The 114,674-nt window shown below is 36.2% G+C and overlaps 2 protein-coding genes across 9 annotated transcripts; one reads left to right on the plus strand and one right to left on the minus strand.

Moving 5' to 3' along the window:
• Positions 1-2,693: 2,693 nt before the first annotated feature.
• LOC106063845 (uncharacterized) lies at positions 2,694-104,742 on the minus strand. Of its 2 annotated transcripts, none has more exons than XM_056009518.1 (19): positions 104,573-104,742; positions 100,683-101,000; positions 95,075-95,190; positions 93,954-94,167; positions 92,393-92,710; positions 86,255-86,370; positions 85,134-85,347; positions 83,564-83,881; positions 22,990-23,105; positions 21,722-21,935; positions 18,416-18,733; positions 16,676-16,794; positions 14,933-15,143; positions 14,098-14,274; positions 10,928-10,999; positions 9,802-10,059; positions 8,764-8,817; positions 7,520-7,582; positions 2,694-5,633 (listed from the first exon to the last, which is right to left on the minus strand). In XM_056009518.1, exons 1-19 carry the CDS (start codon positions 104,643-104,645, stop codon positions 5,419-5,421), a joined length of 3,504 nt encoding a protein of 1,167 aa, XP_055865493.1. In that variant the 5' UTR covers positions 104,646-104,742; the 3' UTR covers positions 2,694-5,418. The 2 variants fall into 2 exon arrangements, with proteins under 2 accessions (XP_055865493.1, XP_055865492.1); XM_056009517.1 differs by lacking the exon at positions 83,564-83,881 and adding an exon at positions 27,254-27,571 and having other exon boundaries at positions 104,573-104,741.
• Positions 39,983-76,066, plus strand: LOC106069966 (uncharacterized). Of its 7 annotated transcripts, none has more exons than XM_056009521.1 (13): positions 39,983-40,055; positions 40,945-41,033; positions 52,013-52,200; positions 54,761-54,968; positions 56,089-56,376; positions 58,055-58,160; positions 60,262-60,295; positions 60,813-60,860; positions 61,288-61,377; positions 62,526-62,639; positions 62,730-62,840; positions 74,290-74,344; positions 75,790-76,063. In XM_056009521.1, the coding sequence occupies exons 2-13, from the start codon at positions 40,973-40,975 to the stop codon at positions 75,867-75,869; spliced, it is 1,383 nt and encodes a 460-aa protein (XP_055865496.1). In that variant the 5' UTR covers positions 39,983-40,055; positions 40,945-40,972; the 3' UTR covers positions 75,870-76,063. The 7 variants fall into 7 exon arrangements, with proteins under 7 accessions (XP_055865496.1, XP_055865497.1, XP_055865498.1 ...); XM_056009522.1 differs by having other exon boundaries at positions 40,029-40,161; XM_056009523.1 differs by lacking the exon at positions 39,983-40,055 and adding an exon at positions 40,072-40,161 and having other exon boundaries at positions 40,932-41,033.
• Positions 104,743-114,674: the final 9,932 nt, after the last annotated feature.

The raw sequence follows: 114,674 nt of genomic DNA on the forward strand, positions 1-114,674 counted from the left end.
AGTTTACGGTCTACAAAACAGTTCACGTTAAAATTGTTCATAAAGTGTCCAAACTTGACCATCACTGGGTTGTCCATTGTCCTGTGTTGTAGACGAACGAAGTTATTGGGATTCTTACGGAAGGATCTGTCCTTATTGCATATGGAAGCCCAAAGGTTCCAAGAAGTATAAATGTTTTTGTTGGTGCGATTGAATACCTGAAACTGTTGTTATGTACCACAAAGCGGGCTAATCAACACAAAAAATTGTTCGTGTACATCACTCAGTCATAAGTCCAACGCCATTGTATACAGGCTCAACTCTATTACTATGACCGCTTTCTCAAATCACTAGTAGAGAAGCCTCCACAAGCTTACAAACTTGTACCGGTTTTTAGATGTGAACTTGTCGTCAACCCAAGATTGAGGCCACACAGCATTGCAGTGAGCTCATGAGGAACTTAGAAGACTAGATATAATCTAAGATTAATTATACATTCCAGTATGTCTGGTCTGGCGATAATTTTTTTCCCCAATGAAGTCCCGGGACAACTAATTTCCACCAGTTGACACCGAGAGGTCCTGGAGTTCTGTTAGAATCACCACAGACTGAAAAGATAAAATATAGTATCTGTGAGCAATTTTTTTTTTACTTATTTATTGATCTTTCTTTTTTGTTAAATAGTCCCCAGTACAAATAAAGCACCACGAGCCACTCCAACCTGGATTATAAATCTCACACCAAAACAATGTAAAAAAAAACAACAACAGTGAGCTGTGACGTAGCACGCTGTGGGCAGTTTAGACCAATGGCTACGTCGTGTTGAGGCCTGCAACAACGACTGGTCTCGAGTAAACTCGCCAGGACTTCAACGGAGTCATAAATTGTTCATCTCGATGTCAACATGTAGACCAGTGTTTCCCAAACTGTGTTCCGCGAGGCCCCAGTGTTCCGCGAGGCCCCAGTGTTCCGCGAGGCCCCAGTGTTCCGGGAGGCCTAAATAGGTGTTTCACAAACTACTGGAATAGTTTACTACTAGGCCGCCATGTGAACTAATCTCTTTAGAACATAATCAAAATGTTTCACTAAATACTCAGAATGGACGAAGTGTTCTTTGAGGAAATAAATGTGTGAAACACTGATGTAGAGGATTATGGGAAAGTGAGAATTAAGTCTGATTCATCGCAGTCCATCAGGTCTCAAGTGAACACTTTGTATAGGGGGAAGGGTAAGGTTTCAGCTGTTAGTAGCATGTAGTTTATTGCTTTTGATAGTCTACTGAGAGGTCTTAATATGTCTAACAGCATTGGGGGCTCATGGCTGGGCTTGTTGTCATATTCCAGATCTGAACAATAGATAGTTAGCATGAAAATAATAAGCGCATAAAAATGCCTTAATAAGATAATAACCTATCATAGTAATTTATCAACAATGAATCCACACCTGATGGTTATCTGCTCAACTTGTGAATGTCCAGAGGGTTTCCTCTGTCTCGATAAATAGTAGTTTTAGCAATGGTAGTTAAATATAATTGACAAACTTTGCGTATATGTACAAGTAATTTATGTTACTTCCTATAGTTTCTAATGTAAAAAAAAAATAACGTAATTTTAAAATTAATCGAAAAGAAGCAAAGAAAATTAAGAAAATAGAGTTTGTGTGGAGGCGAGACCAATTGTTATAGCTGGCATCAACACTGACCTACAACGTCGGAACTTGTGGGCAAGTAGCTCGTCGCCACGTCACAGGCACTGGCGAATCCAGGGGTAGTGAGCGTTAGAGGCGATCGCAAATATTTTTAGATTATTTCGCCCCCCCCCACCCTCTAGTATGTTGGCCGATTTGGTTGGGTCGGGAGGGGGCGATGGCATCAATCCCCCCCCCCCTAAACTTTCGAGTGAAGGGGTGGTCCAATTTATTTGTAGAAATCACAGCTTGCTAACAGACTCAATTAAATATCTATGTGATGAAAATCTGTTATTGATATTTTAACCGATCTTTATATAATGTCGTTCCCTGTTGGCTGATTGGGGGGGGGCGAACTCTTTGAGTGGGGGGGGGGGGGGGCGTGGTCCTACTTTTTTTTAAGAAATCATAGTTTGTGAACAAAATTAGTTGAATTAATATATACATTTTATATTATGTTGCTTCCCTTCTGGTATCTTGACCGATACGGTGGGGTAAGGGGGTCGAGTTCATCTACTGCCTTCCCCACTCTAGCCCTCTGAGTGAGTGGGGGTGCTATTTTTATGGAGAAATCATAGTTTGTGAACAAAATTATTTGAATATCTAGATCTATATAATATAAACTACGTATTGATATGTGACCCCATTTTTATATTATGTCGAAGCACGCTCTAATCTCAAATTTTATCATTAGTAACTATAAAATGAAAAAGTGCTCGTACCAGGTGGGAGGGGCGACGCATGAAATCGACTTCCGCCCATCGGACAAACCAATACGTTGTCTCTCTGTCTTATAGTTAAGAAATTACAAAATTAAAAATAAAATCTGTAACTAATTTAATTTATATGTACTATAAATTAAATTCTTATATCGAGTCGCCCAAGCCCTACTCTTTAATGCTAAATGCAATCATTAACAGAAATTATAAAAAGGAGCGAGGATTAATCGTTTTCACTCTACCACCCTTTCACTTTTCAAGACGAAAACATGACGTTTTATAACAGAATAGTCCAATATAGAGACAGAGTTTAGGTAATTTCACATGAATTTAGTATAATTATTTTAAGAAAGACTTTGCTTTGGAAAATTTAGCATTCTTACGAAATTTTTAAGTATAAGAGTAAAGATTGAGATGAGTTCCAAGCCCAAATATTCGTTATTTCCAACTTATACTCACTCTGATATTTCTCTAGTTAAATACATTTGGGACTATAACTCACAATATATGCTTAAATCCTATAAATGCAAATAAAATTAGAATAAAATCTAATTGGTCCACTTAAGTTCTCCTCCCACTTATGAATTTTTTTTTTAGTTCAGAGCTGTGAATTCTAGTTCTGTAACAAAACGAAGTTACAAAGTTGAAAAAAAAAATGTATCACTTACAAATGAGCATTTTTATCTATTATTTTTCGAATATTTTTTTTTCGGCGGCGATCCTAATCTAAATATGTTGGGTTTCTTACCTTTTCAAGGAATAAATCGGTTTTATTTGCAATGTACTAAAGGCCTATACATTCGTAGTAGAATATTTTTCAAGGAAAACATTATTCATTATTGAAAAATGCAAGAAAAGGCTTTTGGCGTCGGGGCTTCGCCTTGAACCCCATTTTTTTATTTTCATATATATATTTATATATATAAATAGACACTGTACGCACGTTTATGCATAGGGTTAGGGATTTACAGGGCGTTAGGGTTAGGGTTTTGAAAAGAATCGCCCACCCACTCCAAAGGTCCGGATCCGCCAGTGGCTATGATCCTATCACTTGTTTGGACTTGGTGGAAGGGGGTAGGGGGAGAAAGAACGCGGTAGCTGGACGATCGCTTTTTAAATGTATTGAGATTTAAAAAAAATGGAACTGAATTCGAACTTGTGGGCTAAAGTCTTCTAAGATTTCTCATGCGAACACATTAACCATTTTGTTAGCAAAGAGCTTATGAACATGGAAGATTGTATAGTTATCTATTGTGTCTATTTCATTTTTGTGTTCACTAAGCCTCAGACGACGACGACCTATACTGAGGACTAATTCAGTTTATACCACCACCAGATATATTTTTCACCTTTAAAAAAAAAAAAGGTGGGGGGGGGGGGGGAATTTTTCTACACTTCTTGCCGATGTTTTGGAGGGCCGGTGAGAATCATGTAGCGGGCCAGATCCGCGGGCCGTATTTCGGGCATCACTGGTCTAGATCGTACACTCAATACACCTCGGGGCTTTAATACTAGTAATTTCTAAATGACAATCTTCAAACAATTAAAAAAAACAACAACAACAAAAAACTAAAGTTATCTATTAACGAACAAACGTATACTTAACATCAAACGTAATGCATTGGCATGCATAAAAAATAATAATGATCGACAACTCTGTATATAATAATACAATGGTAATAGCAGACCAATGTAGGCGTATTATAGTTTAAATTATAGAGCTTGAAATAAATTAATGAACTTCTTTTGTGATATTATTAGTTTTATAACAATATATTATAGACAAATTTAACCTTAGATCAAATGAAATAAATGTAGTAGATTAGGCCTAATAATATAATTTTTTTTTTTTTACAAAATGTAACTCACTACAGAAGCACGTCCTTACGCTCTGGCATCCTGGAGTCGTCTCGTGATCTCAACATAGATTATGACAGAGCCGCTTATCTCGCATCATTCTACAAAACTAACAATTAATACTCCCTTTCTTCATCAACGAACAATTAATGCTCCTTTCCTTTGTAATCTACAGGTAGTGTCTAGATCAGTGATGACCAACCTAATTCGACCTTCGGGCCAATTTGATTTCCGACACTTGTGTCTCGGGCCACTTGAACGAAAAGGTACAAAAACCAAATGAAATTGATCTGAAACTATTTGAGTAGAAACCCGTGGATCCAGTACTTCATTAATCAAAAGGATATTTGAAATTAAACTTTTTTTCTTTCATGCGTCAGAAAATGGCTGCTTTTCTCTATTTAAAATAGCAACACTGTAGCTAGCTTTACCACCAACTTATTTTCTTGTTTCTTTTTTGGTAAATATTCCCATGGATCCTCCAATCTCTAGGCGAAGTTTATCCCATTTTATAAACGCACAAAAGTTAAAGGCCATGGTACCAATCCATTAGAGAAAAAATTGAGGGCCCTAACGTAAGTAAAGATATATTTTTCAACCTTTACAAAAAAAAATGGGGGGGGGGGGATTTTTCTACACTTTGTGCCGATGTTTTGGAGGGCCGGTAAGAACCATGTAGCGGGCCAGATCCGCGGGCCGTATTTTGGGCATCACTGGTCTAGATCGTACACTCACTACAACTAGGGGCCTTAATACTAGTCATTTTTAAATGACAATCTTCAAACAATTAAAAAAAAACAACAACAAAAAACTAAAGTTATCTATTAACGAACAATCGAATACTTAACATCAAACGTAATGCATTAGCATGCATAAAAACAAATAATGACCGACAACACTGTATATAATAATACATTGGTAATAGCAGAAAATTTCTATGAAAGTAAACAATAAATTATCTCCCTTGTCTTTATACATATGAACTATATTTTTCATTTCAGACATATTTGTTTTTGATTAATGCAATATCCATTCCTTTTTATCTCACTATTTTAATGATACGAAATAAATAAAATCAGTATAGTGTGACAGTACAGATATAACGACTTAACGACTTCACCACTTTACGACTTCACCAATTAACGACTTCACGTTAGGTCACAGCTACGTAGACACACTATATCCCACTTTCGTCAGAGACTGTTATGTATAAATCGTCTTTTGGAGGTCTGAGGATAGGCTTTGGGATCTGAAACAATTTTTGGCTGACTGCTGGGGTCAAGTATGTATTGTCTATGTTTTTACCAGACGTATAGGTGTACTCGCCTGGGTCATCATAACACGTGTCTTTTCTGGCTTTGAGCGATGGGAGGTGCAGGAATGAAGGTTTCACTGTAACCAAAAAATAACATACAGGTGTTAGTGATAGATTAGACTTGAGGTCTGTGGACATTTGATACATTTTCATCCTCAAATGACAAAATGATGTGGTTGCATAATCAAGTCATATTTTGTTTTACAGTATGGACATTCTTACTCTAGTGTTCAGTCGATATATTAAATTAAACATTCAGCTTTATTTGTGAATGAAAAATAAAGAGAAAAGAAAAGATAAATATGTGATTGAGCCCACGACAGTCGAGTTATAAGGTAGACGCGTTATCAACTTGGTCGATATTTGCGAAATCTTAGTTTGAAATACCAAAAATTTTATTCCACTATATTTTCAAATTTAACTCAATTTTAAGGATTATCTTTTTTTTTACCCCCTGACGTAATATCCATGAAATATAGGCGTACACATTCGCCACATTATAGGCGTACACATTCGCCACATTATAGGCGTACACATTCGCCACATTATAGGCGTACACATTCGCCGCAGTCTACGTTCCGAGTTTTGTATTTGTTCTTTAGACCTACGTCCATTTTTGTAAACATTTCTATTTAAAAAGAAAGTAAGCAATGTGTTAATTGTCATTAGCTTTTTTTTTCTAAGGAAATATGTTGTTTCTTTGGAATGTACATTATCTTACTCCTATCTTATCTTATAAATGACAGACGTTAAAGAAGTTGAGTACGTCCTACGCTGGTCCCTAGGTCAATTTAGTCATGGACGTTAACCAATGACCACATGGTCTTCGAGATTTTTTAGTCTAACAATAAACGAGGTATTTTTTTGTTCCACTTCTCGTGGCACTCTCACTTTTGTATTTCACAGACAGACGTGGTACGCTGTCCTTGCGTGGTTTACATAATAGCAGAAGTTAGTTTTAGTGTCAAGCCCTAGACGCAAAATAGTACATTTGGAATGAAACTACCAAAACACTGTGTATGAAAGAAGAACACTTTAATTTCAGAAATCTGAATCACACAAAAAAAAAAAAAAGCCAACCCAACATTTCCAAGTGCAGAGAATTCAATATAAATTCAATGTCAATTCTGTCCACATGTATTTTCACCTATGTGTTTGGTATATCAGGTGTGCAGAATGAAGGAAACGTTGAATAGCTGTGTGTTTAAAAAGTGAAATGATGCTGTCGGAACAATCTTTAGAGCTTTAGAATCAAGTTTTCCACAAGCTGTTACGTTTGTTGCACATTATTGTTTCCAAGCTGTTACGTTGGTTGCACATTATTGTTTACAAGCTGTTACGTTTGTTGCACATTATTGTTTCCAAGCTGTTACGTTGGTTGCAAATTATTGTTTACAAGCTGTTACGTTTGTTGCACATTATTGTTTACAAGCTGTTACGTTGGTTGCACATTATTGTTTACAAGCTGTTACGTTGGTTGCACATTATTGTTTACAAGCTGTTACGTTGGTTGCACATTATTGTTTCCAAGCTGTTACGTTGGTTGCACATTATTGTCTATAGTGTTGGAAACGAGTGTTCGAGTCCTGACATTTATTTGCGTTTTAACATTAGGGTTCATTTTTCAACATTTCAAAATCATATTGTAAAAAATTACTTGAAATTAGTACCTTTATTCACTAAATTATTATTTTGTTTTAAGGTTTACTAAGATATAATTAAAATTTTAAAGATATCTGGTAGTACTTTAGTCTAGGGTTTAGACAGTCAGGTTTTAAGGCCGGTCAGTAAACAGCGTATTGTAAAAGCCTGTTCAACATTTTTTCTATTGTGATATACTATACTGATACGAAAACTGGATAGACATTAATATTCACTAAATATCATAAGGCGTCTCGTCCCAATCTAAAAAAAAAACAACAAAAACTAAACCAAAAAATAAACAAAAAAAACTCATCATTACCTTTCCAAAAAATAACGATTGCTACGATGATAATGACGATAAAAACAATACTGAGGCAGACAGCTGTAGAAATAAAAGAGTAAAGATAGGATCATGCATATTTGAATTATATATATATATATATATACGTAGGTAGGTAGGTAGAGAGACAGAGACAGAGAGGGACAGCAGTGAGAGAAAGAGGTAGAGATAGACAGAAAGACAGAAAGAGAGAGACAGAGACAGAGAAATAGAGAGGGAGAAAGAGAGACAGAGTGGGCTGAAAAAATTGGAGACAGATCTCTAAAACGGAGCTAACGGTTTTCCAATAAATTTGACATTTTCTGTATATAGTTGGGCTGCCTGGTGGTGCGGTTTGCGCGCTGGACTGTCGTTCGGATTTATCGACGGTCGAGGGTTCAAACCCTGCCCGCTCCCATCCCCCGTCGTCCTGCGGGAGGTTTGGACTAGGAAGTAAACTATCGTCAACTCTGAAGGAACATCCGAAACATGTCAAACATTTTATAAACAATTAATACCTCATCAGCCACACCGGGAAATCTCTTGTTTAACATTTATACTATTTCAAAATATATTTTAAAAAATAAATTTGGCTAGAAAACTTGAAAATATTTATTTCAAACGGATAACACGTGTTCTGAATTTCCGCAGTCATTGAAGAGTTTAACAAATTACTGTTCAGGAACATTTTGCTTCTTGTCTTGCAAGTCTAGATCTAAAGGCCTGTCATTGGAATTTTATAAAGTATAGTAGATCTATACATTCGCTTAGTCTAGATCTAAAGGCCTATCATTGGAATATTATAAAGTATAGTAGATCTATACATTCGCTTAACCAGGATTCTTTCTAATATTAGTTATTAGTTTAAAAAAAAGTAAAGTTCCCATTTTTAGACCTTGCGATCTATAGGGCAGATGATGTTAAGTTCATCTGTTTCTTTGGCCAACGGTAAACGAGCAGGGTGTCATGTGGCCCGGCCATCACAACGACCTACCGCCTTTACTTTCCCAAAGTACAGAATGGTACCCATTAGAGTTGGTTGGGCTCGGGGGCGCCCTAAACAACTCGAAATTCAAAATCGCAGCCACCGCGCCCCTCGGTTATTAAGAGCAAAATAATTGCTCTATAAGTTGTGTAAAGTATTTTTTCTAAAAAGTATTTTTTCTAAAAAGTATCTAAAAAGTATTTTTTTCTAAAAAGTATTTTTTTCTAAAAAGTATTTTTCTTGTTACTCTAAGGCTTACCTAATCCTATTGCAACTGAACTGCTGGAGCCGCTGCTCGTTTCCACCTTTTCACCTTTAGAAACGAAAGTTTAAAAAAATCACAGACAATAAAATAAATGTTGCATTTCACTGCAGTGTACACATCAGAAGAGAAAGAGCGGGCTCGTCACATGCGTGTGTATAGAGTCACGTTGGACAGCACACAATAACCACTGACCAGTAGTAGTCCGTATTATTAGGTCACATTAATACCAGATATAGTGAGTAGATATTTTTTGGACAATGGATTTGTTAAAACTAGATATAGGGGACACAAATGAAATCAATGGAGAGTATAAAATATGTTCAGTGCTGTGCTACTCCAGTGTACCCTAACATTGAGTTGTAAAAGATTTAATGGAAACTCCGAATCCGCGTATGTCATAGGATTGTGGAAACAGAAAGACATCTCTCCAAATAATATAGTACCACTTACACTAGCATTAAAAAAAACAACTTTGGACACTAAAGAAAAATGTGCACAGCTTAAGGACTGTCTTCCCATAAGTCAACTGAAATAATTAACCCAATAGCTACAGTTGTTGCTATGAATAATCAGGGCCAGCCTTAGAGGCCCCAAGGCGAAGTGGAGTTGGTGGCCCGAAATAAAAAATTAAACAAAAAGTGAACACTAAAATAAAAGAACGCAATTGATTTAAACCAATCTACTGCAACAATAACATTGGGCACAAATCTCGCTATTTCTTCTCAAAAAATTGTTTTGAGACATGTTCGTGACCCCCCCCCCACCTCCCAATGAATCGGAAGCGTTAATTTGCCTATGCCTAAGGCCAGGCCATGGGATAATTGAGTAAAAACAATCCTTGATTTAAATAACATATATGAGAGAGATAATGGTTACCTCGGATCAAGCGAGTAACAGTTTCGTGGACAGGCCGAAAATAATACTCTTTTATTACTATTGTGACTCCGGAAGCCAATTATATATTTAAAATAAAAATGTACAAATGAAATCTAGAAATATAACAGGTTGCTGACAAATTTCCTAATTACTTACATTTTACAACGTCAGTCTCAACGCTCTCACTGTCAGATTCCACGCAGTTGTAAAAAACTGAATTGGGGCAGATAACTTCGTTATTTTGTGTCTGTACTGTGTGTTCTTCCCTATTCCAACCCAAAATTTCGGTCAGTTTGACCAGCTGAACACCAGCTCCGGAGACTTCAGTTGCTTTGCACTTTATATAATAGCTTGAGACATCATATAGAGATTCGTTGGTGGTGATTTCATCCCCCTTTACTAACGTCGGTGGATCTTTGGTTAGAATGTTTGGAAACAAGAAAAATATAAACAATACTGTAAAAAAAAGCTTATATTAAGTGTAATTGTATCAATTACTTTATTTCGAAATTAAACTAAATAATTATAACAAAAATAATTAATTAAATAACAAGCTTTTTTTTTTTATTGATTCATGTCTTTTCAGGTTCATTGAACTAATTGTGCAGTTCTAACTTGATCCACGAATGGGAAATGGGAATAAAGCATGTTCAAATTTTTACCAGACAGACAGACAGACAGAGAGTTGATATAAGAATTGTAATTAAACTATTTCTAATGGCACAGATGTATTATGTCTAGATCAATGGAACATATAATTACATGACTGATCCAATTTCTCAATCTAGGATCAAGTCAGCTAACTGTCTTGATAACAAGAGTCCCATTCGCAATTTGCTGGGAGAGCACCTTTCAATTGCAGCCATATCTCTCATTATTGCTATGCTTATCTCCCGTGAAATAAGTACATTTTCTCAATAAAACAACTAATTAATTAAGACTAATTAATTGGCTAAATTGGTCAGTTGTTTGGTTCACATGTTATCAACAATGAAAAATTGTGCAAATGTTTCAGCTTATCTTATCAGAGAATGGAAAATGGGAGAAAAAAAGTGTTCCACCCAGACAGACAGACAAACAGACGGAGTGAGTTACATAAGCTTTGTAAAAAAAAATAGACGAAAGCGAAGCAGTATTGATGTCAGAGAAATACAATGAAAACTTGATTTATGTAAGGAAATAAGGTAAATCGTAATTAAATAAATTAATTTGATGCTTTATTTTAAATTTTTTTATAACGAGACATATAATTACGTCAAAAAATTAGATTCATTAAACTTACATGTAATTTCAGGCTTGTAAATTTTTGGTAATCCCAAGTGGCCCAGTGTGTTCCTTCCATTGCAGTAAAATACTAAATAAAACAATACGTCACAAAAGGTAATACTTATAAAGGTGAATATGAGTTAGCAGAGTTTATCATTGATTAAAATACTTGACTAGATTGGCACGTGAAACGTAATTGTCTTTTTTTTTGAAGTAACGTCTGTAATGTATAAGATAAGAAATCATTTTATTGATTTTATTAGATTATGTATAAACTCGTAAAATAATTTACTAATAAGACTTTGCGACGTGATCCGGTTAAGATTAAGTTTAATTAAAAAAAAAAAACAATCTTATCTTAGATATTAGGATGCAGACTTAAAAAAAAAAAGAGATATTTAAGTCTTACACGTATCCATGTGTTAACATAACTGTATCCATGTGTTAACATAACTGTATCCATGTGTTAACCTACACGTATCCATGTGTTAACCTACACATATCCATGTATTAACCTACACGTATCCATGTGTTAACCTACACGTATCCATGTGTTAACCTACACATATCCATGTATTAACCTACACGTATCCATGTGTTAACCTACACGTATCCATGTGTTAACCTACACGTATCCATGTGTTAACCTACACGTATCCATGTGTTAACCTACACGTATCCATGTGTTAACCTACACGTATCCATGTGTTAACCTACACGTATCCATGTGTTAACATACCCGTATCCATATGTTAACCTACCCGTATCCATGTGTTAACCTACCCGTATCCATGTGTTAACCTACCCGTATCCATGTGTTAACCTACCCGTATCCATGTGTTAACCTACCCGTATCCATGTGTTAACAACGTGTATGTTAATTAGTGACCTAAAGTCTATTAAGTCATTGATTTTGCATGCCTAAGTCAGGGGGCACGGTGGCTGAGTTGTTAAGCACTTGGCTTCCGAACCTGGGTTCTTGGATTCGAATCTCGATGAAGACTAGGATATTGAATTTCGGGATTTTTAGAGCGCCCCTGAGTCCACCAAACTCTAATGTGTACCTGACTTTAGTTGGGGAAAGTAAAGACGGTTGGTCGTTGAACTGTTAGGCCACAGAAACAGATGAGCTTAACATCCTCTGCCCTAGAGATCGCAAGGTCTGAAGGGGGACATTTACTTTTCTGTACTTGTCAGGCAACCTGTTTCCTAGTCTAATGGCGCTATGAAAGAAAGAGCACTTATAAGAGTTCGTCCTAGCAGATGGAATAATAAATGTGTCTTTATCCTGGAGTTCCCCTTAATGTATATATATATATATTTTACTTTTAAATTATATTTTCAGTGTTTTATGAACTAGTACCACGTGACCGAGACTCGCTCGATTGGATTTGTTGAGGAAAAATATTTACTTATTTAAAAAACATTTTTGAATTGACAAAAATGAGGATCGGGTTAAGACTCGCAACTCTTCGAAGAGTTGCTTTCGTGCTCTTTTAGTTCTAAATGTCAATGTATATAGCCAATAGAACAGAAAGTCTCTTAAATCCCTATAACACGCGAAATCATCTTCATTTTTTGAAGTAACATCTGTAACATCCCTTTAACCTGGTAGACCACTTCCTATATCTAGCATGGTATCGAATGGCGCATTGTTTTCAAGGGAAGTTGATAACCTTCTGGCCAGGGCCAGTAGTGCCTTTGGACGCCCCCATGAATGAGTTCGCAGAATAAATCCCTTCGCCTGCTTACAAAGATCAGTATCTACCAAGCAGTGGTTCTTTCAACCCTTATGGATCTGAGACTTGGACACTATACAGAAAGCAACTAAGACTTCTTGAACGCTTTCACCAAAGATATTTTCTCTCGATCATGGACATACGGTGGCAAGACCGCATTAAAAACAGCGATGTTTTAGGGAACGCCTGTATGTACAGTATAGACTCTATAAAGACTTCTTATGGTCCGACAGTTACGCTGAAGAAAGCACTATCCCGTACGGGGGGACGAACGTTTGCAAAAGGCAGTCTTTTTTGTGAGCTGAAAAGTGGTAGACGTAACAGAGATGTCTCACGGAAACGCTTTAAGGACCAGCTTAGGCACCGACTTGCTTTAACTGACATAGAAGAGAGTATCTGACTGCAGGCGTCTTCAGAACGAGATGGATGGAGATTTTTTATAAAGGCCGCGGGATACACAAAGAAAATCTACTGCCAAGGACAGACGAAGACGGCGAAAAGAGAATCTAAATCGACCATCGGCATATAATTATTTTGTTTGCGTTGGATGTGGCAAACTATGTGGGTCGCAGCTGGTGCTGCGTAGCCATGTAAAATACTGCACTCCTCCTTAATCATCGGACTCGAAGACAAGATTTGTATAAAGGCATCAAGGAAACCTGCTTCCAAATACCACCTCCCACCACCATAGAGATTGGACAATGCAATTCATAAAGATAAGATAAGATAATTTTTATTGGTCCAATCAAATGGAAATTCAGTTTGACTGCAATTGACTTCCTCAGCGTAAATACTTTGTATTTTGTATTGTAATAATGCAAAGACTCCTAAAAACACTTAGTAGATTTGTTTATTATAGAACTAGGGTTATTGTGTTTTGCGAGTTGTATTAATTGTTTACACTTTAATTGCGGAGAGCCGTGTAGGTGACTTTTACTTTTTTGACAAGTCTAATAGAGCTTACAATACGATGGTGCGCAAATGTTTCGTTATGTCTATATATTCATTAAAAGTTTTGCTTGTTTGCAAAGAAATATTTAAATATACTGCTGTAAGCCTAGTAACGTAAGCGTTTTTTTTTCCCTTTGACGTCAAGGAAAATTTTCATTCATAAAACATTCTAGCCAAAATTAATTATTCGGTAATGAAACATTTTCAAACCGATATAACGGTCGACCACGTCGTACAGACCTGTGATGTGACAACGAGCTATTGGTCTAAACAGCCCACATGTTGTGACGTTGAAGGTCAGTGTTCAGGCCTTCTACGAGAATTGGTCTCGGTTTATCTCGTGGAGCACTTTTTCATGAGCCCTGTTCTGGAGAAACATTCCCGTCCACATGCAACGCAGATGAAGTTGGAGTTTTGTTTGGTGGTAGAAGAACCAGACATTTTGTGTTTGATTCTCTTTTTTTCCTTTACTACGCATGATTAAAACATCACCTACCAGTGAACCTGGTCGCGTTGAATGTCAGGGTGTTGGACTCAATGGCATGTTCATTGAAGCTCGAGCTCCAAATGGCTATAGTATCGTTGGATGAGCTCCAACATTGGCACACGATATTTTGGGTTCCTCTTTCTATTGATGGCGGGCAAAAATGATCCAACTCTACGGGTGGTACTTCTACCGAGAGAATAAAACATGACGTGAAAAAAAAAACACATTTTTTGGGGGGATTCACATCAATGTACATACTTTAACTATTTAACAATAGGTAATATAGCAATAAATTACAATATTAAGAATGAAAATTCTTATCTTTGTTGAATTAACTAGGTATCACCTACTAATAGCATATTTAATATAAGGAAATAGAACCACAGGGCAACATAAGGCTGTACAATCACATTGCAATGTCTCTACTTAGCTCGCCCCCCCCCCCCAACAATCTTCAGGAAACATTTCTAAAGCATTCTTCGCATGGCAAACCGATATCTTTTATTATCAATACATCTCCGAAGCAGCGGGCGGGATGGCTGGGCGGTTAAGCGCTAGGCTTCAGAACCTGGGGTCCTTTGTTCAAATCTCAGTGAAGATTGTGATTTTGAAATTCTGGATATTCAGGGCGCCCGTGACGAAACCCAGCTCTAATGGGTACCTGACATAAGTTGGTGAAAGTAAATGCAGTTGATCGCTGTGCTGGCCACATGACATATTGAAATCCAACAGTGTCCACATTAGAGATACATTATTATGCAAATCGTGCCATGATATTTACCATGAAATAAAACCAATCACTTACACATCAGAATTTTTAATACTACTTCTTTGTTTTGTTTACCCATATTAATTGTCTCTGTACGTTCTGTTCCGTAGATTACGTCTTGTTCAGTTCCAGAGAGATCTGGGTAGATAGATACCAGGATACTCGGAGTTTGTTGATGAATTAAGTCCCAAGAGACTTGAGCACTGCAGGTCATGTTGTAGTAGTCTGGGTTTTTGGACACTTGTGACTTGCTGTATTTGATATGCTGTGTCTCTACGGCTCTGCCCTGTGGCAAGTGTTATTATACATTGAACAAGCAAAATAAACAAAACAAGGTTACAAAGACAGTTTGTGTGGAAACACAAACTCAAAATCGACCCCAGAAGTGGTCCACCCAAGCAGGTTAAAAGGCAGATATCAATATTTTCAGAAAAAACATCAGAATTAAATTCGATCAAAGACAAATGACTGAGAATGGAGAAAGAAGCTTGACAGAACGTGAGTGGTGCCCCAGCGATCCAGCAAACCAAAGGATAGGTGAAAGTGAATGTGAAGTTAAATGTGAACCTAGTCTAACTGATGTCTTATAATGATTATCTAATTATCTAATTGCTTTGTAAATGGTTAATCTCTAATCCCTCAAAAAAAAAATTCCTTTAGTTAAGTGTTCTATATCGGTATTGGATAGTTACAGTTCACGAGATAAAATGAAAAATTACTTATTAATTGTTGTTTTAAATTATGCACAACTTATTGTATACTAAATAGATTTTTTCTCTTTGAAAAAAAGTAAACATTTTTTTGTTTAAATGTAGTAGTTAGTATGACAGAACTTACTTTAACTTAGCAATACAAATGTAAAAAAAAAAAAGTGTTTCTTTGACAAAAAATAAAAAACCGTTTGCATAACTGCGTTAGAAATGTAGTATTGACAGGGTCCCGCTACTAAAGAGCCTAAAGTGTTTGTTACTATAAACATTAAATAGTTGTAAAAGTGGTGTATTTTTAATGCAAAAAACTGCGTGCATAAGTGATTAAAAAAATTAGATTTTTCGCTTTTAGAAAAGAAAAAAGTTGCCGTTGCATCAGAACTTTGAATGAACTAAAATATAATGATGTCGGTTTTCAATATCTTGAGATCTAAACGGGACGCAGGGACGGACAGACGGACAGACATTTCACACAAAACTAATAGCGTCTTTTCCCCTTTCAGGGGCCGCTAAAAATCCTTTTTTTAAAATAAATATCTAAAGGAAGTAACTCCGCACTTATAAGCATATCTCTTAAAAATGTAGAAGTTATTTCCCTTCTCAATATCAAACAAAATAATTAATTACCAATAATTAATTGGCTAATTAATTAATTTTAAATTGATTCATGTTTTGATAGATTCAATAAATAGTTGCTTAAATTTTCAACATGATCCTAGAATGAGAGGAAAAAAAAATGATGTGAACGATTATCAAAGGGGACGAAACCCTAAATATTAGATATTTCAAATGTTCCATTCACTAGCTACAACATTATTCATGCTTAAGTATGCATTTATGCATGAACTAGTTTTATACAAAAATTGGAAAATTAATTAAGTAGCCCAATTAAACAAAATAAAAGCCATAATGTTTGCAGCAGATTTAGAATATAGAATCCTATGATTATAATGGCTACCTGGTCGTGTGGTATGTGATTCGGAGTGTAACTACAATGGTTCAAAGTTCAAGCCTGTCCGCTTCTGTCCCCGGACGTACTGGGCGTAACGAACCTAACACAGTGTAACTCTGACAGTGTGAAACAAAATGTTCCATGGGTTGTACTTACTGTTCCAAACGTAGCTTGAAAACGACATCTCCCTGCGGGAAACATTCTCGGAGCATTACAAGACATTTCAATACTGTCTAACAAAGGCGAGTATTGGCAGGCAATCTCCTTGCTCAGCTCTGGGATACAAAATACATTAGTCTAAGTGTTAATTAAAATAATTCATATTTAATACGAAAATGGGCCATAATGCAGTAAATTATTGAAACAACAGCCCGAGAGTACGTCGCGTTTATTGGGTAGGTAGTGGCCAAGTTGGTCAATCGAAACGGAAAGTCATTGAAGACATATTTGTGAAAACAAATGCGTGGGTCACTAGGAAATAAAAGTATGAAGAAAGTTGAAAGGAAAAGTAAACAAAAAAAAACCCACTAAATTTTTAAAAATAAAAAAAAAAGCTTATATTAAATGTAGCTGTATCAATTAGTCATGGAATTAAATTTGTTATAGATCTAGAGTAACAATCAATAAATCAATGCAATAGTTTTACCAATAGTTTTTGTTTAGCGCACATGATCATGCTTCTAGCTTTCTCAATACACTTTGATTCTATCACTTGTCTGGACCAGTTGGGAAATAGCATGGGGAGAACGCAGCGGATATCTGGGTGATCGCTTTTTAAATGCATTTATAAAAAAAAGGTGAACAACATGAATTCGAAATTGAGGGCTAAAGCCTCCTCAGGCTAGTACATAAATCCCTCTGCTAGGAAAGTGCTTATGAAAATAAACTTTTTATAGTTATCTATTGTTATTTTCAAATTTTTCTCTCGACAAAGTATAAAGGGGACTAGTTAAACTTATACCACCACGTCAGTCCAGTACAATTTATTTCCCTTGTTCGAGATACTAAACAGAAAAATTAATTCCAAATAGTTAAATAACTAATTTTTTAAAAATTGATTCTTGTGTTGTCACGCAAAATAAATTATAGTGCAAAATCTAAGCTTGATCCGATATTGGATGTGGGGAGACATAACTTTTACAAACTTTTTACCAGACGGACAGACAGACAAAGTAAGTTAATATAAGCTTTGTAAAAAATGTGCATTACCCCCCCCCACACACACACACACTAAGCCAGTTGGGCAGCATCCTCAGTCTGGTCCGGGGGAGCTTAAGAATCGCATTTATTTCCGGACCTATGTCGCATATATATTCACAATAAGTTTGGAATCCAACTAGAATGTTCATTAAAACTAGGAGTTTCATTATTATACGATTCTTTGTATACTAGAAAAGGTTTTGCCGAGCCAGCAGGTTACTATTCACCTAGCAATGAGAACTTTAGGAGTGCTGACAAATACCATCAATGCATCATTTATGATCGAGTTTGTGTAATATTCTGATACTATAGACTATAGTTTGAGTATCCAAATGATAAGAGAGTTTACGTGTGCATACCAAAATTACAAAAGTAGAAACTAATTATCTCAGTTAATGATGTTAAAATTGTGTATGCCAGTTAAAGACATAAGTCAGAAAACATGTTTGTAGGTCTCAAAAAAACACTTTAAAAATATATTTACAAATCCATTCACCTAATTTATTTATTGAAGTTTGTAGTATATTAAACGTAGTATTATTCAGTAATAGTACACAGAAACACACGGCTCATTATCGTTTGGTTTTGTAGTCCTATGTGGTGTGTACAAGATATTGGAGTTACTACTAAAAGACTGAATAAAAAATTTTTATACCAAAGAAAATTCATGATTAAGATTAGTTATGCAATACCTACCATATATTCTACAAGATTGTTTTTGAGGCCGCGATACTCCTGTGACAGTCACGGTCCAGTTATTTGCTAAGCTCTCAGAAATATGACGAGTGACATTTTGGACGCTTATTGCCAAAGTGGTTCTACTGTTCAAAGTGACCTCCGTAATATTTTGGATATAACCGAGGGCGTCAGAGACCGTACAGATTTGGTTTGCCTCACACAACACATTGATGTCCCCATCATCTCGACTGATTTGGACAGACGCAGTTTTGCTGAAAGAAAACTTCAGCTGGCTTGTTCCCCCTTCTTGTGCAGGCAGACAGGAAGTAGACACCGCTGAAATAAAAAAAAATAATGAACGAAAAAGCAGAAATATTTAACACAGAGACCTCCACAGTCAAATCAACGATAAAATCTGTGCACTTTAATACCATTATAGTTGTAATTCGCTTCTTTTATTGGGATAAAAAAAAATTGACAGCCATTGTATGTGTGTGTGTTAGTTGTGTAAAGGGAAGTGTGAGTTTGTGTCGAGGTTGATATAAACATTGATGTGTGTGTGGGCACAGATAGTTTGTGTCGAGGTTGATATAAAAAGGTGATGTGTGTGTGGGCACAGAAAGTTTGTGTCCATGAGTGTAACGAATGGGGGGGGGGAGAGGAGCGTGATAAACCGACTGGCTTCCTAACCGAGAAGTCCCGGGTCCGAATCTCGGTGAAGACTGAGATTTTACATTTCGGGATAGGTAGCAGACCCATGAGTCCACCCAATTCTAATGGCTACCTTAGTGTAACTTCATTGTGTGCCAGTATGTTTACGTGTCTTGACGTTTCCTAAGATTCTGTTGCCGGAAATGGTAATGGGTATTAGCCACTTTCCATGCTGCTCCAATAGCCCCATAATAAAAAGGATAACTCCCGGAAATGGTAATGGGTATTAGCCACTTTCCATGCTGCTCCAATAGCCCCATAATAAACAGGATAACTCTTGGCCTTTAAGTGTGGATAAAATCAGGATGGCATAGGCGTAGGCGAAAACTAGGCAGCCGCATAGGGCTTCCGATTGGCAGAGGCCTTGGAAATTATTTTTTTAGATAAGAAGTGATGAAACTTTGTCACCAATTTTATTTTGGAGTATTTTGCGTAATTTTATTTTTCGCTGTTTTTATTTAATTTTTCTATTTCATTTTGGGGCCACCAAATTCATATGGCCTAGGGCTTCCAAATTATCTAAGGCCGGCCCTGGTCAGATGTTGGGTCTGTCAGGATAGAAGACTCAAAGGTAAAGTAGCAATTATACATAAAACACTGAACCATAATCTTCAAATACAAAAACAAACCCCAATAATACACTCAGAAAAACACAAAGACAAAGGTACATTCCTCGTTCCACATGGTAGACAAATGTGTAGAAATGCTCCTTCTTCCCTAGTGCTATAAGAGCATGGAATGGGTTGCCTGAGCCAGGCAGGAAAACCAGTGACTTGGCAGAATTTAAGTCATTGGTTAACACACATAACTAGATGCATGACGCGTAGGACGTAATCATCTTTTTTTTTTGAAGTAACGTCTGTATTTTATAAGATAAGAAGAAGATAAGACGAGGCGAGTGCTTATCAATAACGCGTGTTTTTGAAAGACTTACAAGTGCGTGCCATTTTATTTGGTCGAGGATAGTGTTTCGTATGTTTAGTAAGTGTAACGTAGTGTTAGTGTTTTGTTAAGTATAATGTGTCAATTATTGAAGTGTAACCATGGATCTTCAAGTGTTTCACTGTGTCAATAAGTGTGTCGACAAGTGTCAAGAGATCTCTGTGTTTTTTCTCCATGTATCAATGTGCGATACGAAATCGTAACCAAATTACTATAAATACAGTGATGTTTAGTTTTTCTTTTCATTTAAGATTAAAAGTCACTGTGCCTGACAGTTTAAAACACATCTCTATGGTCAATTATTAATCCGGGAAGGCCCCCTTGCCTCTTAGTGGCGCCCAGGTGGAAACGATCGTAAGAGGAAACGATTAAGCCGTGGAGGTGCTTAAAGGGGTGCGAGAGCATCCTCATTGCACTGTGCGAGGTTGTAAAAGAGCTCCCACAACCTTGTCAACAATCCAGGCGCCGTTCCTCAAGGGGCCGTTGCATAAATGGCGGTGTCCAGCACGGTTAGCCTGGGGTATAAGATAGGAAAATGGCGGAGGTGAGTCCTGAGTGACCATGTCACAGGAAATGACAGCCTCAAACTATACACGAGTAAGACACTTCGTCCGACAGAATACACTGTTTAATCAGACAAGTGGGAGGGAGCTCTTGTTCGCTTTTGCTGGCCTAGAGTTTCAATAGCCTTTGGCTCAACTCTACCTGTCAGTTAAAGAAGATGAAGAAGTCAATTATTTAAAAAAATGTCTGGAGACCCTATACAAACCCCTTTTTTTTTCTTGAACTAGAAAGTTCTCACCCAGACTGGTTAGCCCTGTAAGTCTATAAAAACTTGAGATAATCACAATCACATGAATGATGACAGACTCTTAGTTCTAATCTGAGCACTCTACAGGTTTGCAAGATGGGACTATTCAAGTAGTTCCTAGGTCTAGTACCGCGCTTCAGTGAGCCAGGTTGATGAATAAATTTACACAATAAGGGCTATAATCTAGTTTGTGACTATTATAGTTTATGCATAAATGCGATGTATAGATTTGATTGCATTTGGGAATTAAAGATGACATCAGATTATATTTTAAAGACAGCAAAGCCGTATGCAGCTAGCTTGCTTAAGGTTTGTCCCCTACCGCTCCTAGATGAATACCATTTCCCTTGGGTAGCACGATTCCCCTATAAAGTAATAGATCTATATACAAGCGACGTTTATATACAATGTAAAACCTATTTGGAGAAGTGCACATTGTCAACGACATTACATTACACTTGACTTGAATGAGATTTAATTTTAGCAATATCTCAAAGCGAGGCAGTTGATGTTCGTCTCAACTCTGGATTAGTGCCTCTAGTTAGTTGCCCATTTGTTTTTAAACACATTTAAAATCCTAACCTAAACAGGTAATGCTTCATTTCTATTAGGGATGTTACTACCTAACAAGTGGGATCGGGTTCGAATCACGAGTCAAGCAGCAGTCTTCCCTTAAAAAAAAACATTGCTTACCAGCACTTCCTCTATTCTGTTCACCGAATACACCAAGACAGACAGACAGACAAAATAAACTAGCTAGTTATAGTTTTTTTCTACCACAAATAAAAAAACCCCTCAAACTGGGTTTGTATTAGATAGTACTAGGGTAGAAGTAAAGGGTAATTAAAATGAATGCTAACCCAAGTCGAAGGAGATTCTGGAATGTTTTCTAAACTTCTGAGCAGATTCCGGTCCGATAACATTTGGATACATGTACACATCCACTGTGATGGCTGTAGCTGGGACGTCTTGGCTGGGGATCACATAACTACAGCTGGAGTTGTAGTACACAGGTTCTGATGACGTAGTGTGGTGAGTGTAGATAATCTGGTCTTGCGTTATGAACTGTGTCACCTGAGGAGTGAAGTTTTAAAATAATTTCTCAATCCTTGAAATAAACAGGGTTAAATTTCACCTCAAAAAATATATAAAAACTTTTGTTTTTTTGTATGCATATTTATCATTGGACGAAATTTGCATCCTCTGTTTGGGACCCCTCAACTCAAGAAAACATTAAGAAACTGGAACAGACACAAAATAGAGAAGTGAGATTCATAACAAATGAATATTGACACTTGACTGGAGTAACAACTTTAGTAAAATCACTAAATTTAGAAAGCCATCAGGACAGAAGACTCAAAAGCAAAGTAGCAATTATACATTAAAACACTAAACCATAATCTTCAAATACAAAAACAAAATTTAATAAATAAAATACTCTGAAAGACACAAAGATAAAGGTACATTCCTCGTCCCATATGCTAGGACAAATTTGTACAAACACTCCTTCTTCCCTAGTGCCATTAGAGCATGGAATGGGTTGCCTGAGCTAGCCAGGAAAACTAGTGACTTGGCAGAATTTAAGTCATTGGTTAATATGCATGACTAAATGCATGACGCGTAGGACGTAATCATCTTCTTTTTTGAAGTAACGTCTGTATTATATAAGATAAGATAATATAAGATAAGATATAAGCTTTATAAACATTGTATAAATCAATCTTTTTTTTTTGTCACATGACTGAATACATGTTTTGTGCGTAAAAGTGTATAACAACAAAATGAAATGTTGGTTAATTTGTAAGTTAAGGGAGGTAAACAAAAGAAAATGAGAGAAAGTTACGATAAAAAAAAAGGTGACTTCAGTATATGAAAACATTCCATATTGAAATAAGAAACTGAAGAAAGTGATTGTATGGAAAATAATTGTTTGAGGGGGGTGGTGACGGGGAAAGCTAGAAATGTGAAACTAGAATGTGTTTGTGTGTTCGGGGTGGGTAAATTCTAATTCAAAAATAACAAAATGAAAATTATAGACAAAGTTATGGAGGATTTAAAATTAGGCGGTAGGGGGCGGGGTTGACAGTTGGCTACGTATGATATGGATGGAGTATATGAAGAGACGTACCCCTTCAGCGTTGACACTGATCTCGCACAGAGCCTGAGGGAAAACTTCACTTGCGAAACAATGGATACCCAGACCGGAGGTTGTCGTGTTACTTTCACATTGGATGTCACTCATAGCTGAAAGAAAATTAAATGCAGGCTAACCAGCGAAACAAAACATTACTTACTATAGTGTTTCAAGGAATGTATGTATATATAATGTATGTATACACATGTATGTGTACACATGTATGTATGTATATACATTTATATTAGCGCTTGGCTTTTAAACCGGGGTCCAGGGTTCGAATCCTAAGACTGGGATTTTCAATTCGGGATCTTCGGGCGCCTCTGAGTCCACCCAGCTCTATAGTTCGTCCATCGTGGTTCGATGATGACCACTTTGTCATCCAGGGGGCTGAGGGCTTTGCACTAAGGTTTTATGCCTCCTCATATGGCTGGTGAGACCTATGTGAGCCCGGAACGTTCGGCTGCACACTGGGCTGGTTATTCCAGCTGGAGCTAGTGTCATTGGCATTGCTTTTCTTCTCTGGCGTTTTTCTCCTGCCAGCGTTGTTCTCTTTTCCTCAACAACAGGCATGTCAAACTTATTAAGGTGTATAGGCCGCATAGAAAACTTTCTATGACCTGAGGGGCCGCAGCAAAAAAAAAATCAGTTGCAAATCAGCCAACTAGTTTTTTTGTAAATTAGAAATAATGCAATAGAATAGAATAATTAATAGCATATCTGTTCCTTAGCTAAATTTGTAGTACTATTGGCTAATTAAAAAATTCTTTGATTACGCATTATTTTCTTTGTCCTGATGCTTGACATCTTTTCTGGGATACTATTTTATTAATGTCAGATTGAAGTTTGTTTGCCACTGACACTTTCATCACAGATGACAAATTTTGATCAGATAATCTTGGACGGTGAGGTGTTTTTGTAGCTTTTATTATGGAAAAGAACTGCTCATAGAGACCAGTGCTTGTAAACATAGCTAGAATTCTGGCTGCAAATTTCCGCAATTCAACATACCGTTCAGGTTAAATAACTGTACAATTATTGTACAGCCATTTCAATATACTTCGATTTCAACTAAGAATCTGGCTGCTATTCTATCAGCTCTAGTTGCACATTTCCAGCAGCATTTTCAGAATCAAATGAGAATAGAGATACAAAACACGAAAATTCTGCTCGTATGAAACGAAGTCACGAAAACGGTCATTGAAAGGATCTACTAACGTTTACAGGTGTTAGACATATTTACCAAATGGTGTAGCCGTATTGAATCTTTTTAGTTCCTGACACATTAAGAAGTGAACAAGATTTTCACTTCATATTTGTTTTATACACAGTAGTAATGTTGCTTGAAAGCACTTCACAAGAGTACACACAGTTGTGACAATTTTGTCTTTACTTTGAAGTTTCAAATTCAAGTCTTGCAGGTGACCAGTGAGATCAACTGCTAATGCCAAATCCTGAACATATTCGTCAGTTTGGAAATGTCTAACACGTTCAACTTTCATGTTCAGAAACAATACGATTTCCTCACGCAGTGCAAACAATCTCTTCAATATTATATATCATGAGAGCCAGCAACTTCTGTGTAATAGGGAGGGAACACATTCAATTCATGTCCAACGTCATCCAGAAACATAAAAAATTGGCAACAATTAAAACCGCGGGCACGAATAAAATTGAGAAGCGACTGAAAACGGTCTTATGACATGTTGGAACTGTAATTGCTGTGCGCAGAATGTTTCTTGGTGATTGATGCACTGAACATGAGCAAATTTAAAATTATCATCAGTCTCTTTTATTTTTGCAAGTAACTTTGCATCAAAACCATTTCATTTCATGGTTGGTGCGACATACCTTGTTAGACTAGATAACTTTACCAAAGATAAATTGTACTGCAATATCACCTCCTGTCATTTCTCAAAAACATCCTCGCTTGTTGTGGTGTTATGCATAGTACAAAACTCAAGTAGTTCCTCGTGTATGTCAAAATTCCTGTCACAGCTCCTTATAAATATAATCAACTGTGCTTCACCCTTTACATCAGTTGACTCATAGAGAGCCAATGAAAATAATTCAAAATCAACTATTTTGTTCTTTAATTGTTCACGCAACCTGACTGACATGTCATTTATTATATCTGCCACAGTGTTCCTAGTTAACGCTATTTCTTTGAATGCTTTCACCTTTTCTGGACAAATTACTTCGGCTCTAACGACACATAAAATCACATTTATTAAATGATTTGCAATGGCTTACAATGAAGTTTGACAAAATGTAGCTTGCTTTCACAGCAGACTCACCCTCGTTGTTCAGTTTAACTAAAACTATTTTTCAATTCAAGTTGCTTGTCATCTCCTGTTTTCCAGCGTAATAGTTTAACATTATTTTTATGATTTTTTTAGGTGGCCAAGGGGGCCGCATGCAAGTTGGTCGCGGGCCGCATGCGGCCCCCGAAAACCCAGTTTGACATGACTGCTCAAAAACCTGTGCGCTAGTTTTCACAGCGCGACGCCATGATGCTCTGTCATGTGCCTCTGTCTCCCAGGTGGCTGGGTCTATGCTGAACTCCTTCAGAGAAGATTTGAGGGTGTCCCTGAAGCGCTTTCTTTGCCCACCTTGCGAGCGCTTTCCTTCGCTTAGTTGGCCATAAAAGAGTCGTTTAGAAATGCGGCGGTCTTCCATTCTGCAGACGTGTCCTGCCCATCGCAGCTGGGACCGCATCAGGGTTGTGTGGATGCTTTGCAGACCGCTCTTCGAAGGACTTCAGTATCTGGTACTTTGTCTTGCCATTTGACATTCAGTATTTTTCTCAGACATGTCATGCGGAAGTGGTTCAGTTTCTTTGCATGTTTTCTGTACACTGTCCACGTTTCTGAGGCATAGAGCAATGTAGGGAGGATGACAGCTCGATAGATCCCTAGCTTTGTGTTTGTGGTGATACCTCGTCTGGGGGGGGGGGAAGGTGGCATGGAGCATCGGGTAAATGGCCCAGCGGTTTTTGTAATTTAGCCACATATCTCTGAAAATGTTTATTCCGCAAAGAAATATTCAAGAAGATGTGTCACTGTAAAATAGGGATTTTAAAATATTCAGTTTTATTAACTCCTAGGTAATATCTTTAAATCTATTTTTTCAGATACCCTATAATACTGTGTTGAAAATGTGTTTGAGATTGAAAACCATGTACCTTTACCCATCGCTTAGTATGTCGTACCGTTTGGGTACCATGCAAGAACCTCTTTAAATGGCAGACACATCCATTCTCTGTCTGCCTATTCTTTTTCCTGGTACTTTTCCCTGAAGGAACGTCTTTGTGGGCCCCGATGATATATATTTGTATTTCTTCTGACCCAGCCCCCGTTAAATGTTTTAAAATAGTTTTTTATAGTTTGAATATTTTCACAATAATATTCGATTAAATTATTTGTGTAACGTCATATATATATTATCAATTTGCTAATCAACATAATACATACAAATTTATTGATATGTATTTATATAACTTCATACTTTCTTTAGTAGAAACACGAACATTTTAATACTAACATTTATTAAATGCTGTACAGTAGGCTGCGCAATTCTGTACAGTAGTTCAGGTTCGAATCCTACTGCTAACAAAATGGCCAAGCGGTTTCCTTAATATGTTTATTCTATAAAGAAATAATCAGAAGATGTATCACAGTAAAATGGGAATATTCGAATATTCACAGTTTTATAAACTCCTATGCAATATATTCAAATCTATTATTTAGATACACTTCATCAATTGGTTGAAAATGTGTTTTGATGCTGAAAACCAATACATGTTTTAAAATAGTTTCACAATAATATTCGATTCGATTATTTGTGTAACGTCATAAATATATTGTCATTTTCCGAAGCAACATACTACTGACAAATTTATTGCTATGTATTTATATGACTTTATAATTTCTTTAGTAGAAACATGAACATTTCAATACGAACATTTGTTAAATGCTGTGCAGTAGGCTGTGCAATTCTGTACAGTGGTTTAGGTTCGAATCTTACTGCTAACAAAATACTTTACTTATTTTTTTGTGTGTCAAAATTTGACTTGACTGAACAGACGAACGATAACAAGGTGAAATTAAAAACGTTAATTTGAAACATATACATGTGTTTTTAATTATACTTGTCAGTTGCCTACCATGAGGTCAGTTTTCTACCATGAGGTCAGCCAGTGGCAAGAACACTTATTCATAACTGTAAAAACATAGTTACAGCTCTTAAGAACACTTACCTACGACTAAGCAGTTTGCCGTTACCATCTCCCCCTTTCCGAAATAGTGTAGGCTCCAGTAGCCTCCCGTTGATTGCGAACCTTCTCTGGTCGCGGTCTCTACTTTTAGTGTGACCGACGATATGCTGTCCATTATTTTCACTGGGTTCTCTAGTTCGAATGGAAATTTTTTAATAGGTTGACAGTCTTTATTCCGCTTGCAGATCAAGACTATAACGTCCTTGTGTTTGATTGACATATCAACAGTGTTATCCCATGTTGCATTGACGATAAGTTCAGAGCCTTCCAAAGTCGGACTGCAGGAAATAGACTCTTTAGCTGTAAATAAACAGGGGAAAAATGACAACATGGATCCAATGATTTTTAAAGCAAACAATAAAACAAGAAAAAAAATTTAAAAAATACTTTAATGTTAATTTTGTGTGTGTGTGTGTTAAGAATGTATCAATGATCTGACCCTATTTTAGGGGATCTAAAGATTGTACCATTGTACCATGTGCTTTACGGGCAGAGATATTCGTTTTTAATCTTAAAACTGTGAATATAGATTTGTATTTCTTCTAACGCAGCCTCACTAGAATGTATAACTGAAGATTTAACACCTAAACAAGATTACAAAGGGAGTTTGTGTTATCACACAAACTCAGAGGCGGCCCCCATCAAATTCAGCTATGTTTTGATCGTTTAAAGAAATTTGGCGTTATTTTTCACATAAAAGCAAACAGTGCAACACGTCGTCTTTGATACGACACTTCTAACTCTTCTGGAATAAGCAGAATATATTAAAAACGAGAAAATATTCATTCTCTGGCACTGCCATGGTCAAGTTTCGTTCGAGAGCAAAAAAAAATTCATTGTTGTCTCTTTATTATTGTCCACGAAGGAATTTTCTGGTGATGTGGCAGGTCTGAAACAGTACCGCCCTCTGACAGGCTTCTTAGGAATTTATAATTATTATGTTACAAAAAAACGAGTATTCATTCTCTAGCGCTGCATGGTCGAGTTTCGTTAAAAAGAAATAATTTTCATTGTAGTTCACTTATCAGTTTCCATTGAGGAAGTTTCTGGAGATTTGGCAGGTCTGAAACAAAACCACCCTCTGAAAGGCAACGAGGATGTTCCTAGAAATATTAATGGCCTAGAAGGTACTTGTGAGGTCAGTTGTTATTACCCCCTCGGTTGATATAAAATGGGGTATAGTGTTATTTTGGATAACTTCCACAAATGCCTTATCTCCAAGCTAAGGTTCCCATATTTTCTCTGTTTTTCTGTTTCAGTTTTTTTTTAAATTATGAGACAGTGGTACGGCGATGTCAATAATAGAAGCGGCTTTTTTTTTTTAAATCAATGAACAGCAGATCAGGGCGATAAAAATCTACCGTTTTGTTATAAATATTTTTTTTCATTATTATAATTTTTTAAACATATTGAACCCAATTATCTCTTCACCCCAAAAGCTATTAATAAGTAAACTAACAAAATCTATGATTTCGAAATGAGATTAGACAATATAGTAATAAAATTGCAGATAATATTTACCTAAAATAGTAATTGGACAATTGTCTCATTTAGAGTCAAAGAAGAATAGCTGATACGTTATTTGAAGTCGAAACTAAATAAAAAAAATAAAGCAAGCACATAAAATAACTAACCGTTAGCTCTCTCCGCTGACACGCTTATAAGATAAATAATCAGTATCACAGCAGTACGATGCATTGCAAACATCTATATTAAGAAGAGTATGCCTATTGCCTATTACTTTGTTTAAAAACAACATGTGTTTGGAAATTATTTCACAGTTTAGTTCAATTTAAAAGTCCACTATTTAGTTTACACGATTTAACAAAAAAAAAAAAAAGAAAAAGGAAGTGATTTGATACACATATAATTTCCTAAGTGTGTGGTTATTTTTTCCTTGCTCTTAGCTCTGCGTGAATCATTAGAGCTACTCTTGTATGTAAAAAATAAACAACTACACTAAATCTCCACATTCTCCTTTCTCTTTACTCTATGCTATTTTCGCTCTCCTCTATCTCTCCCTCTCTCTTCTTTTTCTCTTTTTCTCTCTCTCCCCCCCCTCTCTCTCTCTCTCTTGCTCTCTCTGATGTAAACACTACATTTTAAAATCTTATGAAAATCTGACAGTTCCAGGTTTTAAAAATACTGAACTGGTTATTCAAATGTATACTGAAATGAAAATGCAACATCAGGGTTTAAAACCAAGCCCGCAGCCATCACTTGTTGTCCTGAGAAAGTTTAGACTAGAATATTGAAATATCTCTTTCAAGCCATTCAACGCAATAAGAACAATAACAATACGCAAGTTCAATAAGTAAATCAGAAAACAAGTTGAATATAAACAACCATCAGTCATAGCATTCTCTCCTGCCGTTCTCTGTCCATTCATCTGTCGTTCTTTATAGTGTTCTGGTGCGCAGCGACAGACTCACTGCAAGATAAAGTTTTTACATGAAAATAATCTTTAATTTTGAACGAATGCCCAGTTCAAGTCAAACAAACATTCAAACAAATTAAGCATAGAAACGATCTTAATTTTTAGCGTTTTTGTTTTTTTTTGTTTTCATCATTGTGATGAGCCAATGTATTGAAGTCGTTCTTGTGTTTTAAGAAGGAATATTAAATTTATCCAGTTTGTATTATTGCTTTATCATTAAAACTTATAATTATATTGCGAACAGAATAAACGAGAAATGGACAAGCTCTCATACGAATCAGAAGAAAGACGACGCCTATTATAAGCTATCCCAACAAGACCAACGTCTAATCTTTCGACTCAGGACCGGACAAAACAGAATGAGACAACATATGTACCGGAAGCTCAAAATTGTAACCAGTGAAATCTGCCCGTGTGGAGTGTCACCAGAGAATGCTGACCATGTCCTTGATGACAGCTCTCTTTACCATGAGGCCCGTACAAGACACTGGCCCCAAAACACTTCTATAGAAAGAAAACTATATGGCGAGCTCCCTGATTTGGAAACCACTGCGCAGTTCATCTCATGTATTGGTCTAGTCATCTGAACGATCCAACAGTTCATCTCATGTATTGGTCTAGTCATCTGAAGGCTGCAACAGTTCATCTCATATATTGGTCTAGTCATCTGAACACTCCAACAGTTCATCTCATGTATTGGTCTAGTCATCTGAACGCTCCAACAGTTCATCTCATATATTGGTCTAGTCATCTGAACACTCCAACAGTTCATCTCATGTATTGGTCTAGTCATCTGAACGCTCCAACATAAAGATGAGACCGAGGAAGAAGAAGAAGCATATTAAGACGTGCAGTTAAACACACTAAAAAAATTAATTAACTCACCGATCACCCCGGTCACAGTTATCACCCTGATTGCAGACTTCTCACCGCAGCACAGTCCAGTTGTAATGAGTCAATAATCCAGGTCAAATAAATACTTTTACAATACTCCGAATCGAATTCACATACAACGATGGTCTAACATAAAAACAAGAGCTACAACCCTCAATCTCTCAATCAAGAAATCCAAATTATGTCCCTTTAAACATTGACGCTCCAGAGGTTGTTTTCCAGAATAAAGAAAAAAAAATCAAATCGCACGTGGAAAAAAAAGGTTAGTAAGGCGTGAACACGTTTCCAAAAATTATCTTATCTTATCGCTAAATTAAAAAACAAAATCTATAAAGAATAGAAATAAATTCGACAATATCTGTTGTAAAATCTGGCTGTTTTGTCTTTGGAAGCCAAATATTTTAATCAGCTTTTTATGAGGACAAGATGATTTAAATCTCTATACTGCGTTCATAGATTTGACTAAAGCTTTTGATAACGTCAGTAGTGATGGCCTTTGGCAAATCATGTAGAAATTTGTCCTCCCGGATCGATTCATAACAATGATGCGCCAATTCCATGATGACATGCAAGTAAGAGTTCAAGACAACGGAGACTACTCCAAGCTTTTTCCTGTCTCACATGGCGTGAAGCAGGGCTGTGTGCTGGCTCCAACGCTTTTCAGCATAATGTTCACCGCTTTGTTGAAAGATGCCTTTCGCACAGAAAGCATGGTAGTTGGCATACGATATCACACTGATGCATGTTTATTCAACGCTCAAAGAATCAAGGAAAGGACCAAAGTAAACTACAACTGCATCAGAGACCTTTTATTCATATATGACTGTGCCCTAAATTCCTCAAACGAAGAAGACCTTCAAAAGAGCTTGTCCCTCTTCACTAATGCCTGCAAAACGTTTGTCTCACCATAAATGTAAAAAAGACAGAAGTGCTGCACCAACCTCCTCTAAATAAATCTGTCACAAAACCAGACATTCACATAGATGACCATAAACTATCAAACGTCAAAGAGTTTGTCTATGTGGAAAGCACCATATCATCAAACGCCAACCTAGATGATGAGGTTGACTTCCGTGTTGCTCGTGCCAGTGCTGCTTTTGGTAGACTTCAAGGACAAGTGTGGCAACGGAGAGGTCTCAGCATATCCACAAAACTGAAAGTCTACAGTGCTGTAGTTCTCCAGCCACTATTATATGCATCAAAGTCCTGGACCTTATATTCCCGTCACATCAAAAAGCTAAACTCCTTGCACCTACGCTGTCTAAGGAGTATCCATAAGGTGCGTTGGTTCTACCACATACCAGACACAGAAATCTTAAAGCTGTCCAACATGTTCAGTATCAATGCGACAGTAAAAAGGTCTGAAATTTGTTCGCATGTCAGACAATCGCCTTCCCAAACTACTTTTGTACGGGAAGCAGTGTGCAGGAAGGTGCTATAAAGATACTCTCAAGAGTTTCTTCAAGGAATGTTTGCTTTCATAGGATTTTCATACCCTGCGATTTAAGCTATTTCTTACATTGCGGTACGCTTATTGGCATTAACAGGGTGGGGGGGGGGGGGAGGGGCTGTGCTTGATTTACCCATAGGCAAAATATAGTTTAGATTCCCGGTCACTTCATTCCCAGTCACTTCATCCCCAGTCACTTCATCCCCAGTCACTTCATCCCCAGTCACTTCATCCCCAGTCACTTCATCCCCAGTCACTTCATCCCCAGTCACTTCATCCTCTAATCATTTCATGATAATTTCATCCTCTAATCATTTCATCCTCTAATCCGTCAAGTAATAATTGCAATGGAGCTAATTAAAAACATTGTAATAGAAAAAAAAAATTAAGATCGAAAATTAGGCATTGAATTATAAAACGTCTTGTATCTATTTGAAAATCAACAAATTAGTTGAATTCATGTAGCGCAAATATCCTTAGCGTCTATTGGAGTTCCGCTAACCTCTTAAACCTATTCGTACCGATGTCATACACCGATTTTTCAACTCAATCCAATCACTGATAGCACGCGTGTACTTCATGGACCATTCATGGTTATACAACCAAAAATAACATTTCAACATTACATCAAAGAAATAATGGTCTTCTATTGTATGTAGTCTAACAAGTGGATCCAAGCATTGGTAAATAAACCTTGAATTTTAGTATAGACTTGGAGGCAGGCAAGTAAATATAGAGCCATGGAACTCTGAGATTTTTTCTAAAAAAAATATTCTTTTGAGTCCTGTGCGAGGCCCTAGACGGCTGCCTAGTTTGCCTATGCCTAAGGCCGGCCCTTTTGAGACTTATTTCGATGCGGCTAACACATGTTGATGTTGTAAATAATAAACCACAGAACTCTTCAGATGTTGTCATTGATTCCTTTTTAGGTATTAAATCTACACATAATGATTCACTAGATGAAACACTTCAATGTCAATATAATTGTAAACTTAAATACTTAACACTTACTCATGAGTAACTTATATTTGAAGTGTACAAATTAAAAACAAATATAAAATTCCTTTAAAAAAAACAACATAAAAAAAAACAAAGCTTATCTAAAGGGGATGAACTCGCCCTTAAAACTGTATCTTTCAATAATGTACAATTTTTTTCCTTTATTCTATATCAAAGAAAATAATTAATTACCAATAATTAATTGTCTGATTGGGTAATTAAAAAAAATATTCATGTTTTGTTAGATACTATAAATAACAGTTTTAATTATCAACTGTATTGGAGAATGCGTGAGGAAGAAATAGCATTAACACTGAATTGGGGGACTAAAGCCAACACATTTAGCCATATCTGTGAAGACTGATGTACTAATTTCTCTTGTTGGTATCAAATAAAATAATTAATTAAAATTAAATTGACGTTGACGTTGACACGTTTTTTTTTTTTTTTTTACTGATTGATGTCTTGTTTGACGACAATGAATAATTGTGCTAAGTTTCAGTTTGATTCAAGAAAAGGTGTGGGCGAAATAACGTGTTTACACTTTTTCCCAGACAGACAGACAGACAGACAGAGTTGATATAAGCTTTTTTTTTAAAAAAAAAGAGATCGACACTTTATTCGAAATGTTGTATAAGAGTAAACTTCACATCTTCCAGATGTAGACGTGTGATCTTGTCGAACTGGCGACCTGTTAAATCAGACCAGCCTAACACAGGAAGTTCGTGTAATTGGACTATGGGACGGCCTTAGATATTCGATAGTCTATATTAAGAAACTATGTTTTTCTCTGGATGCTTAAGCCACAATCTGGACACGTTTATACGGTTTATTATCTTTATATAAATATTTATAGTTTCTTTTTGTCTTGTCGCCTAGCAACCTTGACTAGCGTTGTATTATAGAGAACAGAATGCTTGGTCGTGTGTGCTATTCGCTTCTATCTTCACCAATTTTCCGAGTGTCGGCTACTTTGTCCTGATGGCGTCTCAACATCTGGTCATGAATCGTAGTAACCATAGTCCTACTAAAATATATTCAGCCCACAGGTAAATGACAGTGCATGCATAAAAAAAGCTAAAGTTACAATTCGGACATGTTAATATATATATATAAAAGTTCCCCTTTCAGACCTTGTGGTCTATAGGGCAGATGATGTTAAGTTTATCTGTTTCTGTGGCCTACGGTTAACGAGGGTGTCATGTGGCCAGCACAACGACTAACCGCCTTTACTTTTCCCCAACTAATGTCAGGTACCCATAAGAGCTGGGTAGACTCAAAGGCGCCCAAAGATCCCGAAATGACAAATACAAGTCTTCTTCAGTATTTAAACCCGGGACACTCGGTTCGGAAGCCAAGCGCTATACCGTTCAGCCACCTTGCCTCCTAAACTTTTATATATATATATATACCCTCTTTCTGACGCGACCGTTTCTGTGACCGACGGTTAACGAGCGAGGGTGTCACGTGGCCAGCACAACGACAGCCCCCTTTTATTTTACCCAGCTAATGTCAGGTCCCCATTACAGTTGGGCCTATATAGTCTATTAGAGTTGGCTGGACCCAGAGGCGTCCTAAAAAACCCGAAATTCGGCGAGATTTGAAAGATTCTCCTCGTTTCCAAAGCAAAGTTCTCTGCTACTCAGCCACCAAGCCCCAATCTCTCTATCTATATTTGACCTAATTCACTCGCGAAGCGACTATGGATCATCTTATGTGATTGAGATGATTGAAGATATATATATATACTATTTTTTGTTTACACATGAACCTGTGCGCAACAAGAAGAAAAAGAAAGACAAACAAAGATGGCGTGAAACAAATGAGTACATCCTGTTTCGGTGTTAATCATCTTGAGAACATTTGAAAAGCTCTCGAGACAAAAGTTCTCACTGTCAAGAGTGTTCATACACACGCGTCCCGAGAAATCGAGAGTGAGGGGAAAAAAAGTGAAAGAGGGAAAGTGTGAGGGTAAGAGAACAATGGAAAGTGTGAGAGTGTGTGAGAGAGAGAGTGTCAGAGAGGGAGGATAGACTTGGCATCAACATTTTTTTTCACACAAGGAAATAGGCATAGACAAAAAAAAGTAATTAAATCTAATTTGTTACAACTCACTAGCAGGCTTGAGTTTGTGTCATAAATGTCCTTGACATTCATTACGTAATTTCCATAGACACTAGATTATCGTAACCTCCATACTCTCCACTTCTCTGTTTATTTTCTAAGTTTTATTTTGTCTGTGGTTTGTTTTTATTTGTTTTGGTTTGTTGTTTTTTTTTTTAGTTTTCTTTTTTGAAAGTTTTGGAATTCCTCCAGAGATGCTGATTAAAAGTCCTAGTTCAAACCTCATGATTCGCTGTAGCGAGACAGTTTGAACTCGAGAACTGAAGAGCACTCCACCAGGCAGTCCTCTTCTGACTGCAAAATATGGAAAAAAAAAACTTTAAATATATAATCTATTAAATTAAGCAAAGTAAAAAAGTAAAGTTCCCCTTTCAGACCTTGTAGTCTATAAGTCTGATGATGTAAAGGTCAACTGCTTCTGTGGCCTACGGTTCATGAGGGATTAATGGCCAGCACAACGACCAGCCGCCTTTATTTTTTACCAACTAATTTCAGATATCCATTACAGCTGGGTGGACTCACAGGCGCCCAAAGATTCCGAAATTAGAAACCCAAGTCTACACCAAGATTCGAACCTGGGACTCCCGGTTAGGAAGACAAGCACTATACCGCTCAGCCACCTCGCCTCCAATTTTATTACATTATAGGTTACATTTCTTTAGTAAAGATCGAGTCCTTATGATAACGTAAAGAATTCACCTCTGCTGCATACAACGAAAAACAAGATCAAGTAAATATAGTGTAAATAAACTTAAAGGGTAACTCAGATGGTTTTGACAATTTGTGATATAAAAAAAGTTTTGATTTTACAGAAAATTCTTTTTTTTTCTATAACTATCTAGAAATCGATTTTTTTTCTGGCTTTTTTTTTTCTGCGCATCCAAAACGGTCAGATTTTCACCGGGTTTCTATGTGACGTCACACAAACCTATTAATTTAATTTCTTGACTTACTGTATAACGGAAAACCATACAGTGACGTTTACGACTTGTAAAAGAGATAGATCTTGGTCTAGGCTTGTAAAAGAGATAGATCTTGGTCTAGGCTTGTAAAAGAGATAGATCTTGGTCTAGGCTTGTAAAAGAGATAGATCTTGGTCTAGGCTTGTAAAAGAGATAGATCTTGGTCTAGGCTTGTAAAAGAGATAGATCTTGGTCTAGGCTTGTAAAAGAGATAGATCTTGGTCTAGGCTTGTAAAAGAGATAGATCTTGGTCTAGGCTTGTAAAAGAGATAGATCTTGGTCTAGGCTTGTAAAAGAGATAGATCTTGGTCTAGGCTTGTAAAAGAGATAGATCTTGGTCTAGGCTTGTAAAAGAGATAGATCTTGGTCTAGGCTTGTAAAAGAGATAGATCTTGGTCTAGGCTTGTAAAAGAGATAGATCTTGGTCTACGCAGTTAGCTCTAGATCTTGTAAGCAAAGAAAAAAAAATACGCGTTAAGAGTAGATCTACATGCTTGACTAACCTGGGCAGTGTGTATTTTCTCACCTGACCAGTGCCCACTCAACACACAAGAACATGTTTTGTCATGAGCAATTACACGCAGCCTAGCCTAGGCAAGCCTTACAATTAACAGCTTGTTCGAATCAGCAAGACACATGATCTATTTACTTTTTTGGGATAGAGAGGGGTGTAGAGGAAAATGTTACTTTTTAGCGGTCCCCGACAGGGGGAAAGACGCTATTAGTTTTTTTGTGAAATGTCTGTCCGCCTTGTCCGTCCGTCCCGTTTAGATCTCGTAAACCAGTGGTGCTCAACCTAATTCGACCTGCGGGCCATTTTAATTTCCGACATTCGTGTCTCGGGTCACATGAACGAAAAGGTAGATACAAAAGCGAAATGAAATTGACTTGAATTTGAAACTATTTGATTTGAGTAATACAAACTCTTAAATTTCACTTATTATCCGCTTCCCTACCCAAACTTGGCCCCGCGAAATCCGTTTCGCAAAAGGCCACACAATGGTTAAGTCCGGCCCTGCTATTTAGTGACCTGTAAATATACATAGTAGATTACTTGTTCTCTTTCCATGACTTCTTGGTCACAATGGTTAAGTCCGGCGCTGCTATTTAGTGTTTGTGAAATGTTTTACATGTTTCGGGTGTTCCTTCAGAGTGGAAGATAATTTACTTCCTAGTCCAAACCTCCCGCAGGACGAAGCGGGAATGGGAGCGGGCAGGGTTTGAACCAGGGACTATCGATAAATCCAAACGACAGTCTAGCGCGCAAACCGCACGACCAGGTAGCAATCCGTTGTGACGGGTGAATATTACTTGTTCTTCCCCCTCTTGTTTTTTAGTGGGGTAACTCTATCCGCAGAAATCAAAGAGTGATCTTTTCTTTACTTCTTCTCGTCCAAACTCTTGAGCCATGAAGAGAATTATATATATAGAAGGTGTGAATAACTCAAATATCCTCTGTAAAACCATCGGAGTTTCCCTTTAATACTATTCACTGTTTCCTGCACGTTGTTATATGGGGTAATAGTAATATGATTTTGAAACTGATGGTGACTACATTACCTTGGAAACGACAAGCGACGGGTGGTGGTTGAGTGGTAAAGCGCTTAGCTTCCGAACCGGGGATTCCCGTGTTTGAATCGTGATAAAGACTTTTTTATTTATTTGGGGACTTTCCTGGTTTATTTAATAACATTTAAAAACAAACGTGAAATATAAGCAATTTAAAAAAAAATGAATCTCAACTAAAACTGCAATTTAGCCAATGCGCAGACTGGGCTCTATAGCTTTGGTCAGCAGCCAGCCTAGGACTCCGATATAAAACCAGTTGTTCACAGCCGTCTCAGACTTCTGTACAAATGTGGACTGCATTTAGTTTAAGAGTGGTATGAACCTGAGCGAACCAATTATCGCTTTAAAAATACTTTGCACAGGCTGGAGGCGATACAGTCAATATGTAGGTCACTGTTTGGGCTGCGTATCCACGGGAAATACTGCCTTCCTCATTGATCTTCGAATTCGTTGAAAAGCCTTATTATTATGCATTCATGTAGACTTTTCAAAGGTCAGTGGGAAAGTTTTACTATATAAAGGAGTCCCTGGGTCGAAAATGTTTGTGTTACAGGATGTCTTGCTGAATTCAGAAGGGTCGACACTCGAGTGCACCGTAATGGTAATGCCAGGGCCTATTTTAACACACATTCCGTCTGTGAGGTTATCTGACCTTTAAAGTCCTTCCTTCAGGGAACAGTACCAGGAAAAAAGAAGAAGAGGTAGACAGAGAAAGCGATGAAGACAACGTAAAAGAATAGACGGGCCTGTCATTGAAAGAGATTCTATCCAAGCCAAAACGACAGAGGAATGGAGAAAGACGGTCGACAAATCTTGTGTGGAGCCCCAACGGTCCAACAGACTAAGGGATATCAGTATGTGAAGGTATGGTTTCAAAGTTGTAGTTATTAAATTTAAAGTGGATATTTTAGTTAAAGTATTAGATTGAAATGAAAGTATTGGATTTGTTCTATATATTGTTCCTTTACATTTAATATTTCAAAAATGTAATAGACAAAATAAATATAAAGCAGCAAGAAATATATATATTTGAATATACAAATGTAAAGGAGATGATGGGGCTGACACAATAGAGTATTTAGGTCTTTGATTAGAGCGAAAAAAAGTTGTTTTTTTAAGATTTACTTCTGTTCTATAAAATAATCGTCACATTTATCGTTCTTTATTAAACAATGAAATACAAAGTCGGACACAATGGGGCCGTCCCTGAGTTTGTGAGAGAAAACAAACTCACTCCTGTTTTATTTTAAATAATAAGGATAGTATTGCCGATTGAATTATTCAATCAAAATTTTCAACATGATGCTCACACATACAAGACATTGTCCCAAGTCTGTTGACCTGTTCCGCATGAGCTACCTTCCCCCACACCATCGTTCTTATATTCAATATCCTCGGAAGTACCAGAGACACGGATATCAGGTGATATTTTAACCATTATGAAACAGGAATAGGGGGCAGAACAAAAGAAATTGCCAATGGTCTTAAATGAGAGAGATAGAGTGAGAGAGAGATAGATAGTGAGAGAGAGAGAGAGAGTGAGAAAGAGATAAAATGAGAGACACACAAACAAAATTCGCAAATGTAGGAACATGAAAGAGAGTGATAAATAAAGGAGAGAGTGATAAATAAAGGAGAGAGAGAGAGAAAAAAAGAGAGAAAGAAAAAGAAGGAAAGATACAGAAAGATAGAGAAAGAGAGTCACAGAATGAGAGAGAGAAGGAGAAAAAAGGGGAAGAAAGAGAGAGAGAGATGGAAAGAGAGAGAGAGTGAGGGAGGAAGAAAGAGAGAGAAAGAGGGAGAGAGAGAAAGAGAGAAAGTGAGAGAAAGAGAGTGATCGAGAAAGAATGATAAAGAAACAGATTGTAAAAAAGAATGATAAAATGAGATAAGCGAAGAAAGACAAAACGAGAGAAAGAGAGAGAGATTGTTCCCAAAATTTAAAAATTATATCCAGAATTACAATGCACACATCTGTACTTAGACTTCCAACTATACAATTAAGAAATTTATTTAACTACCCCCCCCCTTTCCGAATAATCTTTTACAATGTTCTTATACACACATTCTTATCTACTTCACCGATAGGCAGTTATTGAATAGGATTATGCATTAAATTATAAGAATTAGTCATTTACACTTTATCATAGTAGCAATAATGCAGTCAGCATGTATGTGTAAATTCCCAATGAAATCAGAGAAAAATTTATGTTATTCTGGTGAAACCCGGTATTTAATATAGCCCTCTATATATAGAATATATTTTTTGTGCCATATATATAGTCAAAGCGTGCACCCGAAGTCTTATCTACCTTGAAGACTTTTTTTTTAGGAATTTAAACAACAAATGTAAATATATATTTCATTTTCATTACAGAACATTAGTAAAAAAATTTTTTTAACATAGATGTTAAACGCAAAGGGTAGCTGTAATTGTGATATAATATAACTAATGGTAACTATTATTACTATTATCACAATTATTTTTTTAAGATATATATATATATATTACACATCTTAATCTATATAGCGTGTGTGTGTGGTGGGGTGGGGGAGGTCACGGTCGAAATATAGTATGAGATTGAATTGAGAAACTGAAAAAAAAAGTTATATGAGTGTGTGTGGACCTATGTGTCAGGGGCGCATAATGGAGCAGGTGTTTCCAAATGAAGCCAAAAGTCTATGTCAGAGAAAATACGATGCGAAGACAGACAGACAGAAAAGGAAAGAGAAAGCATGCCGGAAAATTTCATTGCAACAGATGCACTAAAAAAGTAATTACCTTCTTTTTTAAAATAACTTCTGTAATATATACAATACGTTAGGTTGGTCGTTAAAATGCGGCCCGTTTAATACAATTCAAGAAAGAAAAGAACGAAATGTTCCGGCCATAATTATCAATATAAAGCCTGAGAACATATCAATGGACGTAGCCGCTGATTACTGGTAGTGTATATATATATATATATATATATATATATATATATATATATATATGTTCTATAGGTACAGTTATAAGTAATATTGGTAAATTTAAAAAAATTGATGACTTCAGTGTATCGCGAGGCTACCAGTCAAAGATGTGATCCATATATTTGCCTCATCCAGCGCAAACGTCTGGTCGTTTTGAGATATAACATGAATCTATACAATTAGGACTAGATCTTGAGAAAACCAAGTTGTAAAATTGTGTTAATTCATGTTAGTTTTGTGTGTATTTTATAGTGTGTCGTTACAGTGAAACATCATCGACAGATTCTTCAATCATGTTCCAAGTGTTTTGCTTCATTTCGACTTTGACAATACTTTATGTCATGAAAGTAAAAGGTAAGAAATTCTAGTCTTAAGTCATTTTTTTTCTATAAAAGAAATCGTAAGTAATTTTAACTTTTTTTTGCATAGCTTATATCGATTCATTCTTTCTATCTGTTTAGATATCTGTCTGTCTGTTTGGTAAAAAGTAGGAACATGAGTTTTCTCCTCTTTCCCATTCACGGATGAAGTTGAAACTTTGCACAATTATTCATTGCACTTATCAAAACGTAAATCAGTTAAAACAATTAATTAATTAGTTAATAATTTATTGATAATTAACTGTTTTGTTTGATATCAAAATAAGGGGAATAAGTGATACTTGAAGAGATGTGATGCAAATATGGATTTATTCCCCTTATTACGTTTTGTCATGTTTTTTTTCTCTCACTTCCCATTCTGGGATCAAGTTGAAATTTGCATAATTATTTATAATCGACGACAATTTAAGAATAACCGATTAAATAAACACTACATAGTTCTATTCCCAACTAGATTGAGTAGTACAAAAATGTTTGTTGTAAAATGTTTTACATATTTCAGATGTTCCTTCAAAGTTAAAAGCAAGGTTTGAACCGGGGACCATCGATAAATCCAAACGACAGTCCAGAGCGCAAACCGCACGACCAGAAAGCCTTCATTAAAATAAGTTAGACTTTGAATTTCTCGTAGGCCTTAGTGTGCTTATATAAAGATGTCATAATGGAATTACTGCTTTTGGACATAAGCGAGACCAATCGTTTTAGAAGGCCTAAACACTGACCTGCAACGTCAGAACCTGTGCGTAGTTTAGACCAATAGCTCGTTGCCATATCATACAGACCTGTGGTCTAAACTGCTAGACCCCTTGGGCTCCGCAGAAAGTTAAAGAATTATATATAATTAAAATGACATTTTCGCCTACAGCTAGTTTATCCATTCAGATAATTTGATTAATAATCCACTAGTCACTCACTACTGTTTTATATGTCTGTTACGTACTATTCTATGACGTCCTAAACTTAAATTTGAAGACATCCTTCACTTGGATATTCCCAACTGGGTATTTGACCCTTTAACACGTAAACACAGTTCCAAATCGCATATGAATCCATACTAATACAGAAGCAGCTTATTGAAATATCTACTAATGAAGATGTTTCAACCAAAATGTCACAAATTCAGGTTACAAAAATATATTCCTATTTTAAAGTCTGCATTCTAGGTCATTGTACAGAAGTTGTTGACTGTTGTCCCGTCTTCTTGTTTGGTACACACTTGGATTCATTGCCTTAATGAACCTCATCACAATTAAAAGAAACCGACTCGAAATTTAGGCTCGTTGAAATTTGCTATTCTTGCTTACATACATGGAGCTAAACATAAATGCATTTATAAAAGCTCATCAAAGTCATTCAATTTAGTAAAAGTTTATTTTAAACAAAAATTATAATCTCAATAAACCGCCTCCAACAAATTGTTCTCCCGATGAAAATCAAAATGTTACATAGTCTCTTGTCGGTTGGTAAACGCACCAACAAAAACATATGTTTCTTGGAACCTTCGGGCTTCCATAGACAAAGACAGATCTTTCCTAAAAAATCCCATTATTAAAGACTTCGTTCGTCTACAACACAGGACAATGGACAAACTAGGGATCGTCAAGTTCGGACAGTTTCTGAACAATGTTAACGTGAATTGTGTAAACCGAGAACTTATGTTTTTGTCCTATGTGTTGTTGGCAACGTAATCTTACTGAATAAACAAATTTCTCTGTATTTATGTAGCATTTTCTCTTAGGGGTCCTTGAACAAGTTTAGACTATTTCAAGGGGTCCGCGGGCCAAAAAGGTTTGATAAACTCTGCTGTAGAGGTCTATCCATTGCAAAAGACGGAGTGGAATGGAGAAAGAAGGTAGACAGATCTTGTGTGGTGCTCCTACGGTCCAACAGACTACAGGATAAGTGAAAGTGAAGGCCATCTATGAACATCTCTAATACAGGCCTTGACCCTCAACACCTTTCTCCACCCGCCACCATTTTTTTTCTGTCGTTCAATGTCATGTTCCAGAGTGTGTCTCTGTGTGACCTGACATAAATCTATAGTAATCAATAAATATCTATTATAAATGTATAGAGCCTGAAAAGTAGGTCTACATGTCATTCACGTTACACTTGTAAATGTGTTTAATAATACAGAATTTTTGACAGCTAATAATTTGGTTACATTCTGTTTATTTTTTGTTTATGTAAAAGTATCTACTGTCAGGTTTAGGATTTATTTGCGTTTTTAACTAGCTGTATACTGTTAAGGTCCCGGGGTTCAACCTGACAAGAACATCACTCACACACAGTCGTACATACAGTAAACAACTAGGTGAATAGTTTAAATAACAACAAAAATAAATGAATTTAATTGTATGAAACATATATGTGTATGTACAATGAGGATGACAAATAGACAGTATATATATTAGATATATATATATATATATATAATAGGTATATATAAAGATATTATACAATAATTAATTTAAGCACCTTTGCTACGGCTATTAACTTGTCACCCGGGCTTTATGGTCCACCAGACTCTGACCGACTGGCGTCACAACACTGCCAACCTTGGTAATAGTAAAGTTTGACAATGACAATGAAAAAAAACTGCAACTGTATTTCTGAGACGGCAAGCGACGCCCACAACTCCAACACTGGCACCCCTAAACAGGGGTCCCAAAAATCCAACTGAATAATAAGTCCGAGAAACTGGTACAGACAAATAACGTTTTACGAGCCAACACACCGTCCGCTACAACCAAACTAGAGGGTGAACTGCCTCATGACAAAGAATGACCGATAGATGTCACCGGACTTTGTGACGTAGCAAAACAATTCAAAACAAAAAAAATACAAGACACTCTCGCCCCGTACACGTACTACCAGTAGAGGAAATTAAAAAAAAACAGAGTTAGGAGAAAGAAATAGATACTTGTCTATACTACGCGACATCCCCCCTCCTCGACGAACTGGAAATTTTGAAAGAAATTCCAGTCATCAAAAATCCTTTCGAAGACAAAACTTTGTAGAAAGAACAAGGAAGAACAAAAAGATCATAAGTGCATCTATGTGACATTTCAAAATGTAATAATGGAAGAAAAAAAATGATGGGGAGTCACCAATTAATGAACCAAGGAGACACAATACACGTCAAGATAAAAATCCAATAACAAAGAAAAGTTGGTTACCTTGACTTTTAAGGTGACCCATATCAACTTGGGCCAAGAACCAAGTTATATTACAAAATCATATTTACAAATACAACATTAATATAATATACCAACTTATATTCATGGTAGATAAATACAAATTATATTCTTGAAATTAGTATCATTTGCATAATATAAAACACAAGTTCAAATGTTATAACTTATAGAGACATAATATAAATGGCGGATGGAAGTCTATATCAATCTTGAACAAAGATCAGCCAGCAGATTGTGCTCTCCCTTTACGTGGGCAACGTCAAAGGAGTAGTCTTGTAGCATCAATGCCCATCTTGTGATACGTGCATTTGTAAAGTTTGTGCTCCTGAGATACGATAAGGCCTTGTGATCAGTCAGCAGGTGAAATGTTTTACCTGCTAAATACCTGTCCAGTTTCTTAACAGAATATACTATGGCTAATCCTTCCCGTTCAATAATAGAGTACTTCTGCTCCCGAGGCAACAACTTACGGCTTACGTACTTTATGGGATGTAACACACCTTTGATACACTGACAGAGAATACCAGAAATTCCTTTATCTGAAGCATCGGTCTGAAGAAAAAAAGATAGAGAAGGGTCAGGTAAACGAAGAATAGGATACTTACTCAGACAAGTCTGCACTCTATTCAATGCCTCCGCACACTCATAGTTCCAGTCCACTCTTATAGACTTGCCCCGACGTAGTAACTCTGTAAAGGGGAATACTAAATCCGCGTAACTCGGAATAAATTTGCTGTAATAATTTATCAGACCAATCAAACTACGTATTTCTTTCTTTGTAGTGGGTGTTTTAAATTCCATGATCTTTTTTACATTGCTAGGATCAGGTTTGATAACTCCCTGTCCCACATTATGACCCAGAAATTTAACACTAGTGTAGCCCACCTCAAGTTTATCTGGTTTTAGTGTAAAGCCGTTCTCTCTTAGAGCGCGAAAAACATTTCTGACACTTTTCGAGTGTGATTCCCAGTCTTCACTGAAAATACAAATGTCATCGAAGTAGAACAATACATTTTCTACTCCCCTTAGCATACTCTTAACAACCTTATTAAAATGACTTGGAGCACCGCTCAACCCAAAGGGTAAGTAGTGGAACATATAATGCTCCCCAAGAACTCTAAACGCTGTAAAAGGTTTGCTCGTTTCACTGATCGGAATTTGCCAGTAACCCTTTGTTAGGTCCACCAATGTAAAGTACTTGGCTTTATACAACATGTTAAACAAATCTTCTTGTTCAGGAATTACCTCAGCAGGTATTTCAGTAATATTATTTAATTTTCTAAAATCTATACAAGGGCGGAGTGTGCCATCTTTCTTCTTAATTATAACAACTGGCGCTGCATAAGGGGAGTCCGTCGGCCCTATAATTCCCAATTCTAACATGTTGTCGATTTCTTGCTTCACTTTCTCTTTCATATGAATGGGCACCGCATATGGTTTCAGAGCTATAGGCTTCTTATCAATCAATTTAATTTTAAACTTTTCGACAGTGGCCCTGCCAGGAACATTGGATATAATGTCTCTATACTCTGTTAAAATTTCATTTACTTGCATCTTTTGCATATGGTTCAAATTGGGGTTAATTTTGACCTGTGTGAAGACATCCTCGTGAATCTTCTCTTTCTGCGTAATTTCTAGCGTTGGAATGTTAGGTAGCATATCATCATTATATTCATCCTGCTCAGCAACGTCTTCCTCCCCTACAACTGAAACCATATTAGCTGACAAAAGTTCATTTCTATTTTCATCTGCAACACTTAGGTTATCTCCCTTCTTTACCCTACAATGGTATTTCATAAGTCTGTTTATATGATATATCTTTGTCATATTTTCTTTCTGGATAACATAATTAAATTGGGAAATCTTGTTTAGAACCTTATACGGGCCCTGCCAAAACACGGACAGCTTACTGTCTCTGTGTGGTTTGAGGACTAAAACACAGTCACCCACATTTATATCACGCCTCGATGAGTATTTGTCATATTGTTTCTTGTATTTATTTCTGTTTGCCTTACTGTTGAAATTAGCAATAGCAGTCACCTCAGATAATCTTGTCTTCAAATCCAGTAAATAACTGAATACATTCTTGTACCCATTTTCCTCTTCGTTATTTACGAACACTTGCTTTAAGATAGCCAAAGGGCCCCTCATTTGTCTTCCGTAGACAAGCTCAAATGGTGACATTCCCGTTGTTTCGTTAAGAACCTCTCGGTAGGCGAACAGTGCTGCGTTGACTTTCCGGTCCCAATCACAAGGGCTATCCTGACACACTTTCCTTAGAAAGGATTTTAAAGAAGAATTAAGTCGTTCAACCATCCCATTAGAACTCGGGTGGTAAATGGTAGAATGCACTGGTTTGACAGAGAAAAAATTACAGACCTGATTGTACAATTCCGAAGTAAACTGTGGGCCTTGATCACTTAAAATTTCAGTCGGTAGCCCAATTCTACAAAAAATACTAGTTAGTGCTTCGATAACTGTTTCTGTGTTTATATTTCTCAGTGGTATCGCTTCTGGCCATCTCGTAGCAACATCTACTACTGTCAAAATATACCTATTCTTATTGTCAGTTAACTCCAATGGGCCAATTATATCTGTTGCAACTTTATAAAACGGAGTGGTAACAACATTCATTTGGCCTAGCTCCACTCTGTCACAACGACGTGGCATCCTAGCTTTCTGACAAATATCACACGACCTCACAAACTCTTTTATGTCTCTATCTAAACCTTGCCAGAAAAAATATTTGTAGATTTTACTTTTTGTCTTTCTTAATGACAAATGTCCTGCCAACATACTCTCATGAGCGGTTTTCAACACAATTTCTCTCTTAGCTGAAGGTACAACTAACTGTCTTTCTTCCTCACCAAACTTTCCCCTAAACACTCTGTACAATAGTCTATCAAACACTTTATATTCCACACTTCCATTCTTTTTATTATCTACACAACTGTCCACATGTCGCTCCCATAGATCTTTTAAAGACGGATCACTCAACTGTTCACATAAAAATTCTTCGCTTGTACCTAACACATCTCGACATTCTTCCAATACTCCACAATCACTTACAGTGCCGCCCTCAATCTCATTTGTCATTGACCTAGTTACTGCTGAGCAATTAAACTCACGACTCACATTACTGTCAACATTCCCAAGAATTAAATCTGCAACCGGATCTTTAAAGCAAGCTACGACATATTTACCGACAATGTAATCCGACTCAATACTCACACATGCCAATGGATAATCCTTCACTGTCCCATCAACAAGTTTTAATTTATAAGTACCAGGAATCATATCTTTCTCACCAACTAATGAGCTTCTAATTCCTATAACACTCGAACCAGAATCTTTCAAAACAGACACACTTATCCCATTTACTCTCCCCTTTTCAAACTTCAGCTTACCCACAGACTTATCACGTAATGTCTTATCCACATATGAAAACGTTTTTCTCTTACAGGGGGAAAAATACTCATCTCCTTTCCCTAAAGTACAATTTCCACAATTTTGAATATTGTGAGGACCACTCAGTCATCTATAAGAACCTCCTGGGCCTTGATCTCTGTTTTGGTATGCCCTAGTACCACCCGTTCTACTGTGCCTGTTATTGTACGAATTCTCGTATGTAGCATAACTTTGTCTCCCAACACTATTGCCGCGGATTCTTCGACCGTTACCATCAAACTGCCTTTGATAGCGACCTTGTGATGCATTTCTACTGGGCCTTTGTGTGTTAGTGGAGATTGTGGGTGCGTTCCTATATCTAACATCAGAAGCAGGACTAGAGTTAAGTTGCGAACGTTGAGGGCATTCTGACGCTTTGTGGCCTCCCCTCTTGCACTTAAAACAAATAATTAAGTTACTCTCAATCCCTGGACTTCTATTTCTCACAGGCTCACGACACGCTGCCGCAACATGCGCACTTTCTTCCTTACAAATAGACACATCTGACCCCGACTCACTGCATGCTGCTGCAACATATACACTTTCTTCCTTACAAATGGACACTTCAGAACCAGCTACCTTAAATCCTTCTATAACTTCTAGCATATTATCTACTGTTCTGTGTTTGCTCAAAACTAGTTGCCTGTATACGTCACTCGAAACACTTTCTAAGATCCTATCTTTGATCAACAGGTCTTTTAACTCCTCCACTGTTTTACCGACTTCGGCCATCTTGCACCAATTGTCTAATGCTGTTCTCAATTCTGTTACATATCTCCTAAAGTCGTTTTGACTTGGTCTCACGAGATGGAATCTTTTGCGGCAGGTTTCCGCGTTGATATCTGCATGGCGAAGAAGTGCAGTCTTGACTTCTTCATAATTCTCGCTAAGGAACAGACTGTCCCTTAGCATGAAGTTTCTGAGTGCGGTGGTCAGTTTATATGACAACAGCAAGGACCACTCTTTTCTCTCTATTTTGCACCTTGCTGCAACGGCCTCAAAGTGTGTTAGGTAAGCTTGGAGGTCGTCGTCATCTTTCATTCCCTGGAAACTCTTGTCAAGCCTGTCTAAGACATTCTTGTATCGCACATCCCCTGACTGTCCTGCCGCCCCGCCTGCCTCTGGCGCAGACTTTTCTTTAAGCCTAGCCAGTTCTAACTCCTCTTTCCTCTTGATTGACTCCTTGGCATCTCTTTCCTTCCATCTTTCGTGCTCCTCGCGTTTGGCCTTCTCATCACGTTCAAATCTCTCTTCTTCCTCTTTCTTCCTAGCCTCTTCTTCTGCCTTCGCCTCTTTCTTTCTAGCCTCTTCTTCTGCCTTCGCCTCTTTCTTCAACTTCTCCTGCCGCTCAAACCTAGCCTCTTCCTCTGCCTTCGCGACTTCCTTATCTCTATCATATTCAGCTTTCCGTTCCTTCACATATTTCTCTAGCCTTTCCCCTTCGTACCCCATAGCACGGCCATCACTAATAAATTGTGACGTTACCGTTAACCTGGTTTCCATGGTCTAAGTGCCTTACTGTGTTAAGCTAAATCAACTAATACTATTATTATTATTACTATGATATACTATAATATACAGACATAAGATGTAAACTACAAACTACGAGTGTGTCGTATGGCAAAGAAAGAGAAAACCTATCTGAGCAGTATCCAACGTCGGAGAGAAAACGCCTCACTCCAGGCCGATGCGTAGAAAGGTAGCTGCTACAGGGACTTCCAAAACACCAACACAGGAACGATGGCCTCTAACACATGTATCAACGGTCAATCCCCACACACTTGTCTGTTGTCGGGAGCGAGAAGACACTCGTCACTCGGTCATAAGTGAAGCACAAAATTACATGAAAGAAAAAATTAAATAAATGAATATAAATCACAATCTTGAAATATCAACACCTATAGTCATATGATGATGAGTTCAAAATCATAAATGATGAATTTAGCTATGGTACAATCCTCAATATCAACAATATGGTAATATGGAGGTGAATTCAAACAAATTAATGATAAATTTAACAATGTTTCAAGCCTCTGCTACTTTTGATGTCCAAACAATTATGAGAAGTACACAAACAATTTTTTTTTTCTTGAGCAAATTGTACCCAATACATCAAATATAAATACAATAAAGGGGTATTAGGCAGTATATATATTTTTTTTTATTTTATAAGATAACAAGACTAGATAAGACAATCTATGACCTAGTAGTCACAGCCGGACTCTGAGCCCCCATTTGTCAGGTTTAGGATTTATTTGCGTTTTTAACTAGCTGTATACTGTTAAGGTCCCGGGGTTCAACCTGACAAGAACATCACTCACACACAGTCGTACATACAGTAAACAACTAGGTGAATAGTTTAAATAACAACAAAAATAAATGAATTTAATTGTATGAAACATATATGTGTATGTACAATGAGGATGACAAATAGACAGTATATATATTAGATATATATATATATATATATAATAGGTATATATAAAGATATTATACAATAATTAATTTAAGCACCTTTGCTACGGCTATTAACTTGTCACCCGGGCTTTATGGTCCACCAGACTCTGACCGACTGGCGTCACAACACTGCCAACCTTGGTAATAGTAAAGTTTGACAATGACAATGAAAAAAAAACTGCAACTGTATTTCTGAGACGGCAAGCGACGCCCACAACTCCAACACTGGCACCCCTAAACAGGGGTCCCAAAAATCCAACTGAATAATAAGTCCGAGAAACTGGTACAGACAAATAACGTTTTACGAGCCAACACACCGTCCGCTACAACCAAACTAGAGGGTGAACTGCCTCATGACAAAGAATGACCGATAGATGTCACCGGACTTTGTGACGTAGCAAAACAATTCAAAACAAAAAAAATACAAGACACTCTCGCCCCGTACACGTACTACCAGTAGAGGAAATTAAAAAAAAACAGAGTTAGGAGAAAGAAATAGATACTTGTCTATACTACGCGACATCTACCATACACAATCCTTGGCCCTGATGACTGACTGACTGACAATCACTAATTCTGCCATTAGCCGTGGACGATAAAATACGAACATTTAACCTGTTATTACTTATCAGGTACATAGAACAGCTAAGCAATGTTTGAGATCGATAATACAGCGGTGAAATTTACAAAAAAGATTTTTTTATTCGCCATATCGACCCAATATGCTTTTGAAAGCCGACATTTAAATGTCTAAAATACAAAACTATAATTCGTTTCGTCTTAAGCACTAACACTTTTTTTCGTCACATTGTTTTATATTTATGTTTATTGCTACAAAGATCTAGATCTTAAATTTCATTTTCCTCGAGAAAATTGCCAGAGTGAATGTGTGGAACTATCCTTAGATCAGTGTGATTATCAAGTCAAAAAATAGTTTAGTGTACTACATTATTATAAGCTAGGATACAACGCGTGCTTTATAGAAAGGTGTGCTTTGTATAACACTTTTTTTACTGACCTTTCGTTAGGGGCTGCAATATATATATATATATATATATATATATATATATATATATATATATATATATATATATATATATATATATGTATATAAATATATTCGTTATGGGGTGACATATACATACATATATATATATATGATATAGTTAGACAAGAAGGCTAGAACTGTTGGGCCTAAGAACTGTGTATGCACTCTCTCTATTTGGGGTTGGGGGTGGGGGGAGGGTCAACAGTACCGGTAACTGATCATTTAAATAAATGAACTCAATTTTTCTCTAAAAAAATTAAAAGTTCCCCTTTCAGACCTTGCAATCTATAGGGCAGTAAATGTAAAGCTCATCTGTTTCTGTGGCCCACGGTTAACGAAGATGCCATGTAAAAATGACCAACCGCCTTTACTTTTCACAAACAAATGTGAGCTAACCCCATTTGATTTGGGAGCCACCCCAAAAATTTCTAAAATACCAGTCTTCACCGGATTCAGACCTGAGACACCTCAGTTAGTAAGCCAAGCTCTCCACCCTTTTTATGTAATAAATGTTTTATATGTGGGAAGCGTGGTCGAGAGGCCAAGTGAGCTTGAACTTTGCTTGGCTACCTAGAAAGGGGCTCGAGGTTCGACACCCGACTCGGGCAGAGTTGTGTTTACTGAGCGCCTAAAGGCAGCACGGAAAACCAACTCATAGATTACCCCCCCCCACACTGGTCCACAAATGAGATTGGACCGAAAGCGCTCTGAGCATGCTATAAGCATGAAAGTAACGCTATATAAAAGCTATAATAATAATAATATGTAAATTATGTAATAATGTGCCTTGCTGACATATTATAGGTACACAGGGGAAAGCTGTGATGTTTTACGAGAACATTGCTGCAGACACAAATGAATGCACTAAAACACATCAACCAGGTTCAAACAGGATTGTACTGAGGGGTCAAGCGCACTTACCCACACAATCGAACTGGACAAGCTACATCATCTTTGACCAGAAATCGGATACTTCTAATGACTTCAAACTGGTTAGAATTATTATGTCTGCAATACGTACTATAGAACGCATGTTGAATGATGTTCTTGGCCCTGCAAGAGGGGACAGCTAACGGGAGAGTGGGGTTGGAGGATAAGTAAACCAGACCCAAGGGATGCGTAGTGTCAAGTTAAGCGTGACGAAAAGGCCGTCGTAATAGGTGCTTACTTCGAGCTGTTTAGAGAGCGTTACGACGACGTCTATTTGTAGAGGACGATGAGATAGAAGTACGAAGGGAACAACGATTTCTCTAAGGGAATAAGTTAAAATGATCAATAGGGCAGATGATGTTCAGATCAGCTGTTAATAAGCAGGATGGCATGCGGCCAACGACCAACCCGCCTTTACTTTCCCTAAATAAAGTCAAGCACCCAATAGAGTTGGGTAAAATAAGGGGCGCCCTAAAAAATCCCGAATTTCAAAATTCCAGTCTTCACTGAGATTCGAACCCAGGACCCGATGTTCGATAGCCAATCGCTTAACCACGCAGTCAAGTCGCCCTTCTAAGGGTGTAATCCATTTAGAAAAAAAAAATGTGTACCATTGGTGTAAACTAGAGATGGGAATCGAACGCAACTTTTAAAGTTTGGGTTCGGTTCGGTCAGATTAAGTTCGAGTTCGGTTCGGTTCGATGAGGAATATTGTTCGGATTCGGTTCTGTTTGATCTAAAATTCGGGTTCCGTTCGCTTCAATGTTATAAAATCACATAACAGCAAAAACGTATGTACATGCAGCCTAAAAATGCTGAATTGAATTTATTAGTTAAAACAGTGATGTCAAACCATTCACTAAATCAAAGCTATTTTAATTTCCGACACTCGTGTCGCGGGCCACATAACAGAAAAGATACAAAAAAAAATAATTTTTAATTCAATAACGCACTTTTATTAGAAACCCGTGGATATAGGACTTAGTTTTTCCGAAATGAACCTCTGGAAATCCCGCTGCATTACAGCTCTTTCTTGGGAAATAAATTAGATTTTCTTGTAGTTTGTTGTTGAGTTTACTTAGATATGATGTAATGTCACTTTAAAAAGCCGAATCCCTCATTCGTGAGAGGTCGTTAAGTTGAAGCACTGCTTTCACTTCTAAGTCATAAAAATTTCAGTTTCATGTTTCATATTAAAATAAAAAAGGTTTTAGAACATTTGCCCAGCGCACTTCGCAGTTAACGTCTATTATATTCGGACTCTATTACTGTAAAAAAAAAGAAGTTATGTGGCTCAACGCTTGAAATGTTCTACAATTGACAGTGCTAAACACATCATCACATGTTAGCATTCTTATTTTAATGACACATTTCTTCTATCACTAATAATAACTAGCTTTTAACGCATTCGCTGCCAAAATTTATTTTACTACTTAAAATATGAGCAACTCTGTAGCAAGCTCTTAGCGTCAACTCGTTTTCTTGTCCCTTCTTGGTAAATATTCTCATCCATCCTCTAATCTCTAGGCGTTTCTTAGAAGTCTTTAGAAACAGCCACAAACAGTTCCATACAAATCAAACATATTGGCTTATCTTTATGCTCCATACAAAGGCAAAGATGTGTTGTTCACTTTTCCTGGCAGTCTCTACATCCAGAGTGTACTTTTTGTTTCTTCTAGTCTCCCATTTCATTAGCCCACACTATTAAATGGTACGGCACCTTTGTGTTGATACAAAAAAAAAAAGACAACCCTAAATGATGCAGGAAAGATGCACACACAAGATTTAAGGAACACGACAAGCTCAAAACTCCAGGAGAATATTTTTAAGAATTAAATATAACTGTCAAATCATATCGTTGAAAACGAAGGTGTTTTTTTTCTTACAAGAATATTGCAAAATCTTAATTCAGTTCGGTTTAGGAAAGGACAGTTCGTTCGGTTCGGTTAATACCGATCAGTTTTTAAGTTCGGGTTTGGTTCGGTTCGGTCGTGAGGTTCGACTTCGGTTCGTTCGGTTCGTGTTCGGTTCGCTTCCCGTATCTAGTGGAAACGTCTCAAGCATTTAACAAAAATATTCTTTATCTGCTAATTGCCCCCCCCCCCTCCCCACCTGGCTAATGTTTTGTAGAAAGTAAAACTAACATAAAAAGGTACAATTTGGATTTTTAAAATTAAGAATAAGAAAGGTTTATCTAAAGAATTCTAGACATTTACATTTAAAAGATTGTGTCGCTAACAAAATGATTATCGGTAGTTTCACACTAATTAAACCATCTGTTGGAATTGAGTCGATATTTAAAATTTTCATGAAATCAAGTAGCACTAAGACATTCAAAGCAAATATAGCTTTACATGAGAATAACAAAAAAAGAGAGTTTTACAGTCCTTAGACGTTAGCGTTTCACCATTAGGTAACCGCTTTATAAATATGCTAGATTTTTTTAAAAGTTATATAACATTACGATTTTGTTAATAGATTTTATTATACATCTTTAAATTTTAAATTTTGTAATTTGTAAAAATGCATTATAGAAAATACCGTGAGATAATTAGTTTCTATTTATTGTTTGGTTTCCTTACTAGTATATAGCACAAAGCTTTTTTTTTTGTTGTTGTTTAGCTGTGTCTAATAGATACCAGATTACAATGTGAAAGCAATACTGTCTCTGACATTTGCTACTGTCAACCAACTCAAACCGAAGACACGTACCAATTTGTTGTTAATATCAGCACAGTCACAACTGAAATGAGTGGGCTTGTCAGGGCTTATCTAATGATGAAAAACTCGACCTCGGTCTTTACCCAGACTTCATTGTCTTCTTGGCAAGGTAATTATAATAACTATTAACATAACATTAACATTAATAAGTTTAGTATAACATTACATCCATTCTGTAGCCTTGAATGAAGTCTATGTAATACAAAATTAACTAATTACGTCTTACGACTAATATATTAATTACATTTTTTTTTTATAATTCATGTGTGGTCATAGACAATGAATAGTTGCGCAGGGTTTCAAATTGATTCGGGAATATATAAGCGCTTTAAATACAGTATGATCAAGCCCATTCCAAACATACCTTCTCTGATTTTCTTCGAATGTATTTACCCGTCTTACCACTCCATAATGAAATTAAATTAAATTCTTAATTTCACTTTATTTGGCAGGCGCTCTTCTCAAAAGGAGAAATTGTTTTGAATACACGCCAGGAGAAAGAATTTCTAGTGCTCAGAATGTAGAAAAAAGCAAAAAAAAAATCCTTTAAAAAAAAAAAGAAAAAAAAAAGCTTATCATAATGGGAAAAACTCCGCCCTTAAAACTATAGATATCAATAATGTACAAGCTATTTCCCGTATTCAAAATGAAACAAAATAATTAATTACCAATAATTAATTGACTAATTGGTATTTTTTCTAGTTGTTGCGTGTTTTTTTTTTGTGAGGTAAATAAATAAATACAATAAATACTTGTTTCAAATATCAACCTGGTCCTTGAATGGGTGAGGGAGAAATAGCGTTAACGTAACACCTATTTAAGGGGACTGAACCCGACAAATTTAGCCATATCTGTAAATATTGAAGGAATGGTCTTCCTTGTTACTATCAAAGTAATTAATTATTAATTTTATGTTACTTTTTTTATTGATTCATTTCTTGCCTATACCAATTAATAATTGTGCGAAGTTCTAACTTGACTTCAAGACTTCGTATCTTTGATAAGGAGGGCGGAAAATTTCTCTATTGATTTTCTAGTGAGGGAGGGGGTCACTAGTAAACGTTTGGTCAACACTAATGTAGGTTAGATTAGAGAAAGAGTGCTACATTTTTTTTAAAGAGATAAACACAGACTGTAACTTTTAAGTACACCGTGGATTCATGCAATGTCAATGTATGTGTGTCTGCCAAAGACAAACGAACAATTTTTTCTTTGAATTCTTCCAACAGAAAGTAATTCTCCTGTGAAAACAAGCTTGACCATCAATGACGAGCCAGTAGGGGACAATTGCACGGCAACAATACACAGTAAAAAACTCAAAATCGAAGCAAATTGTACAGGCATGAGGGGCCCTTGCTGGCTGGAGCTGACCACTGGTCACAACTCTACGCCCGCAGTTGGCAACAGACATATTTTCTTTGAACACAGTGTGGAATCTGACTCTAACGTCACTGTGGTACTGAGTCGGTCACGCTGCAACAAAGAGAATTTCCAAGAAATGTATAGATGCCAAATAAGTGAGTCAGGGGACTTTTAACATACTTTGTTTGAAATTGAAGAGATAATATTTAGTTAACATAAGGGAAGCAACTCAAACCAAGGAAAAAAGATGATGTTTATTTGTAGTGGATATTGTATACATAACTGACTAATGTTATGGGCTAATCTAATCTGACTTCGACTATGTATCACTTATTACTTAACATTAGCCACAGAACATTACAAGTTGAATATAGTTGATAACAACATTCAGTTCTATAAAATGAGACTTTATTAACCACTGGGAAATCCGTCCAGTCTTCCTAAAACGTCGCTATATCTAATTACTATTCAACTACTACTCAAAACAGTCTACTTCTAACATAACGCCATGTTGGTCTCTTGTTCGCCTAAGTCTACTACGTCATTAGTCTGTCTTTCTAAGTCACTACTTTTGCCGTCGCTAAAACAACACACAATCTATTTGTCTAACAAAACAAACCTACTCTCTAAACTGGAACATTACACTAGCACCAACATAAAAAAAAAAAGTTCTAGTACTCAACTGTCCATCATATCATTCCACGTACAAGAGCTCCCGCCGTATAGTATCAAATACACACTCACACTTACACTACCCAGTGTTGCTACAGGTCCACGGCGACAGCCGACAGCAGTCAGACGAAGGACACCTCATTTCCCCTTGTTCCAGGACGCCAAAATCTTTAATTCAATAAAGCAGTCTTAGTCTTAGTCTTAGTCTTAGTCTTTTATCTTTTTGAATGAAAGTAGGCTTTTTCTCATATTGAAACAGCACATTGTTGTTCTTGTTTAATATTTTATATTATATAATACAGTTCGCCATATCACAAGCAGTGCGCAAGACAGAGTTAAAACAATGTAAATTAATGCGCGTTTAAAAAAGAAGAAGATAACTATGCCCTATGCCATTTATGTGTCAATCTAGTCATGTATGTTACCTATCGACTTAAACTCTGTAAAGTCGTTTGGTTTTCCTGGCTGATTCAGACAACCCATTCCATTCTCTAATGGTACTGGAAAGGGAGTACTTGTATGAACTTGTTGTAACGTAGAACTTTACTTTATACTTTGTTACTTTAGTTACTTTAATTCAAATGTAATATTTTAACAACAAAGACAAATTTCGTTATCTGTAAACTATGGTAGATATTGCTTGACATGTCAAGAGAAAATCTCCTAAACAAAAATATCCCTCGCACATTTTAGATTACAATAAATATAGGAACTGAAAGTCTCTCAAATTTGGAATACTCTTTTCTTATATTTTTTTTTTAAATAACTTTTTCAAGTTAAAATCTGATCAAATTATACAATGAAAGTTGTTTCGTCGTGCGGCATGCACTTTCAACTGTCGTAATAATGGTCCGAGTTCGAACCCTGCCCTTTTGTCGTCCAGCAGGGGGTTTGGACATGGACAAAATAAATAAACACAATTACCGTTAAACCAAAACGAAAAAAAACGCTTTTTATTTTGGTTTAACAATCATGGAAATGTATAAATGTTCATAATCTAAACTTTAATATTTCACAAAAGACATATGAGTATTGTGCGGTGTGCCATGTGTTCAGTATAAAACAATCATATCCTATATTCTTATTTTAATGAATCTTTATGTTGTATTAAAAATATACATATTTTGACATTTTTAAAAAAATTGTTATGTTTGACTACAGCTATTATGACATCCATGGAGGTTTCCGAAGCATCAACTAACACTGCAATAATTGGTGCAATAGTTGGTGCAGTTCTGGTGCCACTTGGGGTTATCATCATCATCATGTAAGAATCGTTTTTTTTTTTTTTTACTTTCTTATTAGCTTATATGGGGTCGAGAATACATGGGGTCGAGGGTCGAGAATACATGGGGTCGAGAATACATGCGCTCGAGAATACATGGGCTAGAGAAATACATTGGCTCGAGAAATACATGGGCTCGAAAGTGGCAACTAGAGGGATATTTCGAAATGGCACTTGCGATTTTCCTAGTAATTTAACAGATTATGTAAATGGACATACATATACATTCTGTGCACCGTTTGTTCAAAGCTTATATCAACTCACTCTGTCTGTGTGGTAAAAAGTGTGTACACGTTATTTCCCCCACACCCAATCTAGGATCAAGCTGAAATTTCGTTAATTTCATTCTTTTACCTGACAAGACAAGAATCAAGAAAAAAAAGTTACTAATTAGCTATTGGTAATTAATTATTTATTTGGTATCTCGAAAAGGGGAAGGAAATTATACTGGACTGTTGTCGCGGTATATGCTGAATTAGTCCCCTTTATAAGTCATCGCTAAAGTTTGTAGATAACTATCAAACCTTCTATTTACATAAGCACTTCGCTAGCTCAGTGGTAGAGTGTCAGCTTGGGGAGGTTTCCCTTCTTTCCCCCTCCTTTTTCCCAACTGGTTCAGGTAAGTGATAGGATCATAGCGTATTGAGAAAGTTAATTGTACTTAATTTTCGTGTCTTAAGATGTTAGTAGTAGTACTATCATGTCAATGGGAACTGCGTTTTTGTGGCATCGAGTTTAGTGGCAAGTTTTAAATGTTTTTAGCCTTGATAACTCGGTCTAGTCTTTCAGGGACAATACAGTTTTTTTCATTAAATATATAATCGCTTAGTTGTACTAGTTGCTTGGAGCTAGAATGCAACGACCAACTATCAAAAAGTGTGCGGGGTGGGGTTCTTGTAATCAACATAAGGCCATCTCTCCATTGCTTTTTTTTTTTCAAAATGATTGAAAATATCCCTGAAACCGTATAGTTGCATTTTTATCGTACGATTATCTTCGTGTTGAGCGAAACGCCTTGAAGTAGAACTGTTTAGGTCGACAGCAGACGACAGCAGAACGATGGTTAAGCGCTCTTGGTTAATTCGACCGTTTAAATGATCGGGAAATGTGTATATATTCAAATATAAAATGTATGAAAAGCTTTTAAATAATAGTTTGACTTGATAAGCATTCCAATCTGAACCTTTAGCTCCTTACTACATTGCAAACCGAATCGATATTTACCTTAGAAAAAATAAGAACCAAATAGATTCCTTCAACCCTCCCGTCAGGTTGACAAAAGCTGATTTTGATTAATAGGACTAACAGGAGTTTCATTTGTTTTTCACTACGTCTGTATACAACTTTCTCCACCAAAAGATAAGGACCCGTTGAGGGAGGGAGGTCGATTGTATCTACCTTCCCCCCTAACGGTCCAACTTGGTACCGGCAATAGTCTTTTATTTTATATTTACAAACGTTTGAATGTGAGATTAGAGTGATTTACACACTTAGGGAAAGGGAGGAGATTGGTTAATGCAATGGCCCGCAAACCCTAAAAAGTACCAGATAAAAGAAGGCGTTAAAAATGGTTATAATGTAAATAATTATATTATTGCCCTGCGTGTGGCAAAATATGTAGGTCACAGCTGGGTCTGCGTATCCACGGAAAATATTTCATTTCTTATAAATCTTAGGACTCGAAGACATGCCTTTTTATTATAATTAAGAATAATTTAAGATGAATACTCACATTGTATGATTTCTCTATAGAAATGAATCCCTCCTGGCTTATGCATAAATAGCAATGATCTGTATATATATATATATATATATATATATATATATATATATATATATATATATATATATATATATTCTGGTCCCGGAGACTGAGCGACGTTCTATTCTAGTTCAGCTTTAATTGGATATTTTCTTTCTATATTTCAATGGTGGTTCAAATTTGCGTATCGGAGTAAGAATATTTAATTTTGTCAACATAAAATTGAATCTTTGTTAACGTTTGTGTTTAAATAATTAATAAGACAATTTTAAGATAAAATACCTTTGTAATTTAATCTTGTTATTTTATATTATTTGACAGCTCAGTTGTTGTTTATAAGAAGAAACTTGCACAGGTATGACATTTTTTTAAAACTCTCTTTTAGATAATTGACTTTTCCACCCTTGAAATGAACCATGAATTAAAATAAATGGCTATTCATTAAAGTACTAAGGATAGTATTGACCATATTACTTTTTGAGGATGCATTCATTAAGTTCACCTCTCAGACCTTGGGGTCTACAGGGCAGATGATGTAAAGGTCGTCTATTTCTGTGGTCTACGGTTAACGAGGGTGTCATGTTGCAAGCACAACGTCAACTCCCTTTTCCCCAACTAATGTCAAGTACCCCTTAGAGCTAAGAGGCGCCCAAAGATCCCGAAATGAAAAATCCCAAGTCTTCACCAGGATTTGAACCCGGGACCTCCGATTCAGAAGCGAAGCGCTAAACCGCTCAGCCATCATTACGGATAGTATTCACCATATTACTTTTTGAGGATGCATTCATTATCTTTTCAAAATGACTTAACTATAGCCAAGTTTTATATTTAAAAATTAAGTTTAATTTACAAAAATACATTTTCCTATTCAGAGAGAGAAACAAGATCACGGAAATGACACTGACACACAGGAAAAAGAGGTACGTTGTCACTTAATGCCAAAATCAGACATAGTCATTTTTTTATTAAATACAATCTTTTTGTTCCCAGTTTGCTTCAGAGACCATAAAATCATATAATCATTTCTTAGTGTTCTTCTATCTTATAATCATATAGCCATATACCAAAGTCATATAAACATTATATTATATTGAATAGTTATAATTATTATTTATTTAGTCATTTTAATAAAAAGTCATAGTTATTATTATTTTTTTTAAGTTGGGAGTGTTTGTTTTTTATTAGCTCCTAATTAGAACTCGGGATTAACATAGCGACACCACAGGACTAGGCAGACATCCATTCATCTTATTATCATATTGTCATTTAAATACAAAGACAAATGTTAATGACATGTTACTAAGTACAATTGTGAATTTTGAGTTGGCTATAAAAATTTGCTTTTAGAATGATGTCGTGACCACGCCACTAATCTATTCTGATGGGGATACTCAAGGCAATAGTCCGACAGAGACAGCTACATATTCTGAAATTCCGGTAAAACTCATAACACTATATTCTATTTGAGCGAAAATAAAAAGTTTATAATCACAGTTCTAGTTACAAATAATGTATATACTCTTCTCAAATTTTTGATTCTTCACAAATCTATCTTTAATCACAAGTAGTAGCAAGGTCTTTGGTACCAGCTAAAATAGTGCTTATTAAAATCTTATCTTATCTTATACAGACGTTAATTAAAAAAAGAGGATGATTACGTCCTACACGTCATGCTTCTAGTCATGCATATTAACCAAAGACTTAAATTCTGCCAAGTCACTGGTTTTCCTGGCTAGCTCAGGCAACCCATTCCATGCTCTAATAGCACTAGGGAAGAAGGAGCACTTGTACAAATTTGTCCTAGCATATGGAACGAGGAATGTGCCTTTGTGTCTTTCTGAGTATTTTATTCAATTTCGTTTTGTTACTGAAGATAATAAATACTTTAACTCCTTTTAGGAATATGTCAATATTAAATCTCATCAAACTTTCTGTAACGTTGCTGTACAGTGCCCATTAGTTTCAGTTAAGTTAATATTGAAACACTATAGACAAAAGTATCTATATGTCTTAATGTGTCCAATTATTTAACTTATACTTTTATATTTTATTAATGTATGTATATTTATGTTATATATTATAAATATGTTTTTGAAAAAAAAAACGTGAAACGGGCCCAAATCTCAGAAAGGACCTTGGAGCAATAAGTGCTTAGTAAGTTTGTTCTGGTCATAGTCCCATAGCCTGTTTGTGAGTTTTTATTTAACGTCATAATCGTATAGGACCTCAGTTAGTTTGTATTGAGGTCATAGTCTTATAGTATACAAAACTTGAGCTTCTCGGGCTAACCACTCTGCTAGTGAGGTTATTACGATTGTATAGTTATATATTGTGTGTTTCAATTTAGAGCGGCGATCCATAAAGGGGACTATTTCAGTGTATACCACCACTTCAGTCAACTACGATTTCTTTCCCTTGTTCGAGATACCAAAACAAAAATAATTAATTACGAATAGTTAATTAACTAATTGTTTAATTTTTTATAATTGATTCTTGTGTTGTCAGTCAAAGAAATAATTGAGCTAAATTTCAGCTTGATCCGAGATTGGGTGTCGGAGAAATAACATGTCATATTTTGTTTACAGTCTGACCATAGGAGTTCGTTCACAACTTCTGCTGGTGAACGGGTACAAGTCCACTGTACTATTGAAATTGAAAATCAGAAAGACGCAGACTCTTCTACACAACCTGTGTATCTGGTAAATGCTATTAGAAATATAAATTAATCTTTTAAATGAAATAAAATATTGCGTCTACTAATCTATTGACTTGTTAACATTCGCTGTCAGGCTGATTCTAGAACTTGGACTAGTTCTGGAAATGAAGGAACACAAGACTATTCTAGACCTGGAACTGAAGAGCAGACGCCAGTAAAAACATTTGATCAAATTACACACCTTGTAAGTCTTTGTAACTCTAGTATACAAAAATGTTTAATATTACTAATACAAAGCTATTACTTATTTCGTATTGTTAACAGAAGACCAAGAAAATTATAAAAAAATAATGATTTTATTACATTTACAAACATGCATTCATTCTTAATTTTAACGTTTTCCAGCAGTTGTTTTTAATTTTACACCTACAGCACACATTCATAAATGTATGATCACTGACCTATATATAGTATGCATAGGTATTGTAGTTGATATTTAATACATATATATTTTTTTTTTAAATTCTGTACTGATTTTTTTTTTACAACTTAGACTTTTGTAAAGGAAATATTTCTCAACACAAGACTACATAGTAGTAAAACGTTACGAAAATTAGCAAATACACAAATGGCATGTTTTACTTACATAGCAAACACTAGTCTGGTTAACATAGTGTTACGAAACTCACTATCCAGGCTCTCTGCAAACTGCACCATACACCGCCAACTTAAAGAACTTGACAACTCAGGGCTCCAAAGTAACGTAACACTTTAATAGTTGAATAAATAACAACCAATACTGTACAATTGGCAACACGTACACTGTACAAATATCTCTCCGATAACACCGTTCCACAGTATCAACTCTTGCACTGGCCTCTCCGTCTCGTTCCGGGCTTGCACTGGGTTCAACAGTTCAGGATTGACTTCACACACTAGGCTCGTTGTGTCGGACTCGATCGCAGACCAAGATCAAGACGCCAGCCGTCTCAGCTGTACTTGACAGTACTCCGCACTGAACCGTCGTAATGCTCCGTACAGAACCACACCGCTGAACTGTGATGTAGCCGACCGGACTGTAGTGAACCGGGCTCTGAACCCCTGCCGTGAACCGTCTTGACTGCGACACCTCCGCTCTTATATAGGGTCCCTACTGGCCTTCTCGAACCGGACAGAACGCCACTCGACATTTCTAGGTGGTCAGATGACTACAACTCTCGTGACGCTCCTGAACTCTGTTCACGACGGCGATCCTTCCCGAACCGTCCTGTTGACACTCGACTCGGCTGACCATCGTAACTCGTCACGGTTGACCGCTCGTCTAGCGGGGCGATTTGCGTCGGCTGACTACACTCACACCACTACCCCCATCTGTGCCACCACCAGGTTTATAACAATAGGATCACACCCCACTTCAGATATCCCTTAGTCTGTTGAACCGTTTGGACACCACACATGTTCTGTCGGCTGTCTGCCTCCATTCTTCTCTCAATGACACGTACACCCATTCTTTTAAATTGTTTTCCCAACGCTAACTCTGCTTCTTTTTTTCGTTGGCCTGTTCCCTGAAGGAAGATCTTTGCTAGTTCTGAGGACCTTGTGATATGGCCCTAAAGATTCGGTCTGAGTATTTTGACAGCGACCAGCAGATCATTGTCGACCGATACATACATATTCTTTTATTTAAAAGCCGTTCCGGACAACACTAGCTGGCCAATGGGGTTTGGGGCTCAAGAACATTTTTTTGTGTGTGAAAAGTGGGTGTTGCATGTAAAATTGTGGAAAACATTATATTAGACCCTTTTTTTAAAAATAGTCTTGTTACTGCTATTATCTAACATTTGCTTGTGCATGTTAGTGTAATTAAAATGTCTTGTTCCACTTTGAATTGTTGAACTACTTGATGTCACGTATGTGCACTTAAATTCATACAGAACAACACTTATTAAAAATCACCAAATAAGACCTTGGTTACCAGACGAGATTTATTCATCATAAAATGAAAAAGGCAATTCCAGCCATCAAGAAATACACATTATGTTTCACAAATTGACTTTAGTCCAATGAATATTCTAAGTACACAACTGGTATTAAACTATTGAATCAACTACGTTAGACATCCTTACAGTTAAAGAACATGGCGATTACTCAATTCTAACCATGTGGTCAACTCCCCAAAAAGAGATTTCTTACCCACAATGCAACTGTGGATTCTTGTTTCTCACACAAATACTAAGTGTACTCCGTGATTCCCAACTATATCAGTGTCCCTGGCTGTTAAACAATGATGTGACAAGTCTAGAAAACAGTTCATCATCCTGCACCTGTCTCTGACATTCCTCACTATTCAGCAATGACGATGTAAGCTTTTTGTAAATGCTTATCGTTCATGCTACAGCACGCTCTCAGCGCCATGATCCCATCTCATTTGTGGACCAGAGGGGATTCAAACTCGAGTCCCCTTTAAGAGGTAGCCAAAACGTTTTTTCCCCCTCAGCCACACTTCCCACACGCATACGTATCGGATCTATTTTCGTTTCATTCAATAATTCGTACGGTTACATTGTTTGTACTACAGAATATTCCAGAAGAATTTATGAAGAGGTATTCTCCTGTTATGACCCAGCTGAAGGCCACAAGGCAGCTAATTTCTAAATAGGTTTGTCTACTTTTTTTTCACGATTATAGTTTTTAAGTTGAGAAAAAAACAACTAAAATACCACTACAGACCACTGGCAGATCTGGGGGGAGGTGCATGTAAGGGCGATGGCAACCCTTCTTCAACCGAAATTTAGTAGAGAAATCATACAGTGTGTATACAAAATAATTTACTTGTCTTAAGAATATATACGTACTTAAAAATGTGATTTAATTTCTTTCACTCTCTCACACACAGGTAAAAAGGGGGGGGGGGGGGGCAAATGGCATCTACCGCCGCCATACCTTTTAGGACTGGTGTGAGGCCGGTCCACTTTATAAGTAGAAATCATTGTTTTTTAGTTATAGATCTATATAATATATGTAGCTTTTCAATATTTCTATTGCGCTCCCCCCCCCCAACCCCGACAGACACTAACTTTTTTTTAGTGGGTGGAGATGGCATATTTTAGTAGAGAAATTAATTTCAATTTAATATCTGGTTGCCTTAACCTCTCTAATGTCTGATTAAGCTTAAAGATTAAATGAGAGAGAATTAGTAACTGATCAATTCTTTACCCCCCCCCCCAATTTTTTTCTCCGCTAAAAACAGGACTTTAAAAACATGATAGTCAAAGACAGGAAAAGTTGTTATGTAATCCCGCAGTTTCTAAAATTATTCACTGCACGAATTCGTCATAAATATTTAAAGAAGGACTTTCAAGTTGTGGTAGGATAAATGAGATGAGTTTTGAACCCAGTTTTCCTTATCGCCTTGTATAATTATAATGTTTCGCTTGGTGCAATTTACAATTATAAAACACATTTCTATATGGATAATAAAGAATATTATTATTATTATTAATATTGTCAGAAAAGAAGGAGTATTCATTCTCTGGCGCTGCCAGGGTCGAGTTTCGTTAAAGAGAAACAAAATTCATCGTAGTCCCTTTATCTTATCATTAATTATCATTATTATTATTATTATTATTATTAATATAGGTCATCAACTTTATTTTTCAGTGCTTTTCAAGAGTAATTATAGTCTTTTACTTTCCGCCCTGTATCAATCCACACACTAAAAATAAAGTATTTTGAAACAGTAGTAATAGTTACTGAAAGCCATTTTTTATTAAACCAATAAACATATTTCATACCCAATTTGAAACATTTTTCCGCAGTACAACCATAGCAGAAGTTTATGATTCCGAGGATGGATGACATGCTATAAATTTCAGATGTTACTTCAAAAAGAGAAGATAATTGCGTCCTATGGAGCTATTACGTCTTACTATTCAAAGTGTGACATAATTATGACAAGAAATGTATTAAATATTACATAGCCCCCGATTCGATCAGAATACTTTACAAGGTATACATATATATATTAAGCTTGAAGACAATGGCATATACTGAGTGCGTGTATGTGACTAGAATGATCTTGATTATATTGAAAGTGGCCTTAGTTATACAAGTCTTTAGATGACGCGTTGTGATTGGCAATGGTTGTGATTATGTTGTGGTCTTTTTCTGCTTCATCCTGTATATTTGGCTTGAAGGTTCCTTATTATTCTGAGCATTGTTTTGATGCTTTATTTATTCAGCGTAAGTTGTTGCAATTAAAACTGCCAAGAGTATCTGTTACTTTTTAGATGTTTGCGTGTATTACACGTGGTGGATAACTATGGATAACATGCTTTTTGGTATAGCCGAAGCTAACAATATAACAATTGTTGATCATGCAGCATTATTTTTAACGTTTACTATTATTTCTGGAGCACTTTTAGCACCGTAAAAACTAATCTCTTTTGTTGTTGCGTATACATTTGTACCGGTTATTTGCAACCATGATATTGAAACATATCGACCTTCACATTGATTAGTTACCTTCGAATTTCCAGCTTTTTTGCTCTTACAAAGCTTACATCAACTCACTCTGTCTGTCTGTCTGGTCAAAGGTTTGTACACGTTATTTGTCCGACACCCAATCTCGGATCAAGTGGAAATTTTGCAGAATTATTTCCTTTACCTGAAAACACGAGAATCAATTAAAAAAACAACAACAATTAGTTAATTAACTATTAGTGATTTTTTTTTTTTTTTTTTTTTTTTTTTTTTTTTTTTGGTATCTCAAACAAGGGAAATAAATAGTACTTGACTGAAGTGGTGGTATAAGCTGAATTAGTCCCTTTTATTTTAGGTTGCCGTCTTAGGCTTAGTAAACACATACATGAAATAGAAACAATAGATAACTTCTCCGTGTTCATAGACTCTTTGCTGGTAGCTGGTTACCCCGTTGTGTTGAGAAGCCTGAGAAAGCCTTTGCCCACATGTTCTACTTAAGGTTATTCCTTTTTTAAAAAAAAATACATTTAAAAAGCGATCAAAGTATCCAAAGTATTTTTTTTTCTTTTGTATTTGCTTGTTTTGTTACGTTCTTCCTAATATTGTATTATATCTCTTCATAAGTTGTTGCTATTCTTTTTTTTTTATCTTACTTCTAAGAATGGCTTAATGCCTTAATAAATGTCAACTGGATCTTGCATTGCGAAATACCAACAAACTGTAGATTACTGTGTTGATCGTGAAGTTTCTCCATTTATAATTGACAAACTAGTTTAGTATTATAATGCGAGACTTGCAAAGACAACTTTTTACAAAGCTTATATCAACTCACTCTGTCTCATCTGTCTGTTTGCTTGTCTCGTGAAAAGTATTGATGTATGATTTCTTCCACACCCATTCTCGATCAAATTGAAACTTCGCACAATTATTCATTAGCATAGTTAAGACATAAATCATTAAAAAAATAAACACTTAGACAATTAATTACCGGTAATTAATCATTTATTATTTAATAATAATAATAAAAACAAAGTAACCAGTTAGGCAATTAATAACTGTTGATACCAACAAAGGAAACAATTTACTTCAGTATTCACAGATATGTCTATATTTGTTGGGTTTAGTCCCCTTAAATGAGCGTTAACGCTCATATTTCTCCCACACGCATTCTCCGATCAAGTTGTTACTTTACACAATGTATTTATTGTACCTAACAAAACATGAATCAATAGATGAAAATACTAAAGTTAGTATATTAACCATTGTTCTTTAAATATTTTGTTTGATATTGAATAAGGGAGATAAAGTGTACATTATTAAATGATTTAGTTTTAAGGGCGAAATTCTTCCCCTTAATTTTATTTTTAAGGATTTAAAAAAAATATTTTGATTGTTTTCATTTCTCTTAATTTATATTAATTCCGATATGTTCAATTTATTATTTTGCTTTGTTTTATTTTGCTATTGTCAATGTGATCACTTTGATTTATGAGTTGTGCCTTTAAAAACTTCTATATTTCTTTTTGTTCATCATATTTCACCATAAATGTTTCACACTTTAAGAGACATTATTACATAGATAAATGAATTAAATGAATGCCATCTCATGCAGACAACATCTATATATATATGGATTCGGTGAACATTTTTGTTGGCAATTAGTTTATTTTTTATACCGTATTAATAAAGATTAGTGTTGATAACTTGTCTATTTTTTTAAAATGTATTTAATTACATTTCTTTTATCCTCTCATCTGCTTGAGCCCGACTTAAAGATTACGTCAGAATACAATATAAGCTTGTACACACACTCCATAGCAATGTTTATACAGCGGTGTTAATAATTTTGATCCCTGACAATGATATTAACGCCATTATATAAATAAAAAGCTATAGAAAAATACAACACCAGTCTCTCTAACAAATAGTTAAAATAAGCGACTGCTTTTGTTTCGTACATGCGTGACGTTCTTCGCAAATGAAGCTAAGCTCTAACTCAAATTGCCTAAACGTCACGGGTCAGGATTATGACGTAGGAGCTGTCGTGACATCAGGTTAAAGATTGCCCGGATACGCTACTACACCTCAACGCGGCACTCGTGGGGAAACGATCGCTAGAGGGAGCGATTAGGCGAAATGGGATTCCTGTGGTAGTGACAAAGTTGTAAGCCGGGCACCTCTCCTCAAGGGACGGTTTCATTAATGGTGAGCCCTGCACTGTTAGCTTGGTAAACTTTAGAAAAATGCCCGGGGTTCCCGCTGTGCTCGGCCTTCGGCCACATATTCCAGTCCGTGTTTACGGAGTGTTTGAATCATTGGAAATAGCTATTCTCAATATGGACATTAGCTTGGACCTCTATCAGACAGAGCGCTTTGTTTAATCATGCCTAGAAGCCTAGAGTTTCAAACGCTTCGGCTCAACTCTTTTGACAGTCAACTGGTTAATGAGTATATCACAAGACATTGCACATCCTACTCAGATCTTTTAAGTGATTATCTTAACTTCAAACTGGAGAGAATGTTTCCAGCACATCATTTGTAAACCTCTGTGCACTTAAGCTTCTTTCAGGGATTAATCCTTTATTGTACGGTCCAGGTATCTGACAGTGTTCTGTAGAGCTTACAAGGGAAGAACCCACATGCACCAGTTCTATTTATTCCAAGATTAGTTGTATCGATTGTGTTTCTGAGCACCCTGCAGATGTTGAGGATGTGTTCTACTGTCTCGTCTTCTGTGTGACAGTGTCGACATCTAGGATCGTTTCTATCTTTTCGTTTCCTTTGCTTTCACAATGGGAGGGAATCCATGGCTCTTCAGGAATGCTTTCTGGGTATTACATTTAGAACGGGATCTTGTTTTTGGGCTTAGCTACATTAGAAACATTTTTAAAAAAATCTAGTTGGTACCGTCTATTCATTTGTATTGGATAGTTAATATCCAAACATGTGGACATCGGCGTTCTAATGGAAGGCTTTATTTTTTAAAAATAAATTTCCCCTTTCAAACCGTGCTATTTATACGGCAGATGATGTTAGAGGTTTTCTGTTCTTATGGACCACGGTATACGAGCAGGGTGTAATGTGGACAGCACAACGACATACCGCCTTTACTTTCCCCAACTAATGTCTGGTACCCATTAGAGTTGGGGGGACTCAATGGTGCCCTAAAAATCCCAAAGTTCAAAATCCCAGTCTTCACCTCTCGAGATTCAAACCCAGTATCCCAGGTTCGGAAGCCAAGCAATTAACAACTCAGCCACCTTAATTATTATTATATTTTCTTAGAAAGAAATCTGAAATAACATTGATTGTAAAATTAAAAATTGAATTCATCTTCGTTGAAAGATCTACGGAAAATAAAAGAGAAAAGAAATCAATGAAATATACAATACAAACATTATCATCCTTGAACATCTGTCTATATGTGTAATTCTCTTCATGGCTCAAGAGTTTGGACAACAAGTAAGGGAAAGATGACTCTTTTATTTCTGCAAGTCGGACGGACTAGAGTTGCCCCACTAATTTTAGAGGCGAAAAACAAAAACAAAAAAAAAGGGTGGGGGGGAGAACAAATAGTATTCACCGTCACTAAATAGCAGGGCCGGACTTAACCATTGTGACCAAGAAGTCATGGAAAGAGAACTAGTAATCTACTCTGTATTCATCCGTCACTAAATAGCAGGGATTGTAAAAATTGTAAAAAAATACTTAACCATTGTGGGGCCCAATGCGAAACGGATCTCGCAAAGCCCAGTTTGTGTAGGGATACGGATAATAAGTGAAAATTAAGAGTTTGTATTAGAATTATATTGTATTTTATTTGTATTTGCATTTTATTCATTCTTTACTACGCACATAACTACTACACCAGCCTTGCGTGTAGCGAAGTCATACAGTAAATCATAAGAAGTTTCCCTCATCGATCTCGCTCAATAGCAAGAATTACCAAATGCTTCGATCTATTTGTGAGAATTGTTAACCTCAAGTAATTCTTCTTTAGTTTGAGGCGCGAGAAGCTTCTTTCACCAGATTACACAGTTACGTGATAATGTCTTTTTATTCGCGCGTAGGATTGGCGTTTTCCATATAGAATGACACCCCAATATGACAATTTTCGTCTATATATTTAAGGAGATTAGTATGAGTTTTCAAAAGATTTTAATAACTTCCGGATATTTCCAGGACTTTTTCATGTGTTTTGTAATTTCAGGAGATTTCCAGGAGCTCCTGGTAAATCAGGAGGCCGCGGGAAATTTGTTATAAGTTATAAAATGGTCTAATTTAATAATGTATAATTTAATAATTTATACACCTAGAATTAGCGCGGGTCCCATGAAAGTGCAGGGGCACACTGCTGACGGATAGGATGCAGCGGCCTAAGGCCGGCCCTGCAAAATAGCGGCGTATGCTACGCCGCCTCTCGACTAGTTGGTTATATGATCTCTAATCTGGTGAAGACTGAGATTTTATATTTCGGGATCTTTAGGGCGCCTCTGACTCCACCCAGCTCTAATGGGTACCTGGCGTTAGTTGGAGAAAAGTAAAGTTGGTTGTGTTGACCACATGGCATCCTCGTTAACCTTTGGCCACAGAAACAATTGGTCTTTACATCATCTGCCTTATAGATCATAAGGTCCGAAAGGGGAACTTTACTTTTACTTTAAGATGAAGTAATTCTATGAGATCATCTGGTCCTAAAATATGAGTATAAATTCTTGGAAATTTTCGACATTGAACAAGGGTGATTTTTTGTTTGCCATTTCTAGCACTCATTGAAACGAACTAGGCAAATGGGCATTAGTCAAACTGATTTCCACATTGTAAATAATGAAACGATCGTCAAACATGAATTTAATTATTAGAAAAAGTTAGGGTGACATATTAAAGAAGACGGATAATTTGCTAGAGGATAAAGATAGTTCTTTGAGTGAGTGTAACATCATTGTTTGAAGGTAGACATGTTTTTTCCATTGATAGTTACATGTGCTGCTATTTCACACTGATGTGACATGCTTGTGGTCATCTTTGTAACCGTGGATAAATAAATTTTTCAATGCAAGGATTTAAATACATCATGTCCCGATTTGTCTGAAAAAAATCTGTTCGTCCAAATGAAACTTTAACTTTGGCAAACAAAACTGAATTAAAAAAAACTTATATCTTGCCAATTTTATCTGCTTTCTAAGAGGAAAAAAGGGAATAGAATTTGACAGAACAACTACAGTGGTTATAACTGTCAAAGTACATTTGCACCAGCGTTCGATTGAAATTTCACCAAACTTCCTAATCTACTTGACATCCTGTTTACAGTTTCTAGAAGTTAAGTTGAAGATATTTCGGACACAGAAAGAGTTTATTGAACTCATCAAAAACGATGCAGCTAAAAATGATTGCTTTTCATCGTCCATTTCTAACAGAAGGCTTATATCTTTGCGGAGCAGGGTTTTCCAGCCAGTTAATTATCAGGTCTAAATAAAGAAGTAGGCTTGATGCTGAAGATGACATTCATTGTGCTCTTACAAAGACCCCCACAAGAATCAAACCTCCCCACAAACGTTGTCTTGTTTACAAATGTGTAGCCATGTAGTTGACCTTATTTAATATCATCCTCTATCTTCCGCCATACTTTTCACCTTGTCACACAAGTATGCACATGAATATAATGAATACGCAATAGAAAAAAAGTATAAATGCAAGTCATAAAGATAAACTTTTTGTTAGCAATTTAATTCTAAAACATTTATTTTACAATAATTTCAATTACAAAAAAACTTCTACCAGTGAAAATACATACATGATAAATCCGATAGACATTCAGATAGAAAATTTCCATTTATCTATGAACGAAAAAAAATTACGGTTGGGAGTCTCTGTCTAGTGGGGAATCGTATTGAGCGGTCGCGGCAATAAAAAGCTGTTGTAAGTGATTGTAAGTCCATTTTAAAATGTGAGTCAATGATAATAATTGCGTCAATGATAATAAGTGTGTCAATGATAATAATTGTGTCAATGATAATAAGTGTGTCAATGATAATAATTGTGTCAATGATTATAAATATGTCAATGATAGTAAGTGTATCAATGAAAGTATTTGTGTCAATGATAGTGTGTCTATGATGGTAAAAAAGTTAATGATGGAATGCATATTTTGATATTTGTGTATGTCCCTTAGTTTACAGATGCATTAATGTGTGGTTGATGTGCGCAAGAAATAAAATAACTACAACCAAAATTTAAAACGCAAAATAAGTTACCCGCGGCACACTATATGGAACATGAGGTCAAAAAAATATATCTTTTAAAAGTATCTTAGCTTGCCGGGATATGAAATTGATGTCAATTCTTTTTTCAAAAGGTCATTTGGAAATAGATCGAAGAATGCCATCCAGAAATCATATCTAATTAAAGGGGAGAAGAAGCATGTCATTACCATTCAGGAATCGGACTTATTATATATTCATGAAGTAAGCAAAACCTTTATAAAACAAACAAACAAACAAACAAACAATTCGCTGGACAGTGTTAGAATTTATACTATAGATACAACAATATTGTAAAGTGAAATAAACATTGTTATAGAAGCTACGCGGTTATTAAATTATCGTCAAATTATATTTCGCGCCAAAACGTCCCGTGCGCCAAAAAGGTCGCGCTAAAACGGCTGCGCCAAAACGTCCTGCTTCGATATTTATATATATATATATATATATATATATAAAGATACTCTTTTTAAATATTCAGTCTGTGCTTTTGGAAGTCATCATCATATTTTGTTTTGCCTTCAGTGCTATGTAAATGTTATGTAATTGTTATGTAAATGTTATGTAAATGTTATGTTAATGTAGAAGTGATGTAACTGAACATGGACATATACATGAAAAGAAAATTAAGATTGAAAATACAATAGGCCTACCTACCATATCTTCTACATTTTCCCGTCCAAGATTTTGATGATCCGACGACAGTCACCGTCCAGTTATTTGCAAAAGTGGAAATATGACCAGCGACACTTTTGACGCTTATCGACAAAGTGGTTTTATCACTCAACCGGTTCTGCTTCAACTCCTGAATGTGACTATCTGTGTCAGAAACACTACAAATTTGTTTTGCATTACAATATATCTGTATACTTCCATCGTCACGTATGATTTGGATGGAGGCCAGGCTGTTGAACGAAAACATCAGCTGACTTGTTCCTCCTCTATCTGCAGGCAGACAGTAAATGGAGACTTCTGTTCTTTGAAAGTGAAGGAAAATTAATTAAAGGTAACCGGAAAGAATTAGTTTAACACAACTACAAATAGGTAGATCTAGATATTCTTTTTTTAAGTTACTCTAAATTTTGATCCAAATACGAATACATCGGCTTGTACTGAAAAGCGCTTCATTTTCCGATTTAATTCGGTTCTCTAATTCCACCACTATTAAACAATAACGGTCATTAGCTTGAAAAAGAGATTATGATGGCAGTATGTACATTTTTAACCTGCTGATCGAGGTAAAGCTAGGGTAAAAGAGTGTGATTTATGGGACAGTTAATATAATTATCTTCTGTTTCTATTGCCCACGGTAACGAGGGTGTCATGTGGCCAGCATAACGACCAACCGCATTTTCTTTCTCCAACTATTAACAGGTACCAATTAGGGTTGGATGGATTCAGGGGGCGTCCTATTCAGAATTTTACATCCCAGTCTTCTTCATTTTACCCATCAACCACCATGTCCTTACTTTATATTTTCTGATATGACTAAAAAAAATAATTTAGTTCTATTGATTGTATATAGGGCGCCATAAATATGTTACAACAAGATGTTTCAATTAATTCATATTTAATTAAACCCGAGTCCTTTGTCCTGGTCATACAAACAGCAGTGTACTGTTAGATTAGATCCATGACTAGTAGGACGTAATCATCTTCTTTTTTTGAAGTAACGTCTGTACTATATAAGATAGCTCACTGCTTTCTATTTATCTTCTTATCGAGATAAAAAAATACGTGAGAACCGTTGTTATTACATAAAATTGTGTTAGTTAATTTGAAAAAAAAAATGAATGGACCTCATTCATAAAAACAAACGGTCAAGTGATAATATTGATAGAACAACGGGAAAAAAAACTGTCACCTGATAACGATTGATGATTTAAATTAGTTCGTAATTTGTATAGAAGAGATAGAGAAGCATGTGGCTCTATGTTGTTTATTTACGCTTGGTGAATGAGGTCCATTAGAGTTAATTATTTCATACCAATCGCTAAATAAAATTGGGTCAAAGTATTATTTGTAAATTTCCCTGTTTTAAACGTCAATTGATTAATGACATTATATTGTAGTTGAGGAATTATTGATTCATTTATTTACTAAGTATTTGATGACACTGCGCAAATACTAAACCAAAAACTTCAATACATACTATTGCCGGCCCTACTGTGTGCCATGTACTAAACCGAGACCAATCGTCACAGAGGACATTAACACTTACCTGCATCTGTGGGCGGTTGCCACGTCGTAGCTGTGACGCAGCGATGAGCTAATGATCTAAACTAAACTTTAAATTCTGCGGATAGACTTATCCCACGAAAAAACAAGAGGGGGGAGAACAAGTAGTATTCACCCGTTACTATGGATGGCTGCCTGGTTTTTTATAAAGCGCATCTTTCATGCTTCAAACATGCTTAGTGTGTTATGGTCCAATCTTTTTTTTTGTTCCAGAGAGCAAAAAGAGAGAGACAGAAAGCCAGACAGAAAAGGAAATAGCGGGTCGTAAAATTTCATTGATACAAATACACTAATTCATTCGTTTATTACAATACTAAAAAAAAAAAGAAAAGAAGAGGGTTTTTCTGCCTTAATTATCATTTCCTTAAAGACACAATAAAGGAACAGTTAAAGTGTGTCCACCACATCATTTAGCTCCAAAATGTCCGAAGCCAAAGAGTTCTGCTTCGTACGACCTGAGGAATCAGCACATAGGGTATTGGCTAGGGGTTGGTTCCTAGGCATTTCGTGAATCAAACGACTAAAGTAGAATACAGACTTAAAATTTAAAGTACATCAGGTATTGGTAATAAGCCTCGGCCATTTCGTGACCCTGCCACAATTTTTTGGCCATAGCACACAACACATACATAGAGAGAGATATAACATCTATATAGAATTAATAAACACAATAGAATTTTGAGGCAGTATTTGGATTTAAAAAAAGGATACATAAAATGAATGTTAACCTAAGTCAAAGATGATAGCTGAATGTTTTCTAAACTTCTGAGCAGATTCTTGGCCGATAACATTTGGATACATATAAACATCCACTGTTATGGCTGAAGCGGTGACGTCTTGGCCTGGGATCACATAACTACAGCTGGAGTTGTAGTACACAGGTTCTGATGACGTATTGTGGTGAGTGTAGATAATCTGTTCTTGCAATACGATTTGAGTCTCCTAAGAAATGTATTTTAAAATAATAGCTCAACACTTAAAACTGTTTGGAATACATTTCCAAGAACGTCTATATAGCTTAAAAATATCGCAATATGCTTGGCATCACAGAACCGGTGAGTTAATTAGAATACAAAGTTACAAAGATAGTTAGTGTGGAAACACAAACTTAGGATCGGCCCCCGAAGTGGTTCACTCAGGAAGGTTAAAAGACAGCTTTCAATATTTTCATCGTTAGTGTGATATCACTACACTGCTAGATAGTACTGTGTTCATGTCGTCAAAAGACTGAACTAGTGTCAGGAGTGTTATAGGCTTATAATAAGGGTAAGGTGATCGGGAATTTCATTGGAGTGACGAGACTATAAATAGACTTTTTAGACGGAGTTGCTCGCCAAAAATCTTAGACAAGGGTCTTCATAATCACCCAAGGCATATCATAAATGAGGCGATTTGTGACACAATTACAAAGAAATCAATTAAAAATAAGTAATAAGTATTAAATGAGGAAAAAAAATAAGTAAGATGAAACTAAACCCAAGTCAAAGAAGACTCTTGAATGTTTCCTAAACTCCCGAGGATATTCTTTGCCGATAACATTTGGATACACATACATATCCACTATTATGGCTGAAGCTGTGACGTCTTGGTTGGGGGTTAACATAACGACAGCTTGTGTTGTAGCACTACACTGGTTCTGATGACGTAGTGTGGTGAGTTTAGGTCATTAAATTTGAGTCTTCTAAGGAATGTGCTTTAAACTAATATCTAAAAGATAAAAAAAAAATTGATAAGAAAACATTTGCCATTTATTTGACTTAGATCTACATCCAATCCACTGGATCAGTAATACCCAAACTAATGCCAGCAGGCCGCGGGTATTTTCAGGCTAGTAGTTTATAAAACTTACTCTAAAATTGTTGACACTGATCTCGCACAGAGCCGGAGGGAAAACTTGACTTGCAAAACAATTGATGCCCAAACCGGAAGTTGTTGTGTTACTTTCACATTGGATGTCACTAATAGCTGAAAGAAAGTGTAATACATGACAAATAATCGTATTTAAAATAACTATGTCACATATATTATGCTCAAGGAAAAACAAACAAAATATTTAAAAAATCCATTTTTAAAAATAAAGCTTAAGGGAAAAAACAACCCCTTTAAAACTATATCGTTAATGATATAAATGTTATTTTCCTTATTCGATATCAAGCAAAATACGTATTTACCAATAATTAATTCACTAGTTGAGTATTTTAAAAATTGATTCCTGTATTGTTAGGTAACATAATTGTTTATAGTATCAACTCCCGGGCATGCTGCCCTGCCTCATAGTGGCGCCCGGGTGGAAACAATCGTAGGAGGAAACGATTAAGCTAAAGGGTAGCAAAACAAGACTCCCGTGGGGGTGCCTAAGGAGGTGCGAGAGCATCCTCATTGCACTGTGCGGAGTTGTAAAAAAAGCTCCCACAACCTCGTCACAATCCAGGCGCTGTTCCTCAAGGGGCCGTTACATAAATGGAGTGTCCCGCACGGTTAGCCTGGTATAGAAAAGAAAAATGGCAGGGCTCCAAGTGCACGCGGTCTTTGGCCACGAGCCTGACACCCCGCCAGACAGAACAGTGTACACTGTTCTTATTCAGGCCGTGAAATGGATCTCTTGTTCACTTTTGCTGGCTAAGGGTTCCAAGAGCCGAAGGTGCAACTCTACCTGACAGTTTCAAGAAGAATAGTATCAACTTGATCGGAGGATGCATGAGAGAGAAATAGGGTTAACAATTATTTAAGGAGACTAAAGCCAGCAAATTTAGTCATATCTATGAATACTGAAGGATTAGTTTCCCTAATTAATATGAAACAAAATTATAAATAACCAGTAATTAATTCACTTTTTTTTTTAATTATTGAATTATGGCTTGTCTATGTTAATGAATATTTGTGCGAAATTTCAGCTTGATCTAAGAATAGCTGTGTAAGAGAAATAACGTGTACATACTTTTTTCCATACAGACAGATAGTCGATAGAGTGAGTTGCTATAAGCTTTGTAAAAAGATTATGAAGGTGATTAACAGGTGCATTAAAATTTTTCAGCATTTTCCAGCCATAATGTCACAAGCCTTGAAATACTAGCTAACTATAGCCACAGTGCTTCCTTCTTCCATACACATGTTTTTTATGTTGCAGTGGCGTCACTAGTGGTGTACGGCCAGCCCTGTATGACACCCACCAAAAGGTGACGCCGATTAAAAAAAAATTCAATTTTTAATAAAAGAGATAAAATACCCAAGCGTGTTTATATAAGTCAATTTTATAAATCTAAAATTATATAGTTTCTTTATAATAAAAGGGAAGGACAAAGTGTTTTTATACGAACATGAAAAAAAAAGGTTGTTTTTGCATTGTAGGTATATATAGTTCGTCCATCGTGGTTCGATGATGACCACTTTGTCATCCAGGGGGCTGAGGGCTTTGCACTGGGGTTTTATGCCTCCTCATGTGGCTGGTGAGACCTTTGTGAGCCCGGAATGTTCGGCCGCACACTGGGCAGGTTATTCCAGCTTGAGTTAGTGTCGTTTGTCTTGCTCCTCTTTTCTGTCGCCTTTCCTCTGCCAGCGCCGTTCTTCTTTCCTCAGCAACCTGTGCGCCAGTTTTCACAGCGCGACGCTATGATGCTCTGTCATGTGCCTCTGTCTTCCAGGTGTCTGGGTCTATGCTGAACGCCTTCAGAGAAGCTTTGAGGGTGTCCCCGCCCACCCCGCGAGCGCCCCCCTTCGCCCAGCTGGCCACACAAGAGTCGTCCAGGGATGCGGCGGTCTTCCAATCTGCAGACGCGACCCGCCCATCGCAGCTGGGACCGCACCAGGACCGCGTGGACGCCCCGCAGACACGCCCCCCGAAGGATTGTAGGTAATCTATATTTGAGGATTATATTACTTCTATAGAAACAACATTATCACTAATGTTTTAAGATACTTAATTATCGTCTTCATTATTTATAAGGATTTTTTTTTCGCTATAAGATCTAGTCAAACGATTCTTCTGAAGACGATGTTTCAATTACTCACTCGATTTTAGTGTACCAACCTCAGAACAAACATCCGCTCCCGAGTAAAGTTCCATCGTTCTATTGACGTCTTCTTGAGTAAAATAATCAAGCCGCTTCAAGATGTCTTGATAAAGACGATGATAACGTAACGACGATTAAACCTATTACAAACGTACATGCTCTAAGCCTCAAGTGTCTCTCATACTTCACACATCCTACCCTTTCGTAATTTTGTAAAGGTTTGAACCAAAAAAAAAACAACAACCTGTATAATGTAAAACCATTTCCCTTAAGTCTAAAAAGTCTTTAAAAATTCATTCATATTAGTTAAGTTTCAAGTTTTCTAAATCTGATATTTAATTTATCTAATAACTATTTTTTTGAAAAGGCCGTAAGCAACGAAATATCGAGTTCGAATCAATACTTATTTTACAGGTGTGTAGCCAATTATTTATTTTGTAGCAATTTAATTTTTTGAAGGGGATGGAGACTTACGCAGTCTTAGGTCCGTTCGGCGCATAGTGTTGCAAGCTGTCTCCACAAAGATCTGTCACTGGCAATGTCTGAAGCCTCCACCCACCTGGTGTCCACTGTTCTGAGGTCCTCCATGAAGGTGTGTCGCCAAGTCATACAAGGACGTCATTGTTTGCGCTTTTTTCGTATTGGCTTCCATGTCATCGCAACTCTACGCAGTTCTTTTTGTCGGAGAACATGTCCCGAAAACTAAAATGCACTGACCATAGTGACCCTATGTTACATATATATTGCCATTTTAAGGAAAACACAAACGGATTCTTTTTATGTATACAATTTCTCGACAAAATGATTTTTGCTGTGCATTATGAGAGCCATTGTCAACATTTAAATAGTCTTGAGCTATATTCTTAGCTACTTACGTAAATGTAAAAAGTGTTATAGAAATTCACTCAGTCTGTCTGTATGGTAAAAAGGTTGTATATGTGATTTCTCCTACACCCAATCTCATATCAAACTGAAATTTTTTGCACAAGGGAAAGAAATAGTACTTGACTGACTGAAGTAGTGGTATAAACTGAATTAGTACCCCTTTTTTTTAGCTTGACGTCTGAGTGAACACAAATATAAAATAGAAACTATAGTTAACTTTACAATCTTCCATGTTCATTGACTCTTCACTAGCATAGTGGTTACGCATTAGCTTGAGAACCCAAAGGCTTCGTCCCACAAGCTCAAATTCAGGTCATTTCTCCTTAAAAAAACAACAAAACATTTAAAAAGCGATCACCCAGATAACCTGTTCTTTCTCCCCCTTCAAACTGGTCCAGACAAGTGATAAGATCATTGTGTTTTGAGTACGCTGAAAGCATGAAATTGCGCTAAACGAAAACAATTGGTAAAAATTTTGTGTAATAGCAAAGATTTTTTTAATTGTTATTCTAGATCTATTACAAATTTAATTATATGATTAATACAAACTAATTGATACACTTAATATTAGCTTAATTAAAAAAAATATTTTTGTATTCAGCTTGTTAATGTTGCCATTGCCAGCGGATTGCCATGCCAGTCTTAGAAATTGAAACTTAAAATACTGCAGATGAAAACATTGTAAAACATGGACAAAGTCTTTTCGCTTACACTAGAGGACGACATTTTTCTTAGTAATCGGTATCTTAGTCGCATTTCTTTGATGATAAAAACATTATTTGGGGTAAAATTTAATTTATTATCTAAGACAGTGAAAGGTATTTAAAAGTTTGCACAATTTCAATGTTCTCTCAGGTCATCATTTTCCATCTTTTCCTGACGAAAATCGATGTTCATTTCTTTGGTGTTTTTTCAACATTTAGTATTAAAAAATATTATTACAGTATTTTTCAATGTTGCTTATTTATCTATGATAGACATATAGATATGAGCTCTCTAAGAACAGAGCAAGTAGAGCAGCATAATCAGTTAATTTAGCCAAGGAGCTAAAAGGACTATCGGATTGAAAATGTTCAACATTGGCGATGACACATCCCCTTGGGCGCACAAATGTTTAAAGTTGCATGTTCACATTATTTATTTACGCTCAATACAAGTATTTCGAGTCATATAGTAAGTGAACTCTGGAACAGTCGGAATAATTTGAATGTATTTGTATACTCTTTTTCATTTTCCTTAAGCGCTCGCTAATTTATGCATAACCAATATTTAGCATATAAAACAATAATTTTATAGAAATAAAACAAGCAATACAGAGTAAAGTAAAGACACATTACGTTTAATTACGTTTAAAGCATTATTGCTCGTACCCACTGAAGCTTCTATATGTAATGTGTTTATGTTGTCCACTTGTCTTTGTGAGAGATAAACAATTAGATAGAGCCATCGTTTGTCTAATACATGCCTAACGGCTGTCTGTGTCGGCTCTATCGAAGTTGTTAGTGAACGGATGCTGCGAGGGTGGGGGAGGGGCTAGCTGGAGCTTGTGACCTTTGACCACTGGGGTGGTAATTTGCATACGGGCGAAATGACTCTGGATCAGAAGAATGTTTTTTGGACATTCCGATGGTCTAGAGGCTAGTTTCGCTTGGTGCGTTATCGCTAGGCGGTGGTGTCGAATCCAGTGTCACAGGTCGGCGCATGCCCTTATTTTCGTAGCATTTTAATTCACTACTTTCTCTCTTAAAAACTTGGTCCCTGGTGCTGTTATTCATTTATGTTTAATATATGTATGTATCATTTGTTTCAGCACCTAGCTTCAACTCTATGTTTACATTTAATATATTTAGAAAGAATATCAGAAGAAATTAAATCAAATGCTAATGACAGAGAAGAATGGAGAAAGAAGGTTGACAGATCTTGTGTGATGCCCCAGCGATCAAACAGACCAAGGGATAGGTAAAAGTGAAGGTTACGTTGGATTTGAACCTGGCCTAACGGATGCCATATAATGATTATTTAATTGATCTAATTGTTTTGTAAAAGGTCTATCTCTTATTCAAAGCCTCGTGGTTAAAAAAAACATTTCTGAAAAAAAAAATCATTTATTTTAGTGTTCCATGGCCATGAAGCATACGTACTGCTGTTCACGCGATAATATGAAAAAATACATATTAATTATTTTTTTAAATTATGTTTCACTTATATGCATACTAAATAGATTTTTTCTCTTTAAAAAATGAAACATTTATTTGTGTGTAAATGTAGTATAGCAGAACTTACATAAATTAACTTAGCAATACAATTGTAAAAAAAAATAATATTTTTTTGACAAAAAAATCTACAACCGTTTACATAAAAGCGTTAAAACCGTGGTAAATAGTCATCTCCCTTACTAAATAGCCTCCCGTTATTATTACTAGTAAGAGTGAATAGGTGCAAAAATGATGTATTTTATGTAAAAAAAAACTGCTTGCATAGTTGATTTTAGAACTTAAATTGTTCGCTTTCAGAAAAGGGTAAAGCAACGGTTGCATCATAACTTTAAATGGTCTAAAACATCATGATGCCGGATTTTCAATATCTATTCTAGTTTAAGAGATTTCATCGGGACAGACATACAGACCACACAGAAATTATAGCGTCTATTATCTTTCGGGGCCGATAAAAAACTTAAAAAAAAAATAAGTTTATATAAGGGGAAGACTTGCACATTTACAGCTAAGTTTCTCAACACTGTAAGATTTATTTCTCTTTTATATCAAACACAATTCATTACCACTAATTATTTTATTATTTGGTAATTTTTTTTTATTCATATTTTTTTTTAGTGGCAATGACAAATTGGGTTCAGTTTTAACTTGATTTGAAGATGGTAAGTTAGAGGAATAGCTTTTACAAAATGTGTACCAGACATACAAACAGACACACAAAGTAAGATGATAAAACCTTTTTTTTGAATTCTCTGTAAGTTATTAGATTATCTAAAACAAAATATTGAACATTTTAACATTATGAATGAGAAGAATACTATAAGAATACTCATACTTTAGTAAAGACAAAAACGGCATTTGTGATGTAAGAACACTTACCTACAACTAAGCAGTTTGTATTTACTATCTCCCCCTTTCCGAAATAGTGTAGGCTCCATTTGCCTCCCGTTGGTTGTGAACCTTCTCTGGTCGCGGTCTCTACTTTCAGTGTGAGCGACGATATGATGTCCATTATGTCCACTGGATTCGCTAGTTTCAATGGGAATTTGTAAATAGATAAACAGTTTTGCTTTGCAATACAGATGAAGACTATGACGTCATTGTGTTTGATTGACATATCAACAGTGTTAACCCATGTTGCATTTACGATAAGTTCAGAGCCTTCCAAAGTAGGACTGCAGGAAATAGACTCTTTAGCTGTAAGACATCCAAAAATTAATATAATAATTTATTGGCAACACACAAACACAAAAGAAATGCAATAATACACAAACTAATTTGTTTTAAGGATAAATTAAATATCGTGAGATTAAACAAGATTTTTTTGAAACAAAACTAGACTAAAAAGTAACAAGCACTTGTTAAAAAACAACTTACAATGCGCATGCACTTAAAAAGTAAAAATAATCTACTAATATGACTTTTAATATATTAAGATAAAATAGGTAGTATTAGTATAAATAGCGACTTTTAAAATAGGTTTTTTTTTTCTGTTACAAATCATATTTGGCTATGCTCATATTATGGCTAAATGTAGTCTTACTCTACCTTGAATGTTGAAAGGTTGATCCATAGGTGTAGCCAGGATTTTTTTTCGGGGGGAGGAGGGGGCGTTTGGGGGGGATTTTTTTCTACATTTAGCCATTTAGATATAAGATAAATTTATATATTAATTAAACTAATTGTGTTCTCAAATTATGATTTCTCCATAAAAGTAGGACCGCCCCCCCCTCCAACTCAAAGGGTTTAGGTGGAAAGTGCAGTAGAGTTATTCGCCCCCCCCCCCCCAATCCATCGGCAAACAGGGAACGACATAATGTAAAGATTGGTTAAAATATCAATAACAAGTTTTAATCATATAGATATTTAATTGATTCTGTTAGCAAGCTGTGATTTCTACAAAATAAATTGGACCACCACTCCCACTCAAAAGTATAAGAGGGGGCGGGATTGATACCGTCGCCCCCTCCCGACCCCACCAAATCGGCCAACATACTAGAAAGGGGGGGGGAAATAATGTAAAGATAGGTTGAAATATAAATAATTATTATATATTATTAGCATAAGTAATAAATTTGTCTACAAATTGTGTGAATTCTATACTAATATTCGTCCGACCCCCCATTCGGGGGGGGGGGGGGGGGTCGGCCGAGAGGGGGGGGGCAATCGCCCCTACTGCCCCCCCCCCCCCTGGATCCGCCAGTGGTTTATGTAACCTGGGAAGTATCACTCGAGCAAAGTTTTTGGCTACAATACTTAGGAAAGAAATTCCCATGTAATTGCTGCAGTCGCTTCTGTCACCTTTGTTCTTGTACAGGGTGACGGTCTTAGCATCCCGAAGGTCGTATAGCAAAGCACAACATTTGCAGAATGTTTAAAATTACAAAGAAATAAATTCAAAATACATCATTAGTATGAAATGAAGAAAGATGAGTAAAAAAAACTTAACCCAAGTCAAAGAGGATTCTTGAATGTTTTCTAAACTTCTGAGCAGATTCTTGGCCGATAAAATTTGGATACATATAAACATCCACTGTGATGGCTAAAGCGGTGACGTCTTGGCCTGGGATCACATAACTACAGCTGGAGTTGTAGTACACAGGTTCTGATGAAGTATTGTGGTGAGTGTAGATAATCTGGTCTTGCGATACGATTTGAGTCTCCTAAGAAATGTATTTTAAAATAATAGCTCAACACTTAAAACTGTTTGGAATACATTTCCAAGAACGTCTTTATAGCTTAAAAATATCGCAATATGCTTGGCATCACAGAACCGGTGAGTTAATTAGAATACAAAGTTACAAAGATAGTTAGTGTGGAAACACAAACTTAGGATCGGCCCCCGAAGTGGTTCACTCAGGAAGGTTAAAAGACAGCTTTCAATATTTTCATCGTTAGTGTGATATCACTACACTGCTAGATAGTACTGTGTTCATGTCGTCAAAAGACTGAACTAGTGTCAGGAGTGTTATAGGCTTATAATAAGGGTAAGGTGATCGGGAATTTCATTGGAGTGACGAGACTATAAATAGACTTTTTAGACGGAGTTGCTCGCCAAAAATCTTAGACAAGGGTCTTCATAATCACCCAAGGCATATCATAAATGAGGCGATTTGTGACACAATTACAAAGAAATCAATTAAAAATAAGTAATAAGTATTAAATGAGGAAAAAAAATAAGTAAGATGAAACTAAACCCAAGTCAAAGAAGACTCTTGAATGTTTCCTAAACTCCCGAGGATATTCTTTGCCGATAACATTTGGATACACATACATATCCACTATTATGGCTGAAGCTGTGACGTCTTGGTTGGGGGTTAACATAACGACAGCTTGTGTTGTAGCACTACACTGGTTCTGATGACGTAGTGTGGTGAGTTTAGGTCATTAAATTTGAGTCTTCTAAGGAATGTGCTTTAAACTAATATCTAAAAGATAAAAAAAAAATTGATAAGAAAACATTTGCCATTTATTTGACTTAGATCTACATCCAATCCACTGGATCAGTAATACCCAAACTAATGCCAGCAGGCCGCGGGTATTTTCAGGCTAGTAGTTTATAAAACTTACTCTAAAATTGTTGACACTGATCTCGCACAGAGCCGGAGGGAAAACTTGACTTGCAAAACAATTGATGCCCAAACCGGAAGTTGTTGTGTTACTTTCACATTGGATGTCACTAATAGCTGAAAGAAAGTGTAATACATGACAAATAATCGTATTTAAAATAACTATGTCACATATATTATGCTCAAGGAAAAACAAACAAAATATTTAAAAAATCCATTTTTAAAAATAAAGCTTAAGGGAAAAAACAACCCCTTTAAAACTATATCGTTAATGATATAAATGTTATTTTCCTTATTCGATATCAAGCAAAATACGTATTTACCAATAATTAATTCACTAGTTGAGTATTTTAAAAATTGATTCCTGTATTGTTAGGTAACATAATTGTTTATAGTATCAACTCCCGGGCATGCTGCCCTGCCTCATAGTGGCGCCCGGGTGGAAACGATCGTAGGAGGAAACGATTAAGCTAAAGGGTAGCAAAACAAGACTCCCGTGGGGGTGCCTAAGGAGGTGCGAGAGCATCCTCATTGCACTGTGCGGAGTTGTAAAAAAAGCTCCCACAACCTCGTCACAATCCAGGCGCTGTTCCTCAAGGGGCCGTTACATAAATGGAGTGTCCCGCACGGTTAGCCTGGTATAGAAAAGAAAAATGGCAGGGCTCCAAGTGCACGCGGTCTTTGGCCACGAGCCTGACACCCCGCCAGACAGAACAGTGTACACTGTTCTTATTCAGGCCGTGAAATGGATCTCTTGTTCACTTTTGCTGGCTAAGGGTTCCAAGAGCCGAAGGTGCAACTCTACCTGACAGTTTCAAGAAGAATAGTATCAACTTGATCGGAGGATGCATGAGAGAGAAATAGGGTTAACAATTATTTAAGGAGACTAAAGCCAACAAATTTAGCCATATCTATGAATACTGAAGGATTAGTTTCCCTAATTAATATGAAACAAAATTATAAATAACCAGTAATTAATTCACTTTTTTTTTTAATTATTGAATTATGGCTTGTCTATGTTAATGAATATTTGTGCGAAATTTCAGCTTGATCTAAGAATAGCTGTGTAAGAGAAATAACGTGTACATACTTTTTTCCATACAGACAGATAGTCGATAGAGTGAGTTGCTATAAGCTTTGTAAAAAGATTATGAAGGTGATTAACAGGTGCATTAAAATTTTTCAGCATTTTCCAGCCATAATGTCACAAGCCTTGAAATACTAGCTAACTATAGCCACAGTGCTTCCTTCTTCCATACACATGTTTTTTATGTTGCAGTGGCGTCACTAGTGGTGTACGGCCAGCCCTGTATGACACCCACCAAAAGGTGACGCCGATTAAAAAAAAATTCAATTTTTAATAAAAGAGATAAAATACCCAAGCGTGTTTATATAAGTCAATTTTATAAATCTAAAATTATATAGTTTCTTTATAATAAAAGGGAAGGACAAAGTGTTTTTATACGAACATGAAAAAAAAAGGTTGTTTTTGCATTGTAGGTATATATAGTTCGTCCATCGTGGTTCGATGATGACCACTTTGTCATCCAGGGGGCTGAGGGCTTTGCACTGGGGTTTTATGCCTCCTCATGTGGCTGGTGAGACCTTTGTGAGCCCGGAATGTTCGGCCGCACACTGGGCAGGTTATTCCAGCTTGAGTTAGTGTCGTTTGTCTTGCTCCTCTTTTCTGTCGCCTTTCCTCTGCCAGCGCCGTTCTTCTTTCCTCAGCAACCTGTGCGCCAGTTTTCACAGCGCGACGCTATGATGCTCTGTCATGTGCCTCTGTCTTCCAGGTGTCTGGGTCTATGCTGAACGCCTTCAGAGAAGCTTTGAGGGTGTCCCCGCCCACCCCGCGAGCGCCCCCCTTCGCCCAGCTGGCCACACAAGAGTCGTCCAGGGATGCGGCGGTCTTCCAATCTGCAGACGCGACCCGCCCATCGCAGCTGGGACCGCACCAGGACCGCGTGGACGCCCCGCAGACACGCCCCCCGAAGGATTGTAGGTAATCTATATTTGAGGATTATATTACTTCTATAGAAACAACATTATCACTAATGTTTTAAGATACTTAATTATCGTCTTCATTATTTATAAGGATTTTTTTTTCGCTATAAGATCTAGTCAAACGATTCTTCTGAAGACGATGTTTCAATTACTCACTCGATTTTAGTGTACCAACCTCAGAACAAACATCCGCTCCCGAGTAAAGTTCCATCGTTCTATTGACGTCTTCTTGAGTAAAATAATCAAGCCGCTTCAAGATGTCTTGATAAAGACGATGATAACGTAACGACGATTAAACCTATTACAAACGTACATGCTCTATGCCTCAAGTGTCTCTCATACTTCACACATCCTACCCTTTCGTAATTTTGTAAAGGTTTGAACCAAAAAAAAAACAACAACCTGTATAATGTAAAACCATTTCCCTTAAGTCTAAAAAGTCTTTAAAAATTCATTCATATTAGTTAAGTTTCAAGTTTTCTAAATCTGATATTTAATTTATCTAATAACTATTTTTTTGAAAAGGCCGTAAGCAACGAAATATCGAGTTCGAATCAATACTTATTTTACAGGTGTGTAGCCAATTATTTATTTTGTAGCAATTTAATTTTTTGAAGGGGATGGAGACTTACGCAGTCTTAGGTCCGTTCGGCGCATAGTGTTGCAAGCTGTCTCCACAAAGATCTGTCACTGGCAATGTCTGAAGCCTCCACCCACCTGGTGTCCACTGTTCTGAGGTCCTCCATGAAGGTGTGTCGCCAAGTCATACAAGGACGTCATTGTTTGCGCTTTTTTCGTATTGGCTTCCATGTCATCGCAACTCTACGCAGTTCTTTTTGTCGGAGAACATGTCCCGAAAACTAAAATGCACTGACCATAGTGACCCTATGTTACATATATATTGCCATTTTAAGGAAAACACAAACGGATTCTTTTTATGTATACAATTTCTCGACAAAATGATTTTTGCTGTGCATTATGAGAGCCATTGTCAACATTTAAATAGTCTTGAGCTATATTCTTAGCTACTTACGTAAATGTAAAAAGTGTTATAGAAATTCACTCAGTCTGTCTGTATGGTAAAAAGGTTGTATATGTGATTTCTCCTACACCCAATCTCATATCAAACTGAAATTTTTTGCACAAGGGAAAGAAATAGTACTTGACTGACTGAAGTAGTGGTATAAACTGAATTAGTACCCCTTTTTTTTAGCTTGACGTCTGAGTGAACACAAATATAAAATAGAAACTATAGTTAACTTTACAATCTTCCATGTTCATTGACTCTTCACTAGCATAGTGGTTACGCATTAGCTTGAGAACCCAAAGGCTTCGTCCCACAAGCTCAAATTCAGGTCATTTCTCCTTAAAAAAACAACAAAACATTTAAAAAGCGATCACCCAGATAACCTGTTCTTTCTCCCCCTTCAAACTGGTCCAGACAAGTGATAAGATCATTGTGTTTTGAGTACGCTGAAAGCATGAAATTGCGCTAAACGAAAACAATTGGTAAAAATTTTGTGTAATAGCAAAGATTTTTTTAATTGTTATTCTAGATCTATTACAAATTTAATTATATGATTAATACAAACTAATTGATACACTTAATATTAGCTTAATTAAAAAAAATATTTTTGTATTCAGCTTGTTAATGTTGCCATTGCCAGCGGATTGCCATGCCAGTCTTAGAAATTGAAACTTAAAATACTGCAGATGAAAACATTGTAAAACATGGACAAAGTCTTTTCGCTTACACTAGAGGACGACATTTTTCTTAGTAATCGGTATCTTAGTCGCATTTCTTTGATGATAAAAACATTATTTGGGGTAAAATTTAATTTATTATCTAAGACAGTGAAAGGTATTTAAAAGTTTGCACAATTTCAATGTTCTCTCAGGTCATCATTTTCCATCTTTTCCTGACGAAAATCGATGTTCATTTCTTTGGTGTTTTTTCAACATTTAGTATTAAAAAATATTATTACAGTATTTTTCAATGTTGCTTATTTATCTATGATAGACATATAGATATGAGCTCTCTAAGAACAGAGCAAATAGAGCAGCATAATCAGTTAATTTAGCCAAGGAGCTAAAAGGACTATCGGATTGAAAATGTTCAACATTGGCGATGACACATCCCCTTGGGCGCACAAATGTTTAAAGTTGCATGTTCACATTATTTATTTACGCTCAATACAAGTATTTCGAGTCATATAGTAAGTGAACTCTGGAACAGTCGGAATAATTTGAATGTATTTGTATACTCTTTTTCATTTTCCTTAAGCGCTCGCTAATTTATGCATAACCAATATTTAGCATATAAAACAATAATTTTATAGAAATAAAACAAGCAATACAGAGTAAAGTAAAGACACATTACGTTTAATTACGTTTAAAGCATTATTGCTCGTACCCACTGAAGCTTCTATATGTAATGTGTTTATGTTGTCCACTTGTCTTTGTGAGAGATAAACAATTAGATAGAGCCATCGTTTGTCTAATACATGCCTAACGGCTGTCTGTGTCGGCTCTATCGAAGTTGTTAGTGAACGGATGCTGCGAGGGTGGGGGAGGGGCTAGCTGGAGCTTGTGACCTTTGACCACTGGGGTGGTAATTTGCATACGGGCGAAATGACTCTGGATCAGAAGAATGTTTTTTGGACATTCCGATGGTCTAGAGGCTAGTTTCGCTTGGTGCGTTATCGCTAGGCGGTGGTGTCGAATCCAGTGTCACAGGTCGGCGCATGCCCTTATTTTCGTAGCATTTTAATTCACTACTTTCTCTCTTAAAAACTTGGTCCCTGGTGCTGTTATTCATTTATGTTTAATATATGTATGTATCATTTGTTTCAGCACCTAGCTTCAACTCTATGTTTACATTTAATATATTTAGAAAGAATATCAGAAGAAATTAAATCAAATGCTAATGACAGAGAAGAATGGAGAAAGAAGGTTGACAGATCTTGTGTGATGCCCCAGCGATCCAACAGACCAAGGGATAGGTAAAAGTGAAGGTTACGTTGGATTTGAACCTGGCCTAACGGATGCCATATAATGATTATTTAATTGATCTAATTGTTTTGTAAAAGGTCTATCTCTTATTCAAAGCCTCGTGGTTAAAAAAAACATTTCTGAAAAAAAAAATCATTTATTTTAGTGTTCCATGGCCATGAAGCATACGTACTGCTGTTCACGCGATAATATGAAAAAATACATATTAATTATTTTTTTAAATTATGTTTCACTTATATGCATACTAAATAGATTTTTTCTCTTTAAAAAATGAAACATTTATTTGTGTGTAAATGTAGTATAGCAGAACTTACATAAATTAACTTAGCAATACAATTGTAAAAAAAAATAATATTTTTTTGACAAAAAAATCTACAACCGTTTACATAAAAGCGTTAAAACCGTGGTAAATAGTCATCTCCCTTACTAAATAGCCTCCCGTTATTATTACTAGTAAGAGTGAATAGGTGCAAAAATGATGTATTTTATGTAAAAAAAAACTGCTTGCATAGTTGATTTTAGAACTTAAATTGTTCGCTTTCAGAAAAGGGTAAAGCAACGGTTGCATCATAACTTTAAATGGTCTAAAACATCATGATGCCGGATTTTCAATATCTATTCTAGTTTAAGAGATTTCATCGGGACAGACATACAGACCACACAGAAATTATAGCGTCTATTATCTTTCGGGGCCGATAAAAAACTTAAAAAAAAAATAAGTTTATATAAGGGGAAGACTTGCACATTTACAGCTAAGTTTCTCAACACTGTAAGATTTATTTCTCTTTTATATCAAACACAATTCATTACCACTAATTATTTTATTATTTGGTAATTTTTTTTTATTCATATTTTTTTTTAGTGGCAATGACAAATTGGGTTCAGTTTTAACTTGATTTGAAGATGGTAAGTTAGAGGAATAGCTTTTACAAAATGTGTACCAGACATACAAACAGACACACAAAGTAAGATGATAAAACCTTTTTTTTGAATTCTCTGTAAGTTATTAGATTATCTAAAACAAAATATTGAACATTTTAACATTATGAATGAGAAGAATACTATAAGAATACTCATACTTTAGTAAAGACAAAAACGGCATTTGTGATGTAAGAACACTTACCTACAACTAAGCAGTTTGTATTTACTATCTCCCCCTTTCCGAAATAGTGTAGGCTCCATTTGCCTCCCGTTGGTTGTGAACCTTCTCTGGTCGCGGTCTCTACTTTCAGTGTGAGCGACGATATGATGTCCATTATGTCCACTGGATTCGCTAGTTTCAATGGGAATTTGTAAATAGATAAACAGTTTTGCTTTGCAATACAGATGAAGACTATGACGTCATTGTGTTTGATTGACATATCAACAGTGTTAACCCATGTTGCATTTACGATAAGTTCAGAGCCTTCCAAAGTAGGACTGCAGGAAATAGACTCTTTAGCTGTAAGACATCCAAAAATTAATATAATAATTTATTGGCAACACACAAACACAAAAGAAATGCAATAATACACAAACTAATTTGTTTTAAGGATAAATTAAATATCGTGAGATTAAACAAGATTTTTTTGAAACAAAACTAGACTAAAAAGTAACAAGCACTTGTTAAAAAACAACTTACAATGCGCATGCACTTAAAAAGTAAAAATAATCTACTAATATGACTTTTAATATATTAAGATAAAATAGGTAGTATTAGTATAAATAGCGACTTTTAAAATAGGTTTTTTTTTTCTGTTACAAATCATATTTGGCTATGCTCATATTATGGCTAAATGTAGTCTTACTCTACCTTGAATGTTGAAAGGTTGATCCATAGGTGTAGCCAGGATTTTTTTTCGGGGGGAGGAGGGGGCGTTTGGGGGGGATTTTTTTCTACATTTAGCCATTTAGATATAAGATAAATTTATATATTAATTAAACTAATTGTGTTCTCAAATTATGATTTCTCCATAAAAGTAGGACCGCCCCCCCCTCCAACTCAAAGGGTTTAGGTGGAAAGTGCAGTAGAGTTATTCGCCCCCCCCCCAATCCATCGGCAAACAGGGAACGACATAATGTAAAGATTGGTTAAAATATCAATAACAAGTTTTAATCATATAGATATTTAATTGATTCTGTTAGCAAGCTGTGATTTCTACAAAATAAATTGGACCACCACTCCCACTCAAAAGTATAAGAGGGGGCGGGATTGATACCGTCGCCCCCTCCCGACCCCACCAAATCGGCCAACATACTAGAAAGGGGGGGGGGAAAATAATGTAAAGATAGGTTGAAATATAAATAATTATTATATATTATTAGCATAAGTAATAAATTTGTCTACAAATTGTGTGAATTCTATACTAATATTCGTCCGACCCCCCATTCGGGGGGGGGGGGTCGGCCGAGAGGGGGGGGGCAATCGCCCCTACTGCCCCCCCCCCTGGATCCGCCAGTGGTTTATGTAACCTGGGAAGTATCACTCGAGCAAAGTTTTTGGCTACAATACTTAGGAAAGAAATTCCCATGTAATTGCTGCAGTCGCTTCTGTCACCTTTGTTCTTGTACAGGGTGACGGTCTTAGCATCCCGAAGGTCGTATAGCAAAGCACAACATTTGCAGAATGTTTACAATTACAAAGAAATAAATTCAAAATACATCATTAGTATGAAATGAAGAAAGATGAGTAAAAAAAAATTAACCCAAGTCAAAGAGGATTCTTGAATGTTTTCTAAACTTCTGAGCAGATTCTTGGCCGATAAAATTTGGATACATATAAACATCCACTGTGATGGCTAAAGCGGTGACGTCTTGGCCTGGGATCACATAACTACAGCTGGAGTTGTAGTACACAGGTTCTGATGAAGTATTGTGGTGAGTGTAGATAATCTGGTCTTGCGATACGATTTGAGTCTCCTAAGAAATGTATTTTAAAATAATAGCTCAACACTTAAAACTGTTTGGAATACATTTCCAAGAACGTCTATATAGCTTAAAAATATCGCAATATGCTTGGCATCACAGAACCGGTGAGTTAATTAGAATACAAAGTTACAAAGATAGTTAGTGTGGAAACACAAACTTAGGATCGGCCCCCGAAGTGGTTCACTCAGGAAGGTTAAAAGACAGCTTTCAATATTTTCATCGTTAGTGTGATATCACTACACTGCTAGATAGTACTGTGTTCATGTCGTCAAAAGACTGAACTAGTGTCAGGAGTGTTATAGGCTTATAATAAGGGTAAGGTGATCGGGAATTTCATTGGAGTGACGAGACTATAAATAGACAATTTTAGACGGAGTTGCTCGCCAAAAATCTTAGACAAGGGTCTTCATAATCACCCAATGCATACCATAAATGAGGCGATTTGTGACACAATTACAAAGAAATCAATTAAAAATAAGTCATAAGTATTAAATGAAGAAAAAAATAAGTAAGATGAAACTAAACCCAAGTCAAAGAAGACTCTTGAATGTTTCCTAAACTCCCGAGGATATTCTTTGCCGATAACATTTGGATACACATACATATCCACTATTATGGCTGAAGCTGTGACGTCTTGGTTGGGGGATAACATAACGACAGCTTGTGTTGTAGCACTACACTGGTTCTGATGACGTAGTGTGGTGAGTTTAGGTCATTAAATTTGAGTCTTCTAAGGAATGTGCTTTAAACTAATATCTAAAAGATAAAAAAAAAATTGATAAGAAAACATTTGCCATTTATTTGACTTAGATCTACATCCAATCCACTGGATCAGTAATACCCAAACTAATGCCAGCAGGCCGCGGGTATTTTCAGGCTAGTAGTTTATAAAACTTACTCTAAAATTGTTGACACTGATCTCGCACAGAGCCGGAGGGAAAACTTGACTTGCAAAACAAGTGATGCAGAAACCGGAAGTTGTTGTGTTACTTTCACATTGGATGTCACTCATAGCTGAAAGAAAGTGTAATACATGACAAATAATCGTATTTAAAATAACTATGTCACATATATTATGCTCAAGGAAAAACAAGCAAAATATTTTAAAAATCCATTTAAAAAAACAAAGCTTAGGGGAAAAAACAACCTTTTTAAAACTATATCGTTAATGATCTAAAAGTTATTTTCCTTATTCGATATCAAACAAAATACGTATTTACCAATATTTTATTCACTAGTTGAGTATTTTAAAAATTGATTCCTGTATTGTTAGGTAACATAATTGTTTATAGTATCAACTCCCGGGCATGCTGCCCTGCCTCATAGTGACGCCCGAGTGGAAACGATCGTAGGAGGAAACGATTAGACTAAAGGGTAGCAAAACAAGACTCCCGTGGGGGTGCCTAAGGATGTGCGAGAGCATCCTCATTGCACTGTGCGGAGTTGTAAAGAAGCTCCCACAACCTCGTCACAATCCAGGCGCTGTTCCTCAAGTGGCCGTTACATAAATGGAGTGTCCCGCACGGTTAGCCTGGTATAGAAAAGAAAAATGGCAGGGGTCCCGGTGCACGCGGTCTTCGGCCACGAGCCTGACACCCCGCCAGACAGAACAGTGTACACTGTTCTCATTCAGGCCGTGAAATTAAGCTCTTGTTCACTTTTGCTGGCTAAGGGTTCCAAGAGCCGAAGGTGCAACTGTACCTGACAGTTTCAAGAAGAATAGTATTAACTTGATCGGAGGATGCATGAGAGAGAAAAAAGGTTTACAAGTATTTAAGGACACTAAAGCCAACAAATTTAGTCATATCTATGAATACTGAAGGATTAGTTTCCCTTGTTAATATGAAACAAAATTATAAATAACCAGTAATTAATTCACTGTTTTTTATTTTATTTTTTGAATTATGGCTTGTCTATGTTAATGAATAATTGTGCGAAGTTTCAGCTTGATCTGAGAATAGCTGTGAGAGAAATAACGTGTACATACCTTTGTCCAGACAGACAGATAGAGTGAGTTGCGATAAGCTTTGTAAAAAGATTATGAAGGTGATTAACAGGTGGATTAAATTTTTTCAACATTTTCCAGCCAAAATGTCACAAGCCTTGAAATACTAGCTGACAATAGCCACAGTGCTTCCTTCCTTCATACACATGTTTTTTATGTTGCAGTGGCGTCACTAGTGGTGTGCGGCCAGCCCCGTATGACACCCACCAAGAGGTGACGCCGATTAAAAAAAAATTCAATTTTTAATAAAAGAGATAAAATACCCAAGCGTGTTTATATAAGTCAATTTTATAAATCTAAAATTATATAGTTTCTTTATAATAAAGGGGAAGGACAAAGTGTTTTTATACGAACATGAAAAAAAAAAGGTTGTTTTTGCATTGTAGGTAATCTATATTTGAGGATTATATTACTTTTATAGAAACATCATTATCACTAATGTTTTAAGATACTTAATTATCGTCTTCATTATTTATAAGGATTTTTTTTTCGCTATAAGATCTAGTCAAACGATTCTTCTGAAGACGATGTTTCAATTACTCACTCGATTTTAGTGTACCAACCTCAGAACAAACATCCGATCCCGAGTAAAGTTCCATCGTTCTATTGACGTCTTCTTGAGTAAAATAATCAAGCCGCTTCAAGATGTCTTGATAAAGACGATGATAACGTAACGACGATTAAACCTATTACAAACGTACATGCTCTATGCCTCAAGTGTGTCTCATACTTCACACATCCTACCCTTTCGTAATTTTGTAAAGGTTTGAACCAAAAAAAAAACAACAACCTGTATAATGTAAAACCATTTCCCTTAAGTCTAAAAAGTCTTTAAAAATTCATTCATATTAGTTAAGTTTCAAGTTTTCTAAATCTGATATTTAATTTATTTAATAAATATTTTTGAAAAGGCCGTAAATAACAAAATATCGAGTTCGAATCAATACTTATTTTACTGGTGTGTAGTGTTAGACACCTTATTTATATAGGTTAGTTATTTAGCGACGCACCATAGAAGACGTATATTGAACGGGACTAGTGACGTTTGGGATATGTTGGGTTAGAGACTGAAAAATCAGTTAGCGATAGAACACTCCAGGGTAACGACGTGTTTAGTGACAGAGACTTCTACTGTGGCCTTTTCTTAGAATAAATCTATGTACAATTGTTCATCAGAGTTGACTACATCTCTTCACTTGTTAAAAACAGGTGTTGTTTTATTTTGTCTGACTTGTTGGTCAACTACACGTAATACACCCGAACAATTACACCCAAACGCTTGCTGAGTAATTGGTTGACTTCAAGACAGCCTGAATAAGCAACATCACAGTAGCCACCTATTTATTTTGTTGTGCGGCAAGCTGTCTCCAGAAAGATCTGTCACTGGAAATGTCTGAAGCCTCCTCCCACCTGGTGTCCACTGTTCTGAGGTCCTCCATGAAGGTGTGTCGCCAAGTTATACGAGGACGTCATTGTTTGCGCTTTTTTCGTATTGGCCTCCATGTCATCGCAACTCTACGCAGTTCTTTTTGTCGGAGAACATGTCCCGAAAATCTCATGCGACAGGGGTGAGGACACCTTAAACTAAAATGCATTGGGTGACACTGACCATAGTGACCCTATGTTACATATATATTTCCATTTTAAGGAAAACACAAACAGATTCTTTTAATGCATACAATTTCTCGACAAAATGATTTTTGCTGTGCATTATGAGAGCCATTGTCAACATTTAAATAGTCTTGAGCTACATTCTTAGCTACTTACGTTAATGTAAAAAGTGTTATAGAAATTCACTCAGTCTGTCTGTATGGTAAAAAGGTTGTATATGTGATTTCTCCTACACCCAATCTCATATCAAACTGAAATTTTTGCACAAGGGAAAGAAATAGTACTTGACAGACTGAAGTAGTGGTATAAACTGAATTAGTCCCCTTTTTTTTAGCTTGACGTCTGAGTGAACACAAATATAAAATAGAAACTATAGTTAAATTTACAATCTTCCATGTTCATTGACTCTTCACTAGCATAGTGGCTACGCATTAGCTTGAGAACCCAAAGGCTTTGTCCCACAAGCTCAAATTCAGGTCATTTCCCCTTTAAAAAACCAAAACATTTAAAAAGCGATCACCCAGATAACCTGTTCTTTCTCCCCCTTCAAACTGGTCCAGACAAGTGATAAGATCATTGTGTTTTGAGTACGCTGAAAGCATGAAGTAAAGATGTTTTTAATTGTTATTCTAGATCTATTACAAATTTAATTATATGATTAATACAAACTAATTGATACACTTAATATTAGCTTAATTAAAAAAAAAATTTTTTGATATTCAGCTTGTTAATGTTCCCTTTGTCAGCGGATATCCATGCCAGGCTTAGAAATTGAAACTTAAAATACTGCAGATGAAAACATTGTAAAACATGGACAAAGTCTTTTCGCTTACACTAGAGGACGACATTTTTCTTAGTAATCGGTATCTTAGTCGCATTTCTTTGATGATAAAAACATTATTTGGGGTAAAATTTAATTTATTATCTAAGACAGTGAAAGGTATTTAAAAGTTTGCACAATTTCAATGTTCTCTCAGGTCATCATTTTCCATCTTTTCCTGACGAAAATCGATGTTTATTTCTTTGGTTGTTTTTTTTCAACATTTAGTATTAAAAAATATTATTACAGTATTTTTCAATGTTGCTTATTTATCTATGATAGACATATAGATATGAGCTCGCTGAGAACAGAGCTATTAGAGCCGCATAATCAGCTAATTTAGCCAAGGAGCTAAAAGGACTATCGGATTTAAAATGTTCCACATTGGCGATGACACATCCCCTTGGGCGCACAAATGTTCAAAGTTGCATGTTCACATTATTTATTTACGCTCAATACTAGTATTTCGAGTCATATAGCAAGGGATCTCTGGAACAGTCCGAATAATTTGAATGTATTTGTGTACTCATTATCATTTTCCTTAAGCTCTTGCTAATTTATGCATAACCAATATTTAACATAAAAAACAATAATTTTATAGAAATAAAATAAGCAATAAAGAATAAAGTAAAGACACATTGAAATATGGTCTTCAGAAGAATCGTTTGACCAGATCTTGTTACGAAAAAAAAAGTCCTTATAAAGACAGTTTGTGTGGAAACACAAACGCAAAATCGGCCCCCAAAGTGGTCCACCCGGGAAGGTAAAATGGCAAGTTTTAATATATTTAGAAAGAATATCAGAAGAATTTAAATCAAATGCTAATGACAGAGAAGAATGGAGAAAGAAGGTTGACAGATCTTGTGTGGTGCCCCAGCGATCCAACAGACCAAGGGATAGGTAAAAGTGAAGGTTACGTTGGATTTGAACCTGGCCCAACGGAAGACATATAATGATTATCTAATTGATCTAATTGTTTTGTAAAAGGTCTATCTCTTATTCAAAGCCTCGTGTAAAAAAGAAAACATTTCCAAAAAAAAATAAATAATTTAGTTTTGTGTTCCATGGTTACAATGCACCAGCACTGCTGTTTAAGCGAGCATATGAAAAACTACATATTAATTATTGTTTTAAATTATGTTTCACTTATATGCATACTAAATAGATTTTTTCTCTTTAAAAAAATTAAACATTTATTTGTGTGTAAATGTAGTATAGCAGAACTTACATAAATTAACTTAACAATACAATTGTAAGAAAAAATAATATTTTTTTGACAAAAAAATCTACAACCGTTTACATTAAAGTGTTAAAACCGTGGTAAATAGTCATCTCCCTTACTAAATAGCCTCCCGTGTTTGTTACTAGTAAGAGTGAATAGGTGCAAAAATGATGTATTTTTATGTAAAAAAAACCTGCTTGCATAGTTGATTTTCAAACTTGAATTGTCCGCTTTCAGAAAAGGGTAAAGCAACCGATGCATCATAACTTTAAATGGTCTAAAATATCACGATGCCGGATTTTCAATATCTATTTTAGTTTACGAGATTCAAACGGGACGGACTGACGGATAGACAGACAGACAGACCACACAGAAATTATAGCGTCTATTCCCCTTTCGGGGCCGATAAAAACTCTTAAAAAATAAAGTTTATATGAGGGAAAGACTTGCACATTTACAGCTAAGTTTCACAATACTGTAAGGTTTATTTCTCTTTTATATCAAACACAATTAATTACCACTAATTAATTTATTATTTGGTAACTTTTTTTTTATTCATGTTTTTTTTAGTGGCAATGACAAATTGGGTTCAGTTTTAACTTGATCTGAAAATGATACGCTAGAGGAATAGCTTTTACAAAATGTGTACCAGACATACAGACAAAGAGACACACAAAGTAAGATGACAAAACTTTTTTTTTTTAAATTCTCTGTAAGCTATTAGATTATCTAAAACAAAATATTGAACATTTTAACATTATGAACGAGAAGAGTACTATAACAATACTCATACTTTGGTGAAGACATAAGTATTTCGAAAACGGCATTTGTGATGTAAGAACACTTACCTACAACTAAGCAGTTTGTATTTACTATCTCCCCCTTTCCGAAATAGTGTAGGCTCCATTTGCCTCCCGTTGGTTGTGAACCTTCTCTGGTCGCGGTCTCTACTTTCAGTGTGACCGACGATATGCTGTCCATTATGTCCACTGGATTCGCTAGTTTGAATGGGAATTTGTAAATAGGTGTACAGTTTTGCTTCGCCCTACACACCAAGACTATAACCTCATTGTGTTTGATTGACATATCAACAGTGTTATTCCATGTTGCATTGACGATAAGTTCGGAGCCTTCCAAAGTCGGACTGCAGGAAATCGACTCTTTAGCTGTAAACAAAAAGGAAAAAAAAATCACAGCATGGATCCAATGATTTTTAATGCAAAAAAATAAGAAAAACTTTTTAAAAAATACTTAAATGTAAATTTTTTTAAAGGTTAAGAATGTATGCATGATCTGACCCATGGGCGTAGCCAGGGGGGGGCGGTTTGGGGTTCAAACCCCGAAATGAAATCCCCCCCCCCCGAAGGGGGGGAGTCGGAATTTAATGACTGATTTTTCGCTTTGATTTTGTTTATTTTAGGTGAGTTTTTAATACTAAACCATCTCTTGCCCCAGCACAACCAAAGGGGATTTGAGTTTAAAACCCCTACCAGAGGGGTTCGAGTTTAAAAACTCCTACCAGGGGTTTTAAGTTTAAAACCCCATACCAGGGGTTTTGAGTTTTAAACCCTCTACCTGGGGTTTTTGCAGTTAACTCCCCCTCTTCTATAAAACAAAACAAACAAAAACGCAATCGAAAATCCCCCCCTATCCAAGAGCCACAGTTAAGGAAGATTTTGATTTTAAAACCCCCTCTAAAATGTATGATAAACCCCCTCTTTAATATAAAAAAAAAGCTAATTACGCACTCAAAATGTTATGAGCGTAGCTAAATGGGTTTTGACTCAGATTTGAGTTTAAACCCCACTTCAGCGGGGTTTGAATGTAAAAAATACCTCTTTAATAATAAAAACAAAGCAAATTATACACTCAAAATGTTATGAGTGTAGTCAAAGGGGTTTTGAGTTTAAACTCCCCTCCAGTGGAGTTTGAAGCTAAAAAGTACCTCTTCAATATAAATAAAAGCAAATTACTCACTCTAAAATCCATGAGCGTAGCCAAAGAGGTTTTGAGTTTAAACCCCCCGCCAGGGGGGTTTGAGGATAAAAAATACATCTTCAGTGTAAGAAAAAAAGCAGATAACGGGCTCAAAATGCTATGAGCGTTGCCAAAAGGGGTTTTGAGTTTAAACCCCCATTCAGAGGGGTTTCATGCTAAAAATACCTCTTCAATATAAAAAAAAAAGCAAATTACACACTAAAATTATTTTAGCGTAGCCAATCCAATCGGGGGTTTTGAGTTTAAACCCCTCTTCTACAGATGGCTTTTTTTTTTAAGTTTAAAACCCCTCCAGATGGTTTTGACTTTAAGATCCCCCTACAGAGCATTTTGAGGTGGAAAATCCCAACAGATGGTTTTGACGATAAAACTTCTCTATTCGATATCAAATCTAAAGCAAACTACAGTCACTTAATTCCAAGAGCGTATTCAAGAGAGGTTACACATTTTTACCAGTGGCAGGGCTCCATTAATAAACTGCTGTGAATAGTCATCTGCCGAAAAAAATTGAAAAACACAAAATGTGGCTCAACAAAGATGGCTAAAACAGATTTTAGGAGTCAGTTATAGAGATCGGGTCTAAATCAAGGAAATCTTATGCCGAACTGGGAGTCGACCCATTAGTAAGATTGTGAGAGAGCGACGCATGAGGTTTGCTGGTCATGTTCTCCGACAAAATAAATTACGCATAAGAAGAGTTGCCATGATATCCTAGTACAACTTGACGCCACTCATTCAGGGAGGTCCTCATGGCAGGTGGGAAGAGGCTTCAGACATTACCAGAAACAGATTTTTATGGAAACAGCTTGACGTCAAATGCTCCGAACGGCGCAGTAAGAATGGCACATTAGGTTTTTGAAATAAAACTTTTTAATAGCAGGAAAATGCAGTGTAGATACCTCAGAATATGCATTTTGTTGACTTTCAAAACCAGAAATTGTGCTTTGCGGCGGGGCTTCGCCCCGCGCTGGGGGAGCTCCTAGCGCTCCCCCCAGACCCCCTTGCTATTAATGGCGGGGAATCTACAATTTTATGGACACAGCTTAACAGCAAATGCGCCGAACGGCGCGGGAGGGTCTAAGTCAGTAAGAATAGCACATTAGGTTTTTGAAATAGAACTTTTTAATAGCAGGAAAATGCACTGTAGATACCTCAGAATAAGCATTTTGTTGGTTTTCAATATAAAAAATATTGCTTGGCGGCGGGGTTTCTCCCCGCGCTGGGGAAGCTCGTAGCGCTTCCCAAGACCCCCTTGCTAGTAATGGCGGGGAATCTACAATTTTTCCACTAACTCATGGAAGAACCTATTCTAGGTCACAATAAACGTCTTCCGAAAGAATGAAGGGTCAGAATGTAATAAAAATTATGTACACACACACACATAAATACATATTTTTTTTTTTTGCGGGGTGTCTTCCCCCCCTCTAACCCCCCCCCCCGAAAAAAAATCCTGGCTACGCCCATGATCTGACCCTATTTTAGGGGATCTAAAGATTGTACCATTGTACCATGTGCTTTACGGGCAGAGATATTCGTTTTTAATCTTAAAACTGTGAATATAGATTTGTATTTCTTGCAACGCAGCCTCACTAGAATGTTTAACTGAAGATTTAACAACTAAACAATATTACAAAGAGGCGGCCCCCATCAAATTCACCAATTTTTTGATCGTTTAAAGAAATTTTGCATTATTTTTCACATTAAAACAAACAGTGCAACACGTCTTTGATAATACTCTTCTAACTCTTCTGGAATAAGCATAGTATATTAAAAACGAGCAAATATTCATTCTCTGGCACTGCCAGGGTCAAGTTTCGTTCGTGAGAAACAAAATTCATTGTTGTCCACGGAGGAATTATCTGGTGATATGGCAGATCTAAAACAGTGCCGCCCTCTGACAGACTACGAGATTCTTTTTAGGAATTTATAATTATTATGTTAGAAACGAACAAGTAGTCATTCTCTAGCGCTGTCAGGGTCGAGTTTCGTTAACCCTCTAGACGCGTGTGGCAGCTTACCCTCTAAACTCTAAACACTAGAATAGTAATTCCGTTTTGTATGCACCCTTTTAAAACAAAAAAAGCTCAGCACTTTAAGGGTTAAAAAGAAATAAATTTCATCGTAGTTCCCTTATCAGTTTCCACTGAGGAATTTTCTGGTGATGTGAAAGGTCTGAAACAGTACCGCCCTCTGACAGGCAACGAGAATGTTCCTAGGAATGTTAAGGGCCTTGAAGGTGTCTGTTAGGTCAGTTTTTATTATCCCCTCGGTTGATATAACAATGGGGTATAGTGTTATTTTGGATAACTTCCCTAAACACTTAATCTCCAAGCTAAGGTTCCCATATTTTCGTTGTTTTTCTGTTTCAGTTTTTCTTAAATTATGAGATAGTGGTACGGCGATGTCAATAAAAGTAGCTGCTTTTTTCTTTTTTATCAATGAACAGCAGATTAGGGCGATAAAAATCTACCGTTTTGTTATTATTATTTTTCATTATTATAATTTTTGAAACACATTTAACCCAACTGTCTCTTCACCCCAAAAGCTATTAATAAGTAAACTAACAAAATCTATGATTTCGAAATGAGATTAGACAATATAGTAATAAAATTGTAGATAATATTTACCTAAAATAGTAATTGGACAATTGTCTCATTTAGAGTCAAAGAAGAATAGCTGATACGTTATTTGAAGTCGAAACTAAATAAAAATAATAAAGCAAGCACATAAAATAACTAACCGTTCTCTCTCTCCGCTGACACGCTTATAAGATAAATAGTCAGTATCACAGCAGTACGATGCATTGCAAACATTTATATTAAGATGAATCTGCATATTGCCTATTACTTTGTTTAAAAACAACATGTGTTTGGAAATTATTTCACAGTTCTGTTCAGTTTAAAAAAAAAAAGAAAAAGGAAGTGATTTGATACACATATAATTTCCTAAGTGTGTGGTTAAAGTTTCCAAGTTCTTTACGTGAATCATTAGTGCTACTTCTTGTATTAAAAAAAATAAATAACTACACAAAATCTACACATTCTTCTTTCTCTAACTCTATGCTATTTTCGCTCTCCTCTCACTCTCTCACTCTCTTCTTTTTATCTCTTCCTTTCTCCATCTCCCTCTCTCTTGTAAACACTACATTTTAAAATCTTATGAAATATCTGAAGACAGTTCCAGGTTTTAAAATTACTGAAGAGGTTCTCCAAATGTATAGTAAAATGAAAATGCAACAACTTGGTTTGAACCTAGCCCTCTGCCATCTCTTGGTGGCTTAGAAATTTTAGACTAGAATATTGAAATATCTCTTTCAGGCAATTCAATGCAATGGGAACAATGACAACACACAAGTTCAATTAGTAAATCAGAAAACAAAGGTGAATATAAACAGCCATCAATCATAACACACTTCTCTCCTGCCTTTCTCTATCCACTCATGTAACGTTCTGGTACGCAGCAAAAGACCCACTGCTAGACAAGGTTATTAAATTCAAATAATCTTCAATTTTGATCGAACTTCCAATTCAAGTCAAACACATAAACAAACACATTAAGCACAGAAACGATCTTATTTTTAACGTTTTTATTTGTAATTTTTCATCATTGTGAAGCCAAATGTATTGTAATAACTGAACTGAGGCAACTCAACGAGGACATAGACGTTTATTTACACGGAGACATGACAAACACAAAGGGCATCTGCCTTGAGTACAGCATCTCCTATTAGCTCTCTAGACTTGGGCGGAAATCGTTCTCTCAATGTCAACATCCTGTTCTAGTCTGGTTACTAGAGGTGCGCATCTCTGCACTAGCCTGGATGGTGGTGCGCATGGAAAAGTCATAACAGTATTGAAGTTGTTCTTGTGCTTCAAGAAGGAATATTAAACTTGGTCAGTTTGTATCGTTGCTTTATGATTAAAACTTTGAATTATATCGTGAACAGATTAAATGAGAAACGGACAAGCTCTCATTCTAATCACAAGAAAGACGATGCCTATTATAAGCTATTCCGTCTAATCTTTCGTCTCAGAAGCGAACACAACACACATGTTGCGATCTTCTCAATCAGGCCTTCTGCAAACACTACTTAACAACACAACAGCACATCTAAAACATCAACTTGACAACAAGAGCTTCGAGTAACAAAGTGGCGATTTAATTACAAATACACCGACAGCCAATTCAACACAATTGGCTACATCAAATTCAAATGCTTTCTTGAACTTATCAGAACTGCCTAATTAAACATTACTAGTCTCTCTAGCTTGTACAGCTACATTCTTGAGGACTCAAAGGTACCACAATCCTTCTGCCTTGATGTTCTGGACTCAACTGTTCTTTTAAACACACTGTTTCTCAACCGTGAAGGCTCTTGATCACATGACCACAACACAGGTCATACTTGCGGTTATTAGCAGTACTGTCCCTTGTCTATCGACAGCCGTTGACCCGTTGACCTGTGTGATTGGCCTGAGTCGTGTGTATCAGTAGGCCGCACACACATTAACCCTTTCAGTCCGCCACTGGAGTTACAACAATATGTTCTGGAAGCTAATTGGAACTAGTGAAATCTGCCCACGTTGAGTGTCACTAGAACAAGACACTGGCCCCAAACACCAGATTGAAAGGAAACTATACGAAGAGCTCCCTGATTTGCGCAGTTCATCTCATATATTGGTCTAGTTATCTGAACGCTCCAACAGTTCATCTCATATACTGGTCTAGTTATCTGAACGCTCCAACAGTTCATCTCATATATTGGTCTTTTATGAGGACTTACTGAAATTATTTGAAATACTAATAGTCCATAGAGTAGCCAGATTGGGCTACCTAATTACTGGTAATATTCTATTAACAAACATGTAAAAAAAATTGGGATCCACTCTTCAAATGAGCAGTAGATTTTAATTTTATTTAATGCAAATGCAAATTCGCACATTGCAGCGACACTGGTGGCCGATTCATGTTTAAATAATATGCAACATTTGCAAAGAATCCTGGCCATGAGCTGAATAGCATATAGTCTCCTATAAAATGAATTAAAGTACTAAATAAGATATAATTCGCGAAGAACACATTAGGTATGTCAGTTTATTCTGAAGACATTTAAAAAAAGATATACTTTTTAAATATGTTTTTCATAACCTGCGATTTAAGCTAGTTCTTACATTGCGGTACTCTTATTGGCAATAACAGGCCCACTGCCATGAAAAAAAAGGGGGGTAGGCAGTGTTTGATTTGCCCATAGGCAACGTCGACTGTAGTTTAGGGCGCCGCTTGCTTTTGGGCCCCCTAAATGATTACAAAGATTTATTCCATCGTTTTGGAGAAAAAGCGAATGTAAAAAAATTGCATTATAAAGAGCCACATATCCTTAATAGCTTAGGGCCTTATATGAAATATAAATCCAGCCTGGATAGGGGAGGGGGGGGGAGAAAGCCAAACAGAACCACAAAAAACACTCCGGTGGACTGCATGTGGCCCGCAGGCCGTAATTTTCCAACCCCTGACATAGAATATATACAATTTTCAATTATCGACCTATAGACCCAGACTTGGAAGACGGTGACTTTTTAATACACGCTGACGTATAGGTTCAAGATACAGAATGTCTTGACCTCCAGACCAAATTTAATTTTCACATTATTATATTTCGAAATACCATAACGGTTAAAGCAGAGTTTAACCCGTGTGGCCAAGAAGGTAGTAATTTTTCTCACAAATATAAACATTAAAACCAAATTTCTAGAAAAATCGTTGGAGCCGTTTTCGAGATACTCGTCCACCCAGGTTCCACCCATGAATTTGCAAGCTGATAAGAGGGTTCGTGAATAAAATAATTATGTAACACTGCTGTTATGCACTGGTATCAGATTGTTTACAAATTCTTATAAATTACGGCTTCCCTGAAAAAGTCGAAAGACTGATTCGATATGTTGATCGATTACGTGTTTCGACCTTATCGATGACTAACGTATCGATGTAACTCTTGAGTGAATTTTATTTGTACAACGACCTGTGCTGGTTGATTGGTCGTGACTCTAGTTCGCTGAATTACTGACATCACGAACTATGTTCAAGTCTCAGTGACTTTTTGTACTAAGTTTGGAAGGTGTTTATACATAAATCCATAATCATTTCAGTTACCAGATCAAAGAAAGTTTCAATGTTCAACTGTTTTATCATAGGCCTCACTAGGATGGTGCGAGGGGACGCGAACCGAAACGGCGACACCCTTCTGGGTAGACATCATTGATATACTAGTTTAGAAGGCGCAGTGGCTGAGGGTTTAAGCTCTTGCCTTCCGAACCAGAGGTTCCAGGTTTGAATCCCAGTGAAGACTGTGATTTTTTATTTCGGCATCTCTGGGCGCCTCCAGCCAGAAAAGAAAATCGGTTGGCCGTTGTGCAAGTGAAATGACACGATCGTAAACCATGGTTTCCATAGATACAGTGGCTTTTTATATCATCTGCTCAATAGATGACAAGGTCGTAAAGGGAAACTTTATTTTTATATACCGATGAAAGGTCCTTGATTTTAGTGCTGTTGTTTTTTTTAAGTGTTAGTAAAAACAACAAAATGACAAAATTTCCAACTAAATAGATGCATATTTTATAGATTTGTATAGATAAGTGAAATTAGATAATAGAATCATTGTACCAAAAAGAAAAAAAAAACATATTATCGGAAAAAAAACATTTTGCTTAGAGGGGGAGAAAGAATGGTGAGTGAATCTAACCATGAGTTAGCCGCATCGACTGACACTAGCCCTAGCGACGCGTCCTCTACTTGAAGTAAAATTCTAATCACACATGAACATTAACGTTGTTGGAGTGCTGCGGAGATAAGGCTTACTATTCAGATGTGGACATCGCATATGGATCACTTTGTCGTTAACATTTAACCCTAGAACCAACACGGTTTTGTGTAACTTCCTTTTTAGGTATACGTTCCTTTTTTAGGTATAAGGTCTATAGGTAATGATACACTAGATGAAACACTTTAATGTAAATATAAATGCCAACTCTTATACTTCAATTACACTCACTCGTAAGTGTCATATAATTGAAGTGTAGCCTACAAAGTTGAACTTAGATAAAAAAAAAAAAGACAGGCCTTGTAACTCAAAATGTTTTTTCGGAATAATCTTTTACATCTGAAAGATATAGAGAGATCTTGTCGGATCCGGATAATCAGACGACTGGCTAATGACACCAGCCTCATAATCGGAAAAAAAAATCCTTATATACAAAACCATCTTCGGATGTTACTTGAAAATCTATGTTTGATTATTTACTTTACAAATGAACTTCTGCACAACAAAAACAAAACAAAACAAAACAAAAAAACAAACAGAAGAATTACAAAAAAAAAATGGCGTGAAACAAATGAGTACATCCTGTTTCGATGTTAATCATCTTGAGAACATTTGAAAAGTTCTCGAGACAAAAGTTCTCACTGTCAAGAGTGCTCATACACACGCGTCCCGAGAAATGGAAGAAGTGAGGGAGCAAACGTGAAATAGTGAGAGAAAGATTGAGAGAGTGTGTGAGAGAGTGTGTGAGAGAGTGTGTGAAGAGTGTGTGAGAGAGTGTGTGTGAGAGAGTGTGTGAGAGAGAGTGTGAGAGAGTGTGAGAGAGAGTGTGTGAGCGAGTGTGTGAGAGAGTGTGTGAGAGAGTGTGTGAGAGAGTGTGTGTGAGAGTGTGTGTGAGAGAGTGTGTGAGAGAGAGTGTGAGAGAGTGTGAGAGAGAGTGTGAGAGAGAGTGTGTGAGAGTGTGTGAGAGAGAGTGTGAGAGAGTGTGTGAGAGAGTGTAAGAGAGGGTGTGTGAGAGAGTGTAAGAGAGAGTGTGTGAGAGAGTGTAAGAGAGAGTGTGTGAGAGAGTGTAAGAGAGAGTGTGTGAGAGAGTGTAAGAGAGAGTGTGTGAGAGAGTGTAAGAGAGAGTGTGAGAGGGCAGAGGGAGACTTGGCTTCTAAACTTGGGAAAAGACTTGACAAAAAAGAAAAGAATAACTAAATCAAATGTTTTAGAACTAACTGCAGGCTTAAGTCAGCCTCATAAACGTCCTTGACACTCATGACGTATTTTCGATACACTATAACAGTGTTATAACGTCACTCCTCTTCCACAAATCTTTGGATTCTTTCATCTACTATGAATCTGGTTATTTTCAATATTTATTATTTTTTTACAAAGGTTATATCAACCAACTCTGTCTGTTCATTCTTGGGTCAAGCTGAAATTTTGCACATTTATTTCTTTATCTTCCAACACAAGAGTCAATAAAAACAAGGTTACAAAGACAGTTTGTGTGGAAAACAAGCTCAAAATCGGCCACCGAAGTGGTCCACTAAAGTAGGTAAAAAGGCAGGTATCAATATTTTCAAAAAAGAATATCAAAAGGAAATTCTATCAAATTGAAATGACAAAGAAGAATGGAGAAAGAAGTTTGACATATCTTCTGTGGTGTCTCAAGGGTTCCTCAGACCAAGGAATAGGGGAAAGTGAATGTGAAGTTAGATATGAACATGGCCTAACAGATGTATTTAAATAATTATCTAATTGTTTTGGAAAGGGTCAAACTCTTATTCAAAGCCTCAAGAAAAAAAAAACCATTTCCGTAAAAAAAAATTCTTTTGGTTATGTGTTATTCAGCCGTGGTGTATCTTTGCCGTTGATGCGATAATATGAAAAACTACTTATTAATTGTTGTTTCAAATTATGTTCAACTTATACGCATACTAAATAGATTTTTTTCTTTAATTTTTGTAATTGTAGTAGTCAGTATGACAGAACTTACTTAACAATACAATTGTAAAAAAAAAAAAAAAAAAAAAAAATTTTTGACAATAACTTATGATTAGATATATGGTAAATTGTCATCTTCCTTACTAAAGAGCCTCCAGTGTTGTTACTAGTGAATAGTTGTAAAAATGGTGTATTTTATGAAAAAAAAAAAACTGCCTGCATAAGTGATTTAAAAAGATTTTTCGCTTTCTGAAAAGAAAAAAAGTAGCCATTGCACCTGAACTTTGAATGGTCTAAAATACTAGGTTGTTGGATTTTTACTATCTTTTCTAGTTTACGAAATCTAAACGGGATGGACGGACAGACAGACCACTCAAAACTAATAGCATCTTTTCCGTTTTGGGGGCAGCTAGAAATAAACCAATTAGTTCATTATCTTTTGGTAAATACTTAGTTTGTTTGGTATAGTTATTAATTATTTTGTTTGGTATCTCGAACAAGGGAAATTTTACTTGACTGATGAGGTTGCATAAGTTGAATTAGTTCTTTTTATTGTTTGTAGAAAGAACTGTTTGTTAATAACTATAAAGCCTATTTTCATAAGCACATTGGTTACTGTATTGGCTTGAGGAGAGGAAGTCTGAATAGGCCTTAGTCCTCGAGTTAGAAATCAGGTCGCTCACCTTTTTTTTATAAGTACATTAAAAAAGCGATCACCCAGATGCCCCCTTTTTCTCTCCCCTACCCTTTTCCAGCTGGTTTTGACAAGTGATAGGGTCAAAGCTAAAAGCATCAAATTATGCTAAACAAAAACAATTCATTAAAATTTTTCTAATCGCACAGGTCAGGGGCGGGCTGGCTATATGGGCATTGGAGTAAAATTGGATGCCCATCATACGATATACAAATTACGGGCCGGATGGTATAGTAATGCCAGGGCCAATTTCACACCCATTCCCTTCCTGGCACATATTGATTATTGTTAGTCTAGTTCTACAAATTAAATGACATGACTGTCCTACTCTCCTAAAGGATACAATTACACTCAATGTATTTTTTTTTCTCTTTTTTTTCTCTCATTGTCAGAAATTTTAAAACGTAAGAGTAACTCTGTATTTACATTGCTATTTGTGATATTAATTCGGTTATATCCCTTTCATGGAATTATAATAGTGTGTGACACTATCCTTTTAAAATATCAATTTATCATATTATTCCTTACCTCTGACGTTAATAATATACTCAATATAAGCTTTGTTGTTGTTGTTTTTTTATGTAATACTGTGAAGTTCTTTTTTTTTTTTCAAACACAATTGACTGGACTTTGCATTGAATGATATTGGTCAATATAGCTTTGAATTTTAGTGCAGAAATAGTTGAAAAAGAACCTCAATTACAGAGTGGCATATAAGCTAATTTCTGCTCAACTGAAAACTAGCGCCGTTGGCACACTACAGACACACGTGGTTCTATAATACGTTGTCACTTTTCCACTTCCGTTCATCAAGTCATCTGCTTCAATTCTGCCCAAAGTTACACCAGACACAACACACACCTTAACAACACTTGTGTTTTCAAGTTTGAAGAATCCCGTAGATTGGCGTAGATTGACATACGATTAGAATGTTCTCCCGGGACGGCACCCGGTGAAGCTACTGACTGCTGTATAATGCGGACAGGTTTGGATGTCCATCATAAAGCACGCGATTAGTGGACGGATTGTATGGCCAGTGCACATTTTGACCTTCCCCCTCCCCCCCCCCCAAAGTCCGTCCACGAGGTTATCTGATACACTTTTATCTTATCTTATCTTATATAATACAGACGTTACTTCAAAAAATAAGATGATTACGTCCTACCCTACGCGTCATGCATTTAGTCATGCATATTAACCAATGACCTAAATTCTGCCAAGTCACTGGTTTTCCTGGCTAGCTCAGGCAACCCATTCCATGCTCTAATAGCACTAGGGAAGAAGGAGTGTTTGTAGAAATTTGTCCTAGCATATGGGACGAGGAATGTGCCTTTATCTTTGTGTCTTTCAGAGTATTTTATTAAATTTTGTTTTTGTATTTGAAGATTATGGTTCAGTGTTTTATGTATGATTGCTACTTTACTTTTGAGCCTTCTGTCCTGAAGGCTTTCTAAATTTAGTGATTTTACTAAAGGTGTTACTCTAGTCAAATGTGAATATTCGTTTGTTATGAATCTCACTGCTCTATTTTGTGTCTGTTCCAGTTTTTTTTAATGTTTTCTTGAGTTGAGGGGTCCCAAACGGAGGATGCATATTCTATTATTGGCCTAACCAAGGTTAAATAACATTTTAGTTTTATGTTCTTATTTGATTTATAGACATTTCTTTTAATAAATCCTAATGCTTTGTTTGATTTTTTTGTAGTTTCATCAATATGTGGATTCCATGACAGTTTTTCATTTATTATAACACCTAGGTATTATGCGTTTTTAGTCTGTGTTACTGGTTTGCCATGAATAAGATAATTGGAATTAATTTGTTTTATTTTTTTTGTTACTCTTAACAACTGACATTTTTCTGGGTGGAAAGACATGCTCCAATTTGATTCCCATTTCTGTAATTCATCTAATTCTCTTTGTAAAATATCTGTGTCCTGTGTTGTTTTTATTGTTCTATATATTATGCAATCGTCTGCAAATAATCCGACTTTTGTTCCTGAAGTAATGCAATTTGGTAAATCATTTATGTAAATTAAAAATAGTAGTGGACCCAATACTGTTCCTTGTGGTACACCTGAGTTTACTGTTATCGGTGTTGATTTAGAGCCATTTATTATTACAGTTTGTTCTCTCCCTATCAGAAAATCTTTAATCCACTGATGCAGTGGACCATTAATGCCGAAATATTTTAATTTTTTAAGCAAACTATGGTGGTGTACTTTGTCAAAAGCCTTAGAAAAATCTAGTAAGATAGCATCTATTTGTTCACTATTATCTAAACCTTTTGAAAAATCATCAATTAGTCCTATTAGTTGTGTTTCACATGATCTATATTTCCTAAAGCCATGTTGGTATGGTGTGAGGACATTATGTTTGTCTAAGTGGTTTATGATGTTGCTACATATTATGTGTTCTAGGATTTTACATGTGATGCTGGTAAGTGATACTGGTCTGTAGTTTCCTGGGTCAGATTTTTCTCCTTTTTTAAATAGGGGGGTGACATTAGCTTCTTTCCAGTCCTTTGGTACTCTGCCCTGGTTAAGTGAAGCCTGAAAGAGTATTTTGAACACTGGGGCTAGCTCATTGCTTAGTTCTTTGAGTAATCTAGCTGGAATACCATCAGGTCCAGAAGTTTATTTGGTTTGGTGTTGGCTAATAGTTTTTTGAATTCCATTTTCTTGTACTACTATATCTTCTATGTTGTTTACTTGGTTCAAATTCAGTAATATGTCTTTGTCTCCTGAGGCTGAGAATGCTGATGCAAAGTATTTGTTTAGGATGTTTGCTTTAGTTTCATTATCATTATGTATTATGTTATGTTCATCTTTTAATGTTGCCTGTTGTTTCCATTTTCTTAGACTTAATGTATGACCATAGGTTTTTGTTGTTATCTTTAGATATTACATTGTTTATGTATTCACTCTGCAGCTGTCTGCTTACTTTTTGGGTTAAGTGTTTAATTTTTATATACTTTTTGTAAACTCTTTCTGCATTAGTTTCTTTAAATTTTTTTTATAGGTTTACCTTCTGTTTACAAAGCTTCTTTAGTCTATTATTAAACCAGCATTTATTTATTTTGTTTGATATGTATTTAGTTGGTATATGATTTTCTATAATGCTTTTAAGATGGTTTTTGAAATTCCAGAGGTCATCGACTGGTTAATGTCTTTTTCTAATAAGAATGTTTGTTGAAAGTTTAGTGCAGCTTGGTGTAGTTGTGTCAGGTTACATTTATTCCAGAGTAAGATTTATCTTTTGGGTTTTGTATTGGCTACTGCTTTTATCTGACTGTGTATTTTTATAATCAACTACTAATCCAGGTCTGTTGGTTAAGAAGAGATCTAATGTGTTGTTTAATCTAGTTGGCTTTTTAATGTTTTGATCTAAACTTAGGTTGTGT

Source organism: Biomphalaria glabrata, chromosome 14, assembly GCF_947242115.1.
Source record: "Biomphalaria glabrata chromosome 14, xgBioGlab47.1, whole genome shotgun sequence".
Classification (NCBI taxonomy): domain Eukaryota; kingdom Metazoa; phylum Mollusca; class Gastropoda; family Planorbidae; genus Biomphalaria; species Biomphalaria glabrata.

Coding starts and splice junctions, on each gene's coding strand:
- LOC106069966 (XM_056009519.1), top strand. CDS start 40,389: ATGTCAGAGAAAATACGATGCGAAGACAGACAGACAGAAAAGGAAAGA. Junction 54,969..56,088: donor TTCATTGTCTTCTTGGCAAG/GTAATTATAATA, acceptor TTCTTCCAACAG/AAAGTAATTCTCCTGTGAAA. Junction 56,377..58,054: donor AATGTATAGATGCCAAATAA/GTGAGTCAGGGG, acceptor GTTTGACTACAG/CTATTATGACATCCATGGAG.
- LOC106063845 (XM_056009518.1), bottom strand. CDS start 104,645: ATGTTTGCAATGCATCGTACTGCTGTGATACTGACTATTTATCTTATA. Junction 23,106..83,563: donor TACAAACTGCTTAGTTGTAG/GTAAGTGTTCTT, acceptor ATTTTCTTTCAG/CTATGAGTGACATCCAATGT. Junction 16,795..18,415: donor ACAATCTTGTAGAATATATG/GTAGGTATTGCA, acceptor TTTGTATCCCAG/AGCTGAGCAAGGAGATTGCC.